This window comes from Stenella coeruleoalba (genome assembly GCF_951394435.1).
Source record: "Stenella coeruleoalba genome assembly, chromosome: 13".
Classification (NCBI taxonomy): domain Eukaryota; kingdom Metazoa; phylum Chordata; class Mammalia; order Artiodactyla; family Delphinidae; genus Stenella; species Stenella coeruleoalba.
The window spans coordinates 52,084,388-52,228,566 of NC_137159.1; the positions used below are offsets into that span (position 1 = coordinate 52,084,388).

A 144,179-nucleotide genomic window follows, 5' to 3' on the forward strand; every position below is an offset into this window, starting at 1 on the left:
TATAAGAATTGCTACTCCAGCTTTCTTTTGATTTCCATTTGCATGGAATATCTTTTTCCATCCCCTCACTTTCAGTCTGTATGTGTCCCTAGGTCTGAAGTGGGTCTCTTGTAGACAGCATATATATGGGTCTTGTTTTTGTATCCATTCAGCCAGTCTGTGTCTTTTGGTGGGAGCATTTAATCCATTTACATTTAAGGTAATTATTGATATGTATGTTCCTATTCCCATTTTCTTAATTGTTTTGGGTTTGTTATTGTAGGTCTTTTCCTTCTCTTGTGTTTCTTGCCTAGAGAAGTTCCTTTAGCATTTGTTGTTAAGCTGGTTTGGTGGTGCTGAACTCTCTCAGCTTATCCTTGTCTGTAAAGGTTTTAATTTCTCCATCAAATATGAATGAGATCCTTGCTGGGTAGAGTAATCTTGGTTGTAGGTTTTTCTCCTTCATCACTTTAAATATGTCCTGCCAGTCCCTTCTGGCTTGCAGAGTTTCTGCTGAAAGATCAGCTGTTAACCTTATGGGGATTCCCTTGTGTGTTATTTGTTGTTTTTCCCTTGCTGCTTTTAACATGTTTTCTTTGTATTTAATTTTTGACAGTTTGATTAATATGTGTCTTGGCATGTTTCTCCTTGGATTTATCCTGTATGGGACTCTCTGTGCTTCCTGGACTTGATTAACTATTTCCTTTCCCATATTAGGGAAGTTTTCAACTATAATCTCTTCAAATATTCTCTCAGTCCCTTTCTTTTTCTCTTCTTCTTCTGGGACCCCTATAATTCGAATGTTGGTACGTTTAATGTTGCCCCAGAGGTCTCTGAGACTGTCCTCAGTTCTTTTCATTCTTTTTTCTTTATTCTGCTCTGCAGTAGTTATTTCCACTATTTTATCTTCCAGGTCACTTTTCCATTCCTCTGCCTCAGTTATTCTGCTATTGATCCCTTCTAGAGTATTTTTAGTTTCATTATTGTGTTGTTCATTGTTGCTTCTTTCCTCTTTAGTTCTTCTAGGTCCTTGTTAAATGTTTCTTGCATTTTCTGTATTCTATTTCCAAGATTTTGGATCATCTTTACTATCATTATTCTGAATTCTTTTTCAGGTAGACTGCCTATTTCCTCTTCATTTGTTAGGTCTGGTGGGTTTTTATCTTGCTCCTTCATCTGCTGTGTGTTTTTCTGTCTTCTCATTTTGCTTATCTTACTGTGTTTGGGGTCTCCTTTTTGCAGGCTGCAGGTTCTTAGTTCCCATTGTTTTGGTGTCTGTCCCCAGTGGCTAAGGTTGGTTCAGTGGGTTGTGTAGGCTTCCTGGTGGAGGGGACTAGTGCCTGTGTTCTGGTGGATAAGGCTGGATCTTGTCTTTCTGGTGGGCATGTCCACGTCTGGTGGTGTGTTTTGAGGTGTCTGTGGACTTATGATTTTAGGCACTCTCTCTGCTAATGGGTGGGGTTGTGTTCCTGTCTTGCTAATTGTTTGGCATAGGATGTCCAGCACTGTAGCTTGCTGGTCGTTGAGTGAAGCTGAGTGTTGGTGTTGAGATGGAGATCTCTGGGAGATTTTTGTTGTTTGATATTGCATGGAGCTGGGAGGTCTCTTGTGGACCAGTGTCCTGAAGTTGGCTCTCCCACGTCAGAGGCGCAGCACTGACTCCTGGCTGCAGCACCAAGAGCCTTTCATCCACACGGCTGTTTTTACTGTTTGCCAGCCCAGGGAGAAGGGGCTGCGAGCCTGCAAGTTGTATGAGGAGATTGGGCTGTGGTTGTCAGTGGCTGGACTCCAGGAAAGTGTGGCTGTGCTCTCAGTGATTTCCTCAACGATCACTATCTCTGGTGGGCCTGGGGGACCTGCTAGTGTTGGAGGGTCTCCTGCAGAGGCGGGGTGTGGCTTGGTTTCACCATGGGGACAAGGACACTCAGCAGAAGTTCTGGGAAGTACCGTCCTTTGTGGTTTGAGGGGTGGCCCTGAAAAGAACTAACTCCTCCAAACCTTCAGTCTGACCTGCCCACAGGCAAAGTGTGCTCGGGCCCAGACAAAGCCCTTGGGCAGAGTCTCAGGTGCTTGAGGCAGGAAGTCATCTGCACATACTGTCCTCTGAGCCCGCAGAGGACTTCCTAGTGGGCCAAGGCGGGGGCACAGTGCCACTGTGACCAAGGCCCCCAGGCAGGCTCTCACAGCAGGTACTGATGTCATCGCTGGTGACCTGAAAGCTGGCTCTGCCCCCAGAGCCAACCCTGAACGGCTACCCCTACCTCTAAGCCTCGCCCTCCGCTTCAGTTGAAATGGAGGTACTGATAGTCCCGCTCAAGAACGTTGTGAGTCCTGAAGGAGGAAATGGATGAGAATACTGGAGAGGGCTCTAGAAAAGTAAATGATCATGGAGAATAAGCAAGTCCCCAATACCTGAAATAAACAGCAGGATGTCTGCCACCCTCCAAGCTGTACTCCTCCCCTCAGCTCTGAACTCCACTGCCCAAACCAGACAAATATTCTGAAATGGCATTGCTGTGTGGTTTTTGAGATAAATGCCACGTGCCAAAATGTATATCATTCATTTACCACGTGGTGCAGTTACTGTTACACTCGTGACCAACCATTATGGAAGTTTCAATATTAACAAGAACTGGTGTGGCTACGCCTGCATATCCCTGCTGATTATCCCCGCCAGCATCTTACAGGACTGATTCCAAATGTTTTTCTGGTTTCCAGCTCCTCCTGTTCCTTCTCTTTTCCCCCTTACTAGCACATCCTGCACCCTCCCAATAAGGAGACTTTCCTAAGATGTAGTTTCACCCTAGCATTTGCCTGCTGGAACATCAAGAGAGTTTTCTTCTTTCTTTTCTTACTGTACTAGACACCAAATGAGCTGCCATCCTGCTCACTTTGTAGAAACGGCCTCCTACCAACTCATTTGGTAAAATCAATTGGTACTGGTAGCTCTTCTATGCAATAATGCATGGTTATGGTTAATTATTTCAGGAGTGGGCCAATTGGCTAGAAATTTAGAATATGGACTTAGCAAGAGAGAAGTCAGACTGTTTCTAAGTAGTTGGATGTGTAACATAAACTCAAGAGCTGGAGAGCAGCCAGAGGCCCGTGTTTCCCATCTGCTCCCCATTGTAAACTGGGGCATTAGACCACCAAGGCAGAACCTGCAGAGGGGGTGCACCAAATGTGCTCCCCCAGCATAGTCTCCTCTTTTCTTTTCTTCCCCCCAGCAATGTTTTGTAGTTTTTAATTTTCCTTGAACATTTTTTGTTAGATTTATTCCTAGGTACTTGATGTTTTTTATCATGTTGTAAATGGTACAATATTGTAAATGGTATTTATCAGTAGTTTTAACAAAATGACATGGATTGTAAGGAAACCTGGCAATCCTGTCTCTGACTTCTGGGCTAGCAGAGGGGTTTGGGCCAAAAAATAGGAAGCAGGTTCTAATGCTGCCTAGTCACTCCTTTTGCTTCATTCATTTCTGATGATTTGAATTTCACTCTGATATCATTTCCTTTTGCCTGAAAAACTTCCATTAGCATTTCTTTGTGAAGGTCTGATGGTGTCAAATTCTCTTAGTTTTCTTTTATCTGAAAATGTCCTTATTTTACCTTCATTCTTAAAGGATTTTTTTTGCTATATATAGCATTCTGGGCTGACAGATTTCCTTTCAGCACTTTGGAAATATTGTTCCACTCTCTCCTGACCTTCATAATTTCCGATAAGAAGTCAGCCACTTATTGAAGTTTTTTCCTTGAACACAATATGCTATTCTTTTCTTGCTACCTCAGCAACGTTTGCCCTTTGTATTCAACTTTCAATATTTTGACTATAACATGCTTTAGCACAGCCTGCTTGGTGTTCTTTGAATACTTTGAATCTATAGCTTTATGTTTTAAACAAATAGAGGAAATTTCCAGTCATTATTTCTTCAAATATTTTTTTTTCTGCCCTATTTTCTTTTTTTTCCCCTTCTGGAATTTCAATTACACACATTTTCGACTCATATTATCTAAGAGATGCCTGAGGCTTTTATTTATTTATTTATTTTCAGTCTTTTTTAAAAAAACACAAAAAATTCTGTCCTCCATATTGGATAGTTTCTATTGCTCTATCTTCAAGTTCACTTACTTTTTCCTCTGTTATCTCCATTCTGCTTTTAAATTTATCCAGTAGATTTTCTAAAAATTCAGCCATTATATATTTTATGTATATTATATATTTACATATAATTTTTTAAGAATATCATTTTTTCTATTTTTCTGCTGAAATTTTCTGTCTTCATTGTGAGCATATTTTCTTTGACTTCATTGAGGATAGTTATGATAGCTGCTTTAAAATTTTTAGCTAATTCCATATCCCATTCACCTCAGGTTTTTTCCTCAGTTGATATTCTTTTCTCTCGAGAATGTGTTCCATTTGTTTGTGTCTTTTTATTTCGAGTAATTTTGGACTGTATCCCAGGCACTATGAACATTAATTTATGGCGACTCTGGATTATGTTATTTTACCCTGATAAGCACTCTTTCTTTTCGTTTCTTAAAACATTTTTCTTTCTTTCTTTTTTTCTTTTCTTTTTAAAGCAGACAGTTATCTTTGTTGGACTCAAACAGCAGCAAATCCTTTTTTTGCCCACTACCTCCAATCTCAATTCAGATCTTTTGTCCTCAACAGAGCTGCTTTTAGTTTGTTCTGCATAAGTGTGATTCAGGGGTCAGTAGAGATGTGGGCAGGCAGAATTTGGGGATCCCTTCTCCAGCTCTCTCTCTTCTGGGAGTCCCTTCCAGAAGCTGTGCTTCCCCCATGTTTAGTCGTCTGGTTCCCCAGAAAGACAGCAGTTGTTCCACCAGCACTCCCACTGTCCCATGTGCCACACATGTGTCTGGCTCTAGACTAAAAGCTGTGGAAATGGCAACTCATTCCATACAACTCCCCTCCTCCAAGCATGGAGTCCTCACCAGAATCTGCCTGCTTTTGTACACTTACCAGTGCCTTCAGATAGCTGTGTTCTACTTTAGTTATCATCTGCATTCTGTTCAGAGTTTATAGTTATTATCAGCAGGAGGGCTGGTCTGTAGGATCTTTCTCAGGCAACACCAGAAGTGAAAGTTATTGAGTTAAAATTTACCCTCACTAATCTCTAGCTTTGTGACCTCAGACTAGCTGATTAACTTCTCCAAGCCTCAGTGTACACATCTGTAAACTGGGATAATAAGAGCACTTACTATACAGGGTAGTTTATGAGGATTAAAAGGGATAACAGGCATATCTGGTGCAGAGCAATAAAGGGAGCTATTTTTGGACTCTCCATGCTGCCACATGGTGGCAATTCACCCTTGGCAATGTTAACATCTTCCAGTCTAATTAGATGCTCATCTATTGAGCCGCTGCTGTGTGCCCAGCATAAGAGAGGAAGATGATAGTAAAGACCTTGTTCTCAAGGAGCTCAAATCCTAGTTGAAACTCATGGAGCAGAGAGCAGCACAGGGTCTTAGGAAACACAGATACTAAGTACTGAGGAGAGGAGGAGGCAGGGACTCACACCTGAGCACATAACGCTCCCTCAAGAGGTGCACAAGCTCTCTTTTCTGCTTCAGCAGGCAATTTTACCACAGTGTTTTAAATAACAGGCTAGTGGCATGGATTTAACAATTTTATAGTTCGGCAGCAAATATGTTTGTGGTGGGTGAGCTTCTCAGACACATTTTCCCACACCTTCTCTGTTTCCTAGTCCTAGTGAAAGGGCTGCCTTGGAACCTCCCTGCAGCCCCACTTGATAAGAGTCAAACATCAATCGTATCCATGAAACCTGTAGATGAGGGAGACTCTACCAACTTCAGCTTCACACCAGCACTCAACCCCAGTTTCCCAAGGCTTACTATACCTTTTTGCTTCAGTTTACTAAACTAATACTAATACCCTAAGAGCCCAGGAAAAGGGTTGAAGTAATCCCTTTTTTACCCTCTGGGAGCCATATTTAACCAGGTGTATGAGCAGGTGGCCCCCTGCCTTAGTTCACTCAGGCTGCTCTAACAAGGTGCCTGAGACTGGGTAGCTTAAAAACAGAAGAAATGCATTGCTCACTGTTCTGGAGGCTGGAAGTCTGAGACCAGGGTGCCAGCCTAGTCAGGTAAGGGCCCTCTTTTGGGTTGCAGGCTTATCGTTGTATCCTCACCTGGTGGAAGGTGCCAGGGCTCTCTCTGGAGTCTCTTTTATAAGGGCATGCATCCCATCCATGAGGATTCCACTCTCATCACTTAAGCACATCGTAAAGGCCCCACCTCCTAATACCATCAACTTGCGGGTTAGATCTCAACGTAGGAATTTGCCAGGGGTGGGGGGGACACAAAACATTTCGACTGCAGTAACCCCCATATGCCATGACTTGAGGGCATTGAGAGGCCTACTTCTCCCCCCGCCATATCTCTTCCCGCTAGCCTGAAATTGAGTTACCACTGGGTTAGAAAAGAAAGGCATAGCGTTGCCTATCGATGGGGGCCCTAGTCATTAATTCAGTGAAGTATTAGTACTTGCTTATTAGATGCTGGGCATTGGAGTTGGCATATGATTTGTCCGAAAGTCACTGTCTAGACTTCTCCCATTTGTTGGAGGTGCTTTGGCCAGAAGGAAAGAATTAATGTAAGCAAACAAAACAAGACAAAACCAGTTCTCTCAGCAGAGCTGGGCGGGGGCTGTGGTGGCCGGAGGCCGTTAATTCAGTTTTCTAGGTGCAGCAGTGACTGAGGCCCGCTGTGTATCAGGCACTGTGACAGCGCTGGTGACGCAAAGGTGAAGCAGATCCTGCCCTTGCTCCTCAGGCATTCACATTCAAGTGAGGTGTCTGGTGTGAAAAATTAATGGTCTCTAATGCAAAACACCTGGTTGTAATGGCGTTATGAACAGAGTAGAAAGGAAATCCAGAGCAGGTGGCAGGAGTCAGAGGGAAAAACGGAGGGAGGTAACGGGGCAGAGGGTTAAGCAGGGCTTTGCCAGGCAAACGGGGCTGGGTGGACAGAGGGAAGGGCGGTGTGAGGACAAAGAGGAACAGCGGGCACAAAGGCAGAGCTGAGAGAGTGAGTGATGTGTTCGTGTCTCGAGGGCTCCAGAGCAGCTAGAGACAGAGTGCATAGGTGGGAGAGAGGCTCGGGGGCAGGTAGAAAGGTGGCCAGTGGTCAGCCCACAGAGGTCCTGTATGCCAGCCTGTGGGATCCGGATTGCATTCTGTGGCCCTGGGGAGTCAGTGGAGCAGCGACTGTAGAAGATATCCAGGAGCTGAGGTGAGAGCGGCAGGATGGTGAGAGGCAGGCCTGAGTCACCAGGCAGGGCACAGAGAGGAGACGTGGGAAGAACGCTGAAGATGCCTCTGCTGGGCTTCCAGTCCAGCCCAGGGCTGCCCTCCCACCTGGGCTTCACAAAAGGAACACCTGTTTCTCATGACGAATTTTAGGGGTGTCACATTTGCTTGTCGTTGTTTTATATAAAAAGCCTTGCCTAAAATAAACATTTTAAATCATAGTTTAATCTGCTTCTCAGGACTCAAAATAACCCATGTGTCAACATAACACAGAACTTGGGACCTGGGATGTTAGAAAAAGAACCTTAGGGATCCTCTAGTCCAACTCCTTTGATGAAAGGTCTTTCAGAAAAGCCTTGACCTTGCTTGAGTTTCCTGCAAACAGATCCAGTTCAATCAGACCCTGGTCCTCTGCACTGCACACGAATGTAAAGGACGGAGTGTGCTACTAAATAGAGGTGTCAAAACTAAGGCTTACACCAGGCACTGCTGAGAAAGTGACTTTCAGTCTTCCAGATATCATATTTTTGAAGTAACAACTGGAATATTTTCCATTCTTACTAAGAATTACTCTTACTTATGATTAATATTACTGAGGCCAAAACAATAACGCTAGGTGCAGGGATCTGAAGCTGAGTATAACTGCTGGATGTCCTGTTCTAAATAAACATTATCTCTTGAGAATTCCCTGGTGGTCCAGTAGTTAGGACTCCGTGCTTTCACTGCCAAGGGTGCAGGTTCGATCCTTGGTCAGGGAACTAAGATCCCACGAGGCGAGAAGCGTGGGCAAACGTAAAAAGTAAAATAAAAAATAAACATTATCCCGTCTCCCAGTCAAGTTTTGAGAGACTGGTACCAACATTCATAGCTGTGTCATATGTAAGTTGCAGCTAATGCCTACAATTACCAGTAAACTAGTTGATTGTATATGTTTACATCTTGCCCTACTGTTCTGAACAAATGGTGCACATTTAGGATGTTAGTATCTCCAAAATGGTCAAAAATTACATAGGGATTAGTGGGAAAAATAAACAATTTTGCCATTATAAAAATTTTTTGGCAACAAACGTTTTCATTAGGGGGAAATAACAGCTATATTTAGAATATAGGTTGAAAACACAATTTGGTGATAATTTGTAGGCAGTGTACTTTTGAATGGAGAAAGTAATTAATAAATATTATATGTGTACATAGGCATATGTACATATACATAAATGTGTACACATAGACATACACATGCATATATATATATATATATATATATATATATATATATATATTCTGCTCTGGATGAGAGAATGTCACAGATTAGATTCTCCACAATCAGATACTGGGGCAGAATTTGGAGTGCAAGATATTCTTAGGGATCCCACCTGTGAGAAGCAGCAGAAAGAAGCATGGGTCAGAAGGAGAAGCTGAATTGCAGCAAGGCCTCAGCCAATCCAGCAGGGAGCTTTGGAGCAAATACCATTCTGCAGAGCCGTCTAGGATGGCTATGCCTTTACATCCCTGCCTCTCTGTTAATGTATGCAAACTGCCCTGAGAACGGTATGACCTTGAGCATGGGAGCTTTTTGCAGCGAAGTGGCTCTTTGTGGCTGAGGCTGAACCTGAAGGAGCTGACAGTTGGAGGCTGACTGCCAGTGCTTCCTGTAGATGGGGAGCAGGTCCCTTCTGGGATGGAGATCTAAGCAGTGCATCTGGTCTACCACGGACAATGGTGTCCTGATGCTCTCGGGTCATTTTATTTTGACAACCTCTTTTGGCTATGACTCACTCTGGAGTTGCCTCCTCCCCCATGTCCCTTGGTTTACTTTCTATCCTCCTGGGTCAACTAAAGGCAATTGGAGGGTAGGAGGGAGAAGAAGAAAGAACTATTCCAGTCCTTTCCCTTCATCTCTCCAGCTCTGGATGTGGCTGTGTGCAAATATTTACAGTCCCAATGACCTCCAATCGCTCAGGCTTGGCTCCAGCTTCCAGCTTCAGTTCCTTAGTCCAAACCATGAATCCCCTGGAATGGGCCTCCACCCTGTCTCTATCCATCACCTTCTCTGTGAAATCCCCAAATCTCTATTCTTAGTGCTCATAACCTACATCTGAGGCAACATTTAACTATACATCCTTTGTTTCATGCAGTAAGTATTTGTAAAAATTAATTGAGAAGGAGGAGTATGTACCTGTTTTATTCCCTGAAGTGCCTAGTTAGTATTGGGTGCATGGTACTCATGTATTTTGTATTGAATTGAAGGAAATTTCTTTCAGAAGGAATGTTCAAAATATAAAGTGATTAAATTCCAACCATGTACAAACATTCCTAGCTGCTTCAGTTTCCTATTTGAAGGAAAATTAGTGATTATGAAGGGATCTGGAGAATTAGCATGTGGGAATTTAAATTCATAAATTTATCAAATAGCTATTTCTAGCTTCTTTACCAGAACTGACTAGGCTTCCAGATTCATACTGCAAAGGTGGGAGGAGTTGCTGGATCCAAGTTTGAATCCGTGGCTCTTGGACTGTTAACCTTGGGAACCACTGATTATTTCATTCAAGGCATCAGTAAATCCTAAAATCTAATTTAGGCTTTTTGAGGTGCATCAAATAAAGAAAAAGTAGCATACCTCACCCCCTTGGCATATTTAAGATAATTTAAATGCATTAAAAACTGATGGCTCCCTAGAGTGTAGTCTGGGGGGTTCTGAGGGCTCTGAGATCTTCCGGGAGGTCTGTGAGGTCAAAAGTAATTTATAAATATGCTAAGACATTATTTGCTTTTTTCACTTTCATTCTCTCACAAGTATATAGTGGAGTTTTCCAGAGGCCACATGGTGTATGATGACATCATTGTTCTGGCAAATAATGGAAGATGTGCTTTGTGTATTCTAGAATTTTCTAAGGGGTTAGGTTTAGCATATAAATATGTGCATTTTCAGAGATTAGCTCAGTTTGTTCATAATACTTGGACAATGTTCTTACTATCTTTCCTTACACCTGCTATAATTTGTATAACTTATTGTCCAATGTATTGTTTTGAAATCCTGAAGTTTTCCTTGCATACATTTGGAAGCTCAACAAGAAATAAGTATACTTTGTTGTTGTTGCAATAATATTTAAAAATTTTTCAAAAACTTTTCAAATTAAGAAATTTAAGTCTCATATGGTTTCTTTAGAATTCATTATTTTATTCTAAATAAAAAGAAATAGGGAATTCCATGGTGGTCCCGTGGTTAGGACTTGGCGCTTTCACTGCCATGGCCCGGGTTCAGTCCCTGGTCGAGGAGCTAAGATCCCGTAAGCCATGTAGCATGGCAATCAGTTAGTCAATCAATCAATAGAAATATCTATAGGACACTTTTATTATCTTTAAGGATGGATTGTTGGCTTAAAAACAAGAGATAAGACTCACTTTCTGGAGTTATTTTATTCTTTACTGCTATGCACTGGCAAAACGTAAAGAGCCAGCTCCACCTAAGAAAGTCCTTGATGAAGCAGCAGAAAGGATGTTTTATTCAATTTCAACTCTTGAGTACACATCTTTTTAATATTATGCATGACAAAATAGGAAGTGCATAAAAGCATTCTGCTGTGTCTCGAAGTAAATTGTTTCCATGAAAAGCACTTGTGTGACTGAATTTCAAGCTGAACTAGCCACTTTTTAATGGAACACCATTTTTACTTGAAAGAATGACTGACAAGCTGTGGTTATTCAGACTTTATCTTTTTTTAAAAAATATTTATTTATTTATTTATGGCTGTGTTGGGTCTTCGTTGCTATGCACAGGCTTTCTCTAGTTGCAGCGAGCGGGGGCTACTCTTTGTTGTGATGCATGGGCTTCTCATTGCGGTGGCTTCTTTTGTTGCGGAGCACGGGCTGTAGGCACATGGGCTTCAGTAGTTGTGGCATGTGGGCTCAGTAGTTGTGGCTGGCAGGCTCTAGAGCGCAGGCTCAGTAGTTGTGGTACACGGGCTTAGTTGCTCTGCGGCATGTGGGATCTTCCCGGACCAGGGCCTGAATCCGTGTTCTCTGCATTGGCAGGTGGATTCTTAACCACTGTGCCACCAGGGAAGCCCCAGACTTTATCTTTTAGACGTTTTCTTGAAAATGTCACTTCAAGGTAAATAATTGAAAGTATTTGTTGCTAATGATAAAATTTAAGCTTTCAATCAAAAATTAGAATTTTGGAAAACTTGTATCAAATATTATGAGTTGCCCAATACTTACAGATGAGATTGGGGTGCTATTATCAAATGTGATTTTTTGGATATTATATATTAAAGTGAGTAAATGTTTGGAAGAACTGCATAAATCAGTGAACTAATATTTTTTAAATAACCAATGCATGATGCTACAAAACTCATTCAGAGTGCAAGATAGACCATTGGACCATTGGTTTTGTTTTGTTTTGTTTTTTGGCTGCACTGGGACTTCGTTGCTGTGCACGGGCTTTCTCTAGTTGCGGCGAGCAGGGGCTACTCTTCCCTGCAGTGTGTAGGCTTATCACCACAGTGGCTTCTCTTGTTGTGGAGCATGAGCTCTAGGAGCGTGGGCTTCAGTAGTTGTGGCACATGGGCTCAGTAGTTGTGGCTCGCGGGCTCTAGAGTGCAGGCTCAGTAGTTGTGGTGCATGGGCTTAGTTGCTCCGCGGCATGTGGGATCCTCCCAGACCAGGGATCAAACCTGTGTCCCCTACATTGGCAGGCGGATTCTTAACCACTGCGCCACCAGGGAAGTCCAGACCATTGGATTTTAATGTAATAAATTTTAAAAGTTCATTGATACAGTTTCAGACTCTGCTTTGTAACCAGCCTTTAAGAAACTATGATCTGCTGAGTTTTGCTCTAGTATTATTGAAGAACAGCCACAATTATTTGAAAAGGCTATTAAAATACTCCTTTCCTATTCCAACTACATATCTTCATATTCTTTAACCAGAGCAACATATTGCAACAGATTGAATGCAGAGGCAGATAAGAATATTTTCTATCAAGCCAGATGTTAAAGAGACTTTCAAAACGTAAAATTATACTGCTCTTCTTACTAAATTTCTTCAAAATATGTTTTCAAAAAATGTTAATGTATAATGGATTTTTTAAAAGAAATAAATACATATTTTAATTTCTGTTTTAATTTCTAAAATGGTAAATATTGATAGATAAATCAACAAATAAAAGTTTTGAGGAGCCATCAATAGTTTTATAGAGTGTAATGGAGTCTTGAGACCAGAAAGTTTGAGAACTGCTGCCCTAAACTGATGGGAACCTAGGATTATCAGGGCAATGGGCTCAAGTGACATGAGGTGTGCATCAGTTAGAGGAAGGAAGTGGTTCTAATTCCAGAAAGAGACAAAAGAACATAGACACAAGTAAAAGGCCACACAACTGCCACTCCTGAGGGTCTGGTAGGGACTAGAACAGACCTATTGTGAGGGTGGGGGCCATATCATTTCTTGAAGGAGTCATTTATTGGACAGAGAGACTCCTGGTAGGCATGGAGATATTCTTTTTCCAAGATGTGAGTTTGGGAGATCCAGACAGTTACTTTTTTTTTAAACATCTTTATTGGAGTATAATTGCTTTACACTGTTGTATTAGTTTCTGCTGTATAACACAGTGAATCAGCTATATGTATACTTATATCCCCATAATGTCCCGTCGTCCTCTTGCATCTCCCTCCCACCCTCCCTGTCCCACTCCTCTAGGTGTTTACAAAGCACCGAGCTGATCTCCCTGTGCTATGCGGCTGCTTCCCACTAGCTATCTATTTTACATTTGGTAGTGTCTATATGTCCATGCCACTCTCTCACTTTGGCCCAGCTTACCCTTCCCCCTCCCCGTGTCCTCAAGTCCATTCTCTATGTCTGCATCTTTTATTCCTGCCAGACAGTTACTATTTTAAAACACTTAATATAGTTAACCAAAACTTTCAAATTAAATATATTTTGGGTCATTCAATATTATCCTCTCATTTAATAACATAATAAAATAATCATAGGATCAAATAATATCAAGTTTTTAACCTGAAGGTCCTAGAATCACCCAAAGAGATTGGAACTATTCTCTCCTCAACATGTTTCTGGTATGATTATGGTATTATTAGCTTTCTTGAACTCAAAGAAGAATCAAATGACTTGAGGTAGAACTGGGCTTCAATTGAATGATATGGTCAAAGTGGTTTGTTTCAGGATACCCTTCCTTCACCCTGACCTTCCTTCCCATGCTGAGAGACTTGGAGAAACACACACCTCTGCAGTGAAGAGCACACAGTGTCACAGTGGCCAGGACCCAAGGACAGGACGCGCACTAGAAGTCACAAACCATTAAAATCAAAACAGTGCTTTTTTTGGCTTGATCTGTATAGTGGCGTTCAGAGACATTCCTTAAAGCAGGAGTCCCCAACCCCCGGGCCACGGAGCGGTACCCAGCCGTGCACCGGGCCGCACAGCAGTAGGTGAGTGGCGGGGGAGCGAGTGAAGCTTCCTCTGCCGCCCCCCATCGCTCGCATGACCGCCTGAACCATCCACCACTGCCCCCCTGCCCCACGGAGAAATTGTCTTCCACAAAACCGGTCCCTGCTGCCAAAAAGGTTGCAGACTGCTGCCTTAAAGTGTCATATAGTTTTGAGAACGTTCCAGTAGAAACTGCTCCAGCGTCGGTCCCAAGAGTCTAAACATTTTGCCTTAGAGAATGAAAGTACCACTCTGATATCCATCCAGCGTAGATAGACACATTCAGGAGGGACAGCTCTGTGGCCTTTACCTACATCCCACCGTCTCTTGTCTCTCTCTCCAGAAATACTTGCTGTTAATTAGGTGGAAGCACTTTCCTCCTTTAACTGATACACTGCAGGTCCTCTGAGCCTCACTTCTCAACGAATGGTGGGCACTGCAACCTCAAGGCAAAACTGACATCCTCTAAACCTCCAGCAGTTCTAGAATCAAAAGATGTGAATGCAATCTCTTTATGGTTTAAAGGAGTTATATAACCAGCAGAAAGATGCAATAGGCCTAAAAAGGTTAAGTCTCAATTTCAAAATTAAGAGACTTTTAACTATAAGGCAGTCAGCTAATTAAGTCATAAGGTTAGAATAAAGTACAATGATTTTATTAACATTTCCGACATAAGACAAGGTAAAGCTAGCAGTTACACAATGCTATCTTGTTCTTTAATTCCTTCAAATTGAAGAGATTTAAGTGTTAGGGCAAAACATTGTGTTTTATGCTTTTTAAATGTAGGCAAAATAGATACTTAAATTCCTTAATATTTGAAGATTAATCTACTCTTTGAACAAATATTTACTGAGTGCCTGCCATGAGCCATGAAGTGGGCTGGGCACTAGGGATACACCTGGGAATGTGGTAGTGTGGTCTCTGCCCTCACAAAGCCCACAGGAACGAATAGCAATGATTCAGCGTGTAAAGTGGGGAGGGGACAAACAAATTAGATGAAAAGTGAAACTAGGGGATTTTCCTAGAAATCTCAATCATGAAAGGAGCCACATTGGTTTTTAAAGTCTCAGGCAGCAATTGATAGCAATGTGGATTTCTCACAGGATGACGCTGTTGTAATCTGTATTGGTGGTAGAAGATGGCTACAACAGATCTTATGGCTTCCTGTAGCAATGCCTATGGGGTGTGTGTGTGTGTGTGTGTGTGTGTGTGTGTGTGTGTTTCCTGGCCCTATAGTCATAGCCAAGGTTATAAAATAAAATGGTGCATTTGGAGAAAAATAATTCCTGAAACTTTTCTATGTGTATTGCCACATTTGTACTGGGATGTGAGAACATGAACTAAATTCATAATAACTATACTTCTATCAATTCCAAAAATAAAATCTTTTGCTTTATGGAAAACAAAAACATCTTACATCTTATAAGCAATGAAATAAAAATTTGGGTAGAATTATGGTTTGCTTTATCCTACCTGCTCCCCAATAATTTTCTGAGATTTAGAGATAATGTTTCAACATTTTGATTATGTCCTTCAATAAAACTCCATATTTAACCATATTAAACCAGCATATAAGAGAACTACTGGCTGAATTCACATTTTAGTCAAGCGTTTAACAGAAAAGGTCTAGATCAGAAGGTCTAGATTACAGTTCTGCATGTCTGCTAATGAAATCAATGACGGATGGAAGGATAAAAAAACAGTAACAATATTTACTGAGCACTTACTATGTGCCAGGCACTGTGATATGTACTTCTCAAGGATTATTGAATATATTTCCACACCGCAATAGGGTAGATAGATGAGCCCGAGATGAAGAAACTGAGCCTGAGAAGGGTTAAGAAACTTACCAGTTAGTAGGTAGCTGAGTGGAAGCACAACCCCGGCAGTCCGAGAACAGCTACACAACTATGAAATAAACTTGAGCTCTTCAGGAAGAAAAACATTATATAAAGAACTTCTTTCTTAGTTAAATAATTATTTTAGGTAAATCTTCTCTGTCTTACATTAAGCCACATATTACGAAATGTTCATTTTCCCAAAGGCCAGCATTCTGAAAATTAATGGTTGGTGCTTCTTCTGTCATTTCTTATTTGAGATAATTTCCAAAATGTGATTCTGTGAAATGCACAGATATTTCCTTCACCATGAGAAGAAACAAAAGCCAAGAGAAACTGTGATTTGACCAAGGTGACATGAGTGGTGGCCTCCGAACCTGAACCCAAGTCTTCTAACCCCATCATATCCCAACTCCCTAAAATCTCATAAAATCTCATACAATGTTTCTTCAAGGGTATTGTCTTCCATTTTTTAAAAAAGATAACTTTCAGTAACATATAACTTAGGGCCTGTAGTTTCACAGGTATAGTTACCTCCAACTACTTAAGACTATTGCCTTAGTGTTTCCAGCATTCATTTATTCTGTGTATTATCCATGGGTTTCCCCATTCACCACAGGAGGGCCATCATATTAGTTACCTCCTTGTCTCTCTCTCTCTATTTTTTCTTTTGTATTTTTTAATTGAAGTATAGTTGATTTACAATGTTTCTGGTGTACAGCAAAATGATTCAGTTATACATCTGTATCTATATCTATTCTTTTTCAGATTCTTTTCCATTATAGGTTGTTACAAGATATTGAATATAGTTCCCTATGCTATACCATAGGTCTTTGTTTTCTATCTGTTTAATACGTAGTAGTGTTAGTAGTGTGTATCTGTTAATCCCAAATTCCTAATTTATCCCTACCGTCACTTTCCCCTTTGGTAACCACAAGTCTGTTCTCTATGTCTGTGATTCTATTTCTGTTTTGTAAGTAGGTTCATTTGTATCATTTTTTAAAAATTCCACATATAAGTGGTATCATATGATATTTGTCTTTCTCTGTCTGACTTACTTTACTTAGTATGATCATCTCTAGGTCCATCCATGTTGCTCCAAATGGCATTATTTCATTGTTTTTAAGCCTAAGTAATATTCCATTACATACATATATATATATATATATATATATATATATATATATATATATATATCTCACATATTCTTTATCCAGTCATCTGTTGATGGACATTTAGGTTGCTTCCATCTCTTGGCTATTGTAAATAGTGCTGCTGTGAACAATGGGATACATTTATCTATTCAAGTTAGATTTTTCTTCTTTTCCAGATATACGCCCAGGCTGGATCATATGGTAACTCTATTTTTAGTTTTTTAAGGAACCTCCATACTGTTCTCCATAGTGGCTGCACCCATTTACATTCCCACCAACAGTGCAAGAGTGTTCCCTTTTCTCTACACCCTCTCCAGCGTTTGTTATTTATAGACTTTTTGATGATACCCATTCTGACCGATGTGAGGTGATACCTCATTGTAGTTTTGATTTGCATTTCTCTAATAATTAACAGTGATGAGCATCTTTTCATGTGCCTATTGGCCATCTGTATATCTTCTTTGGAAAAATGTCTCTTCTGGTCTTCTTCCATTTTTTGATTGAGTTATATATTTTTTTGACATTGAGCTGTATGAGCTGTTTGCATATTTTGGAAATTAATCTCGGTCGCATCGTTTGCAAATATTTTTTCCCATTCTGTAGGTTGTCTTTTCATTTTGTTCATGGTTCTCTTTGTTGTGCAAAAGCTTTTAAGTTTAATAAGATCCCATTTGTTTATTTTTGCTTTTGTTTCCATTACTCTAGGAGACAGATTCAAAAAAATATTGCTGTGATTTATGTCAGAGTGTTCTGCCTATGTTTTCCTCTAGGAGTTTTATAGCATCTGGGCTTACATTTAGGTCTTTAATACATTTTGAGTTTAGTTTTTGTATATAGTATTAGAGAATGTTTAAATTTCATTCTTTTACATGTAGCTGTTCCGTTTTCCCAGTACCACTTATACAAGAGACTGTCTTTTCTCCATTGTATATTCTTGCTCCCTTTGTCATAGATTAATTAACCATAAGTGTGTAGGTTTATTTCTGGGCTTTCCATCCTGATCCACTGATCTATGTGTCTGTTTTTGTGCCAGTACCATACTGTTTTGATTACTGTAGCTTTGTAGTATAGTCTGAAGTCAGGGAGTGTGATTCTTCCATCTCCATTTTTCTTTCTCAAGATGGTTTTGTCTATTCGGCGTCTTTTGTGTTTCCATACAAATTTAGAAATTTTTCGTTCTGGTTCTGTGAAAAATACCATTGTTAATTTGATAGGGATTGCATTGAATCTGTAGATTGCCTTGGACAGTATGGTCATTTTAACAATATTATTGTTCCAACCCAAGAACACAGTATATCTTTCCAACTGTTTGTGTCATCTTCAATTTCTTTCATCAGCATCTTAAAGTTTTCAGAGTATGGTCTTTTGCCTCCTTAGGTAAGTTTATTCCTAGGTATTTTATCCTTTTTGATGTGGTAGTAAATGGGCTTGTTTCCTTAATTTCACTTTCTGATCTTTTGTTGTTAGTGTATAGAAATGCAAGAGATTTCTGTGTATTAATTTTGTATCCTGCAACTTTACCGAATTCATTAATGAGCTCCAGTAGTTTTCTGGTAGCATCTTTAGGATTTTCTATGTATAGTATCATGTCATCTGCAAACAATGACAGTTTTACTTCTTCCTTTCCAATTTGGATTTCTTTTATTTCTTTTTCTTTTCTGATTGCTGTGGCTAGGACTTCCAAAACTCTGTTGAATAAAAGTGGTGAGAGTGGGTATCCTTGTCTTGTTCCTGATCTTAAAGGGAATACTTTCAGTTTTTCTATCATTGAGTATGATGTTAGCTGTGGGTTTGTGGCCTTTATTATGTTGAGGTATGTTCCCTCTATGCCCACTTTCTGGAGAGTTTTTATCATAAATGGATGTTGAACTTTATAAAAAGCTTTTTTCTGCATCTATTGAGATAATCGTATGGTTGTTTTTTTTACATGCTTCTTTTTAACGCTGTTTTTTAAATTCAGTTTTTATTTTATTTTGGAGTATAGTTGATTTACAATATAGTGTTAATTTCAGATATACAGCAAAGTGACTCAGTTATATACATATGCATATATCCATTCTTTTTCAGGTGTTTTTTCCCCATATAGGTTATTACAGAATATTGAGTAGAGCTCCTTGTGCTATAAAGAAGGTCCTTGTTGATTATTTTATATATAGTAATGTGTATATGTTAATCCCAAACTCCTGATTTATCCCTCACTCCCACCTTTCTCCTTTGATAAGCATGTTTGTTTTCTAAGTCTGTGAGTCTGTTTCTGTTTTTTAAATAAGTTCATGTGTATCCTTTTTTAAAGATTCCACTTATAAGTGATATCATATAATATTTGTCTTTGTCTATCTTACTTCACTTAGTATGATAATTTCTAGGTCCATCCATGTTGCTGCAAATGGCATTATTTCATTCTTTTTTTATGGCTGAGTAATATTCCATTGTATAAAGGTACCACATCTTATTCATCCACTCTTCTGTTGATGGACATTTAGGTTGCTTCTATGTTTTGGCTATTGTAAGTAGTGCTGTAATGAACATTGGGGTGCATGTATCTTTTCAAAGTATGGTTTTCTCTTGATATATGCCCAGGAGTGGGATTGCTGGATAATGTGGTAGTTCTATTTTTAGTTTTTTAAGGAACACCCATACTGTCCTCCATAGTGGTTGTACCAATTTACATTCCCACCAACAGTGCAAGAGGGTTCCCTTTTCCCCACACCCTCTCCAGCATTTATTGTTTGTAGACTTTTTGACGATGGTCATTCTGACTGGTGTAAGGTGATACCTCATTGTAGTTTTGGTTTGCATTTCTCTAATAATTAGTGATGTTGAACATCTTTTAATGCACGTTTTGGCCATCTGTATGTCTTCTTTGGAGAAATGTCTATTTAGATATTCTGCCCATTTTTTGATTGGGTTGTTTGTTTTTTGATATTGAGCTGCATGAGCTATTTGTATATTTTGGAGATTAATGTCTTGTCAGTCTCATCATTTGCATATATGTTCTCCCATTCTGTGGGTTGTCTTTTTGCTTTGTTTATGCTTCCCTTTGCTGTGCAAAAGCTTTTAAGTTTAATTAGATTCCATTTGTTTATTTTTATTTTCATTACTCTAGGAGGTGGATCCAAAAAGATATTGCTGTGATTTATGTCACAGAGTGTTCTGCCTATGTTTTCCTCTAAGAGTTTTATAGTATCTCATCTTATATTTAGGTCTTTAACCTATTTTGAGTTTATTTTTATGTATGGTGTTAGAGAATGTTCTAATTTCGTTCTTTTACATGTAGCTGTCCAGTGTTCCCAGCAGCACTTATAGAAGAGACTTTTCTCCATTGTATATTCTTGTCTCCTTTGTCATAGAATAATTGACCATAGGCACATGAGTTTATTTCTGGGCTTTCTACCCTGTTCCATTGATCTATATTTCTGTTTTTGTGCCAGTACCATACTGCTTTGATTACTGTAGCTTTGTAGTGTAGTCTGAAGTCAGGGAGCCTGATTCCTCCAGCTCTGGTTTTCTTTCTTAGCATTGCTTTGGCTATTCAGGGTCTTTTGTGTTTCATATAAATTTAGAAAATTTTTGTTCTGGTTCTGTGAAAAATGCCATTATTAATTTGTTAGGGATTGCATTGAATCTGTAGATTGCCTTGGGTAGTATAGTCATTTTGACAATATTGATTCTTCCAATCCAAGAACATGGTATATTTTTCTATCTGCGTTATCTTTGATTTCTTTCTTCAGCATCCTATAGTTTTCAGAGTACAGGTGTTTTGTCTCCTGTGCCTTTTTGTCTTTTGTGCCATTTACCAATGAGCTTTCCCATTCATAATTTTCTTGTCTCTAGTTGTGGCCTTTTCTTTTCCATCTAGAGAAGTTCCTTTAGCATTTGTTGTATAGCTGGTTTGGTGGTGCTGAATTCTCTTAGCTTTTGCTTGTCTGTAAAGCTTTTGATTTCTCCATTGAATCTGAACGAGAGCCTTGCTGGGAAGAGTATTCTTGGTTGTAGGTTTTTCCCTTTCACCCTTTAAATATATCGTGCCACTCCCTTCTGGCCTGCAGAATTTGAGCGGAAAAATCAGCTGATAACCTTATGGGGATTCCCTTGTATGTTATTTGTTGCTTTTCTATTGTTGCCTTTAATATTCTTTGTCTTTAATTTTTGTCAATTTGATTAATATGTGTCTCACCATGTCCCTCCTTGGGTTCATCCTGTATGGGACTCTCTGTGCTTCCTGGACTTGAGTGTTTCCTTTCTCATGTTAGGGAAGTTTTCAGCTATTATCTCTTCAAATATCTTCTCAGGCCCTTTCTCTCATCTCCTTCTGGGACCCCTAGAGCGCAAATGTTGGTGCATTTAATGTTGTCTAAGAGGTCTATGAGGCTGTCTTCATTTCTTTTTTTTTAAAATTTAATTTATTTATTTTTGGCTGCATTGGGTCTTCATTGATGCGTGCAGGCTTTCTCTAGTTGCAGTGAGAAGCGGCTACTCTACATTGCGGTGCGCTGGCTTCTCATTGCAGTGGCTTCTCGTTGCAGAGCAAGGGCTCTAGGCATGCAGGCTTCAGTAGTTGCGGCATGTGGGCTCAGTAGTTGTGGCTCGTGGGCTCTAGAGTGCAGGATCAGGAGCTGTGGTGCACCGGCTTAGTTGCTCCACAGCATGTGGGACCTTCCCAGACCAGGGATAGAACCCGTGTCCCCTGCAATGGCAGGCAGATTCTTAACCACTGAGCCATGAGGGAAGTCCCTGTCCTCATGTCTTTTCATTCTTTTTTCTTTATTCTATTCTGCAGCAGTGATTTCCACCAGTCTGTCTTCCAGCTCACTTATTCATTCTTCTGCCCCATTTATCCTGCTATTGATTCCTTCTAGTGCATTTTTTATTTCAATTGTATTGTTCATCTCTGTTGTTCTTTAAATCTTCTAGCTCTTTGTTAAACATGTCATGTATCGTCTTGGTTTGTGCCTCCATTCTTTTTCCAAGATCTTGGATCATCTTTACTATCATTACTCTGAATTCTTTTTCAGGAAAATTGCCTATCTCCACTTCACTTAGTTATTCTTCTGGAGTTTCATCTTGTTCCTTCATCTGGAACATATTTCTCTGCCGTCTCATTTTGTCTAACTTTCTGTGTTTGTGGCCTCCATTCCTCAGGCTGCTGGATTGTAGCTCCTCTCATTTCTGCTGTCTGTCCCCCTGGTAGGTGAGGTTGGTCCAGGGGCTTGTGCAGGCTTCCTGGTGGGAGCAACTGGCACCTGCCCACTGCTGGGTGGAGCTGGGTCTTGTCCCTCTGGTAGGCAGGGCCATGTCAAAGGGTGTGTTTAGAGGTGGCTATGGGATTTCTCTTGTTTGAGATTTCTCTTGTTTCCTGAGGTAAGCTTTGTATCACTATAAACTTCCCTCTTAGAAATCTAGATTTTAGGAGGACATGCAATAAGGTTTTCATGATATATTTGTCAGTAAAGTGGATAAATATATACAAGAGGATGATTAATTCATTCACTCACTTAACAAATATTAATAATCTACCCTGGGTTAGTACTTTGCTAGGCATTGAGGATAAAATAGCAAACAAGGTAGAGGTGGTCTCTTTTCTGAGTTTCTCAAGAAGTAACGTCAAAACCCAAACCCAAATGAATAACATATTTGCAAGTTTTTTGTAATAAAATCTATGAAGAAAACAAAAGCAGGGCAGAGACAGAGAATATATGGGGGAGATCTCCTATAAATGGCATAATCAGGTCTCTCTGAGGAGGTGACATTTAAGCTTAAGAGATAAAGAATGAAAAGAACCTATCTTGCTATGTGGAAGAGAGGAAAGGTTGAGAATTTCAGGAGGGAGCAACAGGTGCAAAAGCTCTGAGGTGGGAACGATACTGGAGTGCTGGAGCCATCATATGAAGGCCAGCATGACAGCAGAGAAGTGAGCAAGGGGAAAAGCAGTGCTAGAAAAAGTTGGAGAAATATGTGGGTGACTCCCTAGATAATGAACTGGAGAATATGAATTAAGGAAACTCTAGAGGCCTGTTGTTTCAACACTTTTATCAACGGTTTAGAATCTATTTTTATCAGTTGTTGAAAATCTGTTGTCCCCTTGAGGTGAAAGTAAGGGACAGCATTGGAAGAGATATGAACTTGGCTAACAAAACTAGGATCCAAAAATTAAAGTATCATTGACAAGAGCTTAGGTTCTGGCCTCAACCCGTGTTTAAAACCTAGCTCCAACATTCACTCTTCCTGTGACCTTGGACAAGTACTTAACACCTCTAAGTCACGTATCAAAGACAAATAGAGGATTAGAACACAGCAGCTCAGGTAAATCTTATGTATTACATAATAATCCGCCTGCTGCATCAGGTTATATATGGTTGGTTTGCTGGGCCAGGAAGCTATTCTGGCAGCTTTCTCTCTAGGATTATTTTAGGTACATCACTCGGCCTCTGGCAGAATTCATAGATCAAATGTAGGCCCTTAACGTTTATTTTTTGTTCACTTCACCAATAAACTATACTGCCTCTAAGATTATCTACTTGAAAGATGAGAAACTTAGCATAGCCAAATTTTAGAAATTAATTTTAGTTTTCTAATCCTGTTATTATTTAGATAAAAATTGCTAAAAGACAGTATTTTAAAAATATAATTTACAGATTTTATCATTCACAGTATTGTAACTACTACTGTATACCAAAATTTTTCTCTATTCCTATAATGTCATTAAAATTCCACACTGCCTGTATTACACCCAAGGATACCTAAAAAATATTTATAAAATTAGATGACAAAAGCTTTAAATTATTCCAGTTCAATTTTTAAAAGTATATTAAAATGTTTACAAAAATCACTATGAATTTAAAATAATTCATCTTAAAAATAGAAGCAAAAAAAGTAGGATTAAGTGCATAATTGTATTTTAAAACAGATGAGAAAGTATTATACCATTCAGTGTAATGATAAAGTTATATTAAGTTTAAAAAAATACCCTAAAATCTTGGGTTTCCAGTTATAGAGGGATGCTTAGTAAATACTTCGAGGAAGAAATATCAGGCAGTAATACTATACATTTCTAAATGTAAGACTGACTACTAAGTAAAAACTCAGTGCAGGCTTCACTCACTCAAATTAAGAATGAAAAAAAATACATCAATCACAATAGCATTTGGGGGGTTAAATTCAGTAACACCCTCTTAAATCTTATTTTGCCACCTGTTCTCAGCATTTTTGTCAGGTTGAAAAAAAGTTTTGATGTTCAGATTTGACATAGTTTTCCTAATTTCTCTCTGTAGGTATAGCTAAGAGTGATGAAGTTTTCCTTATTTAAATATTACTTTTTTGCATTAAAAATATGCCTTTCAAAAATATACTACACATATTTAGTTTTATTTAAAAATAGAGGATACATATTCATATTAAATGGGAGATACTAGCTTGGCTTTCTTATAATTTGCTTGAATTTGGAGAAATTATGACATAGTTAACTAACAATCTTCTAGGCAAGCAAACTGCTTGTTTTCCTTACCCCAAATTTTTGGTGCTATTTTTTTTTCCCTTGTGTGGTTTCTTTCTGATGTGCTCCTCAGCTTAATTCCAGTGCTATCAATCTGACCCAGGCAGATTTCACAGGGTGTCCTTTCTCCAGTCTCTCCTGGTCATAATCCATTTTACAGCTGCTGGCAGAATTTCTAATTCTACCTTGCTTACGAACCTAGATAAATTCAGACTCTTCAGTCTAGTACACTCAAATGCTACACTCGACAAATTCTTCTACCACACCCTGCCCTCATCAGTTGTTACTTACCACTGCACTTCCACACCTGACTGCTCCACCATCCACTAAGTCAATTTCTTAAACGTCCTTGTGATGAAACACATCTAAGGCACCGAATCACCGGTCCTCCACGTGGGTCACTTCTGTGTTTTTCCTTATCAAGCACACAACCAGTTTTTGCTCAGTTACTTTTTGCTTACTTTCATATATTCTCGTCATTACACATTTATATATTTGCCTCTGTCCCCATTAGTTTAAAAGTTCTATGAGATGAGGGTTCTCATCTTCTACTGAAATTTTATTTCAAGAAACCTTCAGTAACTGGGCCTTAGCAGTGTCCGTTACTCTATCCATTCAGTGACCTGTCTTAAATGTCTCAAGAAACCTAGGTCCACACTGAATCAGGTAAAAAGTAAATTTGGAGCACATCTGAGTATACTCTCTAAAAGTGATTCAAGGCCTATGACTCTCTTCCTCCCTTGGTATGTTGTCATCTATCTGTATCCATATTGCATAAACTTTCATCTTCTAATTGTTAGAAATGCATTAAAAATAGTGGAAGGGAATATAATAAATGTTAATAGCAGTTACCTCTGGAAGATTACAAAATGGGAGTTGAGAGGGTCAGGGTCGGGGTTGGTGATGGTAGAGAAAATGATAATATGGACTTTTCCGTGGTCCTGCTTCTTTATAATCTTCAGTATTTTCTAAGTATTCCATAATAAACTTGCATTTCTCATATAAAAATTTGTACTAAAAAAGATACACAAGCCAACTTGACATGGAAAACATGACAACCAATTTCACATGGATGAAGTTTTAAAACTGAGTGCAAGGCTTATGATTCCAGTATTTAAAAACTTTTTGAATGGCAAGTCCTCTATTGAAAGTAGATGGCTTTCAATGATACAGAATCTTGAATCGACAAACTAAGATAAATGCCGCCATAATTACTTCCCCCGAAGAAATACTTAACCTCCTGCAAAATCCCTAGCTGTTACCATCCTGTCCTATAGTTTTAAATATTATCCATATAGCAACTCCCCGTATTTTGCTTTTTTCCCTTAACTCTACATTCATACATCTGTCTACCCAATGTCTGTCTACATTAATAGGAATCTCAAATCTCAACATATCCAAGGCAAGATTTGATTTCAACCCTCCAATTTGCTCCTCCACTGTTGTTCTGAAATCTCAGCATCACCATCCTTTGCTCAAAATCGGACTCATCTTTGATTTCTTCTTTCTTCTTCACATCTAACCCATCACCAAATCCTGTCAGGTTTTTCCACCAAAAAACGCCTCCCTATGACTACCACTCCAGTCCAGGTTGTCACCATCTTGCACTTAGGAAACCGCAACAGTCACCTTAATTTTGCCCCACTATAGCTTGTTCTCCATCTATTAAAGGGATATAGAGCAGACCATGTCACTCCCTTGCTTACCATCAGACTCAGAATAAAATTTAGATTCCTTACTTTGGGCCCATAGTCCCAAGTGACCAGGCCCTTGCCAATCTCTACAAACTTATCACCCACCATTCCTCACCACACTCACTGGACTTGTCTTACTGGCATTCTCTCTTTCAGTATAAAAGCTCACTCCTGCTTTGAGATCTTTAGTTTTGTTTCTTTCACTAAAATACTCTTTTCTTTGATCTTGGTGATCATCTTCTCATCACTCAAGGTCAGTGTTCTCCGGTGACCCTGTAACTTTGTCTTGTAACCCAATATATACCCATCACCTAATATATACCCACCTAATATATACCCATCACCTAATATATACCCAGTATATACCCATCACCTAAAATGGTGACTGGCACATGGGTCTTCAATGAATATTTGTTGAATGAATGGCTGAAATGAGTCTATATTCAATCACGCTTCCTGGGCATGGAAACAGTTGTTCCAACTGATCCCTACTTTGAAAGGACAATCCCTCCATGCCCCACCCTCCAAAACAACAACCAACCACCTCCCACAGAAATCCCACCCCAAATCTCCTTAGAAATATACCACATTATAAAAGACTGTGTTCTCTATTGGCTGTTGCAAAAATATGAAACAAAACCTGAGCCTCATAGATATGTAGTTTTTATGCACCAAGCAGCATAGCCCCCTTTGGAAACGTTTCTCACCTTTAGTGTGCATGTTTACCTAATTTCATCTAGGTAAAACTGTTATGTGTTGCGGTACAGAATAAATGAAGGAACTGGTGTGATCTGTGGTGGTAACACACTCCCAGAGATAGATATAGGCTCTGCATCTTTCCTAGGAGAGTTCTGACTCACTCTAGACTCTTTGCCTCTACCAAAAAGGAACTTTAGAACTTTCTTTGCTACAAAAATAAGGGATCTAACATCAATCTCAATAAAACTTACCAAACTTGTATTTAGTGCCATGGAGCAAAGGAAGCTTAGGATGGAAAATGAATAGCAACCAGGTCAAAATGTCAAATAAAAATGTTCATAAACTTTGAATTTTGTCAAAATGAAGCTTAGAATTCAAGTATCAATTTTTATAGTTCAAGCCACTATAAATCTTATATAAACCTTCTCATGGACCATAGGAACACAGATCAGTTTGTGGAGTATGATTACTTGGGCTCAATTTTTGTCTAAAAAGTATAAATTTAATTATGATTCTTAGTAACTATATTTAAACCAAGCTGTTCCTTCAGAATTTTTTTTACTGTGTTTAGCCAGTAAAGAAAATACTAATGAATGCTTTCTCTTTTTAAGGTGACGGTATTACAAACAAGATTATAGTTGTAAGACTAAACTTCAGGTGCAGATAATCAAGTATGAATGGTACAAGGATAGTGTATATATATATATATATATATATATATATATAGAATAAGGCCTTTACATGATTTTTGAATCAGATGGCAATATTAATGTTGAAATTAATAACAGCATAAATATATATATGTATATATATGCATATGTATATAGGGAGTGTGAATGAATGAATAAGTGAACGTAAGAATGAGAGTGGATATGAATCAGAGCAATCTTTCCTCGGGTTAAATTATAATTACTTCACTATGAAACGTCTAAACTTCTAAAGAATTTCCTAGTTCTCATTAAAACGCACTTCAAAAAGACCATGAAAACACAAATTTAGTTGACAGGCTACAACGGGATTCAGAAAAAGACACAGTGAATATAGACTTAGGTGCAGTTTCATGCTGGTGATTTTTCTTTTTTAAAATGTAAGCCACTAATTGTTTAAGAAAAAATTTTAAACCAAAAGTTGCATATTAATATTACACACAAACCGAAACATAAGTGACTTTTAGCACAGTAACATACATGCTTACATAAACTCAAATATTTACACATTTAAAACAATTTCCATTTAACATATGAAATTTCTGAAATACATAAAAGCATTAATACTTTCTATAAAACTACAATTAAAACATCAATTTGCTACAAGCATACAAAACATCAAGTGCTTTCTTGGAGTTTCAAGTTACCTCTTTAAAATAAGATCTTGCTTGCATATATAGTCTTTCTCCAATAATCAGTATGAACTTTTTTTCCCCAAGAGGTTTATTTTCCAGGTACATTATAAGCTCAAGAAAACGGACCCAACAATTATGCACTGTAATTATGTCATAACAACTTAATTGCACATAATGCTTTAAAGTAGGTTTGGATGAAGTTCTCAAACACTTTGGTATATGTTCTTCAGGGACTTCTATTAGAAACAACAGGAATTGTAAGTCCCTTCAATCCCCATTTTGCTTTAAAATGGACAAGTCTTTGGTTAAAGTTCTACATTTTGGGCATTTGTTGTTAATTAAAATGGTCCCCAAACCAATAAATGGTGCTGATGTATTATTAGTTTACAAGACTTCGTTTAACTTGTTTCTGATGCAGTGGGAGGCTATAGATATTCATTTATTATAACATGTCATCGATAGTTTCAATCTTTCACTTATAAGCAGAGAAATCAATAGGTTTAGCCAGTATTTCTCTGTTCATTTTCTGTTACAATCTAAACTATACAGTAATTTGCAGTAACTATAGATACTGTTCCACAGTATATGTGATTATGATTGGAAAGATGTATAGAATTAAATTTAGAGTTAGCTTAGTTGGAATAAGTCAATATTAGACTGTTCAGTAATTCTGCATTAACTATAGTAGGTTGTCAGGTAATGCTTATTTAAAAACCCCAAACCATTCCATTTACAAGAGAAATTGTTGCAAATGTATAAAACAGCAGATATACAAGGAGAACACCAAACGTACTTTATTAGCACAAAAAAGCAGCCGTAACAAGGCACAGCAAGCAGAAACATACATTAGCAGTCAAAGGGTTAGTGTTGCATACAAATATAGCTTTTCTTTTTTGTGGCCTTGGTGATAGCCATTGGGATGTAAAAGAACTTTCTGTAGCAGCAGGTAAGGAAACTAAGGAGCACTCACCAGTGGTACAGAGCACGTTAACAAAAAGACAGAAGAATGGATTCGACTACTTTAGTGCAAAATGTCCAGGACGGAACTGTAAATTCAGTCCAATACTAAGAAGCAAACACTAGAACTTGGTATTACTTCCAAAATAGCTCACTCAAGTAGTATTGCATACTATTCTAAGTGACAAAAAGGTGCTAAGTAAAGTTATTTACAGATACAATGGTTGTACAGTACCTTTTAAATCAGCAATTTAGGTTTAAGATTTTTCCATTAAAAATTAAGTGCACTGAAATTCTATAACTTGTACTTAAGCAATTCAGCTATGAGAGTTTACAACAAAGAGATAAATACTGCCATCTAAATTATGAATTACAGTTTAACAATAATCTCAACAATCAGCAACCACTGTAGTATTATCTGACTTGTTTGGGTATCTTTTAGTCTCATTTTCTTCATGGTTCACAAACTCATCACGGGCATAGAAAAAGATCCAACTTTAATGAATCAGCGATTTGACTGCACATGTCACCTTAAAAAAATCACACGCAGGCCTACTTTGCAGCAGCTATTCCCAATGTGTTATGTTAAAGCACTCATTAAAAAATGAATACTTAAGGCCTTAAATAAAATTCTAAATAAAATTCTACTACCAACTTTTCATAAGTCTGAAATTTTAAGAACTACTACTTAGAAAACTGGTTTACTTAACAGTACCTTTTGCAGAAGAGAAAAGGAGACTGACTATAAACTATATCAACACTTAAGTGAACTGCACTGCACTATGCCCTTGTGGCCAGAAAATTGCATTTTTTTCTAAAAGGAAGGCAGTCTTTATTTTTTGGACTTCCAAAGCTTGATTTATAGTAACTACAAACATCACTACTTTTGGAAGGTTATAGAAAAATTCTTAGAAAAAATAATAATTTCAAACATTAGTCACACTGTTGAAATACTCATCCAATATTAATAATTTGTTCTTCAGGAAGAAATAGAATTCTTCATAGCAAATGCCCCAGAGTTGCTTCACTCAGTTAACTACAGCCATTAAAAACCAAACTGTGAGCTAAATCGGCAGAATGTTTTTGTAGCCTTACCGAACACCTGTAGCTGTATCCTCTGTTGTCTCAATAGGCACCACGTTTATCTGAGTAAGTAACAGCAGATTGCACCTGACAAATACTAACACTAAGCTTACATACTGTACTGAAAAAAACCTAACACTGATATGTGTGCTTGCTAGAGGTGTACTGCCCGATGCACATAAAAGCAGATCTAGTTAATGCCCTTTGGGGACAGGAGGGTTTACTTTGCCTTGACTGGTTCTCGTTCTAGCCAGCGAACTCTAACTTTTTGTTTATAATGATACTCTTTTAAAAAATCCTGTAACATTGACGGTAAAGGGAGCCCATCAATTCCATCATACGTAGTGCATCTGCAGATGACTGCACGGCAGATGTACTGCAGGCTAAAAGGGAAAGTCCTATTTAGTGATATCGTAAGCAATGGTTCAAAAAACATGCAAGAACTGGGGTCTTTGTAATGTTCCAAAAGTCCTGTTACAGTGGAGGAGTGAAACACACACGGGTCGTGAGCATCAAAACTAAAGTTGTGATTCCACTGTTCAATTCGGGCATGCAGGGATCTGTTGTAGCGACGGAAGCTCACAGAGAAGAGGTAGTCCTCCTGTGCAGAGTCCCTGAGCAAAAATGTACCTTCAGGTTTCCCTTCCAGAAGGGCTTCTGCTTCGTAACGGTCCATCACTCCCCAGTAACAGGGATTACCGGTGATCTGAAGCAAATCCGGCACGAGGCAGTGTATGTAATCAATCTGTGTATGGACTTTCCAAGCTCCCTGTCTGCTAACGTGGGCATGGCTGTCTCCAGATACCTGACGTTGCTTCTGCCTCCGTGACTGCAAACACAGCGTGGTTGTGTCCTCTTCAGAGTCACAATTAGCTTGTGGAATTGCAGAATTGTCCCCATTTATTTCAGTCATTCCAGGAGCTAACTTTGGTCCCAGTTTATATAACGGGTTAACCTGTGCAGTGGCTTCAAACGTATGTATTTGTGCGTTGGGAGGGGGGTCAACCCCTTCTTCAATACTAAGCCGCCTTCTCTCTCGAAGCCTATCTTCTTCATCTTCTGTAGAAACCAAGGATGGATCAAATGTATCAAAAAATGTAGAATGTGGGCTCACAGGGGCTGTATGCTGTTTAATCAAATGCCATTTTTGGGCCAAATCCGAGCCAGCAGGAAAAGGGCATTTCTCAAGCATTAACTCAGAAAGGTGTATTTTTCTTTTATTAGAAAAGAGGGGCTTTGACTGCTTGTTGTAAGTTCTCATGGGAAAACACAAGCCCACAGTATCCTGCAACCTCTGTCTCAGAGAGCGACTTCCTACGGCTCTGCTGGAAACGCTGTCCATGTCGTGCACAGAGCTTACACCATATCGCCTCTCTCTCCTTTGAAGTCCACTGCGAGTTCTACCAAACTTTTTATCGGTATCTAGTGAACTCTGTGTCTTTGTAGAACAGGAATGTTTCTTCTTCCCACCCCAAGGAGCATGTCGAGAGTAGGAATCTCTTCTTGCAAGTCTTGTTCCTGGGGTGACACATGAGTCATTATCCTTTTCAATGCTTATTTCAACAATCTGAGGAATTTCAGTGGCACAGTTTCGGTTTCTCCTTGAAGAATTCTTTGAAGGGCTTAACCCCAGTTGTAAGGCAACATTTTCTCTTAAGGGACTGCTTTGTTGCTGAGGAGCTGAGTCTCCTATACTGATGTTTTTGTCTTTGACAGACAAACATCTGTTGGAGTTCATATCCACATTTTCACTACGGCTTCCTCCCTCATGACTGAAGAGATTCTGACACCTGTATTTGAAGTTATTCCACATTTTCCCCACTTTATCCATTGATTATAAGACCTAAAGACAAAAACAGGAAAAGGAGAAAATAAGTTAATCAAAGTTGTGTGTGAAAACAGAAAAGGCAGTAAGTACCCACCCCCCTTCTTCTGATTGGAAATTTCAGGGGTTCTGGTCAGAAATTCAGCTTACATTGCCCTGCTAAGGTGATGAGGCTCTTACAGTGTCTGGCAGCTGTAAGGCCAGCAGGCCCTTCTGTGGCACTATCATTCAAGCTAGTCCTCGCTATCCACGTCCTTTCAGATAGAATACTCAGAACTTGGGGGAAAGGAAACAAACCCTTAAACTCTGGTTGTTTTTTTCCTATGCATCGACCTAATTTCATTATGACATTGATTTCTGTCTCCTTTCTTTGAATAATTTAGGTACTGCCTCAAATATTACAAAGGGAAAGTATGTTCTGTATTGTTGAAAGGTATCGGCATTCAACTTCTCAAAAGTGATAATCAGGGCCACATTTCTGTAATGCATTAGTTCAAAAACCTTTAAGTAGTAATCTTACCAATTTCACTTACCAACTAACTGCCGCTCTACTCATCTGGCAGTCTAAACCTTACAGGTCAATCACCTGTAAAAATTCCGTATCTGCCCTCCTCGCCCTATGACATAGCAAATTTTATCCATGATTTTGAAGAAGCAGTTTGAGTATAATGGAAAATAGGAGAAAATAAAATAAAATTTAGGTTTAAATGGAAGATGTCTTTAAGCTTCCCAATTCTTAACCCTGGAAGAGCTTGAAAGTAACAGTAATAGAAAAAAAGTTATGATACTTTAGTAAATAAAAAACAAAAAATATGCAATTTGGCATCTTTATTCTTACTCCTTTAAAAAAAATCTAGGGCTTCCCTGGTGGCGCATTGGTTGGGAGTCCACCTGCCGATGCAGGGGACACGGGTTTGTGCCCCGGTCCGGGAAGATCCCACATGCCGCGGAGCGGCTGGGCCCGTGAGCCATGGCCGCTGAGCCTGCGCGTCCGGAGCCTGTGCTCCGCAACGGGAGAGGCCACAGCAGTGAGAGGCCCGCGTACCACCAAAAAAAAAAAAATCTAAAGCAGTTTATGGCACTTTATAAGTGAGTTATTTTAAGACTACAGCATTTAGAGGCACACTGTCTCATTCAGTAACCTAAAAGTCAACATTAGATGAAATGGAAAAGCCTAAACTTAAAATTCAACTAGTTTTGTCACAACATGACAGCCAGAAGTTTTTAAAAAGTGTTCTTTTTCTATTACTATGTCACTAGGTACTATTCTGCACAGTTTAAAATCAGTATCGGAAAACTATCTGAGTTGTTTCTTATAGTGGTGAGAGTCATTACAGCTGATCCTTCCATAACTGACTAATCCTCTTTGTCAGAAATACCTGCATTTTTCAAGAAGCTGAGTAGGATCAAGAAAAATAAAGAATAAACTTTCTTAAGATGAGTTACATATCTTCCCTTTAGTTTCTTACAGAAAGGGCTCTTGGACTAACAGTGCTCTTGGACTAGTGACAATGCCAACATAGAGAATTTATGTCTATAAAATCATAAATTGTACTTTCAGATTCTTCTTTACTAAAAGCATACTGTTAAGTGGTATATATTCTAATAAAATCTGTTAGATGGAACTGTTAAATCTTATTAAACTCTGTCAGAACATTCTGTCTCTTCCTCCTTGCAAAAAAATTTTTTTGTAAGCCTTTTTTGAGGCTTACACCATTTGAACTTAACATGCCTGTTGTTATCACTTACTGTTTTTTGATATTAAGATTTCACTCATAGCCCTGTTATTTTTAGGACTAATTCCTGCTACATTCCTGTTGACTCCAAAATTTGTAGATCTACTCTTCTGATACCCTGGTCCCTTCTAGCCTGGCTTCCTTCTCATTTCTTTGAGTTGCTTTTTATTTTTACCTAATTCATACATTTGTAGTTTCAAAGGTCAAATACTACTACGAGGCTTATAACAAAAAAGAGCATTGCCTGCAACATCCTCTCCATTCCCGATTCCCACTCCCAGGGAATCAAGGAAAATTACTTTGAATTCTGTTAGCTGTTTCTTGCTGCTATTTTCCTCATTGTTTCTAGATAACATGTTCATATTGCTATTGGTTGATAATATTCTATTGGGTGATGGAAGTAACTTACCCCCCAAACTTTGAGGGCATTATTCTACTGTTGGCTAGTGGCTTCAACATGGCTGTTGAAAAGTCTAATATCACACCAATTCCCAGTCTTCTGTATGTGACCTGTTTTTATTTCGTGAAAAATTGTACCTCTTCTTTTTCTCCTTAGTGTGGGGCCTTTTCTACACTCGTTGTGCCAGGCCCTTTCAGTGTCTTTTTATTCCCCCACCTTCCCTCCCTCCCTCCTGACAAATCCTTTTCATTAGACACTTGACCACTTAGATTCATTCATCTTTTGATTATCATATATCTTCAGGATTGCATTTCTTTTCATTTTCTATTGGTAGATTTCTTTGGTATTACTTTCTAACAGTTCTCTTGCAGTTACAATTCTTCCTATCACAGTTTTAATTTCCAAGACCATTTTCTTGTTCTCTGAATGTTTTTTAAAATAATAGATTTATTTATTTATTTACTTTTGGCTGCGTTGGGTCTTTGTTTCTGCGTGCAGGCTTTCTCTAGTTGTGGCGAGCGGGGGTTACTCTTCATTGCGGTGCGCGGGCTTCTCATTGTGGTGGCTTCTCTTGTTGCGGAGCACGGGCTCTAGGCGTGTGGGCTTCAGTAGTTGTGGTGCGCAGGCTCAGCAGTTGTGGCTCACGGGCTCTAGAGCACAGGCTCAGTAGTTGTGGCGCATGGGCTTAGTTGCTCCGCAGCATGTGGGATCTTCTCAGACCAGGGCTCGAACTCGTGTCCCCTGCATTGGCAGGCAGATTCTTAACCACTGCGCCACCAGGGAAGTCCTGAATGTTCTTTTTAATAGCATCCTATTCTAGCTTCTTGGATATAATATCTCATTTCTCTACAGATACAAAGTGTAAAATGTTTTTTTAACATTTTAAATATTTTTATCTCTTCTTAGTACCTTATTTTTTTCTCCTTAAATCTTTAGGTCTCTGTTTTTTACTTCAGAGGCTTTCCGCAAGTGTCTGATGATGCATCACCACTGACATGCTGATCAGAAGCTCTGTCCACTTGGGGAGGTGGGGGTGAGTGGGCGGTGCTTGTCAACTAGCTTTATTACAAGGTGATGAGACAATGAGTTGGTTTTTTATTAGGGAATCCTCAGAAGTTAGCATCTCTAAACCTTGTCTCCTGGCTGCTCATCCCAGAGAGAAATGCTCCAATCTCCTGTCTGGGGCATAGACACCTGACTGCCACGCTCTGAGAACAGGGAAAAGGGAATGGTGAGGTCTTAACCTCAACATTCAGACTTCCGCTTAGTCCCTGTTTTTCAAAAGTTGTCCTTATTTTCACAAGATATCCCTTCAGTTACAAATAACTTCTTAGATTAAATTTCTCCCAGCTCTAACCTCGTGTTTTATCCAAGGTAAAGGAACAATCGTTTCCAGGCTGCTCAGGGTGAAGGAGGACACATGGGAGACTGATACACAGACTTCCCACCGTTCCTGTTTTCAGCTCCATACTCCACCCTTACCTTCTGAGGTAACTAGTTCCTTGAATTTCTGAGCCAGCAGCATAAACTGGGTTGCTTCTTTTTTTTTTTTTTTTTTTGCGGTACGCGGGCCTCTCACTGCCGTGGCCCCTCCGTTGCGGAGCACAGGCTCCGGACGCACAGGCTCAGCGGCCATGGCTCACGGGCCCAGCCGCTCCGCGGCATGTAGGATCTTCCCAGACCGGGACACGAACCCGTGTCCCCTGCATCGGCAGGCGGACTCTCAACCACTGCGCCACCAGGGAAGCCCTGGGTTGCTTCTTTTTAACATCAGGTTTTTAGATCAGCTTTCTCAGTTCTGCTAATTTCTACAAACCTGCTTCTATCAAAAACTTGTTGACCAATCAGGCCTACTTCTGTCTCCTCTCATTTGCTTTCTACTTGTGATTTATGCCTTCTATTTTTTTTATTCCTTTCATTTCAGTGGGGTTCTAGGAGGGCGTAAAGATAAAATGCCAAAGTTCAATCTGACATATTTAACTGGAAAGTCCCCCTTTCGCTGTTAAAGAGAGTGAATGGTCCTGCACAGAAAATCCCCCACCCAGATTAATGATTTCTTCCAAACAGAGAAAGAGCAAATTTTTCTGGGATGAGGGAATCCATACAATAATAATGCTGGCTGTAAAATATAATCACCTGGATGTAACTGGAAAAATATACAGCTTTTTAAACTGTACACAGGCCCCCTCCCAAGAAATTCTGATTCAACTGGCCTGGAGTTGGGCCTGGACACTGCTATTTTTTATAAGCTCTCTGAGTGATTCTAGAGCAGTGTAAAAAAGCCACTGGCCTAGGGTAGCCTGGTCAGAGGCTCCAATGGTAGCTGTGAAAGAGACAAGTAAAAGGACACTGCTCTGTAGGGTTGGTGGCATGTGAATAGTACTAAATAAACTACCTACCACAATCTTATCACTGTTTCCTTTTTTTATTTTTGCCATGTATCCAAGAGGCCTGCAGAATCTTAGGAGGAACTGTCTAGAACAGTGCCTCTTAAATTATATGTAGTGAAGAGCCAGTTTCTTTTTAACTTCACAGACTGATTCTTTTGTAAGATATAATAATAAATTGCTTAAAAAATGAAGTGTAGGGGCTTCCCTGGTGGCGCAGTGGTTGAGAGTCCGCCTGCTGATGCAGGGGACACGGGTTCGTGCCCCGGTCCGGGAAGATCCCACATGCCGCGGAGCGGCTGGGCCCGCGTGCCATGGCCGCTGAGCCTGTGCGTCTGGAGCCTGTGCTCCACAACGGGAGAGGCCACAACAGTGAGAGGCCCGCGTACCGCAAAAAAAAAAAAAAAAAAAAAAGAAATGTAAAAAAGATATATGAAATACAAGTGCCAAGTTTCTTATTAGATTGAACAGATATAAAGTAACGGTTAAACTGCTATAAAATATTTTAAATTCTTGCTTTAATTTCTATACTTAACCTGTCATAAACTGGTAACAAACTGTAGGCCGGCACCAGTTCATGGTCCCTACTTTAAATAGCTCTGGTCTAAAGCTGTGCTGTCTGATATATGTGGTTACTGAGTCCTTGAAATGTGGCTAGTGCCACATATTGAAATAACAATAGTTTGCATACAACTGGTAAAATATAGAATTAAAATTAATTTCATCTGCTTTTAACTTTTTAAATGTGGCCACTAGAAAATTTTAAATTACATATATGGTTCAAATTATATTTCTATTGGACAGTACTGATCTAGAGAAGGGGTCAGCAGGCTATAGACCGAGAAGCAAATCTGGCCTGTGGCCTACTTCTGTATAGACTCAGCGAAGAATGGTTTTTACATTTTTAAAAGGGATTAAAAAAACAAAAACAAAGAACCCACAAAGAACATTCGACAGAGACCACATGTAGCCTACAAAGCCTAAAGTATTTTCTATCTGGCTCTTTACAGAAAAAGTTTGTTGACCTTGGTCTAGTGTATGTAAGATTATAAACCACACCACTGCAGAAACTAAAAGAGCAATATTCAAAAAGTACAGAAATCTCTCTTCTCCGTGTTTATAAGATAAATTCTGTAGCTATCTAAAGATATTTCTTTGACAAGCAAATTATACCTAAAAAAACGTCCATTTTAGAAAGCGACCAAACTTAAAACCACTTTTTCCATATACAGTTCTTTGTAAGCTGTATAAACAAGTGGGACATGCAGAAAACATTTGTACTTGCCAGGTGACAGTAGGCAGTTTCTAACACTAAGCCTTTGGTTCAGTTTCACAGACAGAGCATGAAATTTAGTGGTTTCTCTATTCCTAACGTGGAGACTGCTGCTAGATTGCATCGTGACAAAATACCCTAATTTAAAGAAAGACTATTATGCTTCCACACCCCTTTGGGGACAGAAAGTAGATTTTTCCTAAGATGGGGAATGCTATGTGGGCAGCTGTAATACTGGGAAGAAAATCACTGATAGTGATTCACAGAAGAGTCCATGTAAGAATCAGGAAGGCATTTCAACTATCTTATTAATATTTACAATGTCAGTCTGAGGTTCTTTTATTTGTTTTCTTGTTAAATTTTTGGGAATGTGTTTGGCTGAAACCCTTTGAGAACTAAATTAAAACTCTATTACTTTATGGTTTTATATAAAGTTACACAGGGTTATAAAAAAGTGTTAAATTTCAATTGTATTGATTCTAGATTGAAAGTTCATCATCTTTCACATTTCTATACCTGCAGAGTTATGCTTAAAACTATCCAAAGCAAATTTCTAAAAAGTCATTCCTTCCTTGAAGGACAATCATAACTTGAAATTGGTTTTATAATAATGTAGTAAGTAAAACAGCTTTTGCTGAAAAATGATACTTAACAGGATAAGCTATAAATCAGAATTATGAAATATCAGAGGTCAAATTCTATTACTACAAAAATTTACATATATTAAAAAAGTAAAGACCATACATAGTCAATGGCCCTCTTAATACCAAGTAGTATCTATTACAAAATTTCCACAAAACAAAATAACTGAAATAGTTCCCAGTTCATTTCAATGGGACTTGATCCACACTTTATTAGAAATAAATTAAATTCAACAAGTTTTAAGACTACATGGCATGCCACAGTGAGTAAAGAGGAAGAATGTGACCCAACTAAAATCCCTCCTCTACTGTTTAGTCTACCTAGACTACTTAAGTCATGGTAATACCTTTCCAATAGAAAGCTCTTCAGTTACAGTACAAAAACTGGGACACATGGCTGGTTAAAGTATTTCTGTGCTAAAGTCAGGTACAAGAGGCAGTTCAGGAGATTCCATTTTTGATTGATATTTTGGTGACATTTCAATAATTTTTAGAAAAAATAATACAATGTTAAATATTAAAGACTGACCTAGAAATCCAGGGATGCATGGCTATCATAGCTATACTCCCTTAAAAGAATCTGAGAACCACTGGAGTTTTTTTAGAAAATTATTTTAAAATTATTTACATACTTTACTGTGACATGATCTATATTATCCAACTGGATGCCTGTTTATCTTTTATACTGTTATTTAATATTATATTCAACCATATAAAATTGCTGTTTTGTGGGTAATAAATGGCCACATAATTCAACCTCAGAGTTACAGTATTGCACTATAGATAATATATCAATACAGTAGACCATGTACATGTGCACTCAAAAACCGTGGAGTCCACCGACCTAGTACACTTGGAGACTTCTTCCCATCAGCTAAGTTATACTTTTATTTCGCTTCCAGACCTGTTCATGCCATTTATACTTATTATTGTAATTAGTTAATTAACTTAACAGAATGCGGGGGAGTAGGGAAGACTGAGTTGAATGACTTTGAAATACTCAGTAGAAGTGAGATACTTATGTTGCTGAATTAGGTACAGGCAAGAAAATAGTTTTAAAAATTGGAAAAAATATTGCAAAAATACATAAGGATTCTAAACTCAGAATGTATCAGAAGAGTCTTAAATTCTTGTTCTACTTAAAAAACCCAAACTGGAAATCTGAGAGGATATATTATGGGTGTGGTTTCTGAAAGATAAACAATATGGAACTGGCAGCTAAGGGACCTACTCCCAAAGAAAAGGCCTTTGTCCCTGGATAACAAGACTGACAAATGAACATGCAGTCATGTTCTTAGAGTAAAGATTTTAAGGCACGCATCCCTTTTTATGATTTCTTGCTTTATTAGACTCTGTAGACTACTGTCTCTGACTGAATCGAAGGAGAGGTCTTCCTTAATAATCATTTAATTAATTTTATAGTCGTGCCAGGTGGGAGTAGTACAAAGTCCTAATGATAACAGGGAGTCATGATCTAGATTAAGGGATGGTGAGCAACGAAGACTTCTCTCTGAGGAGGTGGTATTTTAAAATTTTGTCCTAAAGGATGAGTAAGAATGAATTAGGGACAGTGTTCCACAGGTAGAGGCAGCAGCATTTGCAAAGGTCCTGAAGCAGGAATAAGCATGGCATGAACAATGGCTGAAGCTAACATAGACTAGCAAGTGAAGGGAAGAGTGCCAAGATGAAGTGGAAGAGGTAGGCAGGCCTATAATCCACGGTAAGAGCATAAGAAAGGATGTTGATACTGCACAAAGACTACTACAGAGGTCCAGGTAAGAACTCCACGAGGGTGGTGATAGTGAAGATAGAGATAGATTTGAAATGTTTAGAAGATAAACCTGCAGGATTAAAGATTGCCTTGAAATGGGGAATGAGGAGGAGGTGTCAAAAACGAGTTTCCGGCTTGGGCAAATGGGTGGAAAGAGATGTTACTTCAGAGACAGAAAACACAATCGATAGAGCAGTTTTGGCAAGTGAAGGGTTGAAGAGAGTTAATAAATTCAATTTAGGAAACACTGCAGTTGAGACTGTCATTGAGACATCCCAGTGAAACCTCATCAGTCTGAGTGTATATTCAAACAATCTATTACTATACAGCAGGGGTGATAAACTACCGTTACTTGCATCTATACATATGAATCTCAAAGATATAATGCTTAGAGAAAGATACGAAATTAAGGTATATATACTATGAATCAATTTATCTTTTAAACAGGCAAAGTCCAAAATATGTTGTTGAGATATGTATACATATCTAGTAAGAATATAAAAAGCAGGTAAATGGTTACCTTTGTGGGGAGGGATATAGAATTAGTGAGAGGCACTCAGAAGGCTTCTAAAACACTGTTAATTTCCTATTTGTTTGGCTGGGTAAAGGCTATATGATTTTTACTTATTAAATATTCTTTAGACGTCACTTAAAATTTTACACATTCTTTCCTGTACACGATACATTGCACAATAAAATTTTAAAAATTATACAGCCACATTTTGACCATAATGGGAATTAATAACCAAATATTAAACAAAAAATACCCACTAGGAAAATAAAAGGCTCTCAGGTAAAAGAAGAATTCAAAACTGAAAATTAGACTATTTAGAAAATAGCACATTAATATCTGGGGGATTTTTTTTCTGTATGGCAATTTGGTGGTTTATCAAAATGTTCCATTAAAGGATGAAACTGATATTACAATTTGACAAACCTAGCACGTGCACACTCAAAAGAAAACTACTGGCTTGCTCCATTTTAATTGCAATGTGTGAAACATTACTCTGACCAAAAGAATCCAGAGCAAAGGGTATATTCACAGGCCTATTGTGAATGTTTTGGTGTCTATATTCTATGCCTATCATCTACTATGAAAGTCATAACTCTTTCTGTAGGCTTGTATACCACTCAAAAATGTTCTGATATTATTATAACTAATGGATCTATATGACTAAATTTCACTTCTTTTCTAGAATACTACTTTCAACTATATGGTCAATTAAGAATACGTTTGCTCCAATAAAGATGTTAAAAAATAAAATAAATAAAAACAATAAAATTATCAAAAAAATATGAAACCACATGCCTAATTTCAAGGGATGAAAGAAGTTTAAGAAGTTGTTATATTTCTTTCTTTATATTAAGGGAAATACAGTAGTACATCTTAAAAAAGAAGAAAAAAGAAAAAGGACATAAAATCAAATTAAGAGTAACAGTGTTATAAAGACTCTGCATTAATACTGTCCCCCCCAAAAAAGACAATTTAAGAGCTATTTCTTTTTCTGATTAAAAAAAAAAAAGTATCTAAAATTTGCATCTCTGCTTCTTCAATTTTACTCACACAATTCTAATTTCCAGTGTCATACAGGAGGGCGCTCTGAACCATCAAAATCCCAGATTCTTAAACCCTGTAGTGATTCTGCCTGAACTTTGCTTAGGGGCAACATAATGAAAAGGGCATAGGCAAGAGGCAGTCAGTTGAGGGGGTGTGGTAGGGAGGAGGCTGAATTCCAACTTCACCACTTACGAATGCTGTGAACTTTGATGCAGTCCTTCATATTTCTGAACCTCAGTGTCCCTCTTGATAAAATGAGGATAACAATATCCACCTCATGGGTTGGATGTGAGGATTAGAAACCATATCTATAAAGCCTTTGGCTCCCAGGAGACACTCAAAAGAAAGACAGGAACTTTTAAAATGTTACCAGTACTATCAGCATAAAGCTTTAGCTTCTCTTTCTTTTTATAAATGATTCTCCCTTTCATTTCTTCTAGGACATGCCACAAATGTCAGTATTTTCCTATGTACAACACATGCGGGATTGCAAGTTCTATTATTGATCATTTAAACCTCTATACTATTCCCTAGGAAACATTACAGGGATTTCAGTGTTCCTTAGCAGTTGAAGCTATAGCTCATCTACAACCTGAACTAAGCATAGCCAATCTGTGTAGTACTGGGCAAGGCCCAGGTACATAATCCTTATTCATTTTTTTGCTTCAAAATTCCTTTTTAGTCTTTAACACCACCACAATTTAAATTTGACCATATAGATACTGCACACTAGGGAGGCATAAAATCCTAAGCTATGCTTCCTTTTCTATGGAGAAAGTATCTTATGTAATATACTAACAAACATACTATTCATTGAAATGCTTCTTATCTGGCCAGCGTTACTGGCAGACTGTGGTGGAACACAAAGAACATGTGCTTTCGCTTCAGAGAGCCCTAAAAGCAAATTCAGGCACTCACTAGCTGTGTGAAATCTAAGCCTCAGCCTTTCCATCTAAAAACAGGAACAACTACCCCTCTCTTACAAGGGTTTTTAAGAGGATAACACGACATAAAGGTACGTACAGCTGAGTCTATAACAGGGGCTCAAAAATGGTAGCTTCTGTTATACAACCAATCCACAGGGCAGCAGAAGCTACATGTTGGTGATAGCAGCAAAAAGCAAAACTTTCTACTAAGGATCATAACGGTATGTGATTAGTGCTGTCTCGGCAATGCCTGTAACGTTCCCTAGAGCACAGGGCATCAACCCCACCCCTACCCCACAACACACAGGCACACAAATCTCCTTTACGACCAAAAGGTGAACTAGAAAGAAACGAAGACCAACAAAGCAACTCTCAACTCTCAGTTGAGAAACCTAGTGGATCAAGCTACCACACTGGTTAGCCTTAACCCAGAAAAGAATCTCTGATTTGGGACTGCTTAACAATGAGCTCACTGTGATCCTGCTAATAATTTACAAAGTATACTCAATTACCAATGGTAAGTGAGCAGCTGTAATCTGGACCATTTCCTTCTCTAGGAAGGATAACCATTTTGTAACTCTAGTAGTTTAGTATCACAAGAAATACAAAGACTCTAAGGACTAAAATGATTTTTTTAAAATAGTAACACTTTCCTTCTATTGTTTACCTAAAACCACTTAGAATACAGTTATCATTCCTTTACAAACTAAAGTATACTACTCTCTTCTATGCCAGATTATAGGCCTGAAGAAGCCAAGGTCTTCAAATAATTTGACAGCTTGTAATGAATCGAAGAAAGAAAGAAAGAAAGAAAAACATAATCAGGACAACTTCCTTTGTTTTTTAATCTAGATCCTCAAACCGGCCTAAGTAAAAAGAAATTTTAAACATCTTGAAATTAGTCTATGCTTTAGAAAGATATTTGGGAGGAGTACTGGGAGAGGTAAAGAAAAACAGGATACCTTTTAACCATTTAAGAAAACTAATTCCAAGAGAAGCACTCTGACCAAAATTACAGACCAGAAATTCCAAGCAATATACCCCAGTTTTATGTTATGTATTTTATTTTTTAAAAATGAGACAATAAGGGACTTCCCTGGTGGTCCAGTGGTTAAGAATCCGCCTTCCAATGCAGGGGACGCAGGTTCGAGCCCTGGTCCGGGAAGCTCCCACATGCCATGGGGCAACTAAGCGTGCGTGCTCTAAAGTCCACACCACAGCTAGAGTAAAGCCCACACGCCGCAACGAAGATCCCACGTGCCACAACTAAGACCCAACACAGCCAAATAAGTAAGTAAATAAATAAATATTTTTTAAAAAGGCAACTGCCCTTAAAAAAAAAATAGGACAATCAAAAAGCCTTTAGTTTGTTAACAGAAATGAAATAAAACCTCACCTATCAAAAGTTGAAAAACAGGTAATCTAAAAAGATGATAAAAATATATATTCATTTTAACATTTACTGATACTACCTGCAGAAGTGCTTAGCAGTTTGGAAACTGCAAATGAGAAAAGGGCAGTGGGGGCAGAGGCTTTAGAGAGAAGTTAAGTGCTTTGAGCCAGTACACAGACCAGAGCAAGAGACTAAAAAACCTTAGAAAGCATAATAGCCTAGGGTCACAAACTACAGGGATACACAATGTAAGACATTAAAAAAGGAGCAAACATTTAAAAGAAACCATGATGAAGAACTTTAAGCCAATAAATTAAAACGCTTTTTAAAAACGGATGGCTAGATTTTTAGAAAAACATAAAATTTCAAAACTGACTCAAAAACAAATGAAAAAGCAAAGCCCATAACTCTAAAAGATTTTGAATCAGTAATTAAAAATCTCTGCATAAGAAAAGCACCAACCCAGGCAACCCTGACTTCTGTTCCAGGCAAAAGTCAATCTGTCTAACAACTATGATTTCTAATCACTTGTGTCCAGAGCAAGAGGTTAGGGTCAAAAGAGAAGCGAGAGCCATCACAGTAAGGCAAGAAAAAAAAAAAAGCAAAACTGATAGGAAAGGAAGAAACAAAACTACCCATTTTCAGATGACATGATTGTCCACATAGAAAACCCTAAGGAATCTTAAAAAAAATTTTTTAAAAAAAGGAAAAGAAAACCCAGCAGGGTTACAGGATACAAGATCTATATGCCAAAAACAAACATATGGAAACTGAAATTAAAATGGATGCAACAAAGAACATGACCTAAAAGGGTAAGGAAACAGGCTGATGGGACATTTCTTTAAAATAATGCCTTTAGCCAAAGCCCTAACTTCTGTATGTTCCAGAAGGATGAGGAGATTCAAACTGCAGGGGGAGAAATATGCTAGATATCCTAGAGTTACCACTGCCTTTATACTTCCCCTAGGCAGTGGTGAACTGGAAAAATGGGGTCTACAGTCCACTCCAGAGCCCTATCAGGTCCTCCCATCCTCTCTATCTCCACTGCCCTTCTCCCAGGTTCAGTCTTCATCATCATTTGCATGTATTACTTGAAACAGCTGCTTAAATAGTGCACCTTCCTCCACTCTCACTCCCCTCTAGAACATCTGCCATAAAATTGATCCCAGAATTTCAAGCAGCTAAGAAAAGTCAAGGGACTCGATGTCTGGCTGCTTCCTCTACATCTTAAGAACTCAGCACAAAAGGAGCAACAAAAACAACAGTTATCAGTATTATAATTTAGGAATGTAAAGATATAGCTGAAATCATCTCACCTGGAAAAATAACATAACCAATGGGTTGTTCTTATGTATATAAAGAGTCTTTCTCTAAAAAGGAGAATTCTGAGTGGTCACCCTTCAATCCTTCTGAAGATAAAAACAAAGAAACTCTTAGAAAAAAAATTAATATTTCAAATAGTTAAAAATGTAAATAAACAAGCAAAAGAGAGTTGTGAGGAGTCTTTCATGGGAGATGTTAAAGAGGATAAGCAACCCTCTGTCTCTGGCAAGCCCAGGTAGTCCTTCCTCTACAAGCAACTGAATTAATTAACCTCAACGATCTGTGACTTTTTTAAATATTAGAATTTAAAATATAAGCATAGCATTCCACAAATAGACTCAAGTTATTTCAGGTCTAGCGGTAGCACATCAGATACAACTCTGATTCCTAATCATACTACTGTCTGATCAAAGTATAATCCCCTAATGTCCAACATACTGAGTTATCTACATAGTCTTGAACTCTCTAGCTAGTCATGTTTCAGTCAGGTGCTGATTTAATGTTCAATATAAACACTGCAAGTTTAGTGTCAGCTGCAAAAAAAAAGAAAACTAATAAAAGCAATACTGTTCTGTCAACACAAACTTTCCCCTTCCTGTTTTCCCTTAAAAAAAACCTTCCTACACAGTTTAAGATATATTTACTTCCCTTACACACAGCTTAAAAATGAGGGTTATTTCACAGATAAAGTAAGTTTAAATAGTTTCAAAGATGAATTAAGCAGCTTAAAGTACACTTAATTCTCAATATTCTTTGATAATGAAGGAAGCAGTACCTCATGAAAAACAAAAAATTCTTAGACATTCTGTCAGATCTGAAATGAAGTAAAATTTACTATTAAACTGTTCACATTATAACTGTTTGAAGTGTAGCAAGCAAAAATTGTATAACTGATGGCAGGTAATTCTGGAAACCCACTTATATGAGATAATTCTCCACCTTCTTCAAATAGTAGGCTAATTCTCACAATAAAATGTCAAACTTTCCAGTTAAACACGTCGACCTAATGTGTATGAATCATTCCACAATTGCTATTTCTAAATAGAAATCACAAATATACATGAATCAAAATCTGATTTTTAAAAATCTCAACTATTATGCTGAAAGAGCTAGTTTAAGAAATATCTAACCAGAGATTGTCTAAGCTCTACCCCTTATCAAACTACTTCACCAGAAAGACACATGTGTGGTTTGTATTATTTTGACTGCCTGCAGACATAGTACTCTACCATAATTAGAACTTAATATTATGCCCTTAACTTTTATTAAGAGTTTATAAAATAAACTGCCTTGTATTATTCTATGTTCTATAAAAGTGGTATCAAGACATCATTCTTCACATAAATACCCACACAAAAAATTCATCTTTGACTTCACTGCCAAGATTTCTCTTTTAAGAAAACTGATATGTTTCCTTTAAGCAGACAATGTGAAACATGTAACTGATTGTTCCTCCTCCTTTCTGCTATTACTAACAGGAGACCCAAATGGAAGGCCTTAGTTTATAAATTTCTGACAGACTTTGAGATATCCCTCACATGCCCCTGCATAAGTCTAAATCAATTATCATCATACTAAATGTCCAAGTGTAGGTTTATTGTTAATTAATTTTTTTCCTTCTTTTTGGAAGTAGATGGGAGTAAAAATAAAGTTAACAGATTTTCTGAAACTAGAAAACTCTATACATCTGGATCTAAGAGTTTGTAATCTCAAATGTTCCAATATTAGAAGAATGGGTGAGCATTTCAATGAATTGTAAAAACAGACTCAACATAAATAAGTAAATATAAGAAACCATTTAACCTCTCAAAGAAGAGATGGGAAAGTCTATTTAAACAACATGCTAAAGAAAGAGACCAAAACGAAATTATCAAAATACTTAATGACTGAACATTTAAAACTTTTACATGTCAAAAAATGCCATAAACAAAATTAAAGGACAAGTGATGAGTTGGAAAAAATTTTCAACATATGACCAAGTGTTAATACATTTATAAGAAGATAAAACACACCACCTCAAATAGAAAACAGCAAAGGACATGTACAGAAAAATCACAACACTTGGCCAATAAATATATGAAAAAGGTCATTAGTATTGATCAGACATCTAGATTAAAGTGTGATATAAGATTTTTCCCTTTCACCCATGGACAGATCATCCAAAATGAAAATAAATAAGGAAACACAAGCTTTAAATGATACATTAAACAAGATGGACTTAATTGATATTTATAGGACACTCCATCCAAAAACAACAGAATACACATTTTTCTCAAGTGCTCATGGAACATTCTCCAGGATAGATCATATCTTGGGTCACAAATCAAGCCTTGGTAAATTTAAGAAAATTGAAATTGTATCAAGTATCTTTTCTGACCACAATGCCATGAGACTAGATATCAATTACAGGAAAAGATCTGTAAAAAATACAAACACATGGAGGCTAAACAATACACTACTTAATAATGAAGTGATCACTGAAGAAATCAAAGAGGAAATCAAAAAATACATAGAAACAAATGACAATGGAGACACAACGACCCAAAACTTGTGGGATGCAGCAAAAGCAGTTCTAAGGGGGAAGTTTATAGCAATACAAGCCCACCTTAAGAAGCAGGAAACATCTAGAATAAACAACCTAACCTTGCACCTCAAGCAATTAGAGAAAGAAGAACAAGAACACCCCAAAGCTAGCAGAAGGAAAGAAATCATAAAAATCAGATCAGAAATAAATGAAACAATAGCAAAGATCAATAAAACTAAAAGCTGGTTCTTTGAGAAGATAAACAAAATTGATAAACCACTAGCCAGACTCATCAAGAAAAAAAGGGAGAAGACTCAAATCAATAGAAGTAGAAATGAAAAAGGAGAGGTAACAACTGACACTGCAGAAATACAAAAGATCATGAGAGATTACTACAAGCAACTCTATGCCAATAAAATGGACAATCTGGAAGAAATGGACAAATTCTTAGAAATGCACAACCTGCCAAGGCTGAATCAGGAAGAAATAGAAAATATGAACAGACCAATCACAAGCACTGAAATTGAAACTGTGATTAAAAATCTTCCAACAAACAAAAGCCCAGGACCAGATGGCTTCACAGGCGAATTCTATCAAACATTTAGAGAAGAGCTAACACCTATCCTTCTCAAACTCTTCCAAAATATAGCAGAGGGAGGAACACTCCCAAACTCCTTCTACGAGGCCACCATCACCTTGATACCAAAACCAGACAAGGATGTCACAAAGAAAGAAAACTACAGGCCAATATCACTGATGAACATAGATGCAAAAATCCTCAACAAAATACTAGCAAACAGAATCCAACAGCACATTAAAAGGATCATACACCATGATCAAGTGGGGTTTATTCCAGGAATGCAAGGACTCTTCAATATACGCAAATCTATCAATGTGATAAACCATATTAACAAATTGAAGGAGAAAAACCATATGATCATCTCAATAGATGCAGAGAAAGCTTGACAAAATTCAACACCCATTTATGATAAAAACCCTGCAGAAAGTAGGCATAGAGGGAACTTTCCTGAACATAATAAAGGCCATATATGACAAACCCACAGCAAACATCATCCTCAATGGTGAAAAACTGAAAGCATTTCCACTAAGATCAGGAACAAGACAAGGTTGCCCACTCTCACCACTCTTATTCAACATAGTTTTGGAAGTTTTAGCCACAGCAATCAGAGAAGAAAAGGAAATAAAAGGAATCCAAATCGGAAAAGAAGAGGTAAAGCTGTCACTGTTTGCAGATGACATGATCCTATACATAGAGAATCCTAAAGATGCTACCAGAAAACTACTAGAGCTAATCAATGAATTTGGTAAAGTGGCAGGATACAAAATTAATGCACAGAAATCTCTGGCATTCCTATATACTAAAGATGAAAAATCTGAAAGTGAAATCAAGAAAACACTCCCATTTACCACTGCAACAAAAAGAATAAAATATCTAGGAATAAACCTACCTAAGGAGACAAAAGACCTGTATGCAGAAAATTATAAGACACTGATGAAAGAAATTAAAGATGATACAAATAGATGGAGAGATATACCATGTTCTTGGATTGGAAGAATCAACATTGTGAAAATGACTCTACTACCCAAAGCAATCTATAGATTCAATGCAATTCCTATCAAACTACCACTGGCATTTTTCACAGAACTAGAACAAAAAATTTTGCAATTTGTATGGAAACACAAAAGACCCCGAATAGCCAAAGCAATCTTGAGAACGAAAAAAGGAACTGGAGGAATCAGGCTCCCTGACTTCAGACTATACTACAAAGCTACAGTTATCAAGACGGTATGGTACTGGCACAAAAACAGAAAGATAGATCAATGGAACAGGATAGAAAGCCCAGAGATAAACCCATGCACATATGGACACCTTATCTTTGATAAAGGTGGCAGGAATGTACAGTGGAGAAAGGACAGCCTCTTCAATAAGTGGTGCTGGGAAAACTGGACAGGTACATGTAAAAGTATGAGATTAGATCACTCCCTAACACCATACACCAAAATAAGCTCAAAATGGATTAAAGACCTAATGTAAGGCCAGAAACTATCAAACTCTTAGAGGAAAACATAGGCAGAACACTCTATGACATAAATCACAGCAAGATCCTTTCTGACCCACCTCCTAGAGTAATGGAAATAAAAACAAAAATAAACAAATGGGACCTAATGAAACTTCAAAGCTTCTGCACAGCAAAGGAAACCATAAACAAGACCAAAAGACAACCCTCAGAATGGGAGAAAATATTTGCAATTGAAGCAACCGACAAAGGATTAATCTCCAAAATTTACAAGCAGCTCATGCAGCTCAATAACAAAAAAACAAACAACCCAATCCAAAAATGGGCAGAAGACCTAAATATACATTTCTCCAAAGAAGATATACAGACTGCCAACAAACACATGAAAGAATGCTCAACATCATTAATCATTAGAGAAATGCAAATCAAAACTACAATGAGATATCATCTCACACCAGTCAGAATGGCCATCATCAAAAAATCTAGAAACAATAAATGCTGGAGAGGGTGTGGAGAAAAGGGAACACTCTTGCACTGCTGGTGGGAATGTGAATTGGTTCAGCCACTATGGAGAACAGTATGGAGGTTCCTTAAAAAGCTACAAATAGAACTACCATATGACCCAGCAATCCCACTACTGGGCATATACCCTGAGAAAACCGAAATTCAAAAAGAGTCATGTACCAAAATGTTCATTGCAGCTCTATTTACAATAGCCCGGAGATGGAAACAACCTAAGTGTCCATCATCGGATGAATGGATAAAGAAGATGTGGCACATATATACAATGGAATATTACTCAGCCATAAAAAGAAACGAAATTGAGCTATTTGTAATGAGGTGGATAGACCTAGAGTCTGTCATACAGAGTGAAGTAAGTCAGAAAGAAAAAGACAAATACCGTATGCTAACACATATATATGGAATTTAAGGGAAAAAAATGTCATGAAGAACCTAGGGTTAAGGCAGGAATAAAGACGCAGACATCCTAGAGAACGGACTTGAGGTTATGGGAAGGGGGAAGGGTGAGCTGCGACAGGGCAAGAGAGAGAGTCATGGACATATACACACTAACAAACGTAGTAAGGTAGATAGCTAGTGGGAAGCAGCCGCATGGCACAGGGATATTGGCTCGGTGCTTTGTGACAGCCTGGAGGGGTGGGATAGGGAGGGTGGGAGGGAGGGAGACGCAAGAGGGAAGAGATATGGGAACATATGTATATGTATAACTGATTCACTTTGTTATAAAGCAGAAACTAACACACCATTGTAAAGCAATTATACCCCAATAAAGATGTTAAAAAAAAAAAAAAGATTTTTCCCTTATCAACTTGGCAAAGTTTGTTTTTATTTCTTTTACTTTTGTTGTTTTTTTTTTCCTGCGGTACCTGGGCCTCTCACTGTTGTGGCCTCTCCCATTGCGGAGCACAGGCTCCGGACGCGCAGGCTCAGCGGCCATGGCGCATGGGCCCAGCCGCTCTGCGGCATGTGGGATCTTCCCGGACCGGGGCACGAACCCGTGTCCCCTGCATCGGCAGGTGGACTCTCAACCACTGCGCCACCAGGGAAGCCCTCTTTTACATCTTAATGGTAGTACCTAAGCATGGTATTGTGAAGCTAGTACTTTTACACATTGATGTGAGGATATAAATCCACATGGCATTTCAAGAAAGAAATTTTATATAGTATTATGTATCAAAACTTTGAAAAGATGTATATACCTTTTGACTCAAGGTTTCACAATAGAAGTGTACTCCAAGAAAATAATCAGATAAAGACACAAAGGTTTATATGCAAGAGATATTCACCATGGCATAATATTAGCAAAAAAATTGGCAATAACTGTATTGTTCAGTTAATAGAGGATTGGTTAAATAAATTGTAGTGCTTTCATTTACTGGAATAATAGACATTAAAACCATGTTTCTAGAGCATTTAATGTTCTGGAAATATTCATGATATAAAATAAATATGGTTATAAAACAGTATATAAATTGACCTCAACATATACATATAAACATATTTTAATAAAAAGTTTATGGATAGGAAATACTACTGTGGTTATTTTGGGTGGTTTTTGATTATTGTAATTTCGTTTTTTCTTTTTTCTTTTCTGTACTTTCCAAGACATTACATTCAAATGTACGAATTTCCTGGCTGGAAAAATGTTATTTAAAAAGGAAGTAGGGTCTTCCCTGGTGGCGCAGTGGTTGAGAGTCCGCCTGCCGATGCAGGGGACACGGGTTCGTGCCCCGGTCCGGGAAGATCCCACATGCCGCGGAGCGGCTGGGCCCGTGAGCCATGGCCGCTGAGCCTGCGCATCCGGAGCCTGTGCTCCGCAATGGGAGAGGCCACAACAGTGAGAGGCCCGCGTACTGCAAAAAAAAACACCTAATAATAGTAAATAAAAAGGAAGTAGATCCTCAAAAAGACCAATCTAATTTCATATTATAAACCCCAAATTATGTGTAAAATGCAGAAGAAATAAATAATGAAGTATTAAGAAAACTTTTTAAAGAAAAGGTGGGGGAAGAGTGTGGAGGAAAAAGACACAAAGAAATGGGGGTTAGAGGGGCAGATGAACACAATCAGTGGAGAAAGGAATAACAAATATGGAGATCTCCACTAAAGCCAACGTGATTCTCAAACAGTATTGGGGATCAGTAGCAAATAACATTGGATTGGGAAGTAGGAAATATTCTTTGCCAAAGAGTACCAAGAGTAAGTAATGTGCATTCTTTTGTATATGGAGATACTATTTATAGCAGCGGTCCCCAACCTTTCTGGCACCAGGGACTGGTGTCGTGAAGACAATTTTTCCACGGAGGGGGTTGGGGGGTGGTGGTTCAGGCGGTAATGCGAGCGATGGGGAGCAGCAGATGAAGCTTGGCTCGCTCCCCCCCGCCCACCGCCGCTCACCTCCTGCTGTGCGGCCTGGTTCCTAACAAGCCGCGGACCGGTATTGGGCTGCGGACCGGTATTGGGCCGTGGACCGGTGTTGGTCCGTGGACCGGAGGTTGGGGACCCCTGATTTATAGGATAACCAACAGAAATAGATTATGTGACGCAATACAACATTAACACTGCTAGCACAGCTGAGCTTAGAAGATGAGTTTCCAAAATGTAATAAAAAGAGAAGAAAAAAGCAGGGGTAGGAATGGTGGGTATTCCATTGTTATAAAAATGTTAATCAAAAAAGCAACACTGATATGAATTCAACTCATACATCAGTCTTACGAATCCAACTCTTTCCTTATGTATCAGTCTCTTCTGGTGGCAGGGTACTGACACTCAGGTTGGCAGATGTAGCTGTGTGTGGTGGGGGAGCAGAACTGATTGTAAGTATGAATTTGATGATAAGGGAAACAAGAATTCATACACAAGCTGGTCTCTGCTTCTCCGCTTGATTCTTTTTCTATCTCATAGTTGCCACCCTGCCATACCTTTGGCTAATTCTTGGTCCATCATAGGTCCCTTCTATCTCTTTCTCTTGACTTTTCAAATTCTGCTTCTTCCACTGCTTAACTGCCAAATATGTTTCTTTTTGTGAGTTTTGTGACCCGCATCATCACATGTATCCTTACAGAAACCACCACTCTCCCTTACTTGTCAGTCCGGAGTACATCTAGACATAAAGTTGAAAGCAGGAGCTCTATTTCTTTAACCAACCAATGAGATCTGTGAGAACTTAATTCAGCACTTTCTGCACTTTCTCTGGTTGGCCAGTGACTGACCTATGTCTGGCATCTTTGATTTGGGTACCCATGCTAGTCTAACTACCCACGGCCAAGTAAGGAAAGTCGTTCAGAATGCAGAGCACAGCTGCCTTGGTTTACTCCCTCAGCAGATGTTCCCCTTAGACATGACTATGGGAAAGCAGAAGTTGAAATTGCTCTGTGACAACATGTAAATAATATAGAGATGTTTAATACATTAGTCCTACTCCAACATTTCATAAATCATGTTCCCTGGAATTCTAGTATGCTAATGAGATATTAAGAGGTATTCTACAAATAACGGTTTCAGTTCAAATACGTTAGTGCCTTAGCTCTCTAAGAGAGGATATCCTCCTGGGCATTATTTCTCAAATTTACTTGACAATGGCAACCTTACTAGGATTTCACAGGTCACCAATGCTCTGTGAATCAGTGTGGAAAATGCTGTCCAATGGTGCTGCAACTTTCCCCACAATCCAGAATCCACTACAGTGTTAACTTCAAGAAAGCAAGGACTTTGTTTTGTGTCATGCTTGATACATATTAGATACTCAATATATGAATGTTTGTGAAACTAAGGCATTAACATGGAGGCTGAAGTCAACAAAAGAAATAGAAGACTAAGTGGGGGAAAAAAATTAAGAGGAACTACAATTTCTAGTAATGACAGACTAGGATTTTTTAGATCAACCCAACTACTGAAAACAATTAAAAGTCCTTAGATACAAAAAAACCAAAAACACCTTAAAATAAAAAGCTGACAAGATGGTGGGAAACTGCCAGACAAACTAGGAGCAACTAGAACCTAGAGAGGTAATAGGACTCCCTGAAGATACTCTGGTCCTGAGGGCAATTGTAGATAGAGCTCGGTAAATTAGGTCTTTGGTTTCACTGGCCTCACAGGATGAGGGCAACAAATTTCTCAAACACAGATTCTTCAAAAGGTAGAGAGTGCAAGGGAACTCTTCCCCACATTAAACTGGGATCCTAAAAGGCTATAACCTCAGGTAAAGGTAAACTACAACTGAATCTAAAGCCTAATCCCACCCTCAGGAGATTGCAGGGAAGATTGCTTTAGCTCAGAGAGAAGCAGGAGAAAAAGAGAATGGTGGATAGAACATCCAGGATGTAGGTCCCTAAGAAGTTTGAGCAGCCTGGGCAGGGGTTTGCAGTCTGTGTCTGCATGGACTCCTAATCCAGGGAACTTCAAACTGTGAAATTCTTTTAAAATGTTTCTGGGCTAATGATACCTACACACATCTTAGCAGAAGGAAATATAAACCCTCTCTGAAGGAAGACAACTTCATTCTAGGCCTCAAAGAATACCCACAAGTAATTTTAAAAACAAAAAGCATTAGACACAGTCAAATATAAGCATACAGAAGACATCGTAACTGAGAACAAGAGTCCACAGGAAATAAAATATAATAACATTAAAGTATCTGTAGTCAAATTCTTTCCAAAAAGAAAATCCCAAGGCCTGGATAACTTCATTGGTGAATTCTATCATTATTTAAGGAAAAAAAAAAATTCCAATCTTACACAAGCTCTTTCAGAGATCAGAACAGGGAAACATTCCCCAACTTATTTTATTAGGCTAATATACCTGATAGCAAAGCCTAACAAGGACACTATGAGAAGAAAGAATACAGGCTAATCTCAGTCATGAATATAAATACAAGTTTTTTAAAACAAAATATTAGCGAGCTGAATCCAATAGTATATAAAAATGATCAAGTTAGATACAGCCTAGGAATGAAAGGTTGAATTAACATTAGAAAATTAATGTAATTTATTACACTGATAGTTTGAGAACAACAAATACATGATAATCTCATTAGATGTAGAAAAAGTATTTCATAAAAAAAAGAAATAAAAAATAAAATAAAATGAAAAGTATTTCATAAAATTCAACATATATTTCTGATGAAAATTTTTAGTAAACTAAGACTGAAAAGTAACCTTACCTAACTTAAATAAAGAGCATTTCCAAAAAACGACAGCTAACCTTATCCTTGAAGAAATGCTGAGATTGGAAGAAGAAAAGGATACCTATTATCATCCTTCCTATTCTACATTGTGATAGAGGTCCTAATCAGCAGAATAAGGCAAGTTAAGGAATAAAAGGCATTGTTTAAATTCATCTCTACAGGTCTGAAAAAAACAGTTATCATTATTCTCAGATGAAATAATTGTGTATTTTAAAAGATTCAAAATTATCTAAAAAATTGTTAGAATTAACAAGAATGTGGAAGCGTTGGTAGATACAAATCAGTATATAAAATATCTATTGTGGTCCTACCTGTCAGCAACAAACAAAACAAAATGTAAAATTACATACCATTTGCAATAGCATCAATGATATGAAGTACTTAGGACAAATCTAAGAAAATATCTGCAAATTTTCACAGGAAAAAAGAAGTATAATCTGTAAGGAAAAGAATAAGTCATATGACATTAAAATTAAAGGCTTCTCTAATCATCAAAAACACAGGGAAGGAAACAAAATTCTCAATACACAAAATTGTTTAGAGACTAAAATACTAATATCCAGAAAATATAAAGAACTTCTAAAAATCAGTAGGAAAAAACTGATAACCAAATAGAAAAGGGGATAAAAGACCTTTTTAACAGGCACTTCACAAAAAGAAGTTCAAATATGAAAAGGGGCTCATCCTCCTTAATAAAATCATAAGAGACACAGTTTTCCTGCCCAAAACACTTGAGTGTGTCAATACCAACTGATGGCAAGAATGGAGAACAACAGGAATGCTCATGTCCTGCTTGGGTGAGTATAAATAACCACTTTAGAAAACACTTTGGTACTATCCAGTGAATTGGAAGATGTGAATTCCCTATGATCCAGCAATTCCATTCCTAAGTATAAACTCCTGAAATACTGGTGCCCATGTGCCCCAAGAAAAATATACAAGAATGGTCACAGGCTGAGTTTTTCAATATTAGGAAACGGAACAGAATACACATATTATGGCATATTCATACAGTGGAACAGTATGCAAATAATCAGAGAAATGAAAATGTTATACACACATACCACATGGATAAATGGCACAAAAATAAGTCAGATACAAAAGATTATGTATTGACATATATACATATGTCTGTATATATGTATACAAAAGAGGCAAAAGTAAACTACATCATTTAGGGACACATACTTGGTGATAAACTTCAAAGAGAAGGAAGAAATGATTATCACCGAAGTGAGACTATGGTTACTTCTGGAGGATAGGACGGGATGCATACAAGTGGGGTCTGACTGGCAAGGGGCACGTAGCAGGCTTCTGGTATACTTGCAATGTTCTGTTTCTTGATCTGGGTGGTGAATACGCTTTATAGTTACTCATTAAACTGTACCTTTCTATTTTATTCACTGTGCTATATATATGTTATATTTCACCATAAAAAGAAGGAATAAAGAGCAAAAAAAGAAGTGTACACGAGACAGAAGAGGGACCTCCCTGGCGGTCCAGTGGTTAAGACTCCGTGATTCCACTGCAGGGGGCGCGGGTTCGAGTGAGAAGAAAGCAGTAAGCAGTATTTGTTGCAGGCACTAGGGCACTAGGGAAACGCTACCCCCTTAGGTATCTTCAGCGAAATGCCAGTCATCTCTACACTAAGCTATTATTTCTCTAATATATTAGCTTTATCATTGCTGTAACATATTGTATCTTAAGACAATTTCTAATTATAAGAGAAATACTCTTTTGCCAAGTTTCTTTTCTACTTTACTCCATAGGGTTCTAAATATTTTGCTACATATACGAAGAGCTGCTCCGAGAGAGAAAGCCATAAAGAAACACTTGGCACAGCAGCTCCAACTAAAGGCTCCACTAAAGAAAAACACAAAACGTTCAATTGCACACTAGATTACTCAAATGTTACAAATTACACTGCAAGTTAAATACAGTTAACTCAATAACTTAACTTATAATATTTAAGAACATAATGCTCCTTGGTATGCCATTATTCTGCCACAATATCTATTTATTCTAAGATGTTGTTCTTTATGAAAGAATCTAAATTCTTTTGCCCCTGTTCTGCATCTTTCTATGTAAGGCAATCTAGATTCTACTTTCTTATTCAATAGTATGGGAGAAGAACTTCAGTGTCCTGGATGTAATTTATGAATTACACCTATTTAACTAACCTAATCCCTTCAGTTGAAATAAAGGTAATGGGGGGCGGAAAAAAAACTTATTTAAGAGCTTTTCAGGTATGCAGAAGCTATGAGAACATATGTTCTTGCCTTTACTGTTATAATCAGGTATTTTCTAGGACCAATTCTTACCTCCTTGAGTACAGCTAGATTTGTACCAGAAGCACAAGTCTAGTCCACACATTCCACCCGCTTTTCAGTCCACTAATAGCCTAAAAAATCTGTCTTATTTTGGCTATTCCCCATCGCACCTCAAATTCACCATATCTAAAGTTAATTCAAGAGTTCTCCCCAAAATGGGATATCAGTACACCACGGAATTTCTTAGAAATTTTTTTATTTTACTCTTCTTCCATGTGACACAATTATAGTTTCTTTTCCCAGAATGGCTCTCAAATTTACCTTTTTTTCTGCACTTTCACTGCCAATAACCTTGTCCAGATTTCTATTGCCACTTTCCTGGATTTCTGCAACACCTTAGTCTCTCCGCTCTTCCTAACTCCTAACACCGCCAGACTCATTTCCTTTCAGGAACATTCAACAGTCACACACAGCTTCTCGTGGCTGACCTTCACTCACTGCCATCCATAATTAGGCCTCATTTTATATCCAAACTTAATTCTTGCTCTAAAACACCTCCACTAGTTTGTCCTCCACCATTCAATTCTATTTTTAATGTCTACATCAAGTTCTAATTTCCCTAAAAGAGTTTACAGCTAACACCACAATGTGTTCTGTTCTTCTCAGATCCTTTCAGGCATGTCAATTTTATTGCTACAACAGTACTAAAAGATTTAAAAGACAAAGAACTCTTAGACTGCTTCTTGTAACTCAAAACACCTAGGGGAAGGATGGAAATTTACATCCAGACTTTTAGGAAAAAGATAAATCGGTATCAGAGCCAAGGTGCTCTATTCTATTCTGGTGCTTCGGTCTTGGCTCAAGTAACTGAGTAAATCAACAGCTGGTCTGTGGCTGGCTAGAGAAGTATGACTCACCATTTTGCCAAGCTGACCAAACAATCAGCTGCAATGGGAAAGTATCTGTGAGATCCAGTTTAAACCACTGGACATGCATTTTATTTAAGTAACTATTTGAAAGCTTACTCAGAATTTTAGTAAGAATTTAACTACCAATTTGGACTATGTATACAGTGGGATAGAGGCCAAACCCCAGAATTTTCTAGGCATCAGTCACATTACCGGCAATCAAACATCCAATAATTATTGTCACTAAACGAACTCCCATCTGATAACAAAGGAGGTGAGGTGAGAGAAATGGAGCTACTTTTCCTTACTCCACCATTTATAACCCTTTTCTCTTCAATGCTGGAGAAATATCATAAAAGCAAATCCAGCAGGCTACAGCTATAGCCATTTCTTTCTCACTGTCCACCGGTAAAATTTCCATATTTCAAAAGAATAGGGATTCATAGGTTGCACTCTCCTTTGTGTCTCTATCATATCATCAAGAGACTCTTAAATATAACAAAATTTAATATTTTCTTGTGAAAAACTACTATATTTCTTCTAATTCCACTCTTGTACCTTTTTCCAGATTTGACACCAGGATAATGTTTTTCATAACTTAATTTTATTTTTTAGTTTATACTTCAGAAACTGTGATTGGGAGGGGGCATTACTTCCTATAAAAATAAATTTCTAATATAGATGATTGTTTTTATCTTCTTCGCATTTTTGTTAAATTTCCTTTTAAAAAGATATGTTATTATGTGGTTTGTGTCTGGGGGTAGTTGTGGTGAACTTATAATAAGACATTATTTGTGTGGAGAATATCTTTAGAAAACAAAAATCTTACCAAAAACAACAGTGTAACACAGCAATCCAATTGTCCACTGATAGATGAAAGGACAAATAAAATGTGGTACATATATATAACAATATATTTAGCCTTAAAAAGGAAAGAAATTCTGACACATGCTACAACACGATGAACCTTGAAGACCTTCTAAGTGAAATAAGCCAGTCACAAAAGAACAAATACAGATTCCTCTTATATAAAATTTCTAGAGTCGTCAAATTCATAGACAAAGTAGAATGGTGGTTGCCAGGGGCTTGGGGAAGGGGGTAACAGGGAGTTAGTGTTTAATGGGTTCTGAATCTCAGGGAAGATAGAAAAGTTCTGGTGATGGATTGTGGTGATGGTTGCACAACAGTGTGAATGAACTTAATGCCACAGAACAGTACACTTAAAAATGGTTACAATGGGGCTTCCTTGGTGGCGCAGTGGTTGAGAGTCCGCCTGCCAATGCAGGGGACACAGGTTTGTGCCCCGGTCTGGGAAGATCCCACATGCTGCGGAGCGGCTGGGCCCGTGAGCCATGGCCGCTGAGCCTGCGCATCCGGAGCCTGTGCTCCGCAACGGGAGAGGCCACAACAGTGAGAGGCCCGCGTACTGCAAATAAATAAATAAATAAAAAAAAAAAAAAAAAAATGGTTACAATGGTAACTTTTATGTATATTTTACCACAATTTAAAAAAAAACAGTATAATACAGAGAATATATCACCTTTTAAATAACTGTGTTCTCTCTGTGTGATCAATTTTGAGGCATTATTGAACAGGAGAAGCCATGCCCTCTACTATTGTCAGTGTCCACTTCCCTCTACAAAATGGAGAAAATAGAAAAAAAAAATGTAAGTCTAAGAAATCAGCTCTATATAAGCAATTCCCTTGTTCACATGGGTATTTAAACATCACTCCCTGCTTTTGTCTCTGATACTTTTGCTATAATTTTCCTGAATGCCTTTAGAAGTCCACAATCTGGTGAAGAAGACAAATGAATTCTAATACAACTTAAATACTAATTAATTAGAGTGCTGTCGGGAACACAAAGCACAAAGAAACTACCTCTAGCTGGGGAAGTGTGGCACACTACTAGCTGTACTCCATACCTGTTCTTCTTCCATAATAATACGATTAGCTGGTACACAGCCACCAAGAATAAAGACTATTTCCAGGCCTTCCTTGAGGCCAATGAGATGCAAGCAGATACATAATTTGGGAGCTTTAGGGAAATGTTAAGAGATAGCTCTCAAATGCCCTTAGTCCCTTTTTTGTTCCCTTGTACATCATAGAGCATAAGACAGATAGCTCCATTTTGGATGGTGAGGACAAGGGTTAAATGTGAGAGATTCTGAAGCCATGAGGTAGACATTACTTCCCTAATGACATCATGAAGCAGAGCTGTCATTTCAGCCCCACACTGCAAAGTCCACTGTTATAGGAGAGATATAAATTCTCTCTTGTTTTTAGACCATTGTTATTTTGGAGGTTCTGTTACTTGTCACTGTACCTAATCATAACTAATGCAGAGGGTCGGGGAAGGTTTCACAGAAAAGGTGATTTTGAGCTAGGTTTTAAAGAATGAATTAGTTGCCTGCTGAGTAGAGTAGAGAAAGGTGTTTCAGGCAGACAGAGAGGACAGGATCTGGCTTTCCAAAGGTGAGGAGTGGTTTAGATGGCTGAAGTACAGGATAGGTGGAGTGAAGTAAAAGAAAAAGCAACCTGAAAAGCCAGGAAGAAAGACTCTAAAGGGTCGTACATGCCATGATTAAAAAGGGTGATTTATTCCTGTACTTGGTTGTATTAAATGACTGTGACTTCTCTGGTGATTCTTTCATATTCTAGAAGAGCCAAATGGCTCAGTCAGAAAACAAAGCAATACGGATTATGGTATGGTGAGGACAGGGTCAGGAAGAAAAAGAAAGCCTTATTTCTATTAGAGAAAGGCACACTATTATTTCTGTAAATGACGAGGACTAGAAGAAATACCTGGCACAAAGAAAAGATTACGAGTCCTGAGAGTTATGGGAGAGGAATATGGACAATACAGAAAAGAGGAAGCATACATATAATTTGGTAATTTCTAGATTAGGTAAAGATTAGAATCTGCCTTTTAAGGCAAATGAGGTCCATGAACTACAGTATAACTACGGCCATCTGATTATAACACATTTTTATTATATGCTTACATCCATGGTTTCTTTTCACAAGTGGTTATCATACTAAGTAATAACGGAACAGCATCTAGTCTATGGTAAGAACTTGGTATTTGGGCTCCCCAGGTGGCACAGTGGTTGAGAGTCCTCCACCTGCCGATGCAGGGGACACGGGTTCGTGCCCCGGTCCGGGAAGATCGCACATGCCGCAGAGCGGCTGGGCCCGTCAGCCATGGCCACTGAGCCTGCGCGTCCGGAGCCTGTGCTCCGCAACGGGAAAGGCCACAGCAGGGAGAGGCCCGCGTACTGCAAAAAAAACAAAACAAACAAACAAAAAAACCAACCTATTTCTACAATAAAGAATATCTTCTCTGCCCCAACCGCCAGCTACTCTATTAGTAAGAGGAGAGATTATCACAGAAGAAAATGCTCCATAACTAATCTACATATGCCTACTAATCTAATCTACTAATCTACATACCTCAAAGTATATGTGGATTGTAAGCTAATTAAAAAAAAAAACAGATTCTGAAGATGTGCTCTAACAGACTTTTTTTCCTGATTCGTAAATTTATTTAAAATGTCTTATCATACAGATAGCCAAAAGGCACATGAAAAGATGCTCAACATTGCTAATTATTAGAGAAATGCAAATCAAAACTACAATGAGATATCACCTCACACCGGTCAGAATGGCCATGATTAAAAAGTCTACAAATAAATGCTGGAGAGGGTGTGGAGAAAAAGGAACCCTCCTACACTGTTGGTGGGAATGTAAATTGGTGCAGCCACTATGGAAAACAGTATGGAGGTTCCCTAAAAACATAAAAATAGAGTTGCCATATGATCCAGCAATTCCACTCCTGGGGCATATATCCAGAGAAAACTACAATTCAAAAAGATATATGCATCCCTATGTTCACAGCAGCACTTATTCACAATAGCCAAGACATGGAAGCCACCTAAATGTCCATCAACAGATAAATGGATAAAGAAGATGTAGCATACACACACACACACGCGCACACACACACAATGGAATACTAATTAGCCATAAAAAAGAATGAAATAATGCCATTTGCAGCAACATGGATGGACCTAGAGATTATCATACTAAGTGAAATCAGACAAAGACAAATACCATATGATATCACTTACATGTGGAATCTAAAATATGATACAAATGAACTTATTTATAAAACAGAAACAGACTTACATACATAGAAAACAAACTTATGGTTACCAAAGGGGAAAGGAGGTGGGGAGGGATAAATTAGGAGTTCGCGATTAGCAAATACAAACTACTATATATAAAATAGGTAAACAACAAGGTCCTACTGTAGAGCACAGGAAACTATATTCAATATCTTGTAATAAACCATAATAGAAAAGAATGTGAAAAAGAATATATATAGCTATGTATACCTGAATCACTTTGCTGTATACCAGAAACTAACACAACATTTTAAATCAACTATACTTCAATAAAAAAAATAAAATGTCTTACAAGAATATGCAAATTAAATTTAGTTATAACGATACATTTAATCTTTTGTGAAAAAAATAAAATTACACAAAATAGGACCTATCCTGCAAATATGGGCCATTTTTTCCAACCCAATATTATTCTAAACCTGTATCAAAAGCTACCCTGAAATTGAGGGAAATCAGTAATAATATCCTAAAATTTAAAATACAGAGCATTATATAACATAGTAATTACCAGAGGCTAAGTGATTTATTGGTCAAAAACCACATCTAAATTGATTTCTTTGCATACACACACATTTACATTTTTAAAATTCATAGTATTTATATTTTAACTACCATAAGCTTGAATAATATAGAAAAGTGTGATTTTAAAGCTATATGTTAGTGACATGAGTAAGAAAATTAGTTCTCACTCAACGTACTACCATATGTCTCAAACAAGGGTGAAAAGCTACTTCTGTTTCTTATATTAAAGTTCTGCTAAGAAACTAAAACAGTATTGTTAAGTCCTACAGCATAGAGAAGTGGTGCTCAAATTTAGCATATATCAGATTAACAGAGGCTCATCAAAACAAATTACTGGGCCCCATTCCCAGAATTCTGATTTAGTAGATCTGAGGCGGGGTTAGAGATTTTGCATTTCTAGCAAGTTCTCATGTGGGTCTGATGATGCTGGTCCTGGGAACACACCTTGGGTCCTGTGTTCAAATACCAGCCTGTCACTATCTGTGCCTCTGGACCTAGTTTAAGAGTTTACTCCTCAATTTCCTCATGTCTAAAAGGGGAACAGTTGTCAGAGAATTAAACAAATAATATATTTAAAGTGTCCAGCACATGGTGAGGACTCATATGATAAGGACATATGTTGGTTGAATAAATAATGCCCTTCTTAAAAGTACACAGTACAGGGTTCTTTCTAGTGCCAGCTAAGATAAAGTAAAAACACTCCACCCTGTCCCTCCGACTGAATACAGCTATCAAATCTAAACAAAATGTACGGAGCAGTTATTTAAAGACTGTAAAAAGTAAATGGTAGGGCTTCCCTGGTGACGCAGTGGTTGGGAGTCCGCCTGCCGATGCAGGGGACACGGGTTCATGCCCCGGTCCGGGCGGATCCCACGTGCCGCGGAGCGGCTGGGCCCGTGAGCCATGGCTGCTGAGCCTGCGCGTCCAGAGCCTGTGCTCCGCAACGAGAGAGGCCACAACAATGAGAGGCCCGCGTACCGCAAAAAAAAAAAAGTAAATGGTAACAGGTAGATTGGGGAAGAAGATCAGAATTCAAAGGGCCATGGAACCAAGGGTGGGTTTACTTTCTTCCTCTTGTATCCTGCCACATCAACTGGGGGAAACCTGGAAGTGGGCAGCAATGTAGACAGTGTTTCACGTGAAGTGCTTTAGTTCAGGCTTCGGCAGGAAAAGGGAGGCAGTAACAACAGGGGGCCCACAGGTACCTAAAGGTCTGAGGGAGGGAAATCCTCTCTAATCCCAGAAGCTGTGGTTTCAAGAGGGTGGGGCAAAACCCTCTCCTAACCTTTTTTTCCCCCTCTCTGTGCTCCTACCCCTGGTCCCTGCATGTGGGCACAATCACAGGAAGTGAGCACCTTAGACAAAGCCTTCTGGCTGGAGGACTAAAAAGGGGAGTTCCCAGGGAAGTAGAAAGTATAGGGGAAATAGCTGAGTGGGAGGAACTCAGAAAAACGACTCCATAAGGTTGCTTATGAATGCCTGGGCTCACTCCAGAGCTGAACATGGCATCGACTTTATCCTAAATAGCAAACCAAAAACTTTTGCGAATTGAACAAAGAAAAAAATAGTCACCTATCTCAAACTGGCCAATGGGCAGTGTACACACAGGACAGATCCAAATAGCAAAGCACTACAGGCTCTGAAACCCAAATTGATATTGAAATCACAGAAAGCTAGCTACAACCTGCAGCCTAAACCAACAGGGTCCACTGCCTGCTAAAACGCAAAAATGAACATTCACCACTGAATTTAAGCAAGACCCAGGGTCTCATAATACTTCAGTATGCAATCCAAAATTATTTGGCATATGAAGAACCAGGAAAATCTCAACTTGCACGGTACAATAAAGAGACATCAACAATTGAGATGACACAGTTGTTGGAAGTATCTGACAGACTTCAAAGCAGCTATTATAAAAATGCTCCAAGAAGGGCAAACATTTTTGAAATGAATAGAAGGTCTCTGCATATTGCCAATACTCTCTTGTTCTTTGGTAGTGGAAACACAAAGGCTTTATTCCTGAGCTTAAATTCCATAGTTACAAGTGTCAATCAACCAAGTCTTTGGAACATCGGTTTACAAATTACCAAAAACTTTAAGCATGTTCGTAACCTTTAATCTACTAATTCTAGTTCTGGGAAGCCATTTTACTGAACTAATCTAAAACATAAGAAAAGCTTTTCTGATCAAAAAAAAATTTTTTTCCAAGAATTTATGCTAGTGCAAAACAAGAAATAACCTTCACACTACACCTCAATGGGGAAAGGTTATGTGGACTATTTTGTGGGTATTCAAAATGATGCCTACCCAGAATTCTACTTCTAAAATTTACTCTATAGACATACAAGTGGGAGTGTGTGCACACAAATATACACATATAAACTTGCATGTTGGTTTGCAATAGACAAAAAGTAAAAACAAGTTATATGGCCATTAATAGTAAGAGCCACACAATGAGATTTTAAAACTTCATATACTTCTACATATATCTTTATTTTACAACAAGCATGTACTAATTTTTATAATTAACCTAATACTTTAAAAGACTTTAAAAAAGCCTCAGCAAAGAAATAGAACCAAATGTAAATTTTAGATATAAAAAATACAGCTGAAATAATTCACTGGATGAGCTCAATAAGCAAAATGGAGATGACAAAACAAAGTCAGTGAACTTGAAGACAGATGGATAGAAATTATCAAGTCTGAAAAACAAGGAGAAAAAAAAATGAACAAAGCCTCAAGGACCTCTGGGATACCAAAAGGTCTAACACTGGAGTCACTGGCATCCTAAAAGGAAAGTGAAAGAGTGCAGTGCAGAAAAGTATTTGAGGAAATAATGCCTGAAAACTTTCCAAACTTGGTAAAAGACACAATGTATATATAGATTTGAGAAGTTCAGAGAACCCAAACAGAATAAATCCCTAAGAAATCCATGCCCATATATGTGGAACTTAGAAAAATGGTACAGATGAACCAGTTTGCAGGGCAGAAACAGAGACACAGATGTAGAGAACAAACGTATGGACACCAAGGGGTGAAAGTGGCAGGGGGGGCGGGGGGTGGTGGGATGAATTGGGAGATTGGGATTGACATATATACACTAATATGTATAAAATAGATGACTAATAAGAACCTACTGTATAAAAAAAAAGTAAAATAAAATTCAAAAAACAAAAGAAATCCATGCCCAGACACATAAAAGTCAAACTGATAAAAACTAAAAACAAAGAAAAAATTTGAAAGTAGACAGAAAAAGAAAAGTGATTCAGTGTTTATAAGGGAAGAGCAATTTGAATGGATGTGCATTTCTCACCAGGAACCTTAAGTTCAGAAGGAAATGGCATATTTTTAAAAGACTGAAAGAAAAGGACCATCAACACAGAATTTCTATATCCAGTGAAAATATCCTTCAGGAATGAAGGCAAAATAAAGACACTCTCAGGTGAAGGTAAAACCAAGAAAATTCACTATAAGCAAATAAGCTCTAACAGAATTACTAAACGGCAGAAGGGATATGATGCCAAGGGAAAAATAGAATGAGAAAGAATTATGAAAAAGAAGAATTAATAACCATATGGGTAAATACAATAAACTATTTTTCTCTTCTTGAATTCTTGAAAATGTTTGGTGGTTAAAAGTAAAAGCTGTAACATTGTCTGATGGAGTTTTCTCTGTATATAGACATTATATGACAACACAACAAAAAAAGAGTGGGGTAAAGAGATATATAGTATTAAGATTTCTACATCCCACTTAAGTGGGAAAATATTTATCCTAAGTAGACTGTAAAAATTTAAATATGTATATTACAATCCGTAGAGCAACCACACACACCCACACCAACACTAGATTGAGATATAGTAAAAAAAAAAAAAAAAAAAAAAAAGATAAATTTAAATGGAACTCCAAAAGCTGTTCAAATAACCAAAAAGAAGGCACGGCAGAAAGGGGAAAAAGAGAAACAAAAACCAAAAAGAACAAACAGAGAGCAAACAATAAAATGGTAGCACTCAATCCAAATATATAAGCAGTTACATTAAATGTAAAGCACCTAAACATACCAATTAAAAGACAAAGATTATGAAAATGGATTAAAAAAATAAGATCCAATTACATGCCACCTACAAGAAATTTATTTCAACTATGATAATATAAGTAGTTTAGAAGTAAAAGGATGGGGAAAGATATATCATAGAAATACTAATCAAGAGAAAGGTGGAGGGGCTTCCCTGGTGGCGCAGTGGTTGAGAGTCCGCCTGCTGATGCAGGGGACGTGGGTTCGTGCCCCAGTCCAGGAAGATTCCACATGCTGCGGAGCGGCCGGGCCCGTGAGCCATGGCCGCTGAGCCTGCGCGTCCGGAGCCTGTGCTCCGCAAGGGGAGAGGCCACGACAGTGAGGGGCCTGCGTACCACAAAAAAAAAAAAGAGAGAGAGAAAGGTGGAGTAGCTATATTAATACCAAATAAAGTAAACTTCAAAGCAAAGAAAATTACCAGGCATAAAAAATGACATTATATGATGATAAAAGGGTCAGTTCACCAAGATTATAATAATCCTAAATGTGTGTGCACCTAACAGCGCTTCAAAATATATGAAGTGAAATCTGACAGAACTGGAAGGAAAAATACAGAAATCTCTAACTATAGCTGGAGACTTCAACATGCTTATCTCAGAAATCTATCTAATTAGTAAACAAAAAATCAACAAGGATAGAGAACTGAACAAAACTGTCAACCAACTGGATCTAACTGACATTTGTAGAACACTCCACCCAACAACTTTCTCTTCAAGTCCACAGAGAATATTCATCAAGGCAGACCTTATCCTGGGTCATAAAACAATCTTAGCAAATTTAAAAGAACTTAAGTAACACAAAATATGTTCTCTGACCACAATGAATTTAAGCTAGAAATCAATAACAGATAACAGAAAAACCTCTAAAACTTGGGAAATTAAATGATGCCCTTACAAATAATCGACAGGTCAGAGAGAAAATCTCAAGGAAAATTAGAAAATATTTTTAATTGAAAGAAAATTAAAACACATCAGAATTTGTACAATGCAGTTAAGCAATGCTCAGGGGACAATTTATAGCATTAAATGCTTACATTATCAAAGAAGAAAATTCTCAAATCAATAATCTTAAGTGTCCACCTTAAATTAGAAAAAAAGAAGAGCAAAGTAAACCCAAATCAAGTAGAAGGAAGGACATGCTTACAGCTAACATCATACTTAATGGTGAAAGACTGAATACATTCCCCCTATGATTGGGAACAAGTCAGTGATACCTACTCTCACCACTTCTATTCAACACTGTATTCAAAGTCCTAGCAAGTATAAGAAGGCAAGGGCGAAGAAAAAGCATACAGATTACAAAGAAAAAAATAAGTCCTATTTGCAGACAACATGATTGTCTACATAAAAATCTCAAAGAATCTACACAAAATCTCCCAGAACTAATAAGTAAAATTACAAAGTCATAAAGTATAACGTCAATACACAAAAATCAATCACGTATATAATACTAGCAATGAAAAAGTAGAAACCAAAAATTTTAAGTATCATTATAATAGCTCCCCAAAATTTGAAATACAGAGGTATAAATCTAATAGAACAGGTATAAAGAGCTGTATGCCAAAGCTACACCACTATTAAAGAAATCAAAGAAGATCTAAATAAATGGAAAGTCATATCACATTCATGAATTGGAAGCTCAGCATAGTAAAGGTGTCAATTCTTCCCATTTAATCTGTAGATTAAACACAGTTCTGATCAAACTACCACCCCCCAGGATATTTTTTGTATATATAGACAAACTTGTTCTAAAAACAACAGCAAAGGAACTAAAAAAGCCAAATAATTCTTAAAAAGAATAAAAATGAAAGAATCATACTAATTGATGTTAAAACTTACTCTAAAGCTACAGTAATTAAGAGGGTACAGTATTGGGTTAAAGAACAGACACATAAATCAATGGACTATAGTTGAGAAACAGATCCACACAAATATGGCAACTGATATTGGACAAAGATGTCTGCAAAGGCAATTTAACGGAAGAAGGATATAGTCTTTTCCAAAAATAGTGTTGTAACAACTGGCCATCCATAGGCAAGAATATAACCTAAACCTCACACCTTATACAGAAATTAACTAAAAATGGATCACAGATCTTAATGTAAAATACAAAGCTATAAAACTTTTAGAATCTATAGGATAAAACTGTAGTGACATGGGTTAGGCAAAGTTTTACACACGACACCAAAAGCATGATCCATAAAAGAAAAAAGTTATAAACTGGACTTCAAAATTAAAAACTTTTGCTTTGTGAAAGACACTGTCAAGAAAATGAATACCAAGCTACAAGACGGGGAGAAAATATTTACAAATGGCATACGTGACAGAGGATTTGAATTCTGAATATGTAAAGAACTCTCAAAACTCAACAGTAAGAAAACATAGACCCTGATTAAAAACTGGGTAAAAGACTTGAACAAAAAGTGCACCAAAGAGCTAGATGGGAGGGCAACTGACTACATTAAAAGGTGGTCAATATTTTTAGCTATTAGGGAAATCTAAATTAAAGGCATAACGATATTATAACAGCTAAAATTGTTTTTAAAAAGTGTAACGCCAAATGCTGGAGAAGATGCAGAGCAACTACAACTTGCATACATTCTAAGTAGGAAGGCAAAATGGGACATAAATTCTGAAAAAGTTTGGCAAGTTCCTTATGAAGTTAAATATACACTTATCATATGACCCAGCAATCCCACTCCTTGGTATTTATCTTACAGAAATGAAAATCTGTGCTCACACAAAAACCTGTACATAAGTGTTTATAACAGTTCTTTCATAATTGCCCCAAACTGAAAATAACCCAAATGTTTTTCAACAGGTGAACAGATAATCAAACTGTAGTACAGTTTATCAATGGAATACTACTGAGCAACAAAATAGAATTATTGATATATGCAATAGCTTGGATGAATTTCAAGAGTATTACTGCGAATGAAAGAATCCAGCCTCAAAAGTATACATACTGTATGATTCCATTTATATGACCATCAGTGATTGGGGTTAAGAGGGGATAGCCAGAGGTTTGGGGTGTGATACAAAGGGACAGCATGAGGGAGTTCTGGGGCATGATGGAACTGTTTTGTATCCTGACTGTGGTGGTGGTTACATGGATCTATATACGAGGTAAAATTTAAATAACCATATGCCCTCCCCACCAAAAAAGTCAATTTTATTGTACGTTAATCAAAGGTTTTTAAAGCTTTTAAAAATACGTAGAGACTTCCCTGGTGGTGCAGTGGTTAAGCATCCGCCTGCCAATGCAGGGGACACGGATTTGAGCCCTGGTCCGGGAAGATCCCACATGCTGCAGAGCAACTAAGCCTGTGTGCCACAACTACTGAGCCTGTGCTCTACAGCCTGCGAGCCACAACTACTGAGCCCACGTGCTGCAACTACGGAAGTCCGTGTGCCTGGAGCCCGTGCTCCGCAACAAGAAAAGCCACTGTAACGAAGAGTAGCCCCTGCCCGCCACAACTAGAGAAAGCTTGCGCGCATTAACGAAGACCCAACACAGCCAAAAAAAAAAAAAAAAAAAAAAAAAAACATTGTTCTGAGTATGAAAACTTGTTTAAAAAAAATACACAGTATAAATTATCCTAGAACTTTCTAGTTATTTACAAATTAAGGCTCAAAATAAATGTGAACACCAGTGAAATGGGAGCATGCAGAGTCAGCAGACAGGAGACTTAAATTTTTAAAAATTATACAAAGATATGGCATAAGTATAAATTCTAGACTCAGAAACAATTACATCCCTCAACCAACCATAGAGGTTGTTAATACCTAGTAACAACTAAAGATAAATATTTAACATCACCATGTAAGAAAGATAATTTGAGACACAACAAATAATATCAAGTCAAAAGAAAGATTCCACATTCATACTAGATATTCATTTGGTCCTTGAAATAAAAATGACATTTTTGTCCATTATTAGTATGGTATGTCCCTTATTTTTTCTAATAGCAATTATAGATTTACAACGGTTTATCCAGATCTTTCTCATCTGATTCTCCTTGATATAAAAAACATACACTTTTAAGAATGCTGACAGGATGGATAAAGAAAAGGTGAGATATATAAAAACAGAGTAGAATGGTGATTGCCAGGGGCCTGGGGGTGGGGGAAATAGGGAGATGTTGGTCAAAGGGCACAAACTTTCAGTTATAAGATGAATAATTTATGGGGATCTAATGTATGGCATGGTGACTACAGTTAATACTACTGTATCGTATACTTGAAATCTGCAAAAAGGGTAGATCCTGAATGTTTTCAGCCCCCCCGCAAAAGAGGGTAACTATGTGAGATGATGGATATATAAATTAGCTTGATTGCAGTAATCATTTCACAATGTATATGTGTATCATATCGTCACACTGTATCCCTTAAATATGTATAATTTTTACTTACCAATTATACCTCAATAAAGCTGGGGGGAAAAAAAGACTGCTGACTGGGACCACATGCTAAGACTGGTCATAACTGCATCCCTCTGTAAACTATCCTAAGGAGACATGAAATTTTTTTTTTCTTCTCAAGAAATAAACCCATAGCAAATTAGTCCACCAACACACACAGAGGATTACAATTCAAGACAGCTATTCTCTATAACCATATATATTTTTTGATGGCTGCCAAAAAAGTTAGATTGTGATTTTAAAAAACAAAAACACACCAGATGACCACAAGTCATTTATTTAAATAAGTGGCCAACCTCACCGTCCCTAACTTTTCCTAGATCTTAAAGCATGTGAAGTTAGTTATCTGTGAGAGCACTCAGTTTCTTTCAAATGACAACAGCACTTTTATAACTATTTTCAATCTTAAATCTTCTGAGATTACAAGCTTTAAGTAGCAAATCCAGATCCTTCTCTAGTTGAAAGTATGTTAAAATGTAAGGTCTGGTGCAATTAAAAAATTGATAACAAATACTTACTTATTGATCAACAATTTACTGAATGCTTAAAATATTCCAAGCCCTGAGGGTCACAGGAAAGAGATCAAAACGGTATAGGTCCACAAGGATTTAGCTGAGGACATAATACACACCCATGAGATAATGAGAAACCAGAACTGTAAATAAGAAAGTACTACGTAGGACAATTAGAGAATAACATCTAAACAGATGTCAAAATATTCTTTAACAAGTCTCCCATATAAGTCAAACAGTAATTCAGAAGAGAAAAAAAAATTCATCTGATGTAAGGAGGACAGGGATATGGCAAAAAGAAGAGTGTGCTGGAGTCTAGAGACCTGTCTCAGCTCTGCCATTAAAAACTCCCAGGTAGGAACTTCCCTGGTGGCGCAGTGGTTAAGAATCCGCCTGCCAATGCAGGGGACATGGGTTCGAGCCCTGGTCTGGGAAGATCCCACATGCCATGGAGCAACTAAGCCCGTGTGCCACAACTACTGATGCCTGCACGCCTAGATCCCACGCTCTGCAACAAGAGAAGCCACCACAATGAGAAGCCCGTGCACCGCAATGAAGAGTAGCCCCCGCTCGACACAACTAGAGAAAGTCCACGTGCAACACGAAGACCCAACGCAGCCAAAAATAAATAAAATAAATTAAAAAAAAAAAAACCTCTCAGGTAAGTCCCAACTGCTCCACAGTGCCTAGTTAGTAGACGTGGTACCTGACACAAAAAGGACATTTGTTCATTCACTCTGATTTGGATTTGGCTAAGCAAGGAAGGAGGGGCAAGCAGGGCCTCCTTCTAGAAGGGACTCACTTAGGATGTCTGCCACTCAGGACTATGGCAAGCTCACTGCTTGAATTCAATACCGCCTTCTCACAACCATGTGAAAGAAAGGATGCTGACATCCAAAAGAAGGAGCTGGCCGCTCTCCTTGCCTCCTCCAGAGTACAAACTCTTATATCAAGGGCCTCACTGTCCTGGGCCCAGCTGCACTGGCACCTCACAGTCCCAGGGACCCGCTATGATGCATCAGCTGTCTGGCTTAGTTTCAGGCTGGTTCTCTGGGCCTCAGTAAGCTCATCTGAAGGAAAGGGAAAGGGATTAGGTCCTTTACAACATTATAATCTATGAATATAATAAATTAGAAATATTAACTACAGAGCACGAACCTTACTAAGTTGTCAGCAACGAGTAAAAACAGCTTATTAAATTTGTTATCTGGAATTTACTTGTTTGTTTTACAAGGAATAGCAAGCTGTTTTACAAATGTCAAATTGGAAAAGCAAACACTACCGAATTCCTTAAAAGAATGATTCTTACCTTAGTCTCAAAATATTAAAATGGCTAGATCTCACAGTGAAACATAACCTATGCAAAGATTCATTACAGTTCTTCACTAGATTAAGTTAAACTTTATCACTCAGAACAATATTCTTGTAAATCAAGTAGTGTTAGTACCTCAACACCACTTAGCCCCATAGAGTTCCCAGCAATGCCTGCAAAGGGAAAGAAAAGAACAAGAGTGCCTTTCTTAACCCCCAGACCTCAAATCTAGAAGTAGAAGACAACAAATCATCTGAACAATTACTGAATGGCAACTGTCTGATAGGCACTAGGTTAGTCACTTTTCATAGATTATCTTATTTAGTTCTCACAACAAGCCTAGGAAGTAGCTAGTTATTATCACAATTTTAATGATGAGATGATTGAGACTTGGGAGGTTAAAAAATTTGCCCACAGCTATAGAGCCCTTCACAAGGACTAAAAATAACGTAATCGAAGAAGAATGTACTGCCTGAGCCTTCAGGAAAACACAGTCTGATTATTGGACCCAACTGTTCACATCCCTTTGGTAGCTGTAGCCCTACAATGAAGATGTAGGCTATCAAAATATTATGGCTTGATATTATTTCTTAATATAAATTAAGAAATTAACTTTGTTTCGCAGATGAGTCTTCAGTAAATTTGCTTAGCGTGAAATCAGTTCCCCTGACCAAAATGAGTTTTCTGGATCTGTAACTGCTGAGGTATAGACACTAGACTATTCAAGTTAAGGTCATTCTCTGAGGTCTGGTATAAATGATACCTCCCTGGAGGACATGTCTATTTCTTTATTCATTAACCACAACATTCCTTTGTCTCTTCTTTAGAATATTAACTTTCTCCACTGGATTTCTAACATGTTCAATATATAGCAAAAAATGTGAAGCTGAGTCACTAGAGTGAGTTCCTGAAGAGCACCAACTCCATATGCCTAAGATGCTAGGGACTGAGACAGCAAATGTAATATTTCATTAAGAAAACTAAAGACTACGACTTCTTTCTTTAATGTAAGGGCATCCACATCTGCAAGGAGGTGGGCAGTAACGCTGGCTGAGAAAGCAGGACAAAAACTTAAAAAAAACAGCTCTGGAAAAAAATGGAAAAGGGAAAGAAAGCAATATTACACCTCTTCAAGTGTACAAAGCAGTGCTCGATAGAAACCCAAAATTTTAAACTGTGAAACATGGGAGATTGCCTTAAATTAGAAAAAGTTTAGGATATATATTATGTATACAGTATAAGAATAAATGCCTGTTTCACTAAATCTATACAGATAAAGTTCAAGCTAAAGTACCTGCAAAAATGGAGAAGAGGCATATGATTAAGATGAGAAAAACTACAATCACTTAAATCCTTCTTCCCTCATCCTCCCAATCATTCAATTTATCAGAATTTTAAAAATTACGTTTTTTGTATGATTTTAACATAGTACATGCTTATTGTAGAAAATGTGAAAAATATTCAACAGTATATAATTGAAAAATAACCCATAATTTAACTACTCAAAGTTAGCATATTTTATTTCACATCCTATTTTTTAAATAAATATATCCTTTTTAAGATACTCCAAAATATCATCTTACTTTTTTCATTTACTATATTTGAATATTTTCTTATACCTTATACCCTTAAACATCTTAAAGCTCATGATTTTTATCACCTGCCAATTATTTTTATTAGTAGTATACTAAACAAAAAATTTTAAAAACATAATTTATAATGTTTTTATGGTATTTGGTTATATGGCTGTATCATAATTTAATCATTTAACAGGCTTCTAATTTTTAAACATTATAAATAGCACTGAAATGAATAACACACACACTCATGTGTACACATAATGTACACACCTCTTATTTGCTTATAATAAATTCCTAAAAATGGAATTTGGGGCAAAGGATGTGAACATTTTTAAGGATTCTGAATATTGCCAAATTGCCATTGTAATAGACTGAATGTTTGTATCTCCCCAAAATTCATATATTGAAATCTAATCCCCAATGTGATGGTATTTGGAAGTGGGGCCTTTGGGAGATAATTAGACCACGAGGATGGAGCCCTCATGAATGGGATTAGGGCCCTTATAAGAAGCAGTCAGAGAGCTAGCTAGCTCTCTTTCTGCCACTTGAGGATACAAGAAGTCTGCAGTCTGCAACCCTGATGAGGGGACTCACCAGAACCCAGCCATGCTGGCATCCCAATCTCAAACTTCAAGGCTCCAGAACTGTAAGAAATAAATTCTGTTGTTTATAAGCCACCTGTTGTTTATAATACCATAAGCTTATGGTATTTTGTTATAGCAGCTTGAGCTAAAATAGCCATTTAGAAATTTGTACCAATTTATTCTCCTATCAACAGCAGGTATTTGCCAACACGTGATTCTTTTTTATATGAGAGACCTACTGAAGCATGCCAACTACGACATAATGATTCTAACCTCTTAGGCTTTTTCCGTAATCTTATTTCATAAACTTAGAGAAAAATCTTTTAGGAAATATCTCTTGTAGTAAATAAACATTTATCCGTGGTTGAGCCATTTTTCCAGTGTTGCTTCTGTTTAATAAATTTACCCCGTTAATTAAATTTAAGTGCTTTTAATTAAAAATAGCATGAACTGCATAAATCCATTTAAAAAATAAATTATTCTTCTATGTGCATATTTGCAATATGACATCTGAAATGATAAAGATAACCATGGTAAACTCTGGGTTTGGGGATATTGAGCTTTCTCTCTTTCTTTCTTTTGAACTTTCTTCTTTATAGCTCTCTGTATGGCTTGCAAATTAAAATATGAGCTGGCTTTTTTTTTTTTTTTTTTTGCGGTACACGGGCCTCTCACTGTTGTGGCCTCTCCCGTTGCACAGGCTCCGGACGCGCAGGCTCAGCGGCCATGGCTCACAGGTCCAGCCGCTCCGCGGCATGTGGGATCTTCCCGGACCAGGGCACGAACCCGTGTCCCCTGCATTGGCAGGTGGACTCCCAACCACTGCGCCACCAGGGAAGTCCTGGCATTATTTTTTTAATGAAGCCATACTCTAAAAGGTATGATATACTGTACCAAAAATTATAAAAGTTTTTATGGAATTCCCCAGTGGTCCAGTGGTTAGGACTCTGCACTTTCACTGCCAAGGGCCTGGGTTCAATCCCTGGTCAGGAACTAAGATCCCACAAGCCGTGAGGCAAAAAAGTTTTTAAAAAGAAGAAAAATTAAAATGAAATTCTACACTTCCATTTCCAGTTATGACCTCCTGATGTGAAAGGCAGTCCTATGTTGACTGTTGTCCAACATCTGAAAATAATATTTTATACATATTGCCCATCAAATGGGGCAATATATATTAAGTATAATTTTCAGATGCTGGACAACAGGCAGCATAGGACTGTGATTTCTGAGAGAAGGGAAACAAAGACTCACGAACACCCTGGCTTTCTGCTTGTGCCACAGGGAAGGGGAACCCCCAAAGAACACAGATATTGCACTGAGTTGAGAAAATAGAGCTCCAAGCCTGAGGCTACTGAAGGCATGGAATTTAAGGAGCAGAATACAAGAAAGAAGGGAGCTGTGGAGAGAAAAAGTTTCAAAAACCTGTAGAGAGATCTTCTAATCCTTTGCCAAGGGACTAAGCTGCATATGCACAAAGCAAAACTGCATGAGGCGAGTCAAAGAACAAAATCTGGGGAAAGAACAACTACGGAGCATGAGCTGAACAACTACCTGGGAGTTGTTCAAATTCCTGGCAGCTAGAGTAGAGAGACCTCAATGAACATGACATGCATTTGATAGAGATCTCAGAAAGGCCATCCATGCCTTGGTATTAGGGCTAATCTAGTCCTAGAATAAATAAAATTGCTGAAAACCAAAGATAAAGAGAAAATCTTTAAAGCAGCCAGAGGTGGGGGGAAAGACGTATTACAAGTGAACAACGGTAAGAATGGCCACTAACTTCTCATCAGAAACAACTTAAACGAGAGAATATTGAAATCATGACTTTAAAGTGCTACAAGAAAAAAAAAAAAAAAGAACTGCCAACTTAAATTTCTACATCCAGCATAAATACCCTTCAAAAACGAAGGCAAAAGGGACCAACAAAGTCCAGAATTGTCTTCCTGACACAAACAAGTAGAAAACTAGACAAAACATAAAACAATTATTTTCAGACACTAGGTAACAGGCAGTATGGAAATATGACCTCTGAAAAAAGGGAAAGAAATGAGGTGAACCCAAAGATTGCCCCACCTTTCTGTTTGGAACTACAACACAAGGAGTGGGAACCCAAACAGAGCCAACAGTCTTACTGAGTTGAGGTGACAGAGCTCAGAATTTGTGGAGTCTGAGACGACTAGAATTTGCAGGGCATATTACCATAAAGGAAGAAACTAAACAGAAACGCTCAACAATCTACAGAAGAGGTCTCCCTGAGTTTCTGGCTAAACACCAATCTGCGTATGTGTGTTATGTAAATCTATGAGGCTAGACAAAGAAAAACTTCAAGAAAATAACAAATACCAGGGAGCTCTAAGCCTCACAACTTCCACAGTTCACATAGGGCCAGGATCATTCAGTTTCCACCAGCTGGGATGAATAAACCTTGATGAACACATGGGGCAATCAGGTGAGACACAAGAAGGGGCATGCCTCAGTAATGGGCCCAAACTAGCCCTAAACTGAAAGCTATTCTAGAACTGCCCAAAACCAAAGCCCAAAAAACCCTGAACACAAAACTCAAAAGATCAATCTGATCCACAAAGCAACTGCCTGCCAGAATAAAACTTAATACTCAAGAAGGAAAGACAAAAAAAAAAAAAAAAATCAAGGCAAATACTCAACACCATAACCCCAAAAGAAATTACCAGATGTATGAAAAAATAAGAAATGGTAACCTATAATCAGGATCCAGGAGTGGTAGGGATAAAGAGAATTTTAATACAAGGACTTCAAAATAGCTATTAGAAAAGAGTTCAAAGGCTTAAAGGAAAACATGGACATAATGAAAAAAAGAAAAAATCTTAACAGAGAAGTGGAAGTTATTTTTTTAAATCAATAGTAATTCTAGAACTAAAAAAAAAATAACACCTGATATAAAAATTTAACTTGATGGGTAAAACAGCATATTAGACAAAGGAGAATTTTTTTAAATTAGTGTGCTTGGGGCTTCCCTTGTGGCGCAGTGGTTGAGAGTCCGCCTGCCGATGCAGGGGACCCGGGTTTGTGCCCTGGTCTGGGAGGATCCCACATGCGCGGAGCGGCTGGGCCCGTGAGCCATGGCCGCTGAGCCTGCGCGTCCCTGTGCTCGGCAACGGGAGAGGCCACAACAGTGAGAGGCCCACGTACCACAAAAAAAAAAAAAAAAAAAAAAATTAGTGTGCTTGAAGACTGGGAAACAAACTTTTCATGTTGAAAGAAAAGAAAAAGGGATTAGAAGAAAAATGGAGAGAACTTCAGTGATCTGTGAACTAATATTAAGTGGCTGAATGAACATATGCAGGACTGGAGTCTGAGGAGAAAAATACTTGGGAATTCAAAAATTTGAAGTTAGATGGCTAAAAATTTTACAAATATGATGAAAACAATACACCCACAGATCTAAGAAGCTCAATAAACCCCAAGAATAAACACAAATAAAACCATACCAAGGAGCATCATAATAAAGTTGCTGAAAACCAGTGATAAAGAGAAAAATCATAAAAGCAGCCAAAGGGAAAACACATATTACATATGGGGAAACAAATAGAAAAATCACCACAGAGTTCTGAAGCTATGCAAATGAGAAGATGGAGAATAACATTTTAAGGTGCTCAAAGGGGGAAAAAAACCCTGAAAACCTACAATTCTGTAACTACTAACAATAACTTCCAAAACTGAAGGCAAAATGAGAGACAAAGTGGGGACAGAGGGAAAGAGAGAGAAAGCTGCACTAAAAGAAATATAAAAGGAAGTTTTTCAAGCAAAAGGGATATGATATTAGACACAAACTTGAATCTACACAAAGAAATGAAGATCTAAATAAGTGATTAAAATGAGACAAATAAGAAAGACATTTTTCTCATTTTTAATTGTTCTAAAAGGTAACTGCCTGACAAAAACAAAAAGACCAGCAACAGGGTTAAAACACACATATCAAAATGTATGACAAAAAAGCACAAAACATAGGAAGGAGAAATTGTAACATTATGTACAATTCTTGCATTACTCATGAAGTGGTATAATATTATTTGATGGCAGACTGTTATTAATTAACTAGAAGGACTACCACTAAAAATTTTTTTAAGAGAAATGTTATAAACCAACAGAAAAAATAAAATGGAACCATAAAGAATAATCCATCCAAAAGAAGACAAGGAAACCAAGGAAAAAAGAACAAATAGTAAACAAATAGTAAGATAGTACATTTTAATCCAAGCTTAATTCCATTAAGTGTAAATGGTCTAAGCTAGTGGTAGGCAACCTTTTTCTATAAAGAACCAGAAAATATTTTATGCTTTGGTCTCTGTCCCAGCTACTTAACCTTGCCACCTGTAGCACAAAAGCAACCACAAACAATATGTAAATGAATGAACATGACTATGTCCCAATAAAACTTTATTTACATAAACAAGTGGTAGAGTTTGGTCTGCCAGCCATAGTTTGCCAACTGCTGGTAAACACACCAAATTAAAAGAGATATTGTCAGACTGGATAAAAAAGCAAGACCCAACTACATGCTGTTTACAAGAAACCCACTTTAAATATAACGATATAGATAGGTTAAAAGTAAAAGGATGGAAGAAGATATACCATGCAAAATCAAAAGGACACAGAGACTTCAGAACAAGGGAAATTACCAGGAATAAAAAGGGACATTTCATGATGACATGGGGACCAATTCATTAACAAGACTTAACAATCCTAAATGTGCATGCACCTAACAGTGCTCTAACAGTGCTTGAAACATGAAACAAAATCTGACAGAACTGAGAAGAGAAACAGAGAAATCCAAAATTGTAGGTGAAAACTTCAACTCTGCTCTCTCAGTAATTGATAGAACAAGCAGGCAGAAAATTAGTAAAAATACAGAAGATATACAAAGACCAACCTAACCTAATTGACATTTAGAGAGCATTCCACCCAGCAACAGGAGAATATACATTCTTCTCAAGTACACATTGAACATTCAGCAAGATATACCATGTGTTGGGCCATAAAACAATAAAAAAAGCGTAAATGGATTGAAATTATTAAGAGTTTGTTCTCTGATCACAATGGCATTAAATGAAAACACAGTAACAAAACACCTGGAAAATTCCAAATATTGGGAAATTATTTGGCAAAACTCTTTGAAACAACCCATGAATCAAAGAAAAATTATAAGAGAAATTAGGAACTATTTTGAATATAATGATAATGAAAATGTATAGCTTTAAGTGTTCATAATTTTTTGAAAAAATTAAAAATCAATGACCTAAGCTTTCACCTTAAAAGCTAGAAAAGGAGAACAAATTAAACCCAAGTATGGAGAAAGAGGAATTAGTAAAAGAGCTCAAATCATGAAATAGAAAACAGATAAACCAGAGAGAAAATCAACAAAACCAAAAGTTGATTATATGAAAGGACTGATGAAATTGATAACCCCTAGCTACACTAATCAGGAGGGAAAAGGAGAAAATGAATCCAATATCCAGGAATAAAAGGGAACATCAGTACATATCCTACTCACATTAAAAGGAAATACTGTTTCATAAAATATATAATTTATTTTCAAGCTGATAAATTTGACAAGTTAGATGAAGTGGACAAATTCCTTGAAAGACTTACCAAAACAGACACAAAAAGAAACAGAAAATCTGAACAGTCTTAGGCCTATTCTTTTAAAAACTGAATCCTTAATTAAGAACCTTTCCACGAAGAAAACTCCAGGTCCAGATGGCTTCACTGGTGAAGTCTACAAACATTTAAGGAAGAACATCAATTACACCCAAACTCCTCCCTAAAAGAAAGGAAGAGGGAACACTGCTGGTAGGAGTGTAAAATGGTAAACCCACCTTGGAAACTGTTCTGTTAATTTCTCATGTTAAACACACCTATCCCATATACCCAGCAATTCCACTTCTAGGTATTCACCCACAAGTAAAGAATACATGTGTCACAAAAAGCCTATGCAAGAATGTTCATAGCAGCTTTCCTCATAACAGTTGAAAACTAGAACAACCCTTTCCACAATAATAATAAACAAAATACAGTATATCCATACAATGGAACACTAGTCAGCAACTGAAAGGAACTAAACACTGTTACATGTAACATGGATGAATCTATATTTCAAACAAGAGCTTCATATAATCTTTATGCCCAGGAAAGTTTGATAACTACGGGTATAGAAGTACATAATAAGAAAACAAAAAGAGAAAATATAAGGGATTTGGGTGGTATATAAATTAATCAGTGCCATTACATCATAACCTATATATAACCGTTGTCATCTTCCATAATTGCTTAATTGCTATTTAAATCATGTTACAATACTCTTCTGTTCATGTTCAATTTTCTACTATGTGTTCAAGGAGTACTAACTCCAAATTTTAGTCTTCAATCATTTAACAACCCTAATTTCTCATTAACTCCATCCCAAACCATGCATTTTAGATAAAGAGTCCTGTTCGCCAGTTCCTTTGTTTTTTCTTAATGTTCTACTTCCTTGGTACATACTGTTTTCCCTCCCTCTTTAATAATGTTATTGTTACCTTTTGCTGCACAGCCTTGTCTTTCTACCTCCTTTAAAACTGAACCAAAAACTCATCTTTTCCACTAAGTGCTAAACCACCTCAGATTCTTTCCAAATTCCCTCAGCACTTGAAGACCTTGCTCCCAATAGATGTATTTATTTTACTGAATTTGGACATCACTTCTTAATGACTCACCAACTCCATCCCCTGGCTTAGAGAGTAGAACCTTTGGGGGAGAACTGAAAAGATTACAGTCCTCTTCAAGGTTCTTTCTCTTGTGCTGTTTTTACTTTTCTTTCCTGGAGTGCCATTTTATTTGCCAGAGCCTTGAGCTCCATAGGGCTGTAGGAGTAGGAGAGAAAGAGAGGCAAAGAGATGGTTGAATAGGGCTGATTTGGGCTAGATTTTAAAGAAGGTGAAAAAAGCCTTCAGGCTTCAAAATCTGTTCAGACTACCTCACCAGCTCAAGGAAGCAAAGAGAATTCCAAAGAGACTAAAGTGCAGAAGAAGGAAGTGCATTTGTCTACAAATTCCCTGTTATGCTGATGGCCAGACAGGATGCGGGACACTATTTCAAGGACACTAAAATACTTCTGGCAGCAAATATTTCTATATATTCTTTATAAAGCTATGCGGTGGGGGTTTGACTGGAGGTGGGCAAATTTAAAATACATACTTTAAAACGTCTACACTCTCGAACTTAGGGCCAGCACTGGCAGTTACTTTTTGTTCTGCATGCATTATTATTTAGGAATTATGGTCATTACTTGTCTAATTTCAAAACTTTCAACTACAAACGTTATGCCTTCCAAATCACATCTATAAACTTAACCATGTTCCTGAGCTAGACCCGTTATTTCCAACTGATATCTTGTTATTACTTATCTAAAAAGCGTAACTACTTATCTGAAAGCAAACTCAGTATTCCCCTTCTCTCAAACTTGCACATATTTTTCTCCTGCCAAGTCAGGAACCTTAGACTCGTCTTCAACTTCTATCACCTCCAAACACTAACCAAGTCTGGAGGACTTAAACTCCTAAATATCTCTGAAATCAGTGGTCTTGTTTCTATCCCTACTACAAATTCCTTAATTCAGACCATCATAATCTCGTTCCTGAACTAGGGCAGAGCCTTAAATGGCATCCTTGACTGTGATTTGCCTACCAGAGGCCACAGAAAATGCCTCATTCACTCACCCTGCCATACATATTCCTTGGTGAATAAATGTCTCAATTCTCTGTTCCTCCAGCCTGTACTCTTCATTACAGCTATAATCAGTTTTTAAAGGACCAAACTATTTGTATCACTTCCTCATCTATAAAACAAAATAAAAATACTAACTCCGGGCTTCCCTGGTGGCGCAGTGGCTGAGAGTCCGCCTGCCGATGCAGGGGGCGCGGGTTCGTGCCCCGGTCCGGGAAGATCCCACATGCCGCGGAGCGGCTGGGCCCGTGAGCCATGGCCGCTGAGCCTGCGCGTCCGGAGCCTGTGCTCCGCAACGAGAGAGGCCACAACAGTGAGAGGCCCGCGTACCGCAAAAAAAAAAAAAACCAAACAAACAAAAAACCTAACTCCTACTATGGCATTTTGTTCCCATTCTACCTTGGCTCTACTCTGATTTCCTAATTTTCTTTTGCACTCATTTTGACAGATCAAACCTCACCCTTTTCCTTAAACACACTATGCCCTTTTATTTTCAATAAATCTAGAATAAACAGTAACTCAGTGCAGCTTATTTTATTTTTATGAGCACCCTTATACAATTTAAAGCCATTAGCTAAACCTATACAGAAGTGAGGAAACAATCAGACAATACAGCCAACTCTCAATTAGCCTATTTTCATAGCCTTGTTAACATGGTCAGTGTAGACTAAATGGAGAAGTGAATAAGATGTTTCAACTACCTGCTAAGCTTTTTCCTTACCATAAATTAATGTTAAAAGTCTTCAGTTACAGACTTATAACCCTCCTTTTGATCAACAGGCACAAAGAGAACTACAACTCAATCTTCTGCCCATCTATTCACATACTTTCTTTCATCTTCTAACACCTCTCTTCTCCACTTCTGCTGTTTCTCCTCTTGTACTTTTCTCTTTTCTCTGTACTTTTCCACTTCTGCTGTTTCTCCTCTTGTACTGCTACCTAAGTTTTCACAGCATCCTCTCTGTCCATCCTTCACAAGAATATCAGTATTCCTCTATCCCTCTTACTGGTAGAACACTTAAAAATTTACAAAGCACTTTCACATTTACTTGGTTCTTAGAACCTCATTTTTGGGGGATTCCAAAATCAACAAATACGAAACATGTGTAATAGTTTCTATATAATACATTAGTTACCCTTATAAGTAAAATATTTTCTTATATTTTAACTCACATTTGAAGAAATTACAGTTCAAAAAAATACAGCTCAGTGATTCATCTAACACACTGGTACTCCCTCTGCTTACAACTCTACAACCTCTCCTCACCTGCTCATCTCTTAAGACACAGCTCAGCCTTCCCGTACTCCCAGAGCAAGAACGTTAAGGCTGTTTCAATGCTATCCTAATGTTTTCACACCAGTCTTTCAGACCAGTAGAAGAACCCAGGTCGCTGGACGCCTACTCTGTAGTCTTTCCCACCAAAAACTATTTTCTTTGTTAATGTTACCCTTATTAATGCCCATTAATGATCCAGCATTTTATAAAGGCAACAGGAGAAACATTTTATGGGCAGCCAGCACTGCATTTAAGACTGTACACAAAACATCCCTAGATTTCCTTAACAATCAAGAATTTAAGGAATGTCTCTAAATCCTCTCAAAATATCTAGATACTACCTCTTGTGGTAATGACATCCAAAGTTGCCACAGCAAAGAAGTAAAACAACATTTCATAAACTCTAAATTAAACGATTACAAGTTTTCAAAGCTGCCTCCTAATATCCCGGAAATGTTTAGGGTTAACAATCAAAAGATCAGGGCCTTAGTCCCAATTGTGCCACATATTGGCCAACTTGGGAAAGTCACTTAACCTCCCTGAATCAAATTTCCTCTTTGATAAAACTGGATAATGCCATCCACCTTTCAGAACTGTTAAGAAAATTAAATCAAAGAATGATTGCAAATCACCTGGCCTGGAACATAACAGTCAAAAAATGGTAACCCCTTTTATAATTATTTTCATGTACAACATCATTCTTGTTTTCAGAACCATGTCCCACAACACTCAACATGTTCTTCCTAGGACTTTGTAGCCAGCCAGTAACTACAATAAATGCCTTCAAGGAAGTTATCTCCATGACTTCTGGATCCCCTTCCTGGGTCACAACTCAGCCTCTAAATATAATTTAGACTATCTCACTCTCTAACATCTCTAACTCTCACTCTCTAACATCTACATTGAAGCTAAGAAAGTAGTTTGCATGGTCTGTACTACTCAGTCCATGTACCCATGAATTTTCAATATGACTAACAGGCAATTCATAAGCCATAATTTTTTTTTAACATCTTTATTGGAGTATAATTGCTTTACAATGGTGTGTTACTTTCTGCTTTATAACAAAGTGAATCAGCTACATATATACATATATCCCCATATCTCCTCCCTCTTGCATCTCCCTCCCTCCCACCCTCCCTATCCCACCCCTCTAGGTGGTCACAAAGCACTGAGCTGATCTCCCTGTGTTATGCGGCTGCTTCCCACTAGCTACTGTTTTACATTTGGTAGCGTGTATATATGTCCATGCCACTCTCTCACTTTGTCCCAGCTTACCCTTCCCCCTCCCCATGTCCTCAAGTCCATTCTCTATGTCTGCGTCTTCATTCCTGTCCTGCCCCTAGGTTCTTCAGAACCATTTTTTTTAGACTCCATATATATGTGTTTATTATTTTTAAATATATAAAGAAAATCAACTTAATGAAAAACTGAGCAACGGTTGGTTGTTTTTATTATAGCATGATATTTACGGTATCTTTTGAAACCACATTTAATTAAATATTTTATTCACGTAATTAGATTTTGCAATAGACGTGAAGAAAAGGTCTGCATGTCTAAGTTCTACAGAATTCCGAAAAGCATGTCATGAGGCCAAAAATGGCCAACAAATTGTAATAATTTCATAATCTTTATTAAAATAATTTATCAGAAGAAGATTAGGAGCTGGTCACTCTCAAACATTAAAATTCTGTATCAATGAAAGAAAAAAAATAACTGGAAGCTTCTGATGGTGCCATGTAACTCTCTTAGCTCTGCTGGTTAGCATTACTTCAGAGTAAAGGGACGTATTTATCATCTGAAGTACCACCAACAGAATGACTGCCTGAGATCTAAAACAAAATAGGAAAAAGCAACTACTGGCATAATAAAGATGCTTTTGAGCTATAACCTGTTTCTGATTTTAATCTCAAACCTGTAAAATGGGTTCAATTCAATGAAACTCTAAAAATAAGGGCAATTTTTAAATATTATGTGATATACATTTTAAAAATAACTGAAATTAATGTTAAAAAAAAAGAGGTCTAAAAAAAAGTAAGCTCATGTGTGACAGCTGGTAAGAAGCTACGTGGAGGTACAGGTGGTAAAGATGTTGTGAGAAGGAAAGATCACAAAAACGTGGTTGAATAAAAGTTAAGAGGACTGTAAACGGAAGACGAGCTGCTATAAAATCAACTGCAGAATCTGATAAGGAAGAAGTCCAGAATATCCAGGAGAAGAAATTCACCACTGTCACCATAAAGCACATTTGCTAAACCACATGTTCTTCAGACTAACTAGGCCTGGACTATAGCAAATCAAAAAGAACGAAACGTTATAAAATTGGAGCTAAGCAAATTTTATCACTAAAACCTAACAGTTTAATGAATGAAGTCATCAAAATATTCATTTAACAGAAAACAAGGTTCAGTGATTTTCTCAAGGTTCCATTGGGAGAAGGGGTTTGCAAATAATAATAGACCTTATAAAGCCCTGGTTTCCTCAGCTAAGTTTAATCAGTAGGACTCCAGAACTCACTGTATTTTCAGTAGAATATCTGCAAATCAATTATTAACATTTTAATTCTAGAATAATGAAACTGCAACAGGGTCTCCCAATGACATTCAGAAAAACAGCCACCTTCACTCTACCTTGATAGGTACACCTAATTCAAGGTCCAAGGTGAGCAGAGTAAGGACTAAAAAAAATAATAAATGAGGGCCTCATTTGCACTAAGTGCCCCTTAAAGCAGACTGTTATTTATAAAATAAATATGATAAATACTGATCATGTATTTATCTGGGAATTTTCTGTAGCCACAAAGTGACTTCGTTAACAGCAAGGAAACAAATAAGCATACAAGTACCTGTACATACCTAATGAACATTACAAATAATATTTAATAATTGTTGCACCCTTTCTCTGTGCTAAGGAAACACTTTTAATCCTCACCAATACCCTACTGAGGTGGGTACTTTTATTAACCTCACTTTACATGTGAGGAAACGTAGGTACATAATGGTTAAATAACTTGCCAAGGATCATAATGTTAATTATACAAATCCAGTCTTTCCTACAACTATGATCAAAATCATGTTTTCCTAAGTATCATGTAATTCTACTACTGCTCTTTGCAAAGGTACCAAAATCCCTTTTAACATAACAAAACCCCCACACTTCCTTAAAATAATAATTTTTGTATAATTTATCTTGAAAATACTAGAGCCTTTTGAATTCTGAGAAATTTTTAAGCAATTAATTTTTAGCATAAAATTTAAAGCACACTAGCCTACTCTAAGAAGTTCATCTAATACTTCAATCTAGATGACAGTTTGTCTCTTCCCAATGAGAGGGGAACATCAGCACTTCCACTAACACTGCAGCATACTGTTTTAAACTGTGCAATGAAAGCTCATCTTGCTTTATGTCATTTCATGCATAAAAGTAGTCAACCCAAACTTCCCCATCCTTGGAAGGGAACAACATCACCCATAATCCTAAAACCACTTACAGTTGGCACTAGAATGCTTTAGAAATAAGCAATGTGAATGTCATAAAGTAGAAAAACCCTGGACTAGAGTTCAGAGACCTGCCCACCAATCCTGGCTCGTCGCTACCTAGAATTTTAGTCCCTTCCACTGGTCTGGGTCTCGGTCTCCTGATCTGCAACATAATCATATCCATGGTCTACTCTTCCAGCTCTAAAAGAAATGTGACTCATACACCTACATCTTTTTTCCAAGCTTCCCATTCTCATTCTGTTTAGTTATTACCACTACTTTGCAGGCATTAAGCGTTATTTTCCCTTAGTTTTACAATGGGAGAAAACAGCCCATTCTAAACAAAGGTGATAGGAGAAAGCCTTCCTGACCACTGGTTTGCCATAGATGAGTCTGAAGGTGCATAATGTAAAAGCTATTATAATGTTAAAAGGTGTTAGGTTTCAATATTTTAGGCTACTATTTTGTGTGCCAGTACATTCTCCCTAAAGACGGACAGTAAAATTCAAGGACAATAGGGAGAAAAAATTTAATTATCCATTATTTATTCAAGAACTAAGAAGGTGCCAACTGAATATATTAACACCTTTTTGCAGAAATGTTTTCTCTGATGAATTACATTTTACAGCAAAGGGAAAATACAATCTACAAAATTTTCTCATACATGTTTAAGTGCTCCCTTTAAAAAAAAAGCTTTTATTTTGTAAATTGTGAGGAATTAGTAAGATAACATATATAATTAAGAAAAGATTAAAAAGCTAGCTGTGCAATTCTTAGCTTCCTCTTCTCAGTGACATGAAGAACCTCCGTGGGCTGCCACAGAGGTGGATTCTGTGGACCAACCCTGGTATGCATTTTCTATGTTCTCAACTCTCAAGAGAATTATGCAAATACAAGATTATTAAAATTAAACTAAGCATCTGACATTAAGATTCCCAAATTTGCATACTGCTTTCTAGAGCTGCTAGCTTACCAACATCTTCCCAGTCCAACACTTTAAAAAGTTAAAATTGCATGACCTTGTAAAGAAACAATTAAAAGCAAGGGAAAGAAAGCATGTGAATTACTTATTAATCTTCTAGAATAAAAGCCAGTAGCAAACTGTAATAATACAGTCCAGTCTAAATGTTAAATTGGAAGTAAGCCACTGCTATGGATGGAGAGACCTGAAGAAAGGATCTTCAGCAGATGGAGAAGCTGCTACAAGAATTTCAAGGTGCAGTTTGAGAATTTCCAGCAAAACTACTAACTGGTATAACACCATCGAACGCATACATACCTTTTAAAATAAAAGATAACTGCCAAGGTCCACCTTTTGGTTGGAATGCCGAAAGAAAATGTCAGAAATCACCTCGTGACTCCAATACCCCGGCCTCTCAAAGTTCAGAACCAAGCAAGTTGTGTGCTTAAACTGTTTCTGTGCATCCTTTTTTAAATGCAACTCCCTCTCCAGAAAGTCATTTCGCTTCAGCTGCTTGAATCCCCAAATCCCAGCACCAAAGAATCTTAGGACCCCAAGTAGTTGCAGAGGGTCTTCCAGCGCCCGCCTGCGCATCCCTTTCCACCTCGGGTTAAACTCCGGAGGTGCTCCAGTCACTTCCCCCATCCAAGCTCCCCAGTTCCCTCTATCATCTCCGGATGAACCTCTCTTCTCGTCGACCTTGAGGACCCCCGGATCGGAGCCTTAGAGCCCCAAGTGACTTGGCGGGTGCCCCCTCCCCTGCAACGCGCGCAAATGCCCCACAGTCTCCGGTGACCTCCCCCCCGATTCACCACGACCCAGATCACGAACGCCCTCCGGCTAGCCCGGAGCGACCCCCTTCCTCTTAGGGGCCCTACGTTCCTCCAACCAGAAAAACAATTCAACGAAATGCATCAAGAGCCCACTGAGCGCAAGCTCCCACTACGCGCCGCACGGTCTGCACGGGGCTCGCGGCCCGGGTCCGCCGTCCCCCGCCCGTCGTCCTCTTCTCGGCCAGAGGGCCGGCGCTGCCTCCGCCCGGGGTGTGGAGGCGCCGGCCGGAGGCGGACTGCGCCGGGCGCAAGCACCGGGGGCCGAAGAGGCGGCCGCTAACGGCTGTGCGGGGGCCAGGGAGCACTCAAGGGCCGGGCCACCGGGGACACTCACCGGTCGGGGCGCGCGGGGCGGCCTCATCCAGGGGCACCTGCGGCCAGGCAGGACGGGCCCGGACGGCGCAGTCACCGAGAGGGCGAGTCCGCCCGCCCGCCCGCCGGTCCCGTCCCGTTCCCTCCGACTGCCCGAGCGGGCGCAGTCTCGCTTCCTCCGGACGGAGTCCGGAGACCCCAGCTCCGCCGGATGCCCCCGCCAAGCCCCCACCCCTTTCCCCGGCCACCTCCCCCTCTTCACCCTTTTCCCCTCCCCCCTCCCCCAACCCCCACCGGAATGGAAAATACCTCCTGGGGCGGGGGGCGGCGGGGGCACGCCTCTCTGAAGGGCAGCCTACCGTGACCAATAGCAGACGGGGCTCTGGAGGGGCGGGATTCCTAACGGCCAATCCGAAGGCGTGTGGGTGAGGGCCGAAGGAGGGAGGCAGGGAGCGAGAGCGGGGAGGCCCGGGAGTCAGGGAGGTCCGGCCGCTCGGGTGCGCGCTGTGCGCGGCTGCCATTTTGGAGTCAGGCCGCTGCGACGGCGGCCGGGTCCGGCCCGGGGGAAAGGGAGGAGCCAGTCAGGTGGGAGAGAGGGGGTCACGTGGGCTTGAGAGGCGGGATAAGGCGGGCTGCGGCCGGAGGGGAGGGGTTGGCGGCGGCGAGTCACGGGGGCTGAAGAGGGTCACGTGGTCGGAGAAGGTCCAGAGGTGGGCTTGGGGGCGGAAGGTCAACATTGAGGAGGGAGAAGCAGGAAAGCTTTGTCCCTGGTTTCAACTCTGTTAGGGAAAAGGAAAGGAAAAATGTTGAATGGAGGGCGTGAGTGCCCGGTCGGAAACTGTGAATGAGTCTCCCTAGCTCCCTCCAGCAAGGAGCCTCCCTGTTACTAAATTCCAAGATCCACGGGAACCAGGGCACTTCGTTTAATTCAAGCATTCCCATCCCCACTCCCAGCTGTCAGAAACGTGACTCAATGATCAGATGGAGGAGTGTCTCCCACTTTTTGCTTGCACTTTGTATGGAAGGGCCCCCGCCCTAGAAATGGCTGAAAGAATAAAAGCGTAGTTGAGGCATTGTGCAGACGCCAGGACAGGCCATCTGGCCTTACAGAAGCCTTGTCGTCATTCACAAATTTACCCAACACTTCTGTGTTAGACATACCCCTGATCGTATTACAACGCCTCCAGACAGAACAAAACAAAGTTGACTATGAGACCCTGTCTAGTTCTCATCCTTATTTCAATTCATGCTTCCAGTACAGGCTAAATTATACTCCTTACTAACCCACTGAAAGTGCTTCTCTTAAGGCTACCAGTGACATCCATATGATCGAGTTCAAGGATCACTTTTTCGTTCTTATATGATCTCTTTTGCAGTTGATTCTATGGACTACATCCTTTTTCTCCTCCCCAACGTACCCCTCACCCCAGTTTACCTAAGACCATAAACCCTCAGATTGTATTTCTCTTCAGTTAACCTTTATAAATCGGTTCTGTGTTGGCTTTTTAAGAGAGTCCCAGGATCTGATCCTCAGTTGGTGCACAGTCATTCTACTGCACACTAGGTGGTCTAACCATTTTGATGGCTGAGTGTACCTTTAATGAGATCCCGATCTGCATACCTAAGTGCTTTTGGATATCTCCCTCCACGTGAATCTAATCTTGACATATCCAAATCAGAACTCAAATACCTACTAAGAAGACCGCAAACCTGCTCCTTCCCATCTGTTCTTTATCTTCTTTGATAACATTACCATTCATTCACTTAAGCACACCAGAATCTGCGAGCAGTCCTCCAGGCTACTCCCTCACAGCTGTAACACTTCCCTACCCCTTTGAACTTCATCATGCTGATTATATTTACTAAATGCCTTTTGTCTCAATTTCTACAGCCACTGCCTCACCTGGGCCATTTATTCATTAGCCCAGTATTTACTAAGCATTTTACAATGTGCCAGGCATTTTTTGAGGTGCTCAGGATATAGTGGTAAACAAAAGGGACAAAGTTCCTGAGTAGGGTGAGACAAAGCATATATGAGTAAAGTAGCAAATAAATAATTCAGGGATGATACCCCAGTGCTCATAGCAGCACTATTTACAATAGCCAGGACATGAAAGCAACCTAAATGTCCATCAACAGAGGAATGGATAAAGAAAATGTGGTACTATATACAACGGAATATTACTCAGCCATAAAGAGGAACGAAATTGGGTCATTTGTAGAGACGTGGATGGACCTAGAGAATATCGTACAGAGTGAAGTCAGAGAAAAACAAATATCATATATTAACGCATATTTGTGGAATCTAGAAAAATGGTACAGATGATCTTAATTTGCAAAGCAGAAATAAAGACACAGATGTAGAGAACAAATGTATGGATACCAAGGGGGTAAGGGGGTGGTGGTGGGAGGAATCGGGAGATTGGGATTGACACATACCCATTATTGATATTATATATAAAATAGATAACTAATGAGAACATACTGTATAGCACAGGGAACTCTACTTAGTGCACTGTGGTGACCTAAATGGGAAGGAAATCCAAAAAAGAGGTGATTTTTGTATATGTATAGCTGATTCACTTTGCTGTACAGAAGAAACTAACACAACATTGTAAAACAACTATACTTCAATAAAAATTTTAAAAATAAAATAAATAAGCTATATTTCTTAAGGAAAAAAATAATTCAGGGGTGATATGTGCTATAAAGATCTCCCCCCACCCCAGAAAAACAGGGAAACCGGCAAGAACCTCCCGAAGTTGTTGCCCAGCTCTTCACCTCAATCTCCCTCACCCCGCTCCCCCATGCCCCTCGGCCTCCCCACCCTGCTCAACACCTTCTCATCCTTTCCTCTTATTCTTGAAGAAAAGATAGCCCTGATCCTTTCAACTGGAGTGATTTTCTTTCCTTTCATCTGCCAGGGCTTCCCCCTATCTATATGTTACAGCTGCCTTAATACAAATCCCCCAACTAGGAGATAAGCTACTTTGAGGGCAGGGATCACACCTTATACATTTTTATGCCTCCACAGGGCCTTGGCTCAGAATAGGTGCTCACAAAATGCATGTTGAAATGAACTGGTGAATCCCCTGACCCCTGAATCAGGCTGCCACAGAAGCATCTCCAGCTCAATCAGAGTGGAAGGTCAGTGAGCTCATCTATTAGAGTGTAGAGGCAGTTATGCCTCATGGCAGGGGGCAGGGTAATAATGAATGAGATTACCTCTGTTGGTCCCTTCCAGGCCTGGGATTCCATGATGCTGTGCCCCATGTCGCGCAGGAGTTGCATCATAAGCACTACTTTACTTGACAGTGCCCAGTACATGTGGGCAATTTAAAAGTATTCTTTGTTTCTGATGACGAGCTTCAAACCCAGAGCACTCTGGGTGAATTGCCAGGAGAGGCTCTGCAGGAGAAGGATTGCAGTTGCCACTTGACTCTATTTCCAGGCCCTTGGGTATTGCACCCCAACAGGGAATGAGATGATGCCAGTTCCGTCATAGTCATCGTAATTAAATCCAAGTTCTGGCAAAGGGCGGTGCGTAATTATGAAGTATTATTATGGTTTTTATCATTATTAGGCACCCAGCTGCCCAGCCCAGAAAACCACAGTAGTAAAACACAGAGAAGCCAAGCTCCTCTCCCAGCTGGCATGAATCAATACCAGGTGTATTGGCACACAGTCCTGCAGCTCTGCTCATCAAAATGAAACCTTCTGTCCCCTCTTTTTGGCAAGATAAAATTTTAAATGAATGAAAAGAGGAAATGTAAAGAAAGACCTTGCCACCACCTCTAAATGGAGTTCCTTTTTTCCATGTCCCCTGAATGATCTCTTCTCATCTACATATTTATTGTGTAAATCTTTTTCAACTTTATCCTTGACCTGCCAGCTTTCTAAACATCATTCTACAATGTCTCCAGAGGATGTATTAGTTAGGGTGGGAGTACAGAGTGCAGAAAAGAGTGCTTTTACTTTCAAGAAACTTATAATACAGACTAAATAATTCAGCAAATATAGTCAGGCTTGACAAGGCATCTGCCTTTTATTGAGCGCCTACTCAATGCCATACTTGGCATTTTCACATATGCTAACTGACTTGATCCATACCACCCTGCAAGGTGGGTTTTATTGTCCTTATTTTCTTCCAGGTCTCAAAGACTTAGTGACAGAACTGAGATTCTAACATAAATATGCAAATTTGGTGACTGTATACTCATGGTAGATGTGTCCACACTGGGAGATGAATATAGGTATCAGATACCACCTCCTTCTGTCAAATTAAAAATGGTTTTTTGAACAAAACAGATTTTAAGCTGAGCATTGAAAGGACAATTCAGAAGTGATGCTGAGGGAATGGTGCCAAACAAGGAGGCCAAATTGGCCATAAGCCTAAAATCAATCAATAAGGAGAAAGATTTCTTGTTCAGCGATGAGTCATATTATATTCTTCAAGTACATTTATTATCTCAGTTCTTCCAAATGAGGAAGTCAACCCAGGTGGTACAAGGGTGGGCTGAGGATGGAGGAGGGTGGTTTGGGGAGGGAATAAGTTTTCGAATGGAGAACTCCCAAATGGCCCATAAACTGGCACATTGGGCACTGGCTTCTGAAACAACTGGAACCATGGCAGCTTTCTCTGCTGCTTATCAGTTGTTTTTAACTGATGTATGTAGAACAATTTCTCATTCTCTTATTTTTTCTAAAACAATTGATTAACACATTTTTAAAAACTATTTAGCACTATGTTGTACAAGGCAGTTCACTTCTATTTTTAGTGGGTTTTTTTTTCAAGGAGTTTAAGATTCAATAAAATGAACCTGTTTAAAGTGTACAGTTTGATCTGTTTTGAGACACATATACCCTTGTAACCACTACTGTAATCATGAAATAGAAAATTTACATCACCCCCAAAAAGTTCCCTTGTGCCCTTTTTGCAGTTGGAATTTTAATACAACTTATATTTTGGTTACTCTAAATCTAGATTTCCAGCTTCAACCTTGCTTTCAAATTCTAGGCCCATACTTTTAGCTACCTATTTGACATATCTACCTGGATACTACACACAGGTACCTCAAATCAAACAGGACGAAAAGATAAAGCAAGTGCTTTATCTTAGCTACAAGAAAACCCCCATCTCCTACTTCCAATTCCCTTCTCAAATCATTTTTCTGTATTCTTCAATTTGGCTGAGGTAGTCGTCATCTACTGAGTCATATAAGCTAGAAAATTTAAAAAATAATCTTCACTCTTCCCTCTCTTCAACCTCCCAAAAAAGTGATTCTACGTCACACAAACATTTTGTAATCAGTCCTTTCCATTTCCAGTATCCTCATTCAGACACATCTCCCTTGCATGATAACATAAAATCTCCTGACTAGCTTCTTCATGATCCAATTCATTCGACCTGCCACTCTAATTTTCTTTTGAAAACCCAGATCTGACTCTTTAAAACCTCTACGTTCAGAGACTGCCCAACTGCATACAAAGTGGCACTGAAAATCTTTCACCGTACGGTCCCAACCTCCCCTCCTGGATTCCTCTGCTCCCTGCCACATAAAGCATGCTATACATTTTCATCTTTCTGTGCATTTTCTCAGATCTCTGTCTGAAATGTGCCTCTTCCTCCACTGGGAAACTCCTCCAACTTTCACAGCCCCATTTATATGACTTTCCTCGGTAAAGTCTTCTCAGACCTCTCCAGATAAAAATAGTCTTTCTGTTTGTTACACTTGACCTCCCACAGCATGCTGCACATACATTTATCACACTGAACAGACAGAGTGGTGAAATAGAACAGGAGAGCTGAGTCAGAAGATCTGGGTCTAACTTAAAAATCTCATTCACCACTTGCTGTGCATCTGAGGCAAGTCACATAACCTCTCTGAACCTCAGTTATTTAATCTATAAAATTGGGATAACACATAATAATAACCCCCTCATAAGACTCTTCTGGTGATTAAATGAAATAATTATAAATGTGAATGTGATTTGCACTATACAGATATTAGAGCTATAATAACAAAGCTGAATCTTCTGATATATTGTGAGCTCCTTGAGTGCAAAACCAGCATCTGGTTATCTTTATATCCCTTCTACCTAACATAATGCTCAGACCTGCCTGTTGCCTAGACTGGTTTATGACATAAGTTACCATTTCTTGCAGAATCATATTCTCTCCGTTTATTCTCTTAGCCTACTTTGTACAATATAAAAGCCAATCATGACATCCTCATTTCTTTTTATAATTGTTTATTGCCTTTATAATTAAATAGTTTCATCAAAAGGTCTCTGAGGAAATGGAATATATAGTCTATCCATGATTAATTTTAAATGCCTTTGTTTTTATTCAACAAAAACTTTTTAGAGCCATTAAATGCCAGCCCTGTTCTAGGCACTGGTCATCCAGAGGCTAACAAGAGCCTTCACAGAACTTACATTAGAGTGGGGACGGTAAGCACAAACCAACAAATGAAGATGTTAAGCTGTAGAGTCAAAGGCGCTACAGATAGAACAATGTTGAGGGTGGGGCTGATGGAACAGGAGTGGTCAGAGAAAGCCTCCCTGAGAAAGTGGCCTTTGAGCATCAGTAATGAGGAGACAATCCTACAGAAGGAAGGAGGAATAGCCTTCCAGGCAGAGGGAAGAGCACAGACAGAGGCCCTGAGACAGGAGAAGGCAAAGTAGATGTGAGGAACTGAAAGAAGGCCGACATGGTGTGGAAGAAGGGAGGGGTAGTGGTAGGAGGTGAAGTCAAAGAAGCAGACAGGGCTTGGAAGGGCAGGGTAAAGAGTTTAAATTGTATTCTAATTGTAATAGAAAGCTCTGAAGGATTTTAAGCAGGAGTATGATATGATTTGATTGTTTTTTAAAAGGATCTCCCTAACTACATATGGAGAATGTGTTCTGGGGGCAATGGGAGAGAGGATCAGAAAGTGGCCTAGTGATTTTGGTCCAGACTAGAGATGGTGGTGGTCTGGATTAGGGTGGTAGCCTGAAGATTGTAAAGAGTAGTAGGTTTGGGTGTATGTTTGGCAGATAGAATTGACCGGTCTAACTGATGGATTTAGTGACAGTGAGTAAGGGAAAGACATTAAAGATCACTCTTAGGATTAGGAGCTAAGCAGTGAGGTGGATAAAAGTTCAGTTTACTGAGTTGACACAGTGCCTACGGAGGTGCTGTGTTAGGCTCTGAGAATACAAAGCCCACTAAGACACAGTACTTGCTCTCAAAAAACCCAGGCTAGTGGGGAGGTCTGCCTCCTACCCCGGTGATTTCTGTGGGATGTTTTAAGCACAATGTCAGAGCTCTGCACAGAGAGTGTCAGGAAGGAGCCCCTAGTCTCCACTGAGAGTGTCAGGAAGGAGCTCCCATGTCCCCTGCATTGGCCCCTAGTCTAGTCCAGCTAAGTGAACCAGGACGCCTACTCTCTTGGGAAGATAACGGGCACTTTCTTGGCTTTTGTGAATATGTGCAGCAATCCACATTCTAGATAAAGCTTTAATTTAACTCTTTATGTATAACTTTCCATAGTTGTCAGCAGCATCTTCCAGGATCTTGGATTTTTTTTTTTAAGAGAAGAGGAAGGAAGGATATGGAAGAACAGCCAGTAGGTTAAAGATGCTGGACAGAAGCAAGGTGCTCAGCTAACAGGAATGGGAATCAGTATGGTCTGAGCTTCTGCTGTACCCACCTACTCGTACCAGGCCAACAGTAGACCTTTGGTTGACGATGAATTCAGATTTCTTCTTCTTTTTATTGTAATTGTAACTGGAACTTTTATGAGGTTACCATATGACTCCTGAATGACTTTTCTCAAGCTTTTTTCTTTCTGGTATTTATTTAATTTTTAATATTTGACCAGCTGATATATTCACATGTTTCAAAAATCAAAACAAAATTAAAAGGTATATGGTGAAAAGTCTCCCTCCCACCTTGCTTCTTCCACCCCATTCTCCATGCCCACCCACCCTCATAGGTCAAGATAACTATTTATATTGTTTTCCCATGTGTCCTTACAGTGTTTCTTCACACAAATACAAGCAATTCTTCTTTCTTCTCTTCCTCCCTTCTTACACAAGAGGTGGCATATTATATCTCCTGATCTGCATCTTGCTTTCCCTCTGACAACGTCTCTTGGAGATCTTTCATATCAGTACTAAGAGAGCATCCTCATTCTTTTAAACAGCTGCATAGCATTACACTACAGTTTATTTACCCATTCCCCTATTGATGAACACTTGGGCTGTTTACAATCTTTGCTATTTGTTACAAACAATGCTGTGATGAATAACCTGACACGTATGTCTGCAGCTTTATCCATAGGATAAATCCCCAGAAGTCTCCCAAACACTTTAATAAAATCTTCTAAAGGAATATTCTAAGGTGGTATGACTAGATTTCCAAAGTAGAACCTTAGCTTTCCAAGGATTAACTCTCACGTTCCATTAAGAATAGTTCCTCATTCGTTGGCCTGTAAATTATATCCTTGTATTTTTTCCAAAAAGGAATTTTTTAAAATAAATTTATTTATTTGTTTATTTTTGGCTGCGTTGGGTCTTCATTGCTGTGCACGGGCTTTCTCTAGTTGCGGCGAGCGGGGGCTACTCTTTGTTGCGGTGCGGGGGCTTCTCACTGCAGTGGCTTCTTGTTGCGGAGCACGGGCTCTAGGTGCGCGGGCTTCAGTAGTTGTGGCACGCGGGCTTCAGTAGTTGTGGCTCGCAGGCTCTAGAGCGCAGGCTCAATAGTTGTGGTGCATGGGCTTAGCTGCTCTGTGGCATGTGGGGTCTTCCCGGACCAGGGCTCGAACCCGTGCCCCCTGCACTGGCGGGCGGATTCTTAACCACTGTGCCACTAGGGAAGCCCCAAAAAGGAAATTTTTTAAATATTTAATCTTTCTCCTGCAACCAGTAATAGCTGGCATAATGTTTTAAAAAAGAAGAAAAAAGAGAATAAAATTCAGCTTGATTATGCCCCAGTTAATGAATTTTAAGCTCTAGAAAATACTTGAGTTTTCTTAATTCAACCTATAGAAGCATCTCTAGAATGAAGTCTCAGATGGGATTGATGGGTTTGGAGTTGAGAACTTGTAAGGTATGCACTGCCCCAAACAGCTCTAGTGCTACCCTAGCCCCAGGGTCAAATATCCTTCAGCCATTTTTTATTAGCACCCCTTTATATTTCTCTTTGTAATTCTTCAGTTTTCCATAGTTGCTTTTGGAAAATAGGTTTAATGCGTTGGTGAAATGGGTAGACTTCGGTAAATGTGCTTTATAACTGAGCCATGTAAAGTAAGTATCCTGTCTTTACACTAGCCACCACCCATACTTTTTCTTATTTATTAGATTCCAGATACATGAGACCAGGATGGAAGAATCCTAGGGCACTTAATTTACATGAACTATTTAGGAGAGCATATACAGATGTAGAAATATGTACAAGTAACGTGTCAGTGAGAGCTGCCACTTAAAAAATATATGTATACATCTTAAGAAGATAGCCCGTCCATATTACTATCATTATTAGAAAATAAAATTATCTTTCCACATAGAACTTCTCTTTGGTTCCATTTTATGTGTGGGGAGGTTTGTTAATTTGCTTGTTCGTTTTAATTGTAGCATGAAAGGAAGTATTTAAAAACAAACCATGAGGGACTTCCATGGTGGTGCAGTGGTTAAGAATCCACCTGCCAATGCAGGGGACATGGGTTCGAGCCCTGGTCCAGGAAGATCCCACATGCCACAGAGCAACTAAGCCCGTGGGCTATGATTACTAAGCCTGCACTCTAGAGCCTGCGAGCCACAACTACTGAGCCCGTGTGCCACAACTACTGAAGCCTGCACACCTAGAGCCCATGCTCCGCGACCAGAGAAGCCACCGCAATGAGAAGCCCGCATACTGCAACTAAGAGTAGCCCCCACTCGCCGCAACTAGAGAAAGGGTGTAGCAACTAGAGAAGGCGTGTAGCAACGAAGACCCAACACAGCCAAAAATAAATAAATAAATAAATTTATTAAAAGAAAAAAAACCCCATGAAATTGACAAGTTTCAGCCAACAGCCATCTAGAAAGCTTTCCTTAGCTCTAAAGCTCTCTTTGTCAGAAATCACAAAATCTACAAATTGTAGAACTAGAAGTGTACAATATCTCTGAAGAGTATCTAGCCCCAGCTCTAACTGAAACTATCTTCAATTTTTTAAATGTCTCACGTGAGGATTCTACAGTCTCTCTTTTGGCCATTACGCCCCCCCCTTTTGTTTTTAAATTAATTAATTTTTAAATTCCTTCTCATATATTTTGGTTTCTCTATTTGCAATATTTATCCTTCAAGTTTTCATTAAGCACTAACTCTTCTATGTGAACATTAGGAAATGTCAATCTTACATTCTCCTTTTTTCTCTTCAGTTGGTAAGACTTGGACTCTGTCTTTAGGAGATAGCCAGAATTCCTGCTTAAGTGAGGAATAATACTCGATAAAATTATTTGTGCATCTGGTCCCTGAGTATTTGTAGAGAACATCAGTTCTACTGACCATACTCTAATTTTGTTCTGGGGACTCTGGTCCTCCATACTCTCAGGGCTTGGGGAAAATAGCAATATCTCTACCCCCATGCCTCAGGGGTGAAACATGTGACCTTGGTCTCGGTCATCAGTATATCCTATTCCCCTGGTCACAGTGATCCATTCTAGATCTACTAGAAAAGTTGGCTCTGGATTTGAACCTAGAGGTAAGTAGCAGCTTGCATCCATATTGGGTTCACGAGGTGAGAGATTGCCCAAGAATGGAGTCAATGTTGAAGATGCTGAATTGAGAAATGGAGAGAGAGAAACCAAGTCCTACGTCATACTGTTTGAGCCCTGGATCAAGCTTCACCTGAACCAGATACTCTAAATTATTCAGTTACACGAGCCAGTAAATTTACCTTTTTGACTAAACTACTTTGGATTATGTTTTTCACCTCTGGAGAGCAAAGGATTTTTAGTTGATGCAACATCTTCAAACAAAATTAGACAAATTAAACTCATGTTGTTCCCACGGTTTGCCAAATTACATGATTTCCCCAGCTAATACACAGACTCCTTTCTTCTTGCATCTAGAGTGAATCTACCCTTGCCGCATACCTGTCTAGACACCAAACCAGAATTCTCTTCCCCTTCCCCTAAAGACTCCTCCAGTTCTATGTTTAAACCCAGCCCACTGGTGAAGTTAAAGAAAGAAGGGAACAGATGGCAACCTGATTCATATTCCTCTTATAGGGAATTAAGCCAATTTATTTTGGGGGTCAGTTCCAGTTCAGTTTCAGCAGTGAATGAGAGTTGTTTGAATCCATTTCTGGTTTAGGCCTGTAATCATCTGCAGTAATCCAAAGTCCTTCACAAGGAGAAAATACTTGGGGGAGTTAAAATTTTGTTCCAGTTTGACAGAACTATGTAACGTAGAATCAAGTTGCACCCGTCTTGTTAGGCATTTTGTGCTAAAAGAGGTAGCATATGGGCAGGAGAGGGAGGTGATTAATAGTATACTTAATACGAAAATAATCAGCCTAGACTGCATCCGTAATAAGCTGTGTCATAAAATCTACTCTTTGGATTTGCTTTTAATGTTTCTAATCCACATGAGAGCATATTTTGAAATATCGTATAGTATCCACCCAATCACTAAAAGATAGGTTGAAACATACTTTGAAAATTTTGCCTCTTTTAGAGGAGCAAGTGTCTTGTAGGTGAAACATTTATGGCCTGAGTTTGAAAATTTTTTCTAATTAAAATGATAGTCTGTCAATATCTCAAGGCACTAAGACTTAGTGAACAATTTGGGGACATTGATTATCCTCTAAAATAAAAAGTAAAAATCTAGGTTTAGAATATCAACTGGGCCTTATATATATATATATATATATAATCATTATATATTTATAATATAAATAATTTCAAGACACTTACAGAATGCTCAGCTTGTTCCAGGATATTTTTTGTTAGTGGGTGGTATACAAACAAGAGATAGAAAGACAGATGCCATCTATATATTTTACAAAAACACCTCTTGCTGGTGCATGTGTAAGCAGGGAGTCAGATGTGACAAAATGTGAAGAGATGTCTTACAGATGGCACACGTGAGCAGAACAGGTCTTCCCAAACTGATGAGGCTGTAAAAGCAGTTGTCATGAGTATGTGCAAGTCTGTCACACCTGTCCTACAAGGAAATTCCCACTCGTAAATACGAACCTTCAGAATCAGAACCCAAGGCTAGCTGAGCTTAGTTCAGTTTTCCATTAGTTCAAGAGAGACTATGACCACCAAAATGGATTGCATGTCTTTTTGTGACTCTTCTGAAACTTTTATGTTTCCCCTGTCTCTGTGCTATTTGAGGTTAAAGTTTAAGATTAAAATCCTCTTACTTGGTCCTCAAAGAAATAACCATAATTAATCTTATAGCATTAAATTCATTGGTGATGTGCTTTGAAGGGGATAAACTCCTGCAAAAATAAACTGCAAAAAGGCTTGGATATACAGAATTTCAATGCTTCAAATGATGTAATTTTCTATAATATTTAGCATGCCAGTTTTAGTTTGGTATTTGTATAATAGGAGATTTCGAAGAAAAAGCTAAAGAGAGGCTAATTTGCTTGGTGGTGCTTCTGTTCTTTTGTTCTTTTAGAATCTAAAATTAACCAACATCTGCAGTGTCAACAGGGACTCCATATGGTATCCAAGTTTGTGCTTTTGCTAAATAATGCATTTGAGGCAATGTAATCTGAGAGGAATTCTGAGGTGATAATGAGTAGACTGTAGACTGCCTTATATTATATAGCACTTTATAGTTTCAAAATGATTTAACAACTAGGACCTTTTTTGATCCTCACAACAACATTAAGAGGCAACAAGATCAGGTATTTTTTCTTATTGTCGAACAGATGAGAAGACAGAGGTCCAAAGTATGGAAGAGAGATGTCCAGAGTCACAAACTCGGTGAGTAGCAGAGTGAGAATGAAACCCTGGCCATCTGGTTCCTAATCTAATGCCCTTTCTACCAAATTACTAGGATCAAGTTATTGACAACTCAAGTTAAAATAGCATGTTTTCCAAATAATAGATACCACAAACAACTCTGTAGGGAAATGGAAAGGACTCAATACCAGAAACTAAATAATAAACATGTATGTTTAGTTTCCCAGAGTTTAATGGATTTCATTTGATCAATTAAGTTCACAGATGATTTCCACTGAAGTTCATCCTGGTTACTCTTGTGATTTCCTATTTTACCTACCAAAAAAGTTTTCATCAAAATGCTTTTTCTTCTGTGAAATCATACCTCATAAATCTTTATTTGTCATATCTAGAAAATTCAAAAATTTTCCAGTCAGAGATGTTGGAACTAAGTGTTTTCCTGCCAGTAATAAATTATAATTTACATCTACCTGAGTTTTGAAACATTTTGTCTCAAGTCAAACTTCTGTAAATGTCTACATCATAGCAATTATTCAGGATTTCTAGGACAAGAAAGAAAGTCGTTTAAAGTCAAAGAATTTATTAGCTTGTGACTGATACACAGGCACAAATTTAGAAGAACCCTATTTTTGAAAGCATAAATAACATTATTGCCAATCCATTTTATAGAAATTTCTAGCTATGTAATATTACCATTTCTACTTTTAAATGCAGAGAAATTCAGAGGCTTCCATTTCTTCAAAGTTGGAGGCTTAAAAATTACGAATGCTGGCATTCTTGAAGAGGAACACTGTGAGTTTGTTATAACAAAAGGTACTGGCGTTTGTAAACATTGATAGGCAGATAGCTTTCCAACAAGTGGAAACACAGAACTATACTGGCAACAGGAGCAGCCAGCAAGCGTTTTAATCGTGATTTGGCTCAGTCTATGCTGGTTCTGACTTCACAGAAGTTCATCTTTAGGAAGCACCTTCTACGAAATGGAAAGCTGGCAAGAAGCAGCACTTGAGATTGCTGACACTGAAGCAACCAGAGCTTACAGAAAACTGAAAAAAATATTTTCCCCATTATTGTTTGGATATGTCTCAAAGAACCCCAAACAGAAAAGCAATATTTAAATTTGATATTGTCCAAAATATTCTTGCAACTCTAATACCCTACCTACTCCATGTCCAGGATTGGTGGAAATACACTAAGCATTTTTGAAAAGGCCATCTAACCGAAGCAGAAGAATGCTATCTTTCCACTCATGAGCATACTTGGATATGGGAGTGAAAAAGAAGAGAAATTGGGAGAAAGAGACAAAGGGAATGACTTGGAATGTACTTTGCTAGAAACAAGTAATTGGAAGGAATTGGGGGGAGTTGGAGAATTTGGGTAGAAAAGCCTTCAGAGAGGGGAGGTTTAAACCATTTGACTAGGCAATAACTCCATCTGGCTAGTAATGGGCATCTGTAAGGAAAGAGCCAAGGGTGATAGAAGGGAGTGACTATGGTGGTACCATTTGGAGGTAATCTGACTGCAGAGAAATGGCGAATGCAGAGATAGGGACAAGGCAACAGCAGGAGGAAGGGAAGTGCCCAAGGTGCCATGAGAACCCAGACTGCAGTTGTTTTTTCTTCGCTTATTCAGTCAAATCTAGATTTTTCTCTCCCCTCTCCTACCATCTCTACACCTCTGCCCCCCACTGCAAGAAGAATCTGTGTTCACAGGCCCAAGTTTGTTTAACTTAGTCCTTATTCACCACTGAATGATTTGTGGAGACTGGGACTGGTAATCATTATTTAGCAAGGACTTCAGCATTAATCAATCAGAACTGGAATGATATAACTTTGTTCCCAGTCAACCCACTCACAACCACAGACCTTTTTGAGCTACAGCGTAGTAATGTGTTCTCTTGGCAATTCTGCTGCTGATTGATGGACTGGACTGAAAAGTGTTGGAAGGGCCAACGCAACTCCCACAATAGGCCAATGCTTTTCTGCCAGACTGGCTTTAAAAAAAAATTTAAAAAGCAGCTGATCATGTCAATGTTAGCCAATACCTGTATTGTCTTCCTGAATTATAAAGCACAACAGTACATCCTGTTCTCTCACAATTCATTATTAGAAGAAAGAATATGAGGAAGAATTAGACCATGCCTATAATATACAAGATAGGTAGACAATCCTGTGCACTCCTACCCTGCCCGTTGGAACATGTCATTTGCACACTGACACGGTAATGGTTACTCTCAAAGTTAGAGGCAATATCACTCCCTCTTCCTCTCCCTGCCTAGAGGCAGTGGCTCTCAGAGGCAGTGCGACAAGGACATGGTCTTGCCAGCTGATGCTAAGAAGGACCAAAGACTTAACTACATACATATAGCTCGTTAACCTGCCTCTCCCAAATCACCCAATCCACATACATCCTTGCCAAAGGAGGAATCAGGTTCCCCAAGGTCATTCTAAGGATGATTGTGGAGGGCTGGACCTATGGGACTTTGCCTTCTTTTCTCCACAGACACCCTTATGATGGCTTTTTGGGGCTTGTGCACTCTCAGGAAACTGATTTCTCTTCTGTGAAAATATCGAGAGCCTGGAAGAATGGAACACAACATGATTGATTCCTGAATCCCTCACCTTGTTGGATACGCCCCAGGGTTGAGTTGTTACTGCTGTCACAAATAATTCAGCCCTGAATGAATGAATCAACGTGTTTTAAAAAGTTTCCGAATATGTCTAAAACGCTAGGTGCAGAGACTTTAATGCCAATTAACAAGGGCAATTTAGAATAGAACAGAGGTAGGAAATTAGGAACGTGAAGAGGCACTGTGATATAGTAGAAAGAGCCAGCTCTGTCAGTTACTAGTTGTATGCCTTTGGTCATTATGCCCATGTTTCAGTTTCCTCAACTCTAAAATGAAAGGAATTTGGTGAGAAAAACTTTTGAGAAATACTCACTTATGTTCTCTCTCTGTATTTTCCCTTGGGTTGAATTCACCAAGGGTTTACTCTTGCCAGCAGTCCTTGTCATACTTCTCCCTCACCAGCCCTTTCTGGCCTCCATGTTTTTTCACTGGTGATATTTTATTGAGAAAGACTGGTGGCACCTTGCAAAATATCATATGCTCTCTCCCAAATCCTTGAATATTTTCTTCTAGGTTGGAAAGGAGTATCTTTCTTCTTCAAGTACCATATCTGATGTCTGAATTGCCCTGAGGAGCAACTTAGAGTAACATCACAGAGCTAGAGGACTGAGTCTTCGCTTAGCTTCTCTGGGGCCATGTGCTAATTAAACAAACGAACAAAATAAAATTTAACAAATTTTTTATGCATGTCTTTGTTGTTGTTGCCCCTGTGGTTTGATTGGTGAAGAGTACGTTTACTATGTCAGGTCTGTGCTACACTTAGAAAGGGGTAAAATACTTAGTGCAAGTAAAAACCTTGCAGGATTGGTTGCCAGCTTTTTTGATCTCTTATTTGACATGATCTCATGTGTGTTTTTTTGTGGTAGAAGACATATATTGCTATGCTCTTCTAAGGCCATTTTCCTCACATTGCGTGCATCTCTCTTTAAATATTTTAGAAGGAAAAGTGATGTATTTTTTTGTTTGTTTTGTTATTATTATTATTTGTAATTTAGAGAGCCTAAAATCTATTCTTTTTAACGCTTTAACTGTGTTTAATGCATTGTTCATTTTTTTTTAATTAATTTATTTTTTTGGCTGCATCAGGTCTTAGTTGAGGCATGCGGGATCCTTCGTTGTGGCATGGGCTCTTCATTGTGGCACACGGGTTTCTCTCTAGTTGTGTGCAGGTTTTCTCTCTCTAGTTGTGGCACGTGGGCTCCAGGGCACGTGGGCTCTGTAGTTTGTGGCACGCGGGCTCTGTCATTGAGGCACGCGAGCTCAGTAGTTGTGGCCCGCAGGCTTAGTTGCCCCGCGGCATGTGGGATCTTAGTTCCCTGACCAGGGATCGAACCCACATCTCCTGCATTGGAAGGCGGATTGTTTTTGTTTTTGTTTTTGTAGTACATATTATATTCATGAGTCCTGTTTTATTCATAACTGAACCATCATTTTGGACTGTCATAGCCTTTAATAATAGACATTTTTCCCTAAAGTAATGCATAATCATGGTAGGGATCCTGGAAAATATAAAGTATATATATGATATACCAAAGTGTAGATAAAACATGATCCTACCAGAGATAAATACTACCAGCATATTGTCATCTGTCTTTCCATGGCTGGATTGAATATTTTAATGTAGCCCTTATCTGAGTCTGTCTTGCACTTCTTTTTCTTTTTTTTTTTAACATCTTTATTGGAGTATAATTGCTTTACAGTGGTGTGTTAGTTTCTGCTTTATAACAAAGTGAATCAGTTATACATATACATATGTTCCCATATCTCTTCCCTCTTGCGTCTCCCTCCCTCCCACCCTCCCTATCCCACCCCTCTACGTGGTCACAAAGCACTGAGCTGGTCTCCCTGGGAAGGCGGATTCTTTATCACTGGACCACCAGGGAAGTCCCAGAGAGCCTATAATCTTGATTCAGTCAAAATAATCTTTGGATCCCTTTGTGTTTCATGCCAAATAGGCTTTCTCAGAACTTGGTAAACAACATAAAACGGTATTCAGAAATCTTCCCTTTCCACTTATCTTTCTAAATTCTCCCATATAGCTGAGGAATTGCCATTCTGAGACGTGGTGGGGAGAGGAGGGAAGAGCACCCCTCTAATTTCAGGCCTCCTAAATCTGGATTCCTTATGTTGTTCAAAGAACAAGTATTCTGACAATTCTGCAAAAAATAATGCAAATATTGTTCTCCCACTACTAAATGTGGTCATATGGTCTATCTCTTAAAGTAGAATTTATTCCTTCTTTTTTAATTAAATGAGAAATAAAAGGAAATCATGCACAAGCTTTCAGAGCAATGACTATAATATTAAAAATGCAGTTCCAGCCAGAAAAAGAAAAGAAAAAATGTTGAAATGTGGAAATAATATGAGATCTTACTCAAGTAGATTCTTATGCTCCATCCAAGAGCTGAAAGAATTAAGAAAAACTTTAAAGAAAGGTAGAAGAATGCAGACAATGGAGAAAAGCAGTCAAGGACAGAAAATAATAAGTGTATAGAGTAATAAATTGGAGTCTGGGATGATTCTTAACTAAATCACTTTCAAATTGCAGTTTTCAAATTAAAAATGAGATTGAGGGACTTCCTTGGTGGCGTAGTGGTTAAGAATCTGTCTGCAAATGCAGGGGACATGGGTTCGAGCCCTGGTCCGGGAAGATCCCACATGCCATGGAGCAACAAAGCCCATGCCTCACAACTATTGAGCCTGCGCTCTAGAGCCTGTGAGCCACAACTACCGAAGCCCACATGCCTAGCGCCCGTGCTCCACAACAAGAGAAGCCACTGCAATGAGAAGCCCACGCACCGCAACGAAGAGTAGCCCCCGCTCGCTGCAACTAGAGAAAGCACGCGAGCAGCAACGAAGACCCAACACAGCCAAAAATACATAAATAAATAGTTATTTTTTTTAAATATGAGATTGAAAAAACTCAATGCCAGAAAACAAAATGAATTTGTAAAGAAAGCCCATTTTGAACTAAGCCTTCACAGATAAGGTCACCTCACTGGAAGGGTTGAAACCAAACAAAGTGGCACAGGTGAGGACATTTGCTAAAAAACAAACCATCATGACTTTACTACATCCACCCGATGTGCCAGATATTCTCCCAAAGGCAAGTGTCTTTCCTTAGGTGGTCTACTTCCAAAAGGGATGGGATTTAGTCAACCGTATTAATTCTATGTTGCTGTGTAACAAATATCCCCAAACTGAGAGCTTACAACAATATTTATTATCTTACAGTTTCTTTCTGTCAGGAATCCAGGTACAGCTTAGCTGGTTTCTCCCACTCAGGGCCTCTCACAAGACTGCAATCAAGGCATCAGCTTTTTAAAAATTATAAAAGTAAAATATATACATACTTTTGAAAAGTATAAAAGCATATAAAATGACAAGTGAATTCTCACCCTTTGACTCCATCCCTAGTCCCACCTCAACTTTAAAGGTAAAGAATTTAACTGTTTCTTATTCTTCCAAACATTTTAAATGCAAATACAATGTGTGTCTCTGTGTGTATTTACCCACAAGGGATCACAGTAATATTGTTGTATACCTCTCTCTTTTAAAAACTTAATGATATGTCTGGGAACCCATAGACCAGACCCATCTCATTTTTTTTCTTGACTGCATAGTATTCTGTCGTATGGCTGGCTGTATCATAATTTATTCAGAGTTCCCACCTAACAGACATTCATTTCCACCCCCACCACCCCCAACTTTTTGGCAATTTCAAACAGTAATGCAATGGGCATGCCTGTCTTTGCATACTTTGGTGAGTATATCTTATAGACAAATCCCTCGCAGTGGAATTGCTAGGACAAAGGATATGTGCATTTAAAATTTTTAAAGCCTCTTTTTATTATAAAATACAAATACAGAAAACCAAACAAAGTAAATGCAGAGCTTAATGGATTGTTATAAGGCAAGGCCCCTTTACCCATCACCCAGATCAAGAAACAGACCTTTGTCAGCAACGAAAGAAGCCCTCCATATGCTCTGTGATCAAAACTCCCTCCCTTCCTGAAAATAACCACTATTCTGACTTTTATAGAAATCACTTCCTTCTATTTTTTTGTGGTTTTACCACCCAAGTGGCATCCATAAACACGATAGTTTAGTTTTGTCCATTAAAAAAACCTTTGATGTATCTTTTAAATCTCTTTAAATATGCAGTTTTCCCTTCCAAATGTTTCTTTTCCATGCAATTTCTCTGTTGAAGAACTCAGGGTTGTTGTCACATGAGCCCACAATGCTTTCCAGTGAATACCCCTCAGCTATTGTTGAACTTTCCTGTCCCCAGATCTTTCGGATACGCTGTTTCTCTTGGATTTCTCTGCTTCCTCCTGCACAGGTGCTGATAACATGCAGGTCTGCTGGCTATCCCCTTTCATTGATATTTTGATATTCATGGAGCTACTTTGTCACCTAGCTTTACTGTAAATACTTTCAAGGGTTTTGAGTTTTGCTACCTAGTTACTTTGTTTTGGGGAAGGGATCGGGGGCATTCAAAGCTATGCTACCACTTCCTCCATCTTCCCAGAATTCCCTCCTCGCTTTAAAATTTGGTAGATATAACCAAATTACCTGGAGGATGATGTGCTTTCTGTGGACATTTGCTTTAAATTAATACACTTCCTATTCTTAAAGAGCAAAAGGAAAATAGTGAATATTCTAGGAAGAGGCTGTACGTCCTGTGCATTTTCATTCTGAACCAAAAGTCTGTGAATAGGTATCAGAGAGCTTTGTAAATAAGAGCTGGTGGGATCTTCAACTCTGTAGAATTTTTATAGAATCTTTATGGACTGCTCTGAGATGAATAAGGCAGCTGGAGGACAGGGAAGCATACTGCCTTTCAGAGGCCCAGTCAGGAGGAAGGTGCACATGGATCCTTCCATAATCCATAGCATCTTTGAAGCAGAAACTGAAGATCTCTGTGGGGTCATTTGTATATAAATATGTTGAAGGAGTTTATTTGGGCATCTCTCAAATCACAAGTCATATGTCTGTGTTTTTTCAGCTTTCTTCAAAAAGTAAGTCAGCAGGAACGGACAGTTGGTTTTTATTATATTCTTCTATTTCAACAGGATTCTCATGAACAACATGTAGCTTCTGACAGGGGCTTTCATTATGTTCTCAAAAAAATTGCTTCTTTTGTCCTCATATTTTGTTTATGTCTATACTGTAAAATTGAGTCCAAGGCCTCAAAAATTAGCAACGGACATAGTATTGTCTACTTAACTAGTGCAGACATTTAAGAAAAAGAAAACATTCTGTATTTGACTATCTTTCCAGACTGATGTGTGGAAGGGTTCCTAGTCATTGACTAATTATATATTTTAGAATATTAGACTCAACAATCTTCTTATGCTTGGGTCAACATTTGTCCCTGTGAATTTTGTGTTCACTCCCAATACTGAAATACGATGCCACCTGCTCAGCGGCCTGAGTATGTAAAGGTGAAGATCCCACTTACATGTCCATGCAGCCCTACTGGCATTGAACCTGTCACTAGAAAACTCAGGATAAAAACTCAGTAGAGGCTTTCTTTGGGAAGTTTTGAGGGCAATGATGATTCCCTAGACTAAAAGTACTTAGAGTGGACAGTTCAGTGAAAGATTAAAGACACCCTGGACAATTTTCCAATTTTAATAAGCTTTTTTAAAAAAAGCTTTTCCTGAGTGAATGGATACAATGCTGCCTTTTTTGAAGATACACCAATGAAACATTAAAACGCATAATTTTCTAGAACTAATTAATTTACTTAAATATATATCGCTGTCATATTTGTGTTAATTCTGCAGAGTACTAGCCCTCAAACTATCTAGAAGGTCCCAAAGGGTATATTACCTCCTAAAAACTTAAAACCCATACACTCCATCCATTCCTCATCAATTCACCACATGATTTCTATCCATCCAACAAAAACATTCATAGAGCTGACTAAACTACCACCAGACATCTGCAGTAAGAAGTATAACCTATAGGATAGTGAGGTATTTCTCATGTAGTTATCAGAGTAAACCCTCATCAATTATTTACTATACATTTCCTATACACAGGGCGCCATGCTAAATCATAGGCAATGTTGTGGAGTCTATTTTTAAAGTATTTAATTATTACCTAAATGTAAGTTTCACAATTGACGTTTGTGAAGTATGAAATGTCAAAAGCTGTATTTTTAAGTACGAGGCACAGAAGATACTGTTAACCGCTAAAATTTATCTGGCCTAAGAGACCTACTTTCCCCTTGCTGCACTGGCTACACATTTGTTGGAGAGTGGGAAGTCTTTTCTTTTTGTTGTGTTTTCAACATATACCCAGTGGAAAAAAAAAAAAGAAAGATGACAAAGAACCCCTATGGGCCAGAAGAGAAAATGGAGTTTAGTGAGGGAGTAGAAGTATGGTCAAGAGAAAAATTTGGATGTGTAGGGAATAAGGAGAGGGTTTGTTGATTTGTATTTTGCAGGAGAAAAGGAAGGATATGTTGGTTTTCTTTTGTTTTGCATGTTTGTTTATTTTGAGCACATAGATGAGTGCTTAAGTGTACACAGCAAACCAAAATCAGGGAATAGAATGTAGCAGTAGACAAGGAGTTTTGAAGGAATGTTCTCGACAGGTGTTTGCTTCAGTAGAGGTGTTTTGTTTGTTTTTGCAGTAAGGAAATTTATATAGCAATGAAATATCTGGGTAAGAAGCATGGATTAATGACAAACTGTGGTGTGAAATACTGACCTGTTTATTACTAAAGAACTATGTAGACATCAACCTGGATATATATAGAACTGTGGTAGTCTATACCTCGAGTACTTATTGCCTTCTCTCCTGGAAACAATACACATCAATATAAACATGAAGATCTAGAAAAGTTCCAGAAAGGTCTCAGAAATGACTTGAGGACTGTTGACTTACTGAATGGGGTGAAGCACTTTGGAAAGAAGACTGAACAGAAACATGATTAGATTTTATGAAAATATGAAGTTTATACACTGTGTAATCAGGAATGATTCACCAGATTTTCCATCACTAAAACTAAAGGGAAGAAGGAGCCATTGAACTTTGAAGGGAGTAATTTTAGAACATGTAAGAGGAAATTCTACTTTTAGTCTTTGAGTTATAAATTCATCATACCAAGAAGCACTGGAGACATGAGCAAAATAAATGCTATAGGAACGTAGGTAACTGCGTGGATAAAGAATTCACAATGAGTTGTTAAAGGAAGCAAGAGCTGCTTAGGGTGTGTCTATAATTTTGTAAAGATTATGTACTAAAGACTATTTTTATCCTTCTACAAAAACATTCCTTGGTTTGTATACCAGAGTTGTCTTCTGAATAAACTAAACTAGATCTAACCTACTGTGACATCCAGTGCCCAGCACAGCACCTGGTAGGAAGTAGGCTGTTGGTCTTTGCTTGATTTATTAACTCTTTTTTGTACTTCAGAGAGGAATGGCCTTCAGAAAACTGATGTTGTTGACCTAATATCCTAATATTTAATTTGGATGAGGAAGTCATTTGAGCAATGCAGATAATTGTCATTAATAAATAAACAAATGGAATGAATTGGTATTAGCAATGGGATGTTAATGCAGAGGATGCAAGACTGGGTTAAGATACCTGCGTTCCATTGTGGTTTCTGTGACTGCTCAAGGAGTGGTCTATTTCCTTTGATAAGTAAAATGATGCCGATAAACAAGGCTAGACCAAGACAGACAGCTGCCTTGATGGGCCCATTTGGTATTGCTTCAAACACATAATCTTAAATATGGGCTTAATATTTATTTAAAGACAGCCTGACAACCACAAGAGAAAGAGGATAGAATCTGTCTCTTCTCTACTGCCTTGAGAAATTTAGTTCTGACCCAAACTTGTACCCTCTGCTCAGCAGAAGAGCTCTACAGTTGACCACACCCCACCCCTCTCTGAAGGCAGATGAGCACACTTCTGCTGTCACTTGAGTAACTCCCTTGGGAGTCTCCCTTCCCAAGCAGCTTCCTGAGAGGTTCCAAGTAAGCATAATCACCTCTATTTTATTCCATTTCAGTATATAGATTGATTCAGTATACAGACTGAGTATACATTTCATTTACAGAATGATACCTGGAGTTCCAACCTTAATTCAACTCTTCAGATGAAACAAAAAGAAGAGAGACAAAAAATTCCGCTGAATTTAAGATTCTTACTTAAATGATTTGCAGTAGCCGTAGATGGTCACTAGATTGGCATTCCATTAGGGATTTTTGTGTTACTTCTGTATCTACATTAACTGGTCCACTGTGGGCAGAGCATGCTTAGTCAGCGCAGTTGTAAACAGTGCATGGATGATCAAAAGAAGGTAACACTGGGTCACTCTCTCATCCTCCTCTTTGTTTGGCCCATGAAGGCACCTTAATGACCACCATATTTTATTCCCACATTGACTCATGGTGAGAATCAATTCAAACTTATGAAAGGAAGTGGCATCCCTGGGAAAGGGCTGCTCATTTCATGCAAGCCAACAGCCCAGGAAGTTCAGCTTTTGAGCCCAATCATTTAAACTATTCTGTTCTTTCAAAATAACCCAATATGCATTGTATTAGATTGAGCCAATATGAAGTAGCCTACTTTCAACCATTTTTGACCTGCAAAGAGGCTAATCATAGTGAAAACTGCATTGTTTTCAGCACGACTTGGTGGAAAGAACATGGAGATCAGCTTCTGGAATTCTGAATTCAAGTCTCAGTACTGTGAAACTGTAGAGGAGCCACTTAACCTCCTCCATGTCGCATTTGCTCATTCAGTAAATACTGAGCTTATAGTCTATGCAAGACTCTCTAGGGAACACAAGATCTGTGAAACAAATTTCTGTCTCCTTTTGACTCACAGTTTATTTGGGGAGATAAAATTCACCTGCAAAAACCTATAATCCAAGGCAGTATATGATGGCATCAAAGTTGCCCCTTTTTTATTAACTCCATCCCAAGCAAGAAAAACCACTTCTTGCTGCTATAATCAGGAGAGCAATATAGAAGGGAGGGCAGTTGAGCTTGGGCTTGAGGGATGGTTAAGTTTCATTAAGCAGAGAATTGGGGGAGGGCAGTTCAAGCAAGTGACATGCAGGAGCAAAGGTGCAGAGCCTGAAACACGATGCTATTTTGGTGCGGCTGGACAGATGGTTTATGTGGGCAGGCTGTGGGAGATGAGACTACAAACCTGTTTCTACCATGTCATGTAGTAGGCAATTTTTCACTTCAGTTGCTACACTGAATGAATGAAATAAGGAAGATTGGTAAAAAGAACCCTGGAATGGAAATCAGGACCAGACATCAGTTTTGTCACCAATTCTCTGGACTCCCTCAAACAAGTCACTGTGGAGCTGCATTGTCCTCAGCTGTCAAATGGAGGTAATTTGACTCGTTCCTACAAGGTCCTAAGAGTAACAAGGACAAAATGAACAATCAGAGGGAAAACTCTTGAAAAAGGAAAACTGCTGTGCCTTTCCCTCTAACACGAATTGCTATGGATTTAGATACTCTTGGTAACAGCAAATATGTGTACCTTCTTCCTAGAGTACTTACTGCATGGTAATCTCATTTCTCAGTTACAAGTGAAAGAAACTGGGGGAAAAAAAGCCCAGATTGTATTCACCCCGGTCAGCCAAGAACACAACAAATTCTCTTAGATGAAGGCATGGACAGAGATGGTATGGAAATAGCAGTTCAATATCAAATGAAAGGCCTATCACGGTACCTGGAGAGAAGCGGGGAGAGGAAGCCTCCTGGAAGTAGGAGATCAGATGGAAGAATTCATTGAGCCCCAGGAGTACAGGCTGCAAAACTCTCCTGGTGCCCTTCCAATTCCATGGCGTGCCCTTGCTCCAGCAGCTCATGATCCATGCACAGTTTACTGAGGCAGAGCAGGAAGAAGTATTCTTTTCTTTGCCAGTGACTTACCTGGAGCCAATCTACTTTGGCAGCCAGCCACCAGGGCAGGATGGGTGTTCCTCCATCGCAGCTTCTTAAATGAGTCTTACTCCTTTCAGCCAATTTTCCTCAGCTCATGGTTCCAGGATGGACTCTACCAGGTCAGAGTCTAAAAACAGCTCCACATTTCCCGAATGAGATCTGGCTTGACAGATTCTCCTCTGCTGACTCAAATCAGGTCAGATGCCCTCAGAGGCATCCCCTATGCAGATCCCAAGGAACGTGGCTGCTCTTGGTATTTACACTCTGTGGGTGTGAGAAGGCTACCAGGCAGACAGACCCATCCATGTGGCACTGCCACTAAAGCCGCAGGGAGGAGCAGCAATCTTCTGGGGAGTTTTCCTTGGCACTCTGGACCCAAATCATTGCCATCTGTCAGGTCAGTGACCAGATGAGCTCATTTCCTCTGGTGGGATGAGTTATCCTAGGAAAGCTAGACCAAACCTCTATGGAGCAGAGCCTTAAGGAGTCCAGTTTTCGTCATGGAATAGTTCCCCAGGCATCTCCTTCCTGAGCAAGCACCAGAGCTTCTACCTCAAGTGGAGCTCATGGCAACTCCAGGAAAAGAAATGAGGATGGGATGGCCATGGAATTGGGGCTGGGTAGCAAATGCCCTGCCCCCGTTGCTTCTGTTCCCTAGGCTAACTGATTTGGGGCCCGTCTCAGGTTTCTCTGATTGGGGGAATCCCGGGCTCCCTCGTCAACCTATTGTGGAGAAGCAGGAGTCACAAGGGCAGAGGTCCAACCATAGTGGGAAAGTACATTAACATCATGCAGAAGAGCAACGCTGGTTACCAAGTATGAACAAGACAAGAACTAATGTTGCTCCATTTAAATAATCAGAGCAACACTGTCTGGACCCCTTGAGAAAGTTTCTCTTAATATTCAAGTGAGCAAGAAAGATTCAGTCCAGGAAAGTTCTCCACCATGTAAGTCTTCTGGTCCGAGAAACAATATCAAAACACTCCATTTGAATCTGGAGGCAAAAATACCTATCATTTCCTTGTGTGCCTGTCACTTACATCAATATTGTTTCAGAAGGATTGGCTGGTGCTCATGATGTGTTTCAGTTACAAGGTGGATAAGTTTCAGAAAATTATTATTTATGGCATTTGAGAGTCTGTCAATGTTCTGGTATCATAAAAGAAGGTAAAGGTTAGTCCTGAGGTACGACTCTGAGAAGATAAGCACAGAGCCTGATGGTGAGCTATTAACAGGACTGACATTTCACAGCAGAGCTGCCATGAACGAGATCAAAATTAACTTATACATACAACAGGGAGCTGTCTGGCAGCCTAGAAAAGCCCTGTCAAGAGAGGCAAGGGTCTGAGGCTTGGGCTGGAGATTTGCAGGCATCCAGGAGGACCAGGGTCAAGTGAGGTCTCTAAATAATGGCGATAACAATACTCTTGACTGATTCCTAAGGACAAAGTGTAAGAGTTAGGGGTGTGTGGATACATCACATCGTGGTATGCCACCACAAGTTTGGAGTATACAGATTTGTGTATTTGATTACTCATGGCTTGTTCATGTATAATGATGTATATTTAGACATTTATGTCCTGAACGTCATCACTCTCTTCCGACATGGACTAGGCTGAAAATTTTAGGAAACCTGCTTCTGCCATCACAGGTAGTTCATAGAGTTGGGAGATATATATAGAAGACATTTCCACTCCTCAAATAGGGTGACTTTCGGGGATTAACTGGGTGTGTAAGATTTTAATTCTCTAATACTTACCCTCTGGAAATGTATCCAGAATAGCTTGACTAAAGCACAGTTCCAAAAGCAACAGACTAGACATTGGGATGGTTGGGCAGGATCTGTGCCTGGGCTTCCTCTGCTTCCTCTGTGTAAGGTTATTATTGGATTGGAAAGGGTTTTCTCTGTTAGCAACACTTCTCCTTCCAAATAATCGCAGACTGTTCTGCTCACCCCTTCCCTGTATCCCCTCAATATTTATGGATTCCCTTCCCTTGCAATTGTTTATCGCATGCTGCTCTGTGATTACTCTTTTCTAGTAAGCCAGAAGCTCCCCAGCGTTGGGACCTGCTGCCTCGTTAGCCTGGATTTCCCCAGAGCAGGGACCGCTTCTCTTCCAACCAGCCTGGGACACTCATAGGTAGAAGCTCACTCTTCACCTCCTGTCCCCTCCTCAGGCCCCTTGGGGAGGGGGTTGCTCTTAGCTGCCTGCCCTTAGGTTGCCGGCCAAAGCACACGGTTGCAACAGGACCATAGGCAAATAGGCCTTCTTTCTGCAATAGAAAATTCAGTAATGCCTAGAGCCGATTCACAGACCTTGGAGTCCACCGAGAATTTGTGGTGGCTCATCTAGTCTGCTCCTTCTCTCTGTTCTCTCACATGCTCTCCCTGCCCCCACCCTTCTATCTGTCTCCTGCTTATTTTCATTAACCTAATCAGAAAGCCTTCAACATGGAAGAAAATCTTCTACATCTGCCTCATACATTTTGCACAAAAACAAAAAGTAAAATATACTGCAAAGACCTGGCATGGTCCTGAGTCTTTGCAGTTGGTGGCGTCATTGCCCGTGAACTGGTGAAGTTGGGAGGTTGGAGTGGGGGTGGTGGCTGGATGCCTGTTAGAGAGTTTTGGAGCCCCTTCTCTGAGCTTCACCATATCATATAGCCCCAAATTATTTGGATCCCTTCTGGGGCAACTGCTTGGCCCCCAAGTGCTTTTTGAAAAAAAGTGAATTGGCTGCATTTAGCAGAGTAGAGTTAGTTTATTTAATAGCCTGAAAAATGATATCCAGATGCTCAGCACAAAGGAGGGGGCCCTTCCCTCTAATTTCAAGCCTGCCACAGTGATCCTCAGCCTGGTCCCTCCCATCTGGACAGCTGCCCTGTGCTCTCTGGGGGTCTACCTTGGGAGACCGCCCGGGAGCTCCAACTGGCCCCAAACCCAAGGAAGGAAGGCAAACCATCTGGAATGCATCGTCCAGATTGGCTCCACACTGCCCAGGCACCCTGACAGCTTTTTGGGACTGTTAAGAGACTTGGATTTAATCCTTTAGGCTCTTCAGTCAGAGGCCTCCAGAACTCTCTTTGTCTCCTTCCAGAATTTAGATTCCACAGAGGCACAGTTAGACCTGCTAGTCACTTCCAAGTTTGGATTTCTCAGGAAAAGGACCAAGGTGTGCTCTGAGAGATACTTTCCAGCAGCTCTTGGATTAGGAACAAATGAAGGAAAGGGAATGGTTTCAGCAAGAACCTTTTCCTCGCCTCCCTTTTCATCCTCACTGCCACATCCTGACAATCTACTCCAGCCCTGATGATTGACACTTACCTGGACGCGAGAAAGAAAATTTGTCCCATTCCAGGATGCTTGGGGGAGCCTTTAAAATGGCAACCTGGCTTTCCATAGCATCTTCTCACCATGCCAGGTATGCTTGGGAGAAACAAAGGAATCAACTCTCTACAGGGGAGGGAGTGGCTAGGAAGAGGTTTGGAACTATCCTCAAATCAAATTGTATAAAAAGGATCAAGGGTTTTAAAAACAATTTTCCCCAGAATTGTAAACCCCCATTAACTATCAATGTATTTATTGTAATTTTTTCCCTAGGGCGATAAACCAAGAATTACTAAATTTACAAAGGCTAAACATGTTTCCTACCATCTTGTCTCTACTTCTGATTTGTTTCTTCACAGACAAGAAAAAGATAATTTCACCCAAACTCCTGACCCTGGGAACACAAATTCCAAGTTAATTGGATCCAAATTTAAGAGACTCTAGAGTGTCTCATATCAGGCCAGCTCTCTCAAATGGTGAGTGTGTAATGACAATGAATCCCAGAAAAACCCGGCACAGTCATCTAAGAGTTGCCTTCAAAGCCTCCAGTATGTTTGGCAAACAGGGGGTATGTTTCATGTCCCTGCCTAAGTCTACCCGCGGTTGTTTCTGTGTCAAGGACTCCTCCCTGCTTCTCCCAGACCCAATTTTAGCTTCTGCTCACCCCTCTAGTGTTGACCACCTGGAACTAGCAGATTCCAGCCTAGAATCGAGATCCAGTGCTGCTAGCTACACGTGAGTCTCAGCAGAGGCGAGTGGAGCAGAGCACGTTTCTCTACACTGTCTTGCTCTCTCACTCTTCATGTCTCCACCACAAAAGTTGTACAGGTGTATCCAGATTTTTAGCAGGGAAGAGTTCATATTGTCCCACAGCAGACAAATTAAAATTGAACAGCAGAAGTCCTCTGGTCATGCCACACAGGGAATCTCTTATTGGCTCCTCTCCTCCTAGGTTACAGCATCCTACTGTGTCACTCAAACTACGCCAACCTTCTCCAGGGTCCTCTCTTTTGTATTCACTCCATCACCTCCAGTATCCACCAATTCCTTATGCAGAATAATTTAGCCAACTCTTTGTCTGCTTTCAGACCATGCCTTTGGAGCATCACTTCCAAATGAAAAGAGGCCTCTAAGGTACCATCGTGGATGGGTCAGTGTATCCCTTCCCCACGCTGGGGAAAACCCACTCGAAGCACCTGCCCTCTTTGGGACATCTTTGTGCTGGATCTCACTGGGCAAACCAAGGAATGTGGCTAGGGTGAGATGGGGTTGGGGAACTGATCCAATGGAGAAGCTGGCCCATGATAGGTAGACAAGCATCCCAAGCTTGATGAAAATCTCAGCAATGATTTACACCAGGTCAAGCCTGGGATTTCCAATCTGGCAGGCAGAGCGCAGCCCTGGGGAATTCAAGAGACAATTAGTGCTCAGAAGACCTCTGGGTGGGCAAACACCATGTAGGAGGTTTGCCCACGGGCTGTAGGACCCAGTCACCAGGTTTGGGAATAGGCCAACAGTCCAGCCCAGGAAGAAGACTAACAGAAGCATAGTCCCCCAATGCTGGATGGTCATTCAGAGTGGAGCTCCAGCCTCAGAAGGGGACTTAGTTACTAAGCAGGATAAAAGACTTAAATGTCAGACACCAAGGTCAAAGCTCTGGTGAACATGGAGGATGTAGGAAGAGCTGTAACTCGGGGCCAATAGGCATGACCAATGGTCACTGCAGAGGCCTCAGATCTCCACTCATTTACCCGTGAGGCTATTATGGGAGTGAGTAGGCACCAGCCTTTAGCAGTAGGCACCAGGCTTTGGGAACAGGACCTGATTCTTAGTCCCCCTGGATGGTGGAGTGAGTGGGCTGGGCTGGGCTATTTATGTACTGAGCCAGCAGGACCAGTGACGTTGGGCTGGGGAGGGCAGCAGAAGAGGAAACAACGTGGAGACTGGCTTCAGCCATAAAGGAAAACATGGTTATTGTTAGAATGGTACCTCCCTGGCACTCTGACCATGCACCAGCCTGAAGTGGTGGGGAAAGCACCAGATTAGGAGTCAGGAGTCTCTATTCTAGTCCGACTTCAGCTAATAATCAGTTGTGGGCCCTTAAACACATATGTTTATTAATTGTTGGGCTTTGGTTTCCTCATCTGTGATCTGGACATTGGGCTAAATCAGTGGTTTTCAAAGTGTGGTCCTCAGACTGGCAGCATCAGTGTCACCCAGAAGCTTATGAGAAATGCAAATTCTCAGGCCCCACCCAGAACTACTGAGTCAGAAACACTGGAGGTGGGAGACTTCCCTGGTGGTGCAATGGTTAAGGATCCGCCTGCCAATGCAGGGGACACAGGTTCAAGTCCTGGTCAGGGAAGATCCCACATGCCGCAGAGCAACTAAGCCCGTGCGCCACACCTACTGAGCCTGCGCTTTAGAGTCCGCGAGTCACAACTACTGAGCCCACGTGCCACAACAACTGAAGCCCACACGCCTAGAACCTGTGCTCCGCAACAAGAGAAGCCACTGCAATGGAAGCCCATGCACTGCAATGAAGAGTAGCCCCTGCTCACCACAACTAGAAAATGCCTGAGTGCAGCAATCAAGACCCAACACAGCCAAATAAATAAAATAAACAAACAAATAAATAAACTTATTTAAAAAAAAAAAGAAACGCTGAGGGCGGCACCTAGCAATCAGTGTTTAACAAGCCCTAGGTGATTCTGATGTACAACGAAGTTTGAGATGCCCTGCGCTAAATAATTTCTAAGTCTCTGAATGCTCAGATGCCTTTGGATCTGTTAGGAGAGATGAGATCAGTCTCCCTGTTTCTCTCTCTCTCTCACACACACACACACAAAACACAAGCCACATATAACTTGACCAGTAAAATACCAGTCTTCGGATCTTGTAGTTAAAAGCTTTATGAGCAGGTCTTCACTACATGTTCCAGAAACCCAGCCTACATCCTTTTTCTCTTCAGCCTGTCACTAAAATCAGAGCCTGCCTCTGAAATGGATACATTAGTGTTCTAGTCAGCAGGTGGCAAATTGTAGCATAAATTCTTGTCTCCTCTACCTCCTGTCCAATTAGCCAGAGAGAAGATAGGAAGATTTACTCTTTTCCACAAGCAAGGTCAAAACCTGGAGTCAATAGAAGCCAGTTTCCAGCCTAGCACTCCTGAGGCTGCTGCAGCGGATTGGCTAAGAGGCAGGTGGATCTGCCTGGTAGCAGGGATTTAATAGGCAAAGCAGCGCAGGGAGGAGGACCAGCAAGGAAGAATAGCTGTGCTAAGCCTGTTGCCTTCTAGTTAAAAAAATTTATAGGTCTATTTATAACCTGTCTTGCTCCACAAAGGATTTGAGGTGCTGCCTTCTTGTTGGAAAACGCTTGTTACCAATACCTGGAATCTGATACCGTGGGCTTTCTGGCCTGTAGCAGAGGGCCAGGTCTTATTCATACAGTCTCTGTGGAGTGTATGATGGCTGCTCCAGGCAGCCTGTTCTAGAATACCCGTCTTCCTGCTCATCCCCTTCCTTCTGCCTGCTTCCACAGAGAAAATGTTGTCACCACAATCCTGTTTCTTTTTGTTTTTAAACTGCATAACTTGACACCTGGCTTTAGTCAAATAAACAATATCACTAGGGCTTCCCTGGTGGCGCAGTGGTTGAGAGGCCGCCTGCCGATGCAGGGGACACGGGTTCGTGCCCCGGTCCGGGAAGGTCCCACATGCCGCGGAGCAGCTGGGCCCGTGAGCCATGGCCGCTGAGCCTGCGCGTCCGGAGCCTGTGCTCCGCAACGGGAGAGGCCACAACAGTGAGAGGCCCACGTACTGCAAACAAACAAACACACACACACACACACACACACGCACACACACACACACACACACACACACAAAACAATATCACTAGGGAATGTTTAAAAGCCTGGCTTGAGGAGTGGCTCTGGAAGGTCTATACACAGAATTCTTCAGCTTCCCTCAGTGGTCTGTTCCTCATGGGAGCACACCGACAGGAAAATCATCAGTTGGATACACACTCTGAGTTGATTTGGGTTGGGGTAGGCAGGATTTAAATAAATTACTACATGGTAAGTTCCTGGAAGAGAGGCAGGCCCATAGCAAATGCTCAGTGCTGTCTAAACAAACAATCAAACAAACAAAAATACCAGTAAATGGACATGGATTTGTACCAGAACCATCTATTCTTTTTGGAAGAAAACAGGCGGGTGTTATGGGTTCAGCTAGGTTTGTCTCCTTGTGATATCAGTTGAGCCCTATGAGTCTGAATCCCCAACTCTGGCCTCTTTTCCCATTTTCACTTATCTCCTTGGCCTAGAACAGTATTCAACAATTAAGTCACTCCTAGTTTTTCTCTTTTTTCAGAATAAATAATTCCAGTTCATTAATAAACCTCCCCAAAGGCAGAGGTTTAGTACCTTTATGATGCCCCTGGGCCACCGGGTTAATAAAAATAAGTAGAGACAGCCTCGTATCACTTTTTGACATTGGCTGAGCTTCCCCATACTGGGTGATCTTGTTCTGGCTCCCAGAGGCCTTGGCTACTGGATTTCAAATATGACCTGGTCACTGGCACCACCTTTCATCACCTACTCTGCCCCAAGTGGTCCTCATTGCTCTGCATGTAGATGCTGCTCCCTGCTCCTGCTTTTACCCACGACAAGTCCCTTTAAGAAGCTGACAAACCATTTAAAAATTTTTACAGGGATGAGCCAAGAGCAAAGAATAGATAAGAAGAGAAGAGACTTACTCTACCAGATATCAAGACTTATTATTAAGCTTATAGAAATTAGAACTGTGTTATTGGTTCAGGGATATATTAATAGACTAATAGAATAGAATAAAGAATCCAGAAACAGAGCCACACATGTATAAATATATGACTGAGAAGGTACTAAAGATAGGCAAGGGAGATGAGGGTCTACTCAGTAAGTGAGACTGGAAAATTAGTTTCTATTAACATAAGGAAAAAAAGGAAACTGGATCCCTACTATGTACAAAAACGAATTTCTGACAGAATAAAAATTTAAAGGTAAAAGGCATAATTTAAAAGATCTTTAAAAAACTACAGAATAATTTTAGGAACTCAGGATAGGAAAGAGTATCTCAAATAAGTCACAAAAGGCATAAACCATTAAGGAAATGATTAATACATTTTTCTACCTTACAATTTTAAACTCCTATTCATCAGAATTCACCTTAAAGAGAATGAAAAGACAGGCCACAGTCAGTCTGGGAAAATATTTGCAACATATGTAACTGGCAAAGGATTAGTGTCCAGAATATACAAAGGATACCAATGAATAAAGAAGAAAGAGAAACACCCCAGTAGAAAAATGGACAAAAGACATAAACAGGCATTCAAAGAAAAGGAAACACAAATGGCTAATGAACAAGTGACAAGATGCTACAGTGAGATACCCATTTCATACCCACCAGATGAGCAAAAATTTTAAAGTCTAACAAAAACAAATGCTGGAAGAAATGTGGAGCAACCAAAACTCCTTATTAGTGTGAGTGTACACTGGTACAGGTACAGGAAAACAAGTTGGTATTTCCTTCTAAGGGTTAAGATAGGCATACCCTACCACGAGCAATTCTACATCCAAGTATGTACCCGAGATACTCTCTATCTATGTTTATATCTATGCCTATACCTATATCCACATCCACATTCATGGATATCCATATCCAAACCTGGAGACACTTACAAGAATGTTTTTGCCACATGTTCAGAATAACCAACCCCAATATCCATCAACACTAAATGAACATGTAAATGTTGATGTGTTCCTTTCAATGCAATACTATACGGCAGTGAAAATGAACGATAGCTACACACCTCAATATGGATGAATCTCCCAAACTATATTGAGTGAGAAAAGCAAGACCAAGAAAAATACACTATGTCATTTCATTTATGTAAAGATCAAAACCCAGGAAAACTAAAAACATGTTGTTCAGGGACACAGGTATGTTCTAGTCAGTGTTCTAGCAAGAAAGAGATGGCACACACAAGCTGGGTGGCTGATGAAGCTTCTTAAAGGCACTCTTTACAAAAAATGTGAGTTGGGTTAGGGTATGCATTCTCAATGAGGCCAGTATTATCCCCAAGGGGGCAAAAATTGATTCTTGAGGGCAAAAAAGTATTATTCTTGTCATGTATAAAGCAGAGATATGTATAGTACATAAATAGATACATAGTATGTCTGTGGTATTAAAATTTCATGGTGGGGAAGATTAGGGAAAAAAATCTGAAAAGGCTACATAGTGGTTGGGGGCGGGTGTGAAAATTAAAAAAAAAAAAATTGAGAAACACTAGGTTTGGGTAACCACAAACAATGGTGTAGTGCCCTGGGGGCTGGCAAGACAGTCCGGAAGCTTCACCCTCCCTAGGCTTGAAGGAGCCAGGGGTGGGCAGGGAGCTGTATGGAGGGCTGCCTGCCTTTGGTAGAGGAATGCAACTGACTTATCGTGGGTGACCCAGCAGGGAAGGGCAGGGGAGCTAACATCCCAACCTCATTCTCCTCATCCTCTGATCTCCTGTCAGCACTTCACTTTAGCCAAACCCATCAGAAAGCCAGGGATCAAGGGAGCCTCCTGGTACAGTCCATACAGGGCAGCCTCAGGGGGCACCGGGAAGGATGGAGAAGATTGAAGAATGGATCTGGAGGGGCAAATGGCAATGACACAGCAAATACACGTGGTAAAATTATAAGGCACAAAGGTATCACTGGCACACATTTCAGGATTGTGGGAAGGGAAGAGAGGGGCATATGGGACTTCAATAATATTGGTAATATTTTATTACTTAAGTTGAGGGGTGGGTTCATAAGCACTTAATTTTCTTAAACAATACTTGTATATTACTTGTATTCATTTGCACATATAATCCATTTCATATAATATTGTTAGAAAGTTAACATGGTAGTAACTTGGTAGGTGAGGTAAAATGAAAAGAAATAGCCTTGGACCTGGAGACAGAAATGGAGGATGAGAATGTAGGTTTTACCACTAATTAGCTGTTTGAGATTAAGCAAGTAAGTTAGTTTCATTGATGAACCCTGTTAGAGGCTGAGGAACCACCATCCCCAGGTCCACCTATTCCCAGGGATGTTAGGATTAAATGAAACTATATATAGTATGCAAAATCATATGATAAACTAATTAGTGCATACTAATTTTTTTCCCTCTTCCCTATTCTACCTATCCAATTCTATTTCCTACTGTTTACTCTCTTACAAGTTCCTGTGCCCCAGCCAGCCCCATCTCCTCCCTGACCCCTCACTCTGGCCTTGCATCCAGACCTGGGTCCATGTGTCCTTCCCCAGCCTGATCCTTTCTCCTGTCAATCATTCTGGCTCAAGACCCCCCCACCCTGCCCCACCCCTCCAGTACCTCCTCCCTTTGGTTCCAGCACAGTGCGTCCTTAGTCCCTTACAAATTGTAGACGTTAATAAAAAAAGGAATTAAGATATCATTGCAGATCCTCTCATCAAATGCAAATGGGACTACTGTTGATCAGTTACTTGAAAACATTGGTTAAAGCAGATAAGACAAGGAAACACACAAGCCTTAAGCATCTTACTTTAACTTAAAACATACAGATAGGGGTTTATTTGCCAGTCTTTTGATGAGAAACCTAGGCTTTTCCGCTAAGTACAAGTTCCTTGTCATCTTTCTTGCATCATGCCGGTTTCTCTAAGGCGGAGCAAGAACACAGTCACTTAAGAAGCCCAAGGTCACAGAGCTTGCAACAGACCTAGTACCAGAATGACTTTGTATTCCTCAGTACAGTGCCGAGCAGAGGAGTGTCCTATAAATTTAGTTGAATTGCACAGAGCAGCTTGGAGGGGTGCCTGAGGAGGGCTGGGATGGGAACAAAGAGGCTAAACTGTGAGATGCAGGCGGGTGCCAAAGATGACTTGACTTAAATTATAACACTGCCTCTGGTGGTCATCTCTGGATCGAGCACTGGGCACAGCTACACCCACTCACAAAGCTTCAACTGGTGTCTGTCTCTCTTATACCCAATTGCCCATTCTGGGATTTAATGCTTTTTTGGTGTATGTATTGCAGGGTGGGTTTGGGAGGCTGGAGAGGAGAGAGGGACATGGATGGTGAGAAAGGTAGGCTTTGGCTTCCCTGGCATCTTTAGGCCCTTTTTTGTCCAGTCTGTGCTCTGAGGTCAGAATCTAGTCCACAGCTATTTAAAAGCCTTGACTTGGCCCTGGAATGCTGGCAAGCTCCAGCCGAATTAGAGTTCATAAGTACAGTTTCCTAGGGCTGTTGATGCTTCATGTAAGAGGCTTAGCAAACCCCAAGGAGAGAGCTGGTATGCACACATGCATATAAATACATATGTGTACATGTGTGTCCATGCATGCACGCATATGTGTGTGTATATGTGATCCCTTCCCCACCGAGGCCAGGTGAGGACAAATTGCACGGGGAGTCAGGGAGTGCCTTTTCAGTTCACGGCTCCTAGAATGCCAAGGTGCACATGCTGCTGCAGATTTTATTGTTTCTCATAAATATTATCTTATTTCCCCTACCTGGACAGTGCTCTCCCAGGGTGCAGGGGAGGTCATGCCAATCCGGCCTCTGTGTCTTGGCTAGGCCTGCCCAGGGATAAAGCATGGTAGGCACTGGCCCTTCCCGTGATGCTGGTGGCCAGCTGCGGGGGAGCACCTGTGCCGCACAGGGAATAATGGCAGGGTTGAGGCACACTGGCTGCAGTGGCTGTCGGAGAGTGGTGAGGTAGAAACCCAGGGGAGGTAGAAACCCTTCAGCACTCACTATATTTTTTCATCCTCCTGCCTATTCATAGGTCCTGATTTAGGAGAGTTACAGCATAGCTGTACAAGTGCTGTCCAGCCAAAACGGTTGTGAATTCCTGATGTACTCCTGATAAGTACTAATCATTTACTTCCTATTAGTACGATTTAGGGTCTTGAGAGATCTGGGCTGGGCAAGAGGAAGTCCTTCTTTGAGAACAAGGGTAATTAAAGACTGGGTCAAAAGCTCTTAGATGGTAGATCACTCCAGAATAGCCTCTTGATTTTATAGAAATTCAAACTATAGCCCAGAGAGGTTCACTGACTTGTCCCAGGTCACACAGCTCATTGGATGGCATGCTTCATGAAGTCTTTTTTTTTTTAAAAAGGACTGAATTATTCAGAAAATTTTCATTAAGTTTTACACTAAATAAAGAGCAAATCAGCAACTGGCTTCTCTGTTTACTAGCTGTGGTACTTTGTGCTACAAAGTACCTTCTGTTTCCTCCTCTGTAAAATGGAATAAATAACACCTCCCAAGATCATTGTGAGGAAGAACAAGTTAATGCGTGTGAGGCAGCCATCTCAAGCACTCGAAGGGCTCAATAAATGCTAGTTCCCCATTCCTTGCCTCAGTCTGCATTTTCTCCTCCTTGCCCTTTAAAATCACAATAAACTAAACTAAAATAAGTCCACACCTTACTTCATAGACAGGTTCACCTCAAATCTGAGAGGACAGGACAAAAACTGGTTAGAACGCATTAGATCCAAGATGGCAGAAGACTCGACTTCCAGTAGACCTTGAAGCTCATTATACGCTCATTGTAATGCATTAGCACATGCTAAATGACACACCCATAGGCGCCATGACAGTTCTGAGGCCGATCATAAAAGGCCAAAAAAGTGGGCAATTCTCCAATTCCTGGAAATCCCCACCCCTTCTTCAAGATAGTTAAAATATTCCTCCCACCTGTTAGCCTATGAAATTACCCGGTCCATAAAAACTAACTACCCCACATCTCGGGGCTGCTCGCAATTTCCCAGATGACCTCATGCCCTGGGGCTGATTCCTGCCTTCTGAGACAGTCCACACTCTGTCTATGGAGTGTGTATCTCCCTGAATAAATCTGTTTTCACTTTACTATGGCTCACTCTTGAAGTCTTTCCTGCGCAAAGCCAAGGACCCTCACTTGGCAGCCCATCCCAGGGACTCACCCGAGACCTGGGACGTGACCATCCTCTCACGCTCCTTTTTCCTGCAACACTTGGAGCTGAAATGCAGACCTGAATGCACAATGTGGGTGGACCACCCTTCAAGCCCAATTGAAGCTCAATTGCAGTCTCTTCTTGGAAGCTTTCCTAGAGGAACCCTAGAGGCACATGATAACTTTAGCTGTCTCCCCAGGCAACATCAATTTGTAGGCAACAACTCAATTGCCTTCCACTACCTGGGTTCCCAGGTGCTCCTTTCCTCCCACAAAAATCATTGTGGGAGAATCTCCTCATTGCTGTGCCCCACTCTGCCGTGTGGTGGCTCCACTCTGCAACTTCCTACCCACAATCCAAGACCGCAGAAACTAAGGTTGAAATACCAGGCACCAAGGTTGCAGCAGCCAACGTCCAAATCCTCCACACAGACCAGGGGTCCTGAGGGACTGACTCTGGGCAGGGAGTAGCACTCACACAAGGGGGAGAAATGGAATCTGCCAATTCTGGGTGCCAATGATTTGAAGAGGGCAACATCCAGGGGAGAAATGGAAATGCAAATCCGATCCCATCCAATCCAGCCATCTATCCAAAAGGGCTTAGGAGAGATGGAGAATCCATTTGTAGGCAAAGCAGTGCAGCCAGGAAGAATTCCCTGAGCCCAAGACCACAGCTCCAGCCACTTTTTAAGAGGCAGGAGAAGAAGAAAGGGACCACAGCTTGACTGGACAAGCTATGTCCATTCAATGCTTACTGCCCTGGTCACTCAACCCAGAGGAGGATTCTTGTTCTCTCTGTGCTGCTAATTACAACTCTTACTAGGTTTCCGAAATGAAGTTTAACGCCCGCTCTGATGAAGAACTTGGACGAGTTCCTAGGACTCTGCCAGGAGTCTAGAGCTATTTGTGAGTAACGCTGCCACGTCTCTTATCAAAGGTATTCCTCTTACCTCACCCATCCCTGCTAAATCCCCTCTGCCTTCAAGTTCCCCCTGCTTGGGGCAGATGGGCATGTGTCTTCCCTGGAATCAGGGGAGCAAATCAAAAATAGAACAGGTGAAGAGGAGAGGGCTGAGTTCTGTGAGCCAAAGATGGGAGTCTAAATGGATGAAGCCAGGGAGATAATGCCAAGACAACAGTGGCTTCACACTGGCAAGCAGGTCATGGTAGAAATCTGGTATGTGGGCTGGAGCCCTGCCCCTGCCCAGGCTTTCCACAGCCAGAGGCCAGAAAAAGCTGCGTGTACAGGCCTCCCTGGCCAGCCCAGCCCAGGCCCAGGTGTGGACTTCTCCAGGTACCTCAGCTCTCCTACCTGGGGCTTTCAAGAACTTCTTCCCAGAACTGAGGACTTGTTTATTGTCCCTCTTTCAGGAAAGTAAAGCCTGGAGCTTTGGGACCAATTGTCAATCCTTACAGTCCTCTTTGCCAGTTCTCCCCAAAGAAATGGGAGAATTGTCTCTCATGCAAATAAGACCTTTAGGCCTGCCCTCCTTTTCCTAAGCTCAGGGTATTTTATGTATCCTGCCTCACCCCAGACTTTTACTACTTTACTCATTTAGGCATTTTCTTTAACGGCCGGTTATGTTTTTGACAATTATAGCATATAATATGTGTTTTGTCACTCCAATTAAGTAGTACATACTTTGTGTTTAAGTGTGGCGAGCCTACTATGTTCTAGACTCTTTGCTAAGTGCTTTACATAGATTTTCTCACCTAATCTGCAAAACAACCCAGTGAAGTAGGTATCATAATTTATTAGCCCCACTTTTCTGGGGGAACTAGGGGAACAGAGATGTCAACAAACCAGCCCAAGGTTCTGGCTCCTTGTATGAGTTGAGCAAGTTAAATAACCTCTCTGTGCCTCACCTCGGTCTCATCTGTAAAATGGGAAGAATAACAGTACCTACCTGATAAGACTGCTATGAGAATTAAGAGAATTAAGTGAGCTGATATGCGTAAGGTGCTCGCACAGTGCCTGGCCCATAAGTGTTTGTGAAATAACAAATGAACATCTAAATGGCAGAGCTGGATGTGACACAGGTGGTTTGATTCCGGAGCACACATTCCTAACCACTATCCATTTCCTTGTTGATCATGGCCTGTTCTGTTTCTTATGAAAGTTTTGACAGGGCTTTTGATTTCCACTGTACAAAGATGGGCAAACTGAGCTATAGAAGTGATCAGTACAGGGTGACGCGTGAGTTCCTCTTCCTGAGAATGCCATGGTGACAGTTTATGTATTCTTATGGGCCAGGCACTGCTCTGCTGGCTTGGTTAGTTATGGTCCATCATTGTGTTTTAGAAAAGTAAACTGGAGAGATTCCTCCATCAGGAAGGAAAGTCTCCCAGGATTTCCCTAGTGTTCCAGCAGGTAAGACTCTGTGCTCCCAGTGCAGGGGGCCAGGGTTCGATCCCTGGTCGGGGAACTAGATCCTGCATGCATGCCGCAACTAAAGAGTTTGCATGCCGCAACTAAGAAGCCTGCATGCTGTAACTAAGAGCTAGCACAGCCTAAATAAATAAATAAATATTAAAAATAAAAAAAGTAAAGAAAGTCTCCCCAATAATGTTCTTTACCCTCTTGTGATTTAAAACCAGGAGCTAAACTTCAGTGGATCAGAAAATGGCTGCAGGTTTGTTTGGTGCATAGGGTGACCAACCCATTCTGGTTTGCCCAAGACTAAGAGGTTTCCTATAACACAGGACTTGCAGCTTTAAAACTGGGACATTTCTTGGCAAACCATGTTGATTGGTCATCTTAGAAATGGGCCAGACTGGGAGGGTCTGAAGGTTAGGCCATGAAAGTTATACCCATGAAAGTCAGGCTGGGGCAGTTATCAAAACCTGAGGTCCAAAGAAAGGCTTAGTCATAGACCAAGGCAGAAAAGGTGGGACAAAGAGTGATTCAGATCCCTCAGTAAGATGTCCTTCACACATGACCCACCAAGCTATTATTTTGTTTTCCCTTCGTGTTTTCATTCTTCCTAAGACACTCCCCCTAATGATTTCCTTTTAGTGGAAGGCAAGCAGCAGAATAAAGAGATCTGGGCTTGGCATTAGGAAGACAGCATGAGTAGAAGAAAGGACATGGACATTGGAGGCAGAAAGATCAGCATGTGAATCCTGTCTCTGACATGTCAATTTATATCTTTGTGCGAATGACAGCTTCTCTGAATATTGTCTGTAAAAGAATAATATGAGAAGATTAGTGATGATGTATGTAAACTGATTTGCATAGGGTGGACTGATAGATGCTAAATGACTGATGAAAGAGGCCATAGCTCAAGGTTGGAGCTCCCAATGGACTGGCAGGATGCTGAGCCTAAATGGGAGTTGAGGTCTCCAGAGGGATGCTGCTGGGTGCCTGATACCTGCCTGATGTTGTTTCTTGGCCAACTTCTCTTCAGTGTCACTTCTCTAGGGAAGCCTTATTACAAACTCACAGGATCCTGTACTTCATACTGCTTTTCACAATTTGAACTCAAAATTTACTTGGAATCTAAAAAATACAACATACTAGTGAATATAACAAAAAAGAAGTAGACTCACAGATATTAAGAACAAACTAGTGGTTACCAGCATGGAGAGGGAAGGAGGGAGGGGATTAAGAGGTACAAACTGTCATGTATAAAATAAGCTGTAAGGATGTATTACACAACACAGGGAATATAGCCATTATTTTATAATAACTATAAATGGAGTATAACCTTTAAAAATTATGAATCACTATAGTGTACACTTAGAACTTATATAATATTGTACATCAACTATACTTCAATTAAAAATAATAAAAATTTAAAAAACAAAAGTAAAAACATAAATTTACTTGACAAATTACTTAATTTCTGTCTTTCCCATCTGACCGTGAACTCCCTTAAGGCAGGGACCATGTCTATCTTGTTCACTGTTTTGTAGATTTAGCAGACAAATCAATGCTCGGCACACAGTAAGCATTCAATAAATGCTGTTGCATGAATGAACCAAACGACCATCAAATGTACTAGGGGAAGGGGGCTTCCCTGGTGGCGCAGTGGTTAAGAATCCACCTGCCAATGCAGGGGACACGAGTTCGAGCCCTGGGCCGGGAAGATCCCACATGCCGCGGAGCAACTGAGCCCGTGCGCCACAACTACTGAGCCTGCGCTCTAGAGCCCACGAGCCACAGCTACTGAAGCCTGTGTGCCACAACAAGAGAAGCCACTGCAATGAGAAGCCCGCGCACCGCAACACCGCAACTAGAGAAAGCCAGCGAGCAGCCATAAATAAAAATAAATAAATAAATAAATAAATAAATAAATGTACTAGGGGAAGAGTTTTGTGAGGAAGCTTAGGCAGCAGTAAACCACTAGATGGAGCTAATACCCTGCATGAAAACTATCCAGCACACCTTGCAGGTGACATAATGAGGCTCTGAACCCAGGACTGTTGGCCTCCAACAGCATGTGTAGCATTCTGAGGAAGGAGTAAATGATATTCAGTGTATCAATCAGTCATCAGTAGTTCTTCACTGAGCATCTGTGTTGCACACAGAGGGCTGAGCAAACACAGATGAGTTTATAATCTAGTAGGGGATACAAGACACGCATATACAGGACATAAGACACTGAAGTACCTAAGTGCCTCGTGGATGATTTATATAATAATAGCACTAGGAATTCAGAGGCCAGGAAGATTCCTATGACTGGGGTGGTCATAGATCTGAAAGTCAGGGTTGACCTCCACAGAAAACACATTTAAAGAGATGGGCAGCAAGTAAACTTGTCCCTTTCTTCTAAAGATGTAAACCAAGGACCAGTTGCTTTGATACCACCGAGCATGTGGTGGTATCCAAAGCACCTTTGCATGTATTTATGCGATGGAAATTGTCGTTCAAGTGACTAGGCCTTGAAAATTCCTAAAGGATGTTTTCTGAATCACTAAAAGAAGTTTACCTACTATACCTGTTCAATATAATTTTGGTACATTCTAATTCTTTGCTAACCTATGTATGATAGAACCATAATACTGGATCAAGTCTCTTCAGGTCACTACCTACCTCCCCACACTGCTATGTCTTCTCCTAGTACCTTTGGTGGTCCAGCATATGCCATGAAAGTAGAGCCAACAACTGGGGGAAACGTTCTCTCCTAATGGTAAGGTTTCCAAATTCTCTGACCCAATAATCAAGTCAAATGATCTAACAAGTGTGAAAACTACATTTCAACAATGAAAAAAAAGATTTTGCTTAAACACAAGCATGATATTAACTCTACTTTTAGTATCAGCTGGCTAAATGAAAATTGTTGGAATATGGAATCTGTCATAACTCTGGAGAAAGTTATATACTTAGATACCAGCATATCCATAATACTTGATTTGACATCTCAGTAAGAAGTGATGGTGGCCCTATGTCTAACTGTGGTCCCATTTCTCTTATCCACTCATGGAAGTTGGGTGAGTCCATTCAGAAAGGCAGCATGGTGAAAGGAAAAGAGCACTAGAAAACTAAGTGAGGAAACATGGGCTCAGGTCTGAGACATGTTAGCTGTGTAGCATCACTTCTCTGAGTATCAGTTCCCCGTCTATAAACCTGGGATGTGAACTAGATACTTGCAAAGGTCCCGTCCTGGTTTAGCATTATATGAGCCTAGTACTAGGGGTTAGAGCATGGTAGCTATTCATTAAACCCAGATTATATACTCCCAAATAGAAATGGCCCATATTGTCTTCACTTACAGATACAAAAGTTGAGAAGGCTGGTTGCCATAGCAATTTACCTTCATGGAGTCAGTTATAAATTTCATTCTGTGAAGTGACGGTATTATGTACTGGCACCTGCACAACTCCCTAATGTTTCCTTTGCTTCCATTCTTGCCCCAGGCAACGGTGCCAAGAGTTGTCCTTATCTGGAGAAGCAATCAGAGTTCTCAAGCTGCCTTTCGGTCTGCTAGAACAGAAGGTGCTGACAGGGGTGGGAGTGAAGGCAGGCTTCCTTTCAGTTTACTAATTCTGTAGCCGCCCTTCCCAAACTCCAGCAAATATTTTGCGATGTTGCAAGGTGTTACGAGAAGTGAAAAGCAAGCTGTGATTCAGCTGGTATGAAGATTTTGCAAACAAAAAAGAGTGATCAGGACTTCCCTGGTGGCGCAGTGGTTAAGAATCCGTCTGCCAATGCAGGGGACACAGGTTCAAGCCCTGGTCCGGGAAGATCCCACATGCCGCGGAGCAACTAAGCCCGTGGGCCACGACCACTGAGCCTGCGCTCTAGAGCCCACGAGCCACAACTACTGAACCCGCGTGCCACAACTACTGAGCCTGCGCACCACAACTACTGAAGCCCATGTGCCTAGAGCCTGTGCTCCGCAACAAGAGAAGCCACTGCAATGAGAAGCCGGTGCACCGAAACGAAGAGTAGCCCCCGCTCGCCACAGCTAGAGAAAGCCACCTCGCAGCAACGAAGACTCCATGCAGCCAAAAAAAAAGTGATCTGTTTTGCAAAAATCTATTATTTCTGCCAGAGTCCACAGACTGGAATACTAAAAAAGAGATTTTTGTAAGGCATCACCATCATACATTTTGGATTTTCCAAATGAGACTGATTTCAAATTAATTGGCCCAACAGGTCCCAACTTGTGGACCTCAGACCTCTGGGAGTGGTAGAGTTACCTCACAGGATCTGCAAACCCACGTACATGTTCTGTCTGTAGACTGAATGAAAAATGTGCCCATCCATATGGATTACTTCTCAAATATGCATAAGTGTTTTTATGATGAATAAAAGAAATTATCTTACAATGTTGCTGAATATAGCTTAGCCTTTTGTTATGTATTTTCTTAATCAGCTGAAACTAAAAGTAGAGTTAATATTAAGCTTGAGTTTAAGCAAAATCAGTTTTTTCAATGTTGAAATGCAGTCTTTACACTTGTCAGATCATTTGACTTTATTGATTGGGTCAGAGAATTCGGACATCTTACCATTAGGAGAGAAACTTTCCCCTGTTATTGGCTCTACTTTCATGGCATATGTTGGATAGTACACTCACCATTTGGTTTCTAGAACCTTGAAACCTGTTAAGAAGACATTTTAGTGGCTAGTTGAGCACTGCTCCTCTGTGGGAAATGTCATCCCTAAATATAAGATACGAGCAGTGGATACATGTCTTTATCCACAAATTTATATAAGAAATATAACCCAATTTTTATTTCAATCTTCCATTTCTTTGCACTGTCAGTTAACATAATCTCAGTGAATTTGTAGATGTCAACCTCCCCTTTCCCCTGGATTGTGTCTAGTTCCTGGGAGGGGTTTATGAGGTGTCAAGGTATGCAGTGGGGGAGGGGGAGTGGAGGGAGTGAGGAATCTGGTCCTCAAGGTCATTCTACCAAATACACTGGTAGTTATTGAGACATCCTTTATCCTGGTTGCATGACCCCTTCAGGTTCAGAGGCACCCTCCATTTCTCTGGCATCGTCTTGGGCACAAGGAGACATGCTTTATGTCTCACTGGGGCATGGAAAATTCTGCTGCCTAAAGCCCATTCAGCAGCGACCCACCATGCACCCACTTCTTCTCTGAGGTCTTGCAACCTTCCCGGGGCTCTACTGAGGATGTAAGGAACACATCTTCTCTATTCCCAGGCCCCATACAAACATCTGGGATTGTGCCACCTTTCCACGGTGAGCCTGTAGAGTAGCACACAGGACCTAGCAATGTCTCTTGCCCTTGGTATTTTCCCATGAATTCATCCCCCTAGGACTCAGGAGCTCTTTTCTACTCTTATTATCTTTTCCTCCAAGTATTTTGTCTATGGTGTAATTTTTCTTCTTCTAAGGGCAGCTTTTGAGACCAAAAGCCAGGAAGATACTCATTTCTCTGCTTCTAGCTATCACATCCCTCCTCTGGGTAAGAAGCACAAACTAGGCTAGCTTCCTGAGTGAGGGGAAGAAAGAAGGAGGTTAAACACAGGGAAAGGGATTGGCTGATACTATTCTGCCACGTATACAAATTAATACAGATTTCATGGGTCCAGGGCCTGCAAGAGAGGAAACCAGCCCCAAATGAAATCAGACACTAAGCAAAGAGTGAAATTTTATAGAATAATTAAAATAAGACCCCCCAGCAGTGGTGCAGTTTTTCTAAGGCTCTTCATGTTTTCTGCAGTGCTTGCATCTGGAGCTAAATGACTTTTAGACACAATGCTGAATAATAAAGGGATCTTTTCTAGGGATGGGGTGAAGGATGAAAGCTCTCTCTGTGGTACATGAAGGCTCTCCAGCCTTCAGACTGGGTGTTGGGAGAGGAAGGGTGGTGATGGGAAGAAAGGGAAGGCGCTATGCACTGCCAGGCGGGGTACGGCTCTCTCTGGAACTTCCCTGCCCCTGGGGCTGTTGGAAAGGTACCTCTAATTCTGATGTTCCTGCCCTAGGTAGATCTGAAGTTTGTTCGGTTCGTTCGTTCATTCATAATCATTGAATTCCTATGCTGGGCTATGCACTGGGGAACAAGCAACCCTGTTTTAGTCTTGGTGAATTTATCTGAGTCTTGCTGAACAGAAAAGACATGGTCGCTGGATTTCAAGATCTTATAATTTAGTTGGGGATGGGGGTGGAGCCCATGGAAAGACAGAAGGAGCAATGCCAATATTATGATGGGGAAAATGCAGGTTGTAGTGAAACACTGAGGCAGGACACCTAGCCAAGCCTTGAGGTGTCAGAGAAGGCTTTCTGGGTAGAAGAAGAAAGAACAGGTAGAACTTGAGAGAAGTAGCACCAGGGCTCTGGGGCAGGGCAGACACTGAGAGGCCAGGCCACAGGCTGTGGGAGAGGGCTCAGGGAGCATCTGATCTGGCTCTGAAACAGCCCGAATTTCCGGTAGCCATACATTTCAAATTTGGTGATTATGAACACAAATTTTTCTCATTCAAAAGAGCTAAGTGCTGCAAGCCTAGGCAAGAATGTTCCATTTCCCTGTTTCTCAATTTGTGCTGAATCAGGAGCCTAGGGAAGGAACGCGTGGGGGTGGGGTGGGTCCTTCACAATGCGACAGCCGCAAACTTGCTCCCCCTCACCTCTTGGAGAGGGATAGCAGTTGACTTGAAAGATGCTGTATCTCAGGCGAAGAATTTGTTGGCAAAACCATGCAGGAGACACCAGAGACCGAAATTAGAACTTTTGCCGGACCGGGGCACGAAACCGTGTCCCCTGCATCGGCAGGTGGACTCTCAACCACGGCGCCAGCAGGGAAGCCCAAGCAATGTATTTTTATCATTAAACTCTTGGCCAAAGCTCATTTGTTCCAAATGGGCTACCTTAGCTGAGTATGCTCACCTGAGTATGGGGTGAGTTCCTTGAAAATACAGGTGTGTTGCAAACGATCCACAAAGAAACCAAATTAACATTTATTTTATAAATGAAGGATAGTGAGAGAAGGCAGAAGGATCTTTGGCCCACTAAATCATGAAATAGGATTATGTTTCTCCAGCTGTGCGAAAATTAATATCCTGTTTGGGGAACCTCAACCACATCAACTAAAGGCCAGCTCCATGTTGTGGAAACAAATCAAAGGACTGCATTTGGCAAGAGGCCCCGACATTCCAGATCACACAGGAAATAATTACATACTATTATTCTGAGTGAATGTAGCAAGAAAATAAAATCTGAGGGTAAATAATCAGAACAGACTAAAGACATTTGCTTTAGTCATCTAGATCAAATTACTTAATAGTTTAATCTATGAACGTAGAATAATGAGTTTAGGCCAATAAGACAATCTTGAGAGATGTCTGAGTGACTTCTGGCCCTAAGTGTGGTCCATGAAGTGATTAAGGAGCTAAGAAACAATAAAAGCAGCAGTGTGGGAAAACACTGTACCACTACTGTGCAGCCGCTAGTCTTCTATATCTACCCAAGGTTTTCCCCAAAATGCTGATCATTTCTAGAACTATCTAGAACAGGGGTCAGCAAAGTTTTTCTTAAAGAGCCAGGTAGTAAATATTTTAGGTTTGCAACTCTGCCACTGTACACAAAAGAAACCATAGACAATCTATTACTGAATGGCCATAGCTGTGTTCCGATAAAACTTTATATACAAAAATAGGCAACTAGCCTGTGAATCATAGTTTGCTGACCCTTAATCTTGAACAACTGCACAGATGTGGAAAAATTATAAGCTCATTTGAAAAAATTATGAGTTCGTTGGAGCACCACAGCAGACCAGTTTCTGTGGGGCCATGATGACGGTGTATTGGTCTACTGGTCAGCAAACTGTGCCCTTTTTCTACAAACATTACATAAGGAAGCCTGGATGAGGATTGTCTGGTGTTGTCAAAGAGGCCAGTTGGCTCGCAGGCAGCAGACCTGTGTGCTGGATTCACAGAGTTTTTAGTCTGAAGTGCAAACTACTTACATAGAAGGAATAAGCACACTAAGCCAATCCTATAATCTTTTCACACTTCCACCACTCATGGTGGCTTTGTAAGGTAGCTTGGGGATTCTGTAGCTGACACCAACTCTAAAAGGTAAGGTTATACACCAAAAAGTTTCCGTTTCCTTTCTAATTCAGATTCATTAAAACAATTCTTTCACCTGGGTGGGTCAATGTGCCTGCTGTGTTTGTGGTTGTGTTGACTGGGCATCACTGTGTAACCACCCCTTCCCCAACCTATCCTCTGTCACTGCTGGCTGCTCAGGTACGTGTAACTTGTGCCCCGAAATGAAAGGTGGAGCTGGGTCCAAATTCTCTTTCAGTAATTTAACTGAAAGACTAGAGGGAAGAAGCAGTTGGTGGTAGAGATGTAGCCAGAAAGGTCACACGGCCTCAGGGATTAGAATAGCCATCTGTGGGCCTTGTACAAAATGTGTTCATGGAAAAAGCCGAAGTAAAACAGAGAAAGTGTTTCTGTTTCATTCCAGTCCCAGAAGGCTGGTTGTTCTTCAGGAATGTTTATATTCCAATGAGACCCCTCTGTGAATTCTCAACAGCCTCCCTTTCCTTTTTCTTGAGCTGTCTTGATTGGGCCTTTTCTCAATGACTGAATCATGGGGTGCTCTAACAGGCACATTTCCTGCCACACCAACAGTTTATTTAATGTGTTTAGATCTACCACCCATGAATATGAGATTCTGTACATTCAACTGTGATCTATTTAACTTCTATACCTGTTGGAGGTAACAAATACAATCAAATTTTCCTTGTCAATGACTTTTAAATCTGTCCTTTCCATTCCCATCCCTCCCATTATGGCCTAGTTTATCACTTCTATCTGGATATCAGCCACAGTCTCCTGGAAAGCTCCTCTGCCTCTACTCATTCCCTATTCTTGTCCATCTGTTATCTGAGCTCTTAAGATTAATATTTATAAAACCTACTTTCATCAAATCACTTCTCAGATGAAAAGTCCATAATGCTTTTCTACTGCCTCCTGGATCCAATATGATATATTCAAATCAGTATTGTAGGCTTCATAATCTGGTCCCACCTTATCTATTTATTGTATTCATATCTCCCATAACCCTTCAACATGAACTTCAGTTTCAATCAGTTAATCTCTCATATCCTCTGTTAACATCTTTCTCTTCATTCCCACCTCCCAATTATAATATTATCTATAAGAAATAGAAAGAGGGGAAGGAAATAAAGGCTGTATCTGTTCCCTTCCACCTGACGGCCCACATTCCAAAGGGTAAATGTCTGGTGACAATTAGAAACATGACAACTATCAAAAGTATATGGAATTGAAGCTTCTGGATAAAGACAGTGGAATGAAACATATCTAATTTTTATCCTGCTCAATCTCCTCACATAAAAATACAGTAAAGGCGCTTAAGGGGGTGGCATAAATCCTAAGGATAAAGAGAGTGAAAGAGGATACCAAAGGAACCAAATTTTGGAGGGTAGAAAGCAAATAGTAATGGACTTGGCAAACTTGAAAGACCAAATTGTAAATGACATTAAGTAAAGATAAAAATAAATTCTATATGCACTCCAGAATCCTCAAAAGACTCAAGGATTGATGGTGCCTCTGGAAGTGGGGTGAAACAGGGTGTTGAAATAAGGAAGACTGGTTGAATGAAGGCTGTTTGAGGATCACGTAGCTTCCTGGATTTCTCCCCTCCCCATACTCCACATCACTGGTGATTGCCCGTCCCACACTCTGGCCAAAGTCTAGAGATTCAGGCTCCAGAGATGGGTAAACAGATGGTTTCTGGATGGAGGAAAACCAGGCACAGTTGAGGGTCGGTATGAAGTACTTAAAACAGGAAAAATAAGTGAATGCCTGTATATTGAATACTAAGGCTTCCTGCTTTCTTCCACTTTATCCTTAGGCAAGAGAAATTGGAGGACTATTCTGTGGAGAATATGGCCACCTCAAAAAGAAGTATCTAAATATACTGACTTCAACAGTCCCTTTGCAAACAGCTTAGATAGAATCACCCTAAATCAGTGACTCTCAACTTAAGACGCATATGCAATGTCTGGAGACATTTTTTATTTTCACAAAACTTGGTAGGGTTGGGGGTTCTGGCATCTAGTGGGTAGAGGCTAGGGATGCTGCTAAATATCCTACAATGCACAAGAAAAGCGTCCCACAACAAAGGATTATCCAATCCAAAACATCAGTAGTGTTACTGTTGATAACCTCTGCCTTACATGAAACTCATGGTCAACTTGTCTACCAACACAAGCAGAGTTTCCAATAGTCTCCCCACACTATTAAGAGTAAGCAGAAAGAAAAAAAGGCCAGACATTTGAAGAAAACTAACAAGGAAGACAGAGACCTAAACAAACATAAAAGCAACGTGGAGGAAACAGACTGTGTGGGAAGAGGAAAACTCTACAAAACTACACTTGACTTCCACTTATGACCATGATGGACTGCCAGGAACCAAACTTACCTTACTGCTCTAAACAGTTAAGAAACCAGACAAAATCTAGAAAACTGTTTTCTGATACTGGACAGCAGGACTACCTTTCACGTCTAAGTTCTGGATTTGACTTTTGTGTACAGGGATCCAGTTTGAATCTACTGAAGAATTTCCCCACTGATTTACAATGCCACTTGTGTCATATACCACCTTCCCATATATGTATTCATTGACTCCTGGTCTCTCTGTTTCTGTCTTTGTGTTGGTACAATAGAGTCCTATTACTTCAGTTTTATGAAAAACTTTGATGCTTGGTATATCAAGACCCTCCAATTTATTATTCTTTAAAAGTGTCTTTTGGCCCTTTGCTCTTCCATATAAATTTTATGATCAGCTTGTTGAGTTCTATCTTGTTCAATAAATTTTATAACTTTCTCCAAAGCACTTGGACACCTTCTGTTATATTTATTCTTATATTTTTGGTTTCTATTATACAGGGTATATTTTAAAATTACATTTTGTTTTTGCTGGTATGCTTAAATGCATTCTACTTTTGTGTACTGATCTCCTTTGTGGTAAATTGGATAAACTGTTTATTCAGCCTAATAGTTTGCTGTGGATTCTTTTGGGATCCACAAAATACTGGAATACTGCAAACAATTAGTTTTGCTTTTTCCTTCTGATCTCTATACCTTTTTTCTTCTTTGTCTTGTTTTATTGCAATTGCTAGAATCTCTAGTACAATGTTGAATAGAAGTGGTAAGAGTAGGCATTCTTGTCTTGTTACTAATTTTAAAGTCAATGCATTTAATACTTGATAGGATATTTGCTGTGGGCTTTTGATGTTACCTTTTACTAGGTTAAGGAATTTCTATTCTAGTTTTCATTGTTTGTTGGATTTTATAAAAAATAATCACATAGTTTTTTTCATTAATTTGTTAATGTGGGTAATGAATTAATAGATTTTAAAAAATGTTGGCCAGTCTTGCATTCCTGGGATAAACTCGTATTGGTCACAAAATAATATTATCAACTGTTATGCATTGCTGAATTAGTTTTCTAATATTTTCCATCTATGCTCATGACTGATAATGCTCTGTAATTTTCTTTTCTTTACAGTACTTGCCTGATTTGGGTAACAAGGTTATACTAGCCTTATAAGTGAGCTGAGGAGTATTCCCACTTTTTCTCTTGTTTGAAAAAGTCTGTGTAAGTTTGGAATCACTTGTTATTTGAATTTTTGTATAATTCACCTGTAAAACCATCTCATTCTAATGTTTGACTTCTGATAAAATTTCTTTAGTGATTATAGGACCTTTCAGGTTTTTTAGTTTATTCTTGAGTCAATCATTATTATTTTTATAAGAAAATATCCACTTCATCTAATATTCTTCAACTCTTACTGGCACAAAAGCATCCATAATATTCTTTTTTTTTTGCTTTGCTTTATCTATAATTATGTTCCATTGTTTATTCTTAAAATTGACTATTCCTGATGTTTTTCTTTAACAGTCTTGCTATAGGTTTTAGAATTTTACTAGTTTTTACAAAGAATGAACTTTTTGCTTTTTGAGCTCCATTTTTTCTACTGTACCTCTGTTTTACATGTGATTCATTTATGATCTTATTTTTATTAATTCCTTCTCCCTACCTTCTTTGGATTTGTCTTCTAACTTCAGTCCGATTCTTAGCTCATTGTCAGACTTTCTTTTCCCATATAAGCAATTAAAGCCTCTGAATTCCACTTTAGCTGTATCCCACAAGTTTTGATAAAATATTTTCATTATTATTTGATCTTAAGTATATTCTAATTCCACTATGATTTTTCAGACTCATTAATTATTTAGAAGTATGTCTTACATTTCAGAATACAGTCATCCTTTGATATCTGCAGGGAACTGTTTCCAGGACACCCCTCCCCCCCCCCACACACCACAATTCACAGATGTTCAAGTCCCTTACATAAAATGGTGTAGTATTTCCATATAACCTATGTACATCTTCTCTCCTGTAAACTTCAAATCATCTCTAGATTATTTATAATGCCTATAATGTAATGCTAT

The 144,179-nt window shown here is 39.5% G+C and overlaps 1 protein-coding gene across 4 annotated transcripts; it reads right to left on the reverse strand.

Moving 5' to 3' along the window:
• Window positions 1-27,568: 27,568 nt before the first annotated feature.
• SOCS5 (suppressor of cytokine signaling 5) lies at window positions 27,569-90,656 on the reverse strand. Of its 4 annotated transcripts, XM_079941441.1 has the most exons (4): window positions 90,467-90,656; window positions 60,195-60,290; window positions 59,484-60,080; window positions 27,569-31,816 (listed from the first exon to the last, which is right to left on the reverse strand). In XM_079941441.1, the coding sequence occupies exon 4, from the start codon at window positions 31,802-31,804 to the stop codon at window positions 30,194-30,196; it is 1,611 nt and encodes a 536-aa protein (XP_079797567.1). In that variant the 5' UTR covers window positions 31,805-31,816; window positions 59,484-60,080; window positions 60,195-60,290; window positions 90,467-90,656; the 3' UTR covers window positions 27,569-30,193. The 4 variants fall into 4 exon arrangements, with proteins under 4 accessions (XP_079797567.1, XP_079797568.1, XP_079797566.1 ...); XM_079941442.1 differs by lacking the exon at window positions 59,484-60,080; XM_079941440.1 differs by lacking the exons at window positions 59,484-60,080; window positions 60,195-60,290.
• Between the last annotated feature and the right edge of the window lie 53,523 nt (window positions 90,657-144,179).

Excerpts from the sequence above, each read along its gene's own strand:
- SOCS5 (XM_079941440.1), bottom strand. The coding sequence starts at position 31,804 with ATGGATAAAGTGGGGAAAATGTGGAATAACTTCAAATACAGGTGTCAG.